The following is a 144,179-nucleotide window of genomic DNA, read 5'->3' as shown; positions in this document are numbered from 1 at the left end:
CCATTTCGTCCTTTTTTTGCTTTTACTGTCAGTGTCGGTTTGAGCTTTTACGGATTCCATATGTTTGTTCAAAACCTTATGAGCTCTTTGATTTTAGATCAAATCCATCGGAGTGTCATCTGATCCCATGCTTCAATAGACGAGATTAGACAAAGCAGCTAGCATGATCAATATTTAAAAAGAGACCTAGAAACAGCAGAATGTTATACTGATATGAAACTTTGACTTTCTGTTTGAAACTTCAAAAACATTCTGTTTATTTCCTAATTTAAATTAAAAAAAAAAAAAAATCATCTGTGATTACTTTTAGATCTTACTATAATTTTAGTCGATGGCATCTGCTGTATTCATAATTGAAAAATGAGAAATTCTTTACTGTATTTCTCTATATTGTATAAAATGCCGAAACAGAACTATAGAAATAGTCGTACGCACAAAAGTAGGTTTACATTTGTTGAAAAAAAAATATTCATTTCTGCTAGATATCCAAGCCCGTCACTCTGCCTCTCTCTCTCTCTCTCTCTCTCTCTCTCTCCCTCTCTCCCTCTCTCACTCGCTCGCTCGGGTAACTGTAAAAACACATTTTGATTCAATAAGAATGAGGTGTGACTATTGGGAGTGCTATTCAATCATCGTCGCATAAGTCCCGAGGCTGGTTTGTCACACCAATTCAGCGAGATGGATCACGCCTCATGGGCTCTGTGCATTTTTGAATGAAGGAGTGAGCTGACACATCTCCAAGCCAACTCTCAACGGTGACTCCAGTCAGCCTAAGGGCCAACGATGATGTGTTGACCCCCTGTGGAGTGAATTTATGACATGGGAGAAAATCCTGACCTGACTATTGATACGTGTATTCTCAGTTTTGTTTTGTTTTTTTTTGTTTTTTTTTTCAAGGTAAGCTTTTCTCTTATCTGTCTTTTCTCAATACTACAATCCACAGGAATTGAGTATTGGGGGATTTGGAGACTGCTGTGGTGGAAACGTTAATTCCGAAATGTGCGGAAGAACATTTTTGTACCATTGATGGTATCCCACACACACACACATACTCATAGTGGCGAGTCAGTTCATATTCAAACAGTATTTAAGGTCATTGCTTGAATTTGACATGATGTACTGTATGTGTATGTCTAACAAGTCTCAGTGTTCATCCATCCATCCATCCTCTACACCAATTATCCTACTGGGTCATGGGGAATCTGTAGTCTATCCCAGGGCACAAGGCAGGGTTCACCCTGGACAGGATCTCAAGGCACATTCACACACACACACACACACACACACACACACACCCATTTACACATTACAGACAAGTCAGAGATGAAATGCAGCCTACAACACATCTTTGGACTGGTGGAGAAAACTGGAGCACCCAGAGAAACCCCAAAGCCAAGGGGATAACACGAAAACTCTATACTGTAGGTACCCAACAGAGGCAAGAATCGAATCCCAACTCCGGAGGCGTGAAGCAAGCCGGTGCAGATTATTTTTTGTAGAGCTGTACTTCCTATGAATTATATGAATGTACTCGTTTTAAATAGTAAGAACTAATTAACAAGGAAAAACTAGAAAACTGTTCTGTTTAACGAAGAAAAATGTCTAGTTGTTGACGCTGCGAAGTGTTCTCTAAGGAGATGTTTTAACATTCATAGAAGGTGTCATTTATCGGAAAGGTCACTGCACTTAAGGCCACAAGAGAATCTTCAGGACAAGGAGCTTTCAGGTTTCTCGCACAACATGCCACTGTATTTTCTCTTTTCTTTTCTTTTTTTTTAAGAAGAGAAATAATTGCTAGAATTCAAGAGAAATATCTGCATTAAAGTAAAGTTCTAACAAGAACTGATTTGTGTCATGAACTTTTCACAATCGATGGTGTAAAAGCAAGATTCGTGATCGAATAAAATGAAATAAAAGATCAATTAAACACAAGGATATGACACTCGGTGCTGCATGACAGCCAGCATGTGCTATTAAATAACACCATGTGATAAATCATAGTTTTGTCTGAAATCGCTCTACCTCATTTCAGGTGAGATTAGATTGCGCTCCGTATACATATTCACAGCACACTGGGTATCATTTTCATCATAATAACACTGCACATCATCATCATCATCATCTAACTCTGGCCCTGCCTCTGTGCTGAACATATTCTGATTACTTTTAAAACAAAACTTGCTGAAGAAAAGTAATAAGATAGCTGAGAAAAAAAAACCTGATTTGTGTTATGAAAGTGAATTAGCCTGTCTGATAGTCAATTATTGTCAGCTAAATCAGGATGAGGTTGCTGTGTCAGAGAGAAGACAGGAAGACGGTGATGACTGCGTGCTGTTCTTAAATCACGCCGGATGAATCCTCTGTTTCGGGTGATGCGATTTACAAAGGTGGATTTCAGGGAGCGAAGAAAATAATGCTTTCCATATGATATACATCGGTATGATCACAGTTTCTGTGCAGTTTCTGTTTACTGTTTGCACAGTTTTACAAGTAAGAGTGTTCTCTAGAACAATATTACACACACACACACACACACACACACAACTATCTGATATAAAGAACCAAAATATTTGCCCTTAAAATAGAGCCGTCCATAAATAACCATCTAGCATAAACGTTCAAAATGTATATGTATCTATCTACTGGATAAATAACCATCGATCAACAAGTCCGTTGCCAGTATATTAGGTATTAGGCCTTGTATATATCGGAAAATAGGCAATTTTAATCGCACCATCTAGTATATGTTAAAAATGTATATGTATCTATTTACTGGATAGATAGATAGATAGATAGATAGATAGATAGATAGATAGATAGATAGATAGATAGATAGATAGATAGATAGATAGATATTTAAAATAGAGCCGTCCATAAATGACTATCGATAAGCAAGTCAGTTGCCAGTTTATTAGGTACACCCACCTGGTATAATGTAAATGTAGAAAAATAGGCCATTTTAAACAAACCATCGAGTATACATGTTTAAAATGTATATGTAGCTATATTGTATGTATATAGATAGATAGATAGATAGATAGATAGATAGATAGATAGATAGATAGATAGATAGATAGATAGATAGATAGATAGATAGATAGATAGATAGATAGATAAAAACATTTTGTATATCCTTATGGAAAAATAAGTCCCAAGCCATTTTATTTAAGTAAATAAAAATTAAATGGAATATAATATGTTATTTAGTTTGACCTGTACAAACAAAAAGAATATGTCTCGAGTATCAAGCTAGATAGGAATAAATTTATGCAGAAATCATTTATAAAATATATTTAGTATTCATGAAAATCCTGTAAATTCAAGAAAAATGCTTTCATATCCTACTTATACCCCTGAATGAGTAAATTTGTTCAACTAATGTAATCCTTGACTCGATCATTTCTGCATTTTTATGTACAGTTTACGCCGTTGCTCAGATATCTATGTTGTTAAATAGTTTCTTTATTCATGTAGATGTGAATCAACAATACAAACTTCGGCCTCAGGAAAAATTGTGGCCATTTTTTGGTCATTTTTATGCTCTTTCCACTTTATGAACTTGACCTTATTTGGAGTTTTATGGGCCTCACCCAAACACAAATCAGCTCTGGCTCTCATGCGCACGCCCTGAAATTCACAGATGATTGTCATTTATCGAAGCACACACATGAACATGAATAAAATCCTGCATTAAACATTAGTTCAGTTTGGCTTAGGCAAACATTTACACTTACTTATCAGTTTAAATCCAAACATGGTGCAATGAGATAATAAGAGTTTTGAGAACTCCTTGTTTTTTTCCCTGTAGTGGTGATTATAACAAATTTACTCATTTTGGAGCTGATGCAATAATGAATTAAAGCGTGCACTTAAAGTTTGCACCTTCATGGTTAGTGATCACAAACATATATATATATATATATAAATATTTATTTATAATATAAATATTTTATGCAACATTCATGCTTGTTTCCTATCCTGACAATTAAGATACATTCTCAGTCACACAGAAAATATGCCTTGTTTTTGATACCAGAAAGAATTGTTAAAGGTTGAAAAAAAATTCCAACACCACCAAAAGAAGCTCAGGCGAGCAGATTAAGTCACGCGTCACGCCCCACGAATCCCATTTCCAGCTTTGCGCTGATAACAGAAATGATATAAACATGTTTTTCTTCTTCTTCGTCTTCTTTTTCAATCCACCTTCACAAAAGTCATTTGTCGTGGAATTTCGTACGGAGCCTTTGAGAGGAAGGTCTTTGTTTAATTCAAACGGGGGAAATCATTAGCTGTATTCACATGGTCTGGTGAGCAAAGCCAATCACCTTGCCACTGTTAATTTAGCTCCTCGTAGTTTAACATGGTCTTTGTCCATTCTGTGCTGACAGCCTGAGAGCGATATCAAGCTCAAAAAATGAGGAGAATAAGAGGAGGATAAAAATGAACACATTTAGTGGCCTCTGGGTCAGTTAATATCAGGGTCCACTATTGAGTTGTTCCAGGGTATTGTGTTAGAGCCAAAAGAGCCTTACAATATGAACCTGCCATTCTGTAGGTCCATGCTTTGTTTCACCTCTGAAAAGATGTCATAAAATGGAGGAACTGCTTCATTTTAACAATCGCAATCAATGTTCAGAAGTATTATTTGGTATGTATATGTGTTAATCTGAGCTATAGAAAGGGTTAAAAAAAAGAGAGAGAGATAGAGAGAGAGAAAAAGATTCTGGGCCCAGAAGCCTTTTTTTTTGTAAAAACAATAAATATCACAAATCTTTGCCATGAAGCTGATATATCTTAAAAATATTTTATGACTTTTTCATAAAAAAAAATATTCATTATTCGATATATATCATTATTCATTATCTTTCAATACGGCATAGTCTTATTAAATATTAAACACTAAAACCAGAAATCTACTTTTGAAATGATGCTGGAATTAAAATTGTGAAGGCATAGTATTTCAGAGAAAGACTTTTACAAGTTTGTTGAAACTGATTTTATAATAATAATAATAATAATAATAATAATAATAATAATTATTATTATTATTATTATTATTATTATTATTATTATTATTATTATTATTATTATTATTATTATTATTATTATTTAAGAAACAATCGAAAAACGTCATATTTCAGTACAGAATCTAACATGAATCTATAAATAATCAGAAGATTAGTATGAGCTATTCCTCTAGAATATATTTATGTCCATGAACATGTAGGTTAATAAAACATAAAATGTCTGAACGTAGAAAAAAAGCTCATTTTGAGAAAATACTGCAATGTGAATTCATCCTAGTGAAGTAAATGTGGTTTATAAGGGTTATAAAGTTTATCATAATAATTGATAATCCAACATATATCCCAGGTTTTTAAGAAAAAAAGATTGTGGCAATTGGGTGGGGCTTATGTCTGCTTATGGCAAGTGGGCGGAGCTCATGTCTGCTTAAGATGAATAGTGGAGCTTATCTCTGCTAATGACAAACAGGAGGAGCTTTTGTCTGCTTATGAAGAATAGTGGAGCTTATGTCTGCTTATAGCAAATGGGAGGAGCTTATGTCTGCTTATGGTGAATGGGAGGAGCTTATGTCTGCTTGTGGTGAATGGGCAGAGCTTTTTTTTTGGTTTCAGATAATGCATATAATAAGTGTCAGATAATGCAGTAGTCATGTTGACCTTTTCATTGCAATAGTTTAAAAGGAGGCATGTTAATGCAAAGTATTCAGTATTCATTTTAAAAATAACACTGACCCAAATTCACATTTCTACCTTAACCACTATATCAATTCACAAATCTCTGGAAAATATAAACAAACCCGTGACCTTCAACACAAAGGTCTAGATTACTATAAAACTGTCTGCCGCATCCTCTAAACACAGCGTGATCAGTTTGAGAGAGTTCTTGAGAGATGACCTTGGGTTTACAGCCTATTAAAGCCCGGCTCTGCTCTTCAGTTCCACTCGCCAACAGGACCAGCTGGACAAATTTGCCAGAGTAACTGCAATCCATTACATTGTTTTTGTTTTTCAAATCCAATTTCAAGTCCCTACATTAAACTTAGCCATGTGAAACTAGTAACCATGTATTCATGAGTAATTTTTGTACCAGCAAAGGGAATATATTACAGAACTAAGTGCAAATTCTAGCTGTATAAAATTTTAAAAGGAATCGATCTAAGTCAGATGTATGAATTATTTGTTAGCATACTTTTTTTTGTATTAGTGTATTAACTCAGTATTCAACACTGTAATATGTCACTATCTGTTTTTTTTTCTCCCTGCTAGTTTACTGTATCTCTTTAACCTAGGCCAATCTTTAAAATCTAAAAGAATATTTTAGTGTGTGTGTGTGTGTGTGTGTGTGTGTAAAATAGTATTAAATGTCTGCCTAATATGGACATCTTTTTCAAACATCCTGAAAATCTGGACAAGAAAAGAAATCTGCTTGTCTGTAGGCATGCTCTGAACATGTCACGGGTTGAAAGATTGGGAAAATAAAACATGAATCCTTTTGCATTTTCAGCAGTTGCTGAATATTCTGAAGAGAAAGCAAGACATGTTGTGATCGAAAGATACAAACTTACATGCAAAAGCAAGACATAGTAGATTCAAAAGCAAGTACATTCACATGGAAACATTTATTACAAAATAATAATTTTGTTTCCATCATCAGTTCTGGTCAGTACTTTTTTTGTTGTTGTTATTATAGTTCCTTTGCTTGCAAGCCCAAGTGTCAGACAAAACATTGCTGTTTGCCATACACAGTAGTACATTGCTTTGTCTGGTTTTGGTCTCCACAGTGTCTGGCTGCAGTTGATTGGATAATTGGCAGCTTACTTTGGCTCAACTCTCACCATTGGCTGATAAAAGCATGTGGATCTTGGCAGCACTCTTTATTACACAACCTAGATCCAACATGGTCTTATGATTGAAATTTTATGACACTGACTATGAGCCAAATGGTATGAAAAGTTGAGGTGGATGGTTAAAGTTAGATCAAGGGGCAGGTTTGCTTCATTTTGATGACTTCCACATAAAAAAAAATCCAACAAAATTGTGCCTGGGCTTCAAAATTCCATAATATCAGGTTGACTGATCAAACCTTTTGCAGAAAACACACTGTCAGTTTATCATACACCACATCCTGGCTAGCTGTTGAGCCCGCTACTGTTTTCTCCATGAAATTCTTCGACTGGGTTTATATAAGTTTGCAGTAAACACATCCGCCATTTTCAGACAGTTCCAGTTTGGTATGGAGAACTTGATTTGTTTGAGATTTATTTCATGCACCACCTCGCAATTGTGGTGTCAGCATAAACAAATTCAGAGCCGACACTCCATGACTGACTCGCTATAAAACAATCGACACGAACGGAATAAAATTAGGTCTTTTTCAAACAGATGTTCTTTTTGTCTCAATACTTTCTGCCTTTTTTAAATCACTCTGCATGGTATGAATAGTAATTTCTCTATTCATAATGAAAATAATGATAAAATAATAGAAGAATTAGTCTATATATATATATATATCTTGTACACATTGTACATGTATATAGTAGTACCAAGATTATCCATGGATAATATACAACATATTGTATATAAAGATAATATACAGATATATAAAGCTAATCTAGGATGTATTCTTGTAGGGACAATAGAGAACACAGTCAAGTCAAGAAGCTTTTATTGTTATTTCAACCATATACATCTGATGCAGTACATACTGAAATGAAACAACGTTCATCCAGGACCTTGGTGCTACTTAAAAATCAGAGCTAAGGGCTAAAAAAGCTAAAAAGCTAGTCTAGCCATAAAGTGCATAGTCTGCAACATAGTGCAAACAAAGAAAGACAAAGGAAAGTCCAAACAGACAAGACAATATGCTACTGGACAGATACATAAAATAGTGTTGACTAGTAGACAGTCTGTATGGACCATTGTGCAAGATATACTCACAAATTTATGGAAAATGTAAAAAGTTCACGCTACAGTGATATTGTATCATGATAGTAGGGCATTTAAGTAGAACCATGCAATGGTGATTTCCTCATCTCAAACAATTTATTGAAACAAAAGCCAACAACAGTGGTGGGTATACCACAACAAAAAGTGTCAGTGTCTCAATAATTTGTCATGTGCCCTTGACCATCAATTACAGCTTGACAACGACATGTCATGCTGTTCACGAGTTGACTTATTGTCTAATAAGGCATGGCATTCCACTCTTCTTGAAGGGCGGCCCTCAGGTCATTGAGATTCTGGTGTACAGGGTTACGAGCCTCTAGATAGATAGATAGATAGATAGATAGATAGATAGATAGATAGATAGATAGATAGATAGATAGATAGATAGATAGATAGATAGATAGATAGATAGATAGATAGATAGATAGATAGACAGACAGACAGATAGAATTTTATTGTCATTGCAAAGTACAGGTACATAGCAACGAAATGCTGTTTAGCATCTACCAGAAGTGCAAATAGTAGAAATTGTGCAAATGAACAAGTGCAGATAAATATGTAAATATGTACATCGATAAATAAATAAAGACTATGTCAGAGTGTGAATAGAGAAGAATGTGCAAGTAGTATTTACAACAGATAAAGTGTCAGGTGTAATTATAATTGTGCTAAAAATGTGTGCATTATGTACAATGTATGTACAACAGTAACAGATAATATACAGTGAATATACAGATAGTATATATAAATGTATATAAATAGATACACTATATTGCCAAAAGTATTCGCTCACCTGCCTTGACTCACATATGAACTTAAGTGACATCCCATTCCTAATCCATAGGGTTCAATATGACGTCGGTCCACCCTTTGCAGCTATAACAGCTTCAACTCTTCTGGGAAGGCTGTCCACAAGGTTTAGGAGTGTGTTTATGGGAATTTTTGACCATTCTTCCAGAAGCGCATTTGTGAGGTCACACACTGATGTTGGACGAGAAGGCCTGGCTCTCAGTCTCCGCTCTAATTCATCCCAAAGGTGTTCTATCGGGTTGAGGTCAGGACTCTGTGCAGGCCAGTCAAGTTCATCCACACCAGACTCTGTCATCCATGTCTTTATGGACCTTGCTTTGTGCACTGGTGCACAGTCATGTTGGAAGAGGAAGGGGCCAGCTCCAAACTGTTCCCACAAAGTTGGGAGCATGGAATTGTCCAAAATGTCTTGGTATGCTGAAGCATTCAGAGTTCCTTTCACTGGAACTAAGGGACCAAGCCCAGCTCCTGAAAAACAATCCCACACCATAATCCCCCCTCCACCAAACTTTACACTTGGCACAATGCAGTCAGACAAGTACCATTCTCCTGGCAACCGCCAAACCCAGACTCGTCCATCAGATTGCCAGATGGAGAAGCATGATTGGTCACTCCAGAGAACGCGTCTCCACTGCTCTAGAGTCCAGTGGCGGCATGCTTTACACCACTGCATCCGACGCTTTGCATTGCACTTGGTGATGTATGGCTTGGATGCAGCTGCTCGGCCATGGAAACCCATTCCATGAAGCTCTCTGCGCACTGTTCTTGAGCTAATCTGAAGGCCACATGAAGTTTGGAGGTCTGTAGCGATTGTCTCTGCAGAAAGTTGGCGACCTCTTCGCACTATGCACCTCAGCATCCGCTGACCCCGCTCCGTCAGTTTACGTGGCCTACCACTTCGTGGCTGAGTTGCTGTCGTTCCCAAACACTTCCACGTTCTTATAATACAGCTGACAGTTGACTGTGGAATATTTAGGAGCGAGGAAATTTCACGACTGGATTTGTTGCACAGGTGGCATCCTATCACAGTTCCACGCTGGAATTCACTGAGCTCCTGAGAGCGACCCATTCTTTCACAAATGTTTGTAAAAACAGTCTGCATGCCTAGGTGCTTGATTTTATACACCTGTGGCCATGGAAGTGATTGGAACACCTGATTCTGATTATTTGGATGGGTGAGCGAATACTTTTGGCAATATAGTGTAGATAAAAAAACTAGGTGTAATCTATGAAATGGACAATATGTACATTAATTATATTACACAGTGAGAAAATATTATATTATAACAGAATGTACAACAGAATGTATAACAGTGAAAAATATTATATTAACAGAATGTACAGGGTGGAGCAGAACTGTAAAGTGGTAAGTGTAGTAAGACATGAGTGTCCTAGTGGTGTAGTGTAGAGTTCAGTAGATTTATGGTTGAAGGAAAAAAACTGGCCCTAAACCTGTTGGTTCTAGTGAGGATGGACCTGTATCTCCTCCTGGATGGAAGGAGGTTGAACAGTTTGTGACTCAGGTGGGAGGAGTCCTTGATTATTTTGTGTGCTCTGCAAAGACATCTACTGTGGTGAAGAGACTAAATGGCAGGTAGTTGGGTGCCGATGATGCATTCGGCGTTTTTCACAACCCTTTGCAGTGATTTCTTTTCGTACACCGTGGAACTGCCATGCCATACTGTGATGGAGCTTGTCAAGATGCTCTCAATGATGCAGCGGAAAAAGTTGGTCAGGATCTTGGGGGATAGGTGAACTTTCTCCAGTCTCCTTAGGAAGTAAAGACGCTGTTGCGCCTTCCGAACCAGAGTTGAGGTGTTCAGATGCCAGGACAGATCCTCAGAGATGTGGACACCCAGGAACTTAAAGCTGGAGACACGCTTTACTTCAGACCCATTGATATAAATAGGGGAGTGTCAGCTGCGACTCAGCGGATCCCATAGTTTTTCTATGGGATTCAGGTCTGGAGAAAGTGCAGGCCACTCCATTTGAGGTACCCCAGCCTCCAGCAGCCGTTCCCTAATGATGCGACCTTGATGAGCTGGAGCATTGTCGTCCATGATGAAATTAGGCCTGTGTTGTTCATGCAGGGGCACAATGACTGGATTAATGATGTTATTGTAGTATTGGCTTGTCACTGTACCATTCACAAGATGTAGGGCAGTTCTGTATTGAGTAGACACACCTGCCCAGACTGTAACACCACCACCACCAAAGGCTCATCTGGTGACAACAGTGGCTGATGCATCGTGCTCTCCTTGACGTCTCCAATATCGTTGGCGGCCATCATTTCTGCTCAACGTGAATCGATTTTCATCAGTGAACAGCAGTGAGGCCCACTGGTCCCTTGTCCAGCATAAATGCTCCCTGGTCTGGTGGTGTGTTCAGGTACCCTTGCAGGTCATCTAGCATGCAGACCATACTGATGTAAACGGTTTCAAATGGTCTGATGTGACACTTGGGTGCCTCTCACCTCCCTTAAATGTGCCTGGAGTTGAGTGGCATTCATCATCCGGTTCTGCAGGGTACTGTTCACAATGAAGCGGTCATCAATGTGGGATGTGGCCAAAGGACATCCACTTCTATGCCTTTCTGTGACTCTTCCAGTCTCTCTGTATCTCTGTCGCAACCTGCTGATGACACTCTGTGACACATTAAGCTCAGTGGCCACTTCCCTCTGAGAACATCCTGTTTGAAGCCTCGCAATGAGGTACTGTTGATCAATTGTTAGGTGTTGTCTTGGTATCATGATGCCAAAATGTGAACAGCATGATGAAGAGGACTGTTTAAAGGCCAATTCTAATTGAAAAATTAAGCACCTTTTTGCTTAAGTTATGCAAAAAGTACTGAAACACTGAACAGCTGGACATGTGCATTCAAAAGTGTAGAGAAGGTTAAATTAAGTTCACCTGTAAAGGTTATAGTGCATTTTAGGTGCATCCTGAAATTTCTCCCGAAAGCCGAATATTGTTAACTTTTTGTGAGTAGTGTATATTAAGTATAGAACAGATTTAGTGTACAGTTCTGCAGAATAGGTGAAGACGTTGGCCCTGAGCTTGCTGGGTTTGGTACAAATGTTCTTGTATCTCCTCCTGGAAGGAAGTAGGTTGAACAGAATATGACTGGGATGGAAGAGGTCCAGGATGATGCTGTGCTCAATACAGATATCTACTGTGGTGAAGATGTCCAGTGGAGTTGTGCACCAGTGGTGTGTTTGGTGATAGAAACTCTGGAATTTAACCTAAGAAACTCTAACATCTGGGAGGACTTCAGTCTCCTCAGGAAGTAAAAAAGTTCTTGTGCTGCTCTAAACAGAACTGAAGTATTATGGTGCCAGGACAGATCCTCAGAGATGTGGACACCCAGGAACTTGAACCTGCTGTACTTCAGTCCACAATGAGCTCAGGGCTTTTATCTATCAAATAACAACTTGAAATTTCAACCCTTCAAGTGAACTACCAGGTTCTGATGTCAACTCAGCATACTTTGAAATGAGATTCTGTAAGTATTGGCTTTAGATCAGTTAAATTGGGTAAATCTATAACACAGATCATATTCATCACTGTACTGAGATGGTAATCATCAACATTAATCATTCATGTTAGTTGCTTAGCTTGTTGCTACAGCCAGTTATTATCTGCTATTTAGATTGTTGCCAAGCAACTCACTATCATCTCTGTTCAAAATACTACTGTACAGTTAAAGTAGATTTTTATAAGCTTCATTTGCTCATTATGGCTGAAAGAAGTGTTTCCACTTTGCTATGAATGAGCTGCCAGTACAAAAACCACCAGGTGGGCCACCATGAAGCATACAATTTTTTTGAATCTTCAGAATTTGAAGTTCCTAAGTGAGTATTTTTTTTATTTATCATAATTCCCGTTGTACAGTAACCTGGATATAATTTTTTCTCACAATGATATGCAGGAACAGCTACAAATTGGGCCTGCTTAATGCTGATATAACAGAACAGACTTTCCCAAATGATACAAGTTCATGGTCAGGTGTCAGATGACTGTATTTATGCATGCTAACTCCCTGACCCATTTACTGGCTTTATGCTCAACCTCAGCAGTTCCACAGCTGACAGATCTGCCAGGTTGCATTGTCCCCCATAGACACATTCATTTTCGCTGATCCATATTTCATTGATCTTACACACTTAATGATATGCTCATTGACTCATAGTGTAATGTTTAGATTTGAATAATAACATTAACGTCCTTGTCATTCTAACATGTGCTGCCAAGATGATGACTTATTGGCAGCTTCACAGGTTTAACCTCATTGTTTGTGCACCGATTTATGTTAACTAGTATAAAATAGTTTGATTTTTTTTTTTTTTTTTTTGTCTAATATTTGTGTGCTTACTCAATTCATCCAACTTTCCAATTCAAAACATGGCTTGTAATATCTTGAATTTCAGATCAGATTTTAGGCTTATAAACTCATTGAAATGAGTATATACATGCACTGTCCACTTTATTAGGAACACATGTACACCTGCACATTTATGCAGGTATCTAAACAGTCATGTGGCAGCAGCACAATGCATAAAATCGTTCCGATACAGGCCAAGAGCTCCATCAAGTTTGCATCAACTATCAGACAGAAGAAAATTTGCTGTAAAGACTTTAGACTTTAATTAGACATGAGACTTTAAATGTGCCATGCTGCTAGATTAGCTTTAGGTTTATTACAGAAACTCTTCATTTACTAGAAATCTCACACACAACAGCCTCTAGAGTTTACACAAAATAGTGTGAAGACCAAAACAGAAACTAACTGAGTGACAGTTCTATGGGTGGAAACACTTTGTCAATGAGAGAGATCAGAGAAGAATAACCAGACTGGTCTGATTTGACAGGAAGTCTAAATTAACCGAAATAATTACTCGTTTCATCCGTGGTGAACTGAAAATCATCTCAGAACACACAGCACATCGATCACTGAGGTAGATGAGATACAGCAGCAGAAGACCACATCAGCTCTCACACTTCTCTGCCACAAAAATCTGAGGCTGCCATGGGCACAGACAAGAGGATGATGACCAGCCTGTAACTCTGAAAAACAAACTTCTACATCCGTTGAAATACATAGATTGTAGACTAAAAGTCAAATAACAACTGAAAAAAATACTTATATACTGAGAGCAATTGTATAACAACAAACCAAACTAAACAAACTGATACTTTAAAATTAGGCTTAAATTTTTGTACTATGAATATACTTTGAGACCATAACAGTTAAAAAACCCATCCAAATGCATGAAACATTACTCTCTACATTACGTCTGCCCTAGAAGATGATGTTTGCGTAGATAACAAAATATGGAACCACAAATAGCATAATATGATGCTATTTCTCAGGCTCAGAAACAACAGATAAATACACGCTGAGGAAGAGTACAGTATGTAGGCTCCATGGACTATATGTGTGTGCATGTACAGGGCATTGACTGGGAGCAGGCTGACTGTTCCTTCTGACTCATAAGACAACAATGTATCTGACAAAAATCAAGTATTCTGTCTTTGCACCTCTACTCCTTCCCTAGGAGACCCCGATAGCTAGCGGAAGTGCTGCAGGCTGATTTCCAGACATTAATAAAGATGTGTACTGCTCCTGCTGTGGCATGAGTATGCTTAGAAAAAGGAAGAAAAAAACAAATAACAACAAGGGTTTTTGCAAGCTTACCTCACAAGAAGAGCTTAAGGGTTCAGTTTTAAGGCCGTGTGGATTTGAAAAAGTGAGTCGAGAGCTAGCTAGCTTCCAAGTAATCAAATTAAGATGGAAATGGCTGTACTTTGACTGAACTAGCATAATAACGTATGGCAGAGTATGGAGGCGGAAGCTTGAGTCTTTTGCTTTTGTGTGCTTGTCAAAATGAATGAAGTTATTCCTACAAGTAGCTTGAGATGCCACTGTGGCTACAGCGTTTAATTACACTTATAAGGAGAAAATTAATTTTAGGCCACTACTAAGTAGGAATTATTCGTTCATTCATCTATCCATTCATCCATCCATATGTCCACCTTCAGTCTCTGTCAATCTCTGTGAATCTGGAGCCCATCCCAGGAACACTGGGCACAAGGTACAAGTCAATATTTCCATTTGAAAAAGACATCAGTACCTGGCTTTATTAATATTATATTGCAAAGTTGCAGATGGATGTTTTGACTAAATTTCATCACACAGAAATTTTTATTTGGTGGGGTTTAGCAAAATCAAGGTTAGGTCTGCCTAAGCTATGGGATCAGCAATAGTGCATGTTGAAGACTTTGTGACAAATATCATATTATTAGATCATGGCAGATTTAAAGAAAATTTAATGTTGTTAGTAAATCACTGCCTGTCAGCGCTGTCTGTCATTTAGAGAACAGAAGAGAAGGTTTAATTTCATAATTATAAATGCGTAACAATCCACATCAGTCAAAACTGAAACATGAAGCAGTGAGAAGTTATGCACAGTTTGAGAAAATGTTCAAGAAAAATAGCTTTTCTTTCAAGTCATATTTCAGAGCAGTGGAGCCCAGTGGTTTTTAAAATAAGGGAAGGGAACTGCATGGCAGGCAAGGAAGGCCATCAGTACATGTGTTTTTTCACACCATCTTTACTGTACCAGGAGACAAGAAAAGGACCTGCTTTTGCTCTCGGACTTCTGTATGAAATCAATCTTGGATGTTTTTCTGCCATTTAACAATAGCAGTGTCTGTGATGTCACTCTAAAAAGCAGCCAAGATGTTAGATAACCTAGCTAGGTTTCACTGAAGAGGTAGTGACAGTTAAGAGTCCCTTCGAGAGATAGACAGTGAGACAAGTGACAAATAAACGACTCTTGACTCGTGACAATCACTTGTGACAATCGCAGTGTGCATTCAAAACCAGCATACTGTTCGAATAAATCTTAAGATTTTTTTTCCTATACAAAAAAAACAACAACAAAAAACATCCATGATACAATCCCTGACTCGCAATGAAGTCTTCTTGCATCATCATCATCTTCATAAACAGCACCTTCTGGTGATCAGGAGGAATAAAACAAGTGCATTTCTGATTGCCTGCACTGTTGTTAAGTCAAGGATTTATTCATTATATTTTCTTCAGTTCCTTTTGGCAAATTTAGTTTTAAAAAATAACCTAGCAACAAATCTAGCACCTTTTGGGACCAAAGGCAAATGTCCTGTACTCGAAAGGATACTTCACAGCTGCTGGTTATACAAAGTGAGAGGGCAGGTTCAGTCAGATTACTACCTTGGTTCCTAAAAACCATGTAAATTTGTTGCCTTTAGAAGATGCCCTTATCTAGAGTGAAGTGCTTTTGAAGTCTATCAATGAATACATCAATACTGGTTCACTAGGTCACAGACTAGGAATACCATCAGTATAGCACTCTGTGTAAGTCTTTCTAGGTCAGTTTTCCCCATGTCCAATCACTGATCATATTTTTTTCCCCATGTCCAATCACTGTTCATATTATCCAATGTCCTATCATTGATTATCTTTTCCAAATGTCAATTCAATTATCACCATTTTCCCCCAATGTCTAATCATTGATCACATATTTCCCCTATGGCCAACCAATGATGATGACCTTTTCCCCAATGTCTAATCACTGATCACCTTTCTCCTAGTGTCCAATCACTGATCACATTTTTCCGAATGTCCAATCACTGATCACATTTTCCAATGTTCAGTCACTGATAACCATCTTTCCAATGTCCAATCACTGATCACCTTTCTCTCAATGTCCAATCACTGATTACATTTGTCTCAATGTCCAATCACTGATGACCTTTTTTAGAATGTCCAATCACTGATGACTTTTTCCCCAATATCCATTAATGATGACCTTTTTTCCTGAATGTCCATTTAGTTATCATCTTTTTCCCCATTTCCATTGACACTTTTTCCCCAGTGTCCATTTACTGATGACTTTTTTCCTAATGTGTAATCATTGATCACCTTTTTTTCCAATTTCCATTGACCTATGACCTTTTTCCCCAGTGTCCAATCACTGATGACCTTTTCCCCTAATGTCTAATCATTGATCCTATTTTTCCTCAATGTCCCATCAGTGATCACCTTTTTCTTAATGTCCAATCACTAATCACCTTTTTCTTAATGTCCAATCACTGATCACCTTTTCCCCAATGTCCTATCACTGATCACCTTTTCCTCAATTTCCAATCAGTAATCACCTTTTTCTTAATGTCCAGTCACTGATCATCTTTTTCCCCAATGTCTATTCACTGATGACCTTTTTTCTCGGTGTCCAATTACTGATCACCTTTTTCTTAATGTCCATTCACTGATGACCTTTTTCCTGTTGTCAAATTACTGATCACCTTTCTCCCAAAGTCCAATCACTGATAAGCTTTATTCCCAAATGTCCATTCAATTATCACCTTTTCCCCCATTTCTATTGACTAATGACCTTTTTCCCCAATGTCTAATCACTGATCACCTTTCTCCAAATGTTCAATCACTGATCACCTTTTTCCCCAGAGTCCAATTACAGTTATTCTGTTCATCTAGCCATTTTCTTCATGTCTTCCTTCTTCAAAGACCGTATTTTGACATGCAAACGATCACTCTACTGCGTGATCAATTAATATGCAAATTACTCCAACAAAATCGTCTTAGCTTCTAACTGACTTTTTGAACATGCGTTATCTACTTTCCCCTAAAAAGAATTAGCGATGCTGTTTCTGATTCTACTTTTTAGATCACACTCTGATGAGACAGCATCAGGATCTATGGCTATTGAAATCATTTGTCACAACACAATAAGAAGACAGTCTGTTATCTTCGTGTTCAAATCTCTATGCGATTTACAAGTTGCTGTTTCTGCTAAGCTCTCTCTCTCTCTCTCACCTGATACTTATTTATCAGAATTGTCAATCAGGTTCTTTAAGACTCTTTTGTTCTCTGAACTGCTTAAATTGTGCAGAAGTGTGCTTATTTCATGATATCCCCAGTGGCCCTTATCCTATCTTCGGATTCTGATGACGAGGGGTATTAAACTTCCTCAGGCCTTTAATTGGGACGAAGTCATTAAATTCGGACTGCTAGCTATTAAACTACTTATCAACAATAGCACTGTGATGTAGCAGGAAGTCAACATCCGATTTATACAATACAAATATGCAGTCCAAGTATAATGCATGACTGTACAGTTCAAAAGTTTTTACACCCCCTACCCCGAATCACTTAGCACATTTTTCATTCAATTTTAACAATTTTTCCCCAATGCCTAATCACTGATGACCTTTCCCCCAAGTGTCCAATCACTGGTCACATTTTCCCCAATGTCCAGTCATTGATCACATTTTTCCTCTATGCCCAATCACTGATCACCTTTTTCCCCACTATCCATTCAATTATCACATTTTTCCCAGTTTCCAGTGACTGATGACCTTTCTCCCCAATGTCCAATCATTGATCACTTTTTTCAATGTCCAATCACTGATCAACTTTTCCCCATTGTCTAATCACTGATCACTTTTCCCCAATGTCTAGTCACTGATCAGATTTTTTTCAATGTCCAATCACTGATCAACTTTTCCCCATTGTCTAATCACTGATCACTTTTCCCCAATGTCTAGTCACTGATCAGATTTTTTTCAATGTCCAATCACTGATCAACTTTTCCTTCAATGTCCAATCACTGATCACATTTTGCCCCAATGTTCAATCACTGATCACCAGATGAAACAAACAAAAGGAAAAATACTGGAAAAGGATTTTTCAGAAGAACTGTGAGCAGATTAACTGCTCAAGACAAACATGGGACTTGTGAAGAACTATCCCAAACCATAAGAACAGTTGCTGGTCACCCAGGTAACAACACACAGTGTTAAGAATTGAGAGGATGGAAACTTTTGACTGGTGCATTTGTGTAAATTCTGTTATTATTTTGTCTTGTGGATTATATGGAAACATCTGTTATGTGAAACAATGTCTTCAGGGTAGCTTAGTGCTAAAGGTGTTGGGTTACTGAGTTTGAATCCCAGGACCACTAAACTGCCATTGCTGGGCCACTGAGCAAGGCCCTTAACCCTCAATTGCTCAGTGGTATAAAAAAAGAGATGTATGCATGTAAGTTGCTTTAGATAAGGGTTAATGTCAAATAATTTAAAAAAAAAACTTCAATTTATAAGTATAGTGCTTTTAACAATGCATATTGCCTCAAAGCAGTTATACAGAAGTATAGAAACAGAAAAAATTGCTGAAGTTTAAAGTTAAGATGCTATTTATCCCTAACATTTATCCCTAATGATAAGCCTGAGGCGACGGTGGTGAGGAAAAACTCCCTGAAATGATACGAGGAAGAAACCTAGAGAGGAACCAGGTACAGATAGGACAGTTTTTAAGATCTTATTTCTTTCAAATTATTAAAATTTTGCAGATTCAGCAAGGAGGATGTAAAATTATGACCTCAACTGTATAATCTGTAAACATGAGTAAAAACGTTACAGATTATTCAATTGTAAGCCCTACAATCTGAAAAGTTGAGTCATTTCAAGCCTCTTTATATAAATATTCATCCTGCTTGGTGAAGGATGTTAATTCTTATCCAAAACAAAAGTAATTAATAAGAATTCATATTTTTTTTTGGAGTAGAGTTGTGCAATTATTACAAATCCAAACGCAAATTTTCATGTTTAAATGTTGAATAGAGGAAAAATGTAAATCCAGGATGGCTATACAGGATGCACGTAGACTAAAATGACAAAAACACTGGTAATCTGTGGGAATGTCTGAGATGTAGTTTGTGAGTGACAGGTTTTTGGTTTTCTAAATAATAACCTTATCAAATAAACCAGTTAATGATATACCGGCTGTCTGGCTTTATACTTCTGTCTTTATCCGATCTCAAACGTATTCTTGAAGCCAGACACATTGCTATAAATTAATTACAAGCACATGGAAATTGCTTTTAAATTGAGTTTGAGTCGCTTCAGTATCAGCCCTTGCGTTTCCATTCATTTGAACATTGCGATGATAGAACACAAATGTTAAATTAGACAGAGTGATTGAGGGTTGCTGAAATCCAAGGTATATATGTAAAAAAAAAGAAGATATTTTAGGAAATTTATAAAAGAAGGACTGACACATTATACATTATTAAACTGCCAGCTGCATAGACATACTGAAAAGAAAATCCTGAATAAAGGAAGAAGGATGAGGCAAAAATCCAATTTTTGTTTACATATACAGCATGAAAGTCGAATGAAGTCTTAATATAAACATATGGTTATTTCTTCATGAACTGATGCATTCAAGATACATTTAAAAACAAGTTTGTGGATTAATCTTGAGCTTGAATCGTTTCACAGGGTCTGTGGTATAGCTTGTGTTTGAAATCCTTCACAATCACATCGGGCATTATTGAGTATATAATAAATTGTTCAGTAGAAAGCAGTAATAAATAGGGAGCAGCTGTAAAGAGGTTGGACTTATTTGTGAGCACTCCAGAAATACATCACGATCACTGTGTTTATGTGTTTAAAAAATTACCTAATAACCTAATACTACAATTTTAAAATAGCAAGAAGCTGGCTTTATTGCTTGTTGGTCATTTTTCTGTACATTTATACATAAAGTTGGCTCCGATATCCATCCTGACAAGTAGATTTCAAGCTTAAAGAAATGGTTATGCCACTTTTGGAAGTGGTGTATCGGTTGCAGACTGGATTTACAGCTCAATACAGGTAATTTATTGAACTATTCAGGGAATATAGCTTGTCCATTAAGAATTCATACAACACTACATCATGACTGCTTCCCCAAATAGTGCACTATAGAGTGAACAGGGGATGAATTCATATGAAGAGATAGTTCTAATGGATTAATGGATCTTCACACTGCATAAACTGCATAAAGAAAAATCTTGAGTAAAACATCTAATATTTCCTGTTACTATTTTATATTACAATAAATCATATATAAGATTATCCTATATAATCTATTACAAGACATCTACTGCAATTTTCAATTATCATTTTCTTACTCTATTGCCATCATTTAAAAAGTTGAATAGCCTTTTAGGTTTTTATAATAAGAAATACTAGATTTGAACATTTAAATTTGAACATTTTAATGAAGCAGATGACTTTTGCATGAATTGCCTGAAATGAAGGAGCTCCACAGAAGATGGTGGTCGAAAGAATTAAGCTCAACTGCACATTTGCACATGGTCTAGGAATTTGATCGGAATCTATCTAACCAACATAAGAATTTGATTACTTGTGTAAATGTGTGTTTGGTTGAATCCCAGTGAAATTCAGATATAAGATGCTGGAAAAGATCCAATTAATAATCTAGATTAATTGATAGTGGTTATATTTATTTCCTAATCAACAGTGGAAAGAAAATGTAGCTTATGCTAACAGGATATAAAGGGAATATAATATAAAATTTATCTTATTTTTTATACAACTGAGGGTTAAGGGCCCCAGCAGCGGCAGCTTGGCGGACCTGGGATTCAAACTCACAACCTTCCCATTAGTAGTCCAGCACCTTTACCACTAAGCAAGTCATGGCATATCTGTACCACTGAATGGTGCTGTCAGCTGTGTGCATAAGTAACCTTCAGCTTTCACTCTCCACATGCATTAATGAGCCTTGGTCGCCTATGACCCTGTTGCCGGTTCACCACTCTTCCTTCCTTGGACCACTTTTGATAGATACTGACCACTGCAGACCAGGAACACCCCACAAGAGCTGCAGTTTTGGAGATACTCTGATCCAGTCGTCTAGCCATCACAATTTGGCTCTTGTCAAACTAGCTTAAATTCTTCTAATGCATCAACTTTGAGGACAAAATGTTCACTTGCTGCCTAAAGTATATGAATGTATGTATTTTGGCTTTAAGTAAAGCACCATTACGTTCAAGTAAAATAAGAAGCAAGTCTCCTTTCCTAATCTTAACATGAGATCTTCTCAATACTGTATGGATGTATCTTATCGTGTAAAAGGTTTGGTCTCCACAGTCTCGTATATATATTTACTTATGAAGCAATCTGCTCATGGAAATATTTCTACGGTATGATATTAAAGAGCTGTACAACTTGATGGTTTTGACATTGGATTAAAGTTTGTTCAGAAAGAATGGAGTTGTTTATATTCTCTGAACTCCACATCCACATCCTTTCTCTCAAGCTCTTGATATACAGCGACTATATTTGTGTCTCTCTTATGATTTGTGTGTTTGTTGTAAGAACATACCAAATGCCACACAGTCTGTCACGGACAGCATGAGTACAGCTTTCGCTTTGTTTAAGAGTTTGATATTAAGCTAGTTTTCAAGAGCTGGTTTGGAAGTGGGTTGCTTTTGGCAACAAAATGTGATTACAAATGGATGCCGAAGACAGAGTCAAGATATGAAAATATCTTTCTCGCAAGTTGAAACAAGTCTTGCTTGATTCATTTCTGTTAACTTTTTTCTTATCAAAGTGAATTATTTCCAAATATTTCTGTTTGTACTCAGAACAGTGGCTGAATTATATCTAAGCAGAAGCCTGTATCTGGCGCCTTGGACCTGGGATTCAAACTCACAACCTTCCAAGCAGTAGTCCAACACCTTAACTACAAAGATACCACATCCCACTATGCAATACATAACCTTTAATTTAAAAGCAAGAAAGTTACCAAATAGCATGTCTTAAACTGTATGTTTTCTTGCTGCAGGCATCTTCATGTCAGATTTAACACATTTTAAAATCTACTTTTACCATTTTTACCACAACATTAGGGCTCCTTATCAGACTTATCAGGCATTTTCGATCGGTATAAACAAATGAATGATTTTATCGTTATCACTGTGTGTCTGATCAAAAATGAGTCAGGACTCTGCTGGCTTTCAGTGTGAGACGTGTGTTTTTCCCTCTTTTGGATAACCTTACGCAGAATTTTAGTGGTTAAAGATAAACACCTTTTAAATTTTAGATGTATATGAACAAGAACTTGGGGCATCTCAGAGAGCAGAAATTGGTTTGATATCAACATTTACTTTGAAACATTTGCCTGAAAAATCTTCTCTACAAATATACTGTCCCTAGTCGGTTAGATGAAAACAGAAATACACTATATTGCCAAAAGTTTACATGCACATGAATGTAATATGGAGATGGCCCACCCTTTGCAGCTATAACAGCTTCAGCTCTTGTGGGAAGGCTTTCCACAAGGTTTAGGAGTGTGTTTATGGGAATATTTATCCATTCCACTAGGAGCACATTTGTGAGGTCAAGCACTGATGTTGGATGAGAAGACCTGGCTTACAGTCTCCGCTCTAATTCATTCCAAAGGTTTTCTATTGGGTTGAGGTCAGGACTCACCCAAAACTACATTCTTAAACATTCTAAATTCTTAAAGCTCTGAGTGTCTACTTTCATATGAGCTTTATATTGACCACCACCATGCAGTGTGACATGACAAAGACATTCAATGCTCAACATGGACACAACCAAACAGGAGCAAATTACATTTTTTGGCCTCTGGTGGAAATAATTACTGCTATTTCCTTTTTTTTTCTTGAGAGTAATTCACATTTAAGAGGAAAGATCTACCACAAAAAAGTAAGCAGTCTTAGTTTAACACACACATGCACAGTGTGCTTTATCTTGTAATTATATATAGCGTCAAATATTGATGCCTAAAAATCAACAATATTTTTTGTACAGTTATTACAGCTCCAGTTTCTGTCCTAAAACGCTTTTAGGCACAAGCTGACAATTATTTTGTGTCATTATATGTTGGATGTTAATGAGATTCGCATTGGCTTGTCCACTGGAATCAACCAACAGCATCTAATGAAGACATGAAGCTAAGAACAAGCTGTTGATGCTATGATTACAGGGTGAAGTTCACTCTTTATTTCATTGAAATCTAAAGAAAAGTTCTGTAAACCTTGAGACGCTGAGAGAAGTAACTTGTTGGCTTGGATACATTCATTAGGTGAAAGAATTCATAAAAGTGTGTGTGTGTGTTTGTGTGAGTGTGACACATTAAAGCAGACATGCTAAACATTTTCTAAATATATTTATGTTTCATCAGATTATAGAAATTAACTATAAGAAATACATACATAAACCAAGCAAGTACGTAATATCTGCAAGAATCAGAAAATATTTACATAAAATAATTTGCAGGGAAAAGTTTTGTAACATTAATAACAAATCTATTTTTATGGCTAGTTAGCATTATGGCTTTTATGGCTAGATGAATACATGTCTGCATGTACATCATTACTAAACATTATACTGGACTGCTTATAGTCTGTTAGCATAGCTTTGTTCCTTAGCAATGGCATTAGCACTGATATATCTATATATATACTATATATTAATAGCTTAATATACTATATTAATAATAGCTTATATACTATATTTTAATAGCTTAATAGAATTTTAAAAGGAGACATGGTTTGTTTTAATAAAAGTGTAAGATCTAAGCATGTAGACTTAGCTTTTTAATATTTGGATTATAGCTAATGGATTACAACTCATTAGGAGGGAACTTCCACCATTACGGTGTATTAAAGTCCATCTGGGAAGTTGGTATTTACGAGTTAGAAAGTTGTAATTACGACATCTGGTGAAGTTGAGGCACAAGATGGAGGTGAATCTTCTGTACAATAAATACAGTAAGGTTTTGTAGGAGATGTGGTAGCTTAGTGGTTGCATTACTAATCAGAAGGTTGTGAGTTTGAATCCTAGGTCCACCATACTGCTGGGCCCTTGAGTAAGTAAGTTAGTTGAATAAAATGTAAGTTGCTCTGGATAAGGGCATCTGCCAAATAGTCTTAACTCTATTTCCAGAAAATGATGCACTTTAGGTCTTTTGATTTTTTCGTGTTTTGATGTTTTTAATAAATTTCTGAAGCCACTGTAAACTTTATCTTTACATAAGCCTATTATGTCATAATTGTACAACACTAGCATATGGTGTGCAGCCAGTTAACTTGATTTATTGTAAATAAAAAAGGCTGAAATCAGCTGGTGCTCTAATCCTGTCCTCCTAATTAGAGGAAATGCACAATATAAGTCTCAGGTATTTTTTGTTTCAGTGTAATATTAGGAGTGTTTTGTCTTTAAAGAATATTACATTTAGGCAGATACAGGTATTTGTTTTAGATGAGGAAGAAATGCATGTATTTGAGTGAGATACAGGCCAGCTGTAGTGATTATCCTTATAGGTTTGATCTGTACACTGAGCTATAAATAGTATAAAGTGTGAGAGTGAGAGTGAGAGTGAGAAAAAAAAAATCAAAAGAGAGATTTTAGAATCAGGTTTATTGGCCAAGTATGTTTTAACACACTTTCTGACAAAAGTACAGATAAAATAACTACGCTATACATTTAATTCACAAAACAATGATATGCAGAAAAAAAATAAAATAAAATCCACAATATGAGGCAGGTTATAAATGTATATAAAGTGAGATTAGAATAATGTGTGTAACAGACAGTGGAACCTCAGCATAGGAATTTAATTCATTCTGGAGGCAAGTTCTTAAAGTGAAAATTTGTATTGTGAAAGAAATAATGTAAATGCAGATAATCTTTTCCAGCCACCCAAAAATTTTACCAATATTACCAATACGAAGCGTATGTAAACTGTATGGCTGCTTAAAAAAGAACTGACCCAAGCCAAACATTCCATGTAAGGGTCCTCACAGGAAGTTGTGCCACCAAGCTTGGGCTAAAAATAGAACAGACCACCCATGCCACCAATCTGTCAAAAAAAACGCCCGAAAAATCACCTAGCTTTTGAACGCATGCCGAAGGCAACGTTGGTATCGTGGGTTGACTCTTTCCAAACTTTCACTAACTGAAAAAACATTCGTAAAATCTGTAAACTCACTTCGGTTGGCTTTGCTTGTCTTTCCACTGACGCAAACAGTTCAAGTTTTGAAGAGCCCCCAGATGTATGCACAACTTGGTTACAAACAAGCAAACAAGCTGGCGTTTTGTTTGGTTTGGTTCATTCGTATGCTGAAAATGCTTTGGATGTCAATGCAAATTTCTTGCAAAATTTCAACTCTTAAAGCAAAAATCCGCAAGGGAGGGCATTTGTATGCCGAGGTTCCACTGTATGGAGATGAAGTGGCGAGTGAGTGTTCTTACAGTACTGTACATGTAGATGTAAAGTAAAGTGCAACAAGTTTGTAAAGAGCATGTTGGTCAGCTGTTTACGATTGTGATCCCTTGTGGAAAGAAACTGTTCCTATGCAGTTTTTGAAGACTATCAATTTGTCTTTCAACTGTCAGCTTTCTTCAGGAAGGAATTAGTGCTAAGTCTACAAAGAACTCAGAAACTACACTGACCTATTAGTTCCTCAAGAGCTCTTAGTTACACAATTGCATGTGACTATAAACTGTTGAAGAAAGGACATTATTTACATTTACTTTATTTACTTTTCAATGTCACCCAAATGAGGATGAGGTTCCCTTCTGTGTCTCAAGGTTTCTTCCTCACATCATCTCAGGGACTTTTTCCTCGCCATCATTGCCTCAGGCTCCTCATTAGGGATAAATGTTAGAGATAAATAATAACAGAAGTTTAAACTTTTATAAAAAAAAAAAAAAAAGTTTCTATGTTTCTATAGTTCTGTAAAGCAGTGTCTGAGACACTGATGACATCATGTAGTGTCACGTCCATTTTAACCCACAAAATAACTGGAATCGTAAAACATACACATATCAAAACACTCAGCACAAAGAGAAGTGAGATAATGAGTATTCTGATGAAATCACATGATGTCACATGCATGGAAATGCCAAAATTAAGTGGAATCACAAAATTTCTGCAGCATGGACAGGTGACATATCAAAACATTCAGCATAGAGAAAAGAACTGCGTAATGTGATTTTCGGTGCCATAACGTGCATGTATCCACTCACTTCCAAAAGTGTTGGCACCCTGTCTGTACACATCCCTCTACTAGTATTGGCACCCTGTCTATCCACTGGCATCCAAAACTATGGCCACCCTATCTGACAACTCGCCTCCAAAAGTATTGGCACCCTGTAGGTCCACTCAAGGACAGGTTTTGCCATGGCAAGCACCACTCACATTTTCTTCAGAAAATGTACATGTCTAGTTATTATTAATATTATTATTGTGCTTTTTATCTGTAAGTTGTCCAGTGTTGAAAATGAATAAATAATTTTAATAAATAAATATTGCAGATGATGTAGTAGCTGTATAAGTCTGTATAATTTTATAAATCTTTATGTGGCATGTTGATAAAGCCACCAGTTGGATGGATCCTCATTCACGCCGCTTTCTGTGGAACGCCATCAAGAGCATCATCCGAGATGGTGGAGCTATAGTTCTGACATCACACAAGCAAGTCTGCTACACACACACACACACACAGATACACACATGCTTTAAAGATAAAGTTTCTAATCTCACCAGAAGAATCTGTGTTCTAAATTAAAAAGTGTATTTCCATATTCATCTTTTTTCCAAACAGAAAAAAAAGTTATAACAAAATATAAGAGATATAACAGTTTCCCGAGGTTTTATCTAATCTTTGTTCAACAATGCTGCGATCCTCTCCAAGCTTTGATAGCATTCATTAGAAGAGATAGAAGGTTCCTCTTGGAGTGTGAATCTCATGGCTTTCTCTTCAGACTTCCTCGTTAATGATGATTTCACACTTCAGTTCTTTATCTCAGCATGCAGACTTCTTTGGGTTGCGCATAGAGCAATGTAGGAAAAGGACAATGCCTATGATAATTAGCACATTGTTATTCTACCGCTGCTCTTCTAAAGGTTTTCAGGATGCTGCACCATCGCAACACAAAAATATCTATTAGTAATTATTCATTTGGCACTTGTAAAAAATAATTCAGACTAGAAAAAAAAACACAAGGAGTTCATGCCAAGGTCGAAAGGGAAGATGTTTTACAGCAAGAGCAGCGTCCACTGAGGGACTTGCTGTATGTCAGTGAGAAATCCAGATTATTCATTCATGCACTTATTCATTCATTCATGCTTGTTTCCAACTTATTATCGCAAAACATCATACCAAAACATTTACAGCTGTTAGATCTAAAGTGTTCTAGCCATGCTAGATAGCAGGGTTTGGTAACATTTTATATATTAATAACTTTGATTAACACACAAGTAATAATTGTGATGAGGCTCTCTGTGTAAAAAAAAAAAAAAAGATGGCTCAGCTGCAATAGCACGGCAGTGTAAGCTTGTTTTTCTAGTGTCTAAAAATAGTTACTAAAAAAAAAAGAAAAGAAGAACTATGAAGAGAAGAACTTGGCTAATGTTCCTTCTAGCTCACTGATCACAATTTACACTCCAGCTAGCAAAGATGTCACAGATGTCATCTCAACTGAAGACCATGCTTATAAAGTCTATCTATCTATCTATCTATCTATCTATCTATCTATCTATCTATCTATCTATCTATCTATCTATCTATCTATCTATCTATCTATCTATCTATCTATCTATCAAGCAGAGTCTCCACCCACTTGGATCATACCAACCATAAGTATCAAGTAAATATTAGCACAGCATCGTTCAACAAATAGGTAATATAGGTCATGTGTGTGTGTGTGTTTGTGTGTGTGTGAGGTTACATAAAGAATATATATATATATATATATATATATATATATATATATATATATATATATATATATATATATATATATACATATATTTAGGACGCCTGCTTTTATGTGCACATCAAACATGAATGTAATATGGAGTTGGCCTGTCCTTTGCAGCTATAACAGCTTCAACTCTTCTGGCGAGGCTTTCAACAAGGAGTGTGTTTATGGGAATTTTTGACCATTCCTTTAAAGCTCATTTGTGAGGTCAGGCACTGAGCTCAATTCATCCCAAAGGTGTTCTATCAGGTTGAGGTCAGGACTCTGTGCAGGACAGTCAAGTTCCTCCACACCAAACTCACTCATCCATGTCTTTATGGACCTTGCTTTGTGCACTGGTGTGCAGTCATGTTGGAACAGGAAGGGGTCATCCCCAAACTGTTCCCACAAAGTTGGGAGCATGAAATTGTCCAAAATGTCTTGGTATAATGAAGCATTAAGAGTTCCTTTCACTGGAGCCCAACCCCTGAATCTGAATTCAATGATTTGGAGGGGTGTCCCAAAACCTTGGCAATATAGTGTATTTAGTGTGTGACAGGGTAATGAAACTGACTTTTAATTAAACAAAGGACAAACATAAGTCTTATAAAAGTATTTTCTGTTTTTGTTTTGTTTTGTTGTTATTCTCTTACTAATTAAGGATAGAAAAGTAAAGAAAATTTTTTTTGAATTGAAAATCCATAGTAAACTAAATTAAACTAAAAAAAAAATAAAAGAAATAAAAAAAAGAAATTGGCAAAAATTGAGAATTTATAATTTGTTGTATAGAGCTCATAAGATTGATATAATGAGAATGTGATTAAAAAAAGTTTTCAGTTCGATTCAGTTCTAAGATCTAATCACCGGTTGTAGATTCTTTTTGTATTGTTTTGTTAGTTTTGTTTTAAAGCAGTCTGAGATCTCTAGCATTTCTTCCACTCTATACTCTACACCCTGTTGGGCTCTTAATTTCAAGTTTAGTCATGAAACCATGGAGTCGGTGATAAAAGGAACACAGTGACATGGCCAGATGTCAGAGATGACCTTAATGTGATAAACCAGTAATAAAAAAGCATTTTTAACTACTCCTAGTGGCACCAACTTACTTGCTGCACCAGTATATGATTTGGTATCTATTTTCATTACACAGACCAGTAAAAACTAACCTCAACCCATAAAAGACAAACTCTTACTCTCACTTCTTTTACATTTGTATGAAAAAATATGTCAATTTATTAAAATTTCATCTGCATTTTGTACGATCCATTCACACTAATTTTACTAATTTCTGAGCAAAAATATTTGCTATTAAGTACTTACTAAAATAATATCAGGGTCTGCAGAACAGAGCACACTGTGACCACACTAAGTTTAAATGAAAATGGCAATAATAAATAACAGCTGGTTATATAGTTCCTGAAAATGTTTCTGTTCTTCTGCCAATCGCAACTCATAAGTCACTTAGGAGCAAAAAACTGCTCCATGTAACATGTTCCCTGCATCATGGTTGAGTTTTCAGCGAGATGGCGCACACGTCCATGACTCATTTGCGCCATTCATTTATTTCTTACATTTAGTCATTATTCCTTCAGCGACTGCAAGTTTAACATTCAGAACACAATATTAAATAGGTGTTTAATGTCTTCTCATTCATTTCACTCGCAGATTTCTGAGGTTTCTTCTGTGGAATTGCATCTGTAGTCCTTGATCACAGTAAGAAAATGGAAGAGAAAGAGAGAGAGAGAGAGAGAGAGAGAGAGAGATGCTCTGGTTTAATGCAACAGCCCCAGAAAGCAAATGCTACAGAATCAACACTGGGAATCATCAAAATCACAGTTTGAAGGTTATTTTTTATATTTTTACTTATTCGATTCACTGAAAATGCGGTAATCGTTTTCCCTGAGAACTCACTTGTAAACTAAGGCAATCTGATATGAAAATCTGTAAACCTGGCAATTCAATTCTATCATCCAACTACGATGTGTTTCACAAATCCACCGACATGCATGAAGCTTGTAATGCACCTCTCTCTCTTTCTTTGTAATATGAATATACATCATAATAACATTATCAGCACTGAGAGGTGAAGTGAATAAGACTGATGATCTCCTCATCATGGCACCTGTTAGTCGGTGGGATATATTAGGCAGCAAGTGAACATTTTGTCCTCAAAGTTGATGTGTTAGAAGCAGGAAAAATGGACAAGCGTAACGATTTGCACGAGATTGGGGGGGTTCCCGGTCTGAACACATGCATCACAGTTTGTTGCATAAGGGCCGCAGACCAGTCAGAGTGCCCATGTTGACCCCTGTGAACCATTGAAAGTGCCAACAATGGGGACGTGAGCCTCAGAACTGGACCACAGAGCAATGGAAGAAGGTGGCTTCGTCTGATGAATCAAGTTTTCTTTTACATCATGTGGATGGCTGGGTGGATGTGCATCGCTTACCTAGGGAACACATGGCACCAAGATGCACTAGGCAAGCTGGCGGAGGCAGTGTCATGCTTTGGACAATGTTCTGCTGGGAAACCTTGGGTCCTGCCATCCATGTGGCTGTTACTTTGACAAGTACCACCTACCTAAGCATTGTTGCAGACCATGTACACCCTTTCATGGAAAGGGTATTCCCTGATGGCTGTGGTCTCTTTCAGCAGGATAATGCGCCGTGCCACAAAGCAAAATGGTTCAGGAATGGTTTGATGAGCACAACAACCAGTTTGAGGTGTTGACTTGGCCTCCAAATTCCCCAGATCACAATCCAATCCAACATCTGTGGGATGTGCTGGACAAACAAGTCCATGGAGGCCCCACCTCGCAACTTACAGGCCTTAAAGGACCTGCTGCTAACATCTTGATGCCAGATACCACAGCACACCTTCAGGGATCTAGTGGATCCCATGCCTTGATGGGTCAGGGCTGTTTTGCAGCAAAAGGCTCTCCCCAATATTAGGCAGGTGGTCATAATGTTATGGTTTGTGTATATATAAAAGACAGAGAGAGAGATCCTTTGCAGACTTTGCAAATACAGTTGCCATGGAGGCTTTAAAAAAAAAAGTAAACCTAAAAGTGTAATTTCACGGGATGATTAAATGGGCTCACTTTACATTCACCTATGATGCAGTAATAGCGCAAAATAAATCCACGAGTTAATGATGTGATCCGCATCAGCACACATTACACAAACATTACTATCCAAAAGAAACACAGTTGACTCTTGTTAATTAACTGGGCTTGTTTCTTTCTCCCCCCCTTTCCCATGTTAAATGCTTGAACTTTTTTAATAAATAATCAAAGCATCTTGTTTTCCAAAGTGCTGTATCACTGAGGATTCTGTCACTCATTTGCTATGAGCATTTGTGGTGCCATGGTTCTCCCCTTAAATACCTACAATCCATAGGTTGCATACATATATTTGCCTTTGGAATGGAATAAAGTGGAACCTCGGCATACGGGTGTCCCCCCTTACAAATTTATGCCTTAAGAATGAAAATTTTGCAAGAAATTTGCTTCAGAATATGAAGCATTTTCAGCATACAAACGAACCGAACACCGGCTAAGTTGTGCATATGTCCTGGAGCCTCTCAAAACTTGTTTGCGTCAGTGGAAAGTCAAGTGAAGCCAACCGAAGTGAGTTTACGAATTTTTTCAGTTAGCAAAAGCTGTTTCGAAAGAGTAAACCCATGACACCAATGTTGCCTTCGGCATGCATTCAAAAGGTTATTTTTAACACGTTTATTTATTGACAGACTGTTGGCGTGGGTGGTCTGTTCTATCTTTAGCCCAAGTTTGGTGGCACGACTTCCTGTGAGGACCCTTGACCCTTGGAAATTAGTAATATTGGTAATATTTTTGGGTAGCTGGAACGGATTATCTGCATTTACATTATTTCTTATGGGAAAATTTGTATCACAATACGTATTTTCAGCTCCAGAACAAATTTAATTCATATGCTGAGGTTCCACTGTATAATAAAAACAATAAATGTATGTGACCATGGTGGTGTGCACAAACCCAGATTTTCTAGGACTTTCTCTATCTGGGATTCAGGCGGGAGAGTATCGGATCCGTCCTATCTCCTGCAGTAAAGAGCCAAACCTGACACCCTTTGAAACAGGTGAGGATACTGAAAATGACTTTTTGAGAGTTTTGCCAGGACTGAAGGAGAGTGGGTGTGTTGATTGGTGCTCTGGGAAACAATGAATGACGACCTGGCAGATCCCAATTATTCCCATTCCTAGAGGTGGCTGGGAAAATTCTCCTGATGAAATTATTGTAGAATAAGAAACTGCAGCTGAAAACAAAGTCCTTCTAGTGCAGTTTGTTGCCTTGGCCACCATATTGGCTTCCTCACAGATCTTTTGTGTCATTCAAGAGCAGGTTCAAACATGGACCACATAACTGATTAAAGAAAAACAATTAAACTTATAATTTGAGTTATAATTAAAATGAAAAAAATATCTAGTGATCTATAACATCAGTGTAGGAAGCTGAGCGGCAACATTCTGGAAACTTCTTAACCAATCAGTGGATTAACATTTTTTTTTTTACCTTCTTGGAGAAGTGTTGCAATCTTAACTCCATTCTTATTTTAATCTGTGTCTCGACTTTTACCATTTTTGCTTGGAACTTACGGTTTATCATACTTAAATGTTGCATTCCAAAATCATTTTTACGCTACAAATTTGTAATTGAAATAAACAAATATGAAATTGTCACACTTTCGGAGAAACCCAGCCAGTCAGACCCAGGTGCAGTACAAAAACAGTCCCTGTTTTTATCAGCCAAAATAACAAACTACACGGCGTATGAAGGCACAACCTAAACAAACATAATAGAAACTAAAAAAACGAACATAACAATGGCTTGACCAAGACGCACACAAAAAGGAGAGTTTAAACAAGGCCAAACATTAGGAGTAATTGGAAACATGCGAAAATACACACAATCTTCAACAAGGTATAGCCACACACCTGCCAGCACCCCCTCTAGTGGTCTGGCAGGGAATTGTCCCAGTAGGTCCTGACAGAAATGCAATGAAACAGCTGCAGAAATAATTTTCCAAATAAAGCTTTTCCAAGAAACACACATGCAAATGATGGAAGATCTTGAATCATGCTGTTCTTTAGGTTGTTTTACAGGGAAAAAAAAGGCCTCTATGGTCATGTGACTAACAATCAGCGAGAATGCATGCACTAAAGTAACAGAAATAAGTGACATTCTTCAGACTTTATGGCCTACAGAGGGTGCTAGAGACACAAACAAAACAGAGAATTGGTGCAAATTAAGAAAATTACAATGTGCCTAGGATTTGAAAAGGACATGGAAAATTAAAATCAAACCTCATCGTCCTCTTTTATTTGAACTCATACAACGTATTCCTTATACGTCCAAACTTATGATATGATATCTGACATCTTTGGTATCTTCCATGAGATCAGGCTGCATATGTGCAACCTCTATGTTGACTAACATCTGAATGACTCTAAACAACCAGATGACATTTTTAGCACGGAGACTTCAAGTTCCCAATACATTTCTTTTCAAGGTGTATTCCCGACTCTGGATGCTTGACTGAGTTTAAGCCATTACGAACGGTTATCAGCAGTGTGAAGTGTTTTCATCGCACAAAAGATTTGCCAGCAGCTTCAGTGACCTGCACGTAATTTCACTTGTCACACTGATGACTTAATGCGCACTTGGGGGGGAGAGGCCTCTTTATGTCTGCTGTGGCTGACACTTTAGCTGCAGTAGCTCTGAGCAGGCAGCTGCCTCCTATAAAAATAAGCCACAGTCGCCTATGAATACGAATACAGGATTTCCATATCTCTGCATCGCCCCTTTACAATGCATCAATCACACCCGACTTGAGTTTTAACCATGTTTCCCTGTAGACTCGGGATCCTCGAATCATCAAGCAGGGATTTTCCAGCTGAAATACAGGTGAGGGTAATGATGCTTTGCGAGAAAACGTATGTGTGTGTGTGTGTGTGTGTGTGTTTAGATTCACACTTGCTGCAGTGTTGAACGTGCATTTGCTGGATCTCCCTGCGCCTATAAAGACAACATAAAAGTGATTGACTGGATATTTATTTAGAAGAACAGGTTACACTTCTCAGCAGCACACCCCTGAACTCACTGCCTTTATGAATTTTATATCTCACAGTCTGACTCTTAGTGTTGCTGTATTAGCATATTGAGGTACTTGAGATGGCTGCATCTCATTACACTTCTAATTCTTTGCTTTGGCCTGATAACTTTATCTAAGCAGAGTCCCTAAGGACTCGGTTCACATCAAGTTCACCTGCAGTTAATCTGCAATATTGTGTAACTGTATACACACTTATTGTATTTATGCTAAACTCAAGAAAGCCTAATTTCACCTAATCACATAAACCAATGGATGAGTGCAGTAGAAATACACAATATGGACAAAAGTATGTGAAAACCTGACCATCACACCAAATGGATGAATAAAATTTCAAAGCACACAACTGTACAGAATGTATTTGTATGCTTTTGTGTTGAAGCCTGTTCCAGCAAGACAAGGATCCTGTGCATAAAGCAAAACAAGCTTCAGGAAGACTCCATGGTGTGAAGGTTGAAGGTTGGAGTGGAAGAACTGGAGTGTCCGGTAAAGAGCCCTGACACTGACTCAACTCCTTCGAACACCTTGGGATGAACTAGAACACCGACTGAACCCCAGACCTCCTCACTCTTCCAACATCAGCGTCTGATTTCACTAGCTGAATGACAATTTGAATGGCATCACAATTTGGCCCTTGTCAAACTTGCTCAAATCCTTACGCTTACCCATTTTTCCTAACACATCAACTTTGAGGACAAAATGTCCACTTGTTGCCTAATATATCCCACCCACTAACAGGTGCCATGATGAGGATATAATCAGTGTTGTTCACTTCACCTGTCAGTGCTCATAATATTATGCCTGATCAGTGTATATCTATATACGGTTTATACTCAACTCGACTGAAGACCTTTGGGATGAACAGGAACACAGACTGAACCCCAGACCTCCTCACACCTTCATCATCAGTGTCTGATCTCACTAGCTGAATGAACACCTAATGGAACACCTTCCCAGAAGAGTTACTTATAAACTCGTTCCTCACACTTGTATGTAAGAAGCCTACTTCTTCCCAGAAGTGAGGAGTTTTATTATAACAACAAAAATGGGAATGGAGCAGGATGTTCAAACAGCACATTCCAATCACCTAGACAAAAATAACAGCATTAGCACTTAATATTGATTATTTCCATACAAAAATTAAATTAAACAGAGAGATTTAGCACTAAGAGCAAAATGACAGCTACTACTATGTCTAAAGAGCCGCTTCTCTCGGGTTAGTTTAATCAGTTTGATTTAGCTAACTGAGCCATTGACAAAATTTGGTGTTCCGGTAATTAAATGCTCTTTGGTGCCTAGCTAAATCTTCAGGTTTAAAGGAATGTTGATTATGTTCATAGGATATGTTCAATTGGACACAAATTAGTGTGAAAAGAGTTCAATTAACAAGGTGTTTATTCAGCACTGGGGATTCTGCTGTGTAGTTGTAAGGGATGAATGGCTTTTGTTTCCTTATCCATACAGAGAGAGACAAACAGTCATCATCATCATCATCATCATTATTATTATTATTATTATTATTATTATTATTATTATTATTATTATTATTATTATTATTATTTCACATAGGATCTGGGTTCAAACTATTCAGGATGATGGCAGAAGGTCTGAACTCCATACCAGCTTTTATTGGACAAGGACCACCCAAGAGCTCCCATGTAAAGTGACAAATCACGGCGCCATGTTTAGGGGCGTGAAAACATAAAGCCCATACAAAAACAGATCGATGAGTCTGTGAACTTCACATCATTTGGAAAAACCAGTGTTTAGCTGATTCTTATAAGCGCTCACTGTCACAGTCATAACAACTACAGCTTCCTTCTTCTTGTGGGAAGTAGAGGGAAGTCATGATGGCTTTGTTTCCAGGAGGACTGTTAAAAATGCAACACACACATCGAGGCACATCAAACCAATCAGGTGACGACTTCAAAACTCTTGAAGTTTTTCCAGTTTTGTGTGCCATATGTATCAGACGGTTCATGGGCATGACGTCTGAGGCTGAGACTATGTACTGCTAGTATACTAATATACTACTAAGTACCCTTGAAATGTAACTGTAAACTGTAAGAACAGGAAGATCAAAGCCAAAATTATTATAACAGATAGCGTTTAAAATATTAAGACAATTCTCCAAAAATGGTCTATGAGCTATGATCATTTTCAATGAGTTCTTCTTCTTTGTATTTACTGGAAGAAAAGCAGCAATACTTCAACATACAGAAAGTATGATACTTCTCATTAAAGAGTTGTATTCCACAGTAGCAAGCCAAGCCTATGGCAAAGTAATGAACCTGTCAGAAAACGCAGGGAGACGATCTTAGCAAGCATCACTAATTGGTCAAAAAGAGGAGCCATTACACTGGATAGATTTATTCTTTGTAATGCAATATGGTGCAAGAAAAGAGCAATCTACTTATATCTCCTGGAGCAGTTTTACAATTTCAGCCGTTATAATGGTGCCTTATGAAGACAAAATACCAAATATCAAATATACAGTATATATATATATATATATATATATATATATATATATATATATATATATATATATTTATATATATATATATATATATATGTATACACCGAAGGCATAACATTATGACCACCTGCCTGATGTGTTGGTCCCCCTTTTGCTGCCAAAACAGCCCTGACCCCTCAAGGCATGGACTCCACTAGATCCCTAAAGGTGTGCTGTGGTATCTGGCACCAAGATGTTAGCAGAAGATCCTTTAAGTCCTGTAAGTTGCGAGGACAACTTACAGGGCTTAAATGATACTTAAAAAAATTAAAGGATATTTTGATAGATATTGACCACTGCAGATCAGGAACACCCCACAAGAGCTGCAGTTTTGGAGATGCTCTGATCCAGTGGTCTAGCTATCACAATTTGGCCCTTGTCAAACTTGCTCAAATCTTTACCCTTGCCCATGTTTCCTGCTTCTAACACATCAACTTTGAGGAAAAAAATATTCACTTGATGCCTAATATATCCCACCCACTAACAGGTGTCATGATGAGGAGATAATCAGTGTTATTCACTTCACCTGCCAATATATATATATATATATATATATATATATATATATATATTATAAGTACATAAAATATCCGTGTTTATTTTGTTATCCAGGTACTTAATATACACAACTAATGACATGAAGAGGCATTAGCATATCTCAGATACGATCAGGCTTTATTTAAGGCTTATGGTATTCTTTGTCCTTTGGTTTCCTGCTTCTCAAAAACATCCCAGTAAATGGATTAGCCATGCTGAAATGTCAAAACGGTGTGTGTTTATGGTAATGGTGTCCTGTAGTGGACTTCCCGTAATGGCATTACATCCTGGATGCTCAGTATTTCCAGGATAAAGTAACACCAATAGTGAAAATTTCAGCTTTGTTTCTTAACCAGAAGATTAAGAAGATTTCTTAACTTTTCCAGGATCCAGCTGACTGCATGACAAGAATGTGAAATAAACTGTATGTTTTTCTGTATAGGTACAAAATAGCAAACTATAAAAAGAAAGAGGTTGAGCGTCTCTGCGGTGGCTGAGCTGCTTTACTAGAGGCGCTCACCAGTACCACCGTTTACTTGTCATTTGGTCATTATCATCTCTCTGTGAGCTTTGCTTTTTTTACTTTTATAATTCTATGCCACTAAATTCATTACTGGCACCTTTTCAGTGTGTGCAGGGGAAGAAAAAAAATCTGCAAAAGTCACTACCAAAGGTAAATCTGTTGGAAATTTGAGCTCATTTTGACTGATGGACAGACAGAATTATTTAGCAAAATGACAAGAGAATGAAAAAATTTCAGTGATCTGTTAAAGAATCTGGTTGATGAAAACTCAGAATGTCTCAGTTTTCTAAAATAGTGGATGGAGAAGCCTAGAAATCCTGGATGCTTTGCATTTCTGCTTATTTAACAATTTTATTACACAACAGCAACTTTATACTGAGATCCTGACCCTCTTACTGTGCTCCTGATAGCAGACCGATTACTTACTTTCTTGATTTTTTTGTTAATTTAATACAGAAACAGTTCATCTAGCTAATTTTGAAAATTTCACCAAACATTGTGTCATTATCTTTAAGAGCATCGAGTGTCACAAAACAATGGGTCAGCAAGTCCTGATTGCTTTGACCACATCTAGCTAGAAATCCCACTGACACAATCAATGCTGATCTTTCCTGAAAACAACACCGCCATTCCTGGTCATCTTCCTAAACCCAGGAAGCAATTTGTGACTGCAAACGAAATTTCCTCTAAGCAATGATTATAATTGCTGGATGCCAAGTCTGCTTTCTTCATGCGTGTGCAATTAACATCTGAGAATCTATGCCATCTCTTATTGTTCTCTTTACTGCATCTTTAATCAGCATGATGCAATTTGTAAGCAATGCTAAAGCAACTGCTTACGGGGATGACGTCCTACTTAAAAAATAAACCGCTCCAGTTAATGTAGATGATGACTTGGCAGTAAACACAACACCCATGAGCCCTGATAAACATTATTTGCCGCAGAAGAGAATTCAGGCCAGGGAAGGTGCTTCAGACTTTAGAATTAGCTACAACTGATAATTTCTCATATATCAAACCCATTCGTTTACCATAAATAAGCTGGATCATGGTCAGAAAAAAAGGAACATCAATAATAGCAATTTAATCCTTTGCTTTGGCCACAAGAGGTAAAACGTACGTTATTCACAGCGGAATGTTCCCCTGCACTAATGGTGTGTCTTTTCAGAGGAATGAATTAAAGTGGTCCAAGTGGTGAACCACAGAGAGCTAATGCTGTTTCCTCTCTCTCGCTCTCTGATCCGCTTTGGCGTCGCTCCTTCCCGAACAGAGCGCCGCTATAATCAAGGACACTTTTAGCAGAAATGGAGTGTAAATGAGGTTTCTCAAGGAGCGCCCTTAATAACAAAAATTCATGAGTAAAGCTTGAGTGGCTCAGTGGTGGAAAAAGAAATAGTGAAGGAAACACTGCGGAGATTAGAATTATTCAAAAAAGGCATTAAAGGTCACAAAGGTCTCTAATCTATAGTCACAGTTGTTCTGGTTTTTCTGTGTGCTTGTTATCAGCATGAACTTTCCAGTGGACATCTAGCACCTTTCCCAGTTTTCTTCATGTGTGTCTGAAAATAAATGCAGGCTGTTACCGAAAACATAAAATGCTCCTTATTTGAGACATAAGCCAGACAATGCAAGCACCTACATTCAAAAAACATTCAAATTCAACTGGATAGATAGATAGATAGATAGATAGATAGATAGATAGATAGATAGATAGATAGATAGATAGATAGATAGATAGATAGATAGATAGATAGATACTGTGGATGGATGGATGAATGGATGGATGGATGGATGGATGGATTTATGGTGTGACTCATGAGTCATATATATATATATAGATGTATTTTTTTTTCTTAAATATTCTGCTGTTAGCTGATTGTGCTAGAAAGTCGTGCAGATCAAATGTGTTTCTGAATCTTTTGGGGTCCACTACATCAAATGGTATATTTAATGCTAATTACATCTTTTGAATGAAAAACCACAATGTTGTTGTTCGACAGATATTATCCAGTATTGATCTGATAATATTGCACCTATCCTTTAACAACAATTCTTTACCCCAGCGTCGATAGAGTTATTATTCAACCTAATGGTCAAAACAGCTAATAGACATCCAGGGCAGGATTGTTCCTGTCCCATGCTCTCACTGTAAACATTCTTGGTGGTGGAAGAGCCCTGGACATGACCAGTAATAACAGGGTTGCCTGACTTGAATTTCCACAAACTGGCAGCATGTCTGTAATGCACAGATTCATTTATATTGTATACAATATAATAGAGGGAACTAGGGCTTGTAGAGTGGATAATGTCTGTACTTCAACAATATGTGTCAAATTCTTGTTTCCCGATTGAAAAGGCTGAGAAGAAGAAGAAGAAGAAGAAGAAGAAGAAGAAGAAGAAGAAGAAGAAGAGGAAGGAACATACCTTCCTTTCCCAATGTCTACATTTTGTGGGTTGTGTCAGATATTCTGTGTGTTTTTTTAAATGTACTTGGGTTGGAAACTTCACAAAAACCAGTCAACCCTGGTTAATGATAACCTCGGACACAGCTGATGTCTAAAACCTCAAATGATGCTGCACTGTATGCTGGATGACTGTTTACTCTCAACTGACTATTACAGGTTGCTCTAAAAATACACTAGACAGTAGACTATAGAGCAAGTCAAGTGTGATAGGCTTTCAAGGTTTTGTTTAAGGCTGTGTCTTTAGTTATGTTGGCCTGCATGATAAAGTCTATAGTCACAAGCTACTGCTTCACCTCACATGATATAAGAGATATAGCTGGATGGATGGATGGATGGATGGATGGATGGATGGATGGACCGATGGACCAATGGACCAATGGACCAATGGACGGATAACTTGAAAGATGGATGCATGGATGGATGGATGGATGGAAGGATTGATGCATGGATAGCTGCATGGATGGATGGATAGATAGATAGATAGATAGATAGATAGATAGATAGATAGATAGATAGATAGATAGATAGATAGATAGATAGATAGATAGATAGATAGATAGATAGATTTAAGGATGGATGGATTTATGGATGGATGGAAAGGTTCCAACATTAACCACTAAAATGCAATATGATTGCTGAGCAGTTAAATAAAAAAATATTATTATAATAATAAAATTACTCTTATGCTCACATACAAGGAAAAAAACACCCACTTATCACTCCCTGCTCTATACAGTGCTTCCTTGGAGCCTCCATCATGACTCAACCAGACCCTCACATGATATACTACTCATTCATTGCATTAAAACCACTGACAGGTGATATGGTGGGATATGTTAGGCAGCATCTGAACAGTCAGTTCTCATAGTTGTGAAGCAATGTGCGAGTGTTGCAAATTGTGACGGCTAGACGACTGCATCAGAGCATCTCCAAAACAGCAGGTCCTGTGGGGGTGATCCCGGTATGCAGTGGATGGACATGGGCAGCTGGGGCATGATGTGCATGGGAAGCGAAGGCTAGCCCTTCTGGTTTGATCCCACAGAAGTGCTGATGTAGCACTGAAAAAAACTTTCCTGCTGGGGAAATTATTTTGTCTGAATAGCTGAGTCACTGGCAGATTAAAGATCTAGTTGTTGGCCATGTACTGAAATTAGCACTTATTCAATCTTCTAAAAAATGTTTTCTTTCTTCCTTTTTTCTTTTTTATTCTTCTGAAAAATATGTTTTCCTCTCTCACAGGACTAAACTCCCCTAACAGGGTTGAACTTGATGGTATTCAATGACCCTGACCTATTGAACTAGCATGTTAAGTAAGGAAAACAAAATTAATTTAAAATAACCAGAATCAATAAATGCAAAAAAACCCCTACATATTCAACTGCCATGTAGTTGTGCTGTCTGATGTATAATGTATGGTTATGTAATTTTATTGTGTATTGCATTTTAAAAAAACAAAATCCTGAATTCACATAAGATGTGTTTACGTTTAAGCAGAAATCCATTTGGACACAAAATTCCTGGAAGATTCAATCTCATGACACAATCAGACTAAGGTTAGTGTCGTGCCTCATTTATTTATTTATTTATTTATTTATTTATTTATTTATTTATTTAGACCACAGCATAGGAAATGCTAACTGAGAAAAGAAAAGAAAAAATTAAAATTAAATTAAATAAAAAAAAATAACTTAAGAATATCATCAAAAAGAATCATTTCAAGCTCTTCCTGTACCTCCATTTATACAGTAGTCTATTGTTTAAATGGAAATTTGCAATTTGACTCTCACTGCCAATGTTCTAAGCAAACTTTCTTTCTTTTTTTTCTCTGAACCATACAATTCTGAGAAGAGAATAATACGTGGCAGTAGGTGTATCATAACTCTTGCATGATTTATGAGTACGGACATCGATGTCTTTTCCATATACTTTTAAATAGGCAAAATGCAACTTTTTTATTCCTGTAAAAAGCCTCAAGCGAACAAATACTGTGGTATTTTACCTTCTGAAAGAATCTAGGAAAAACCCAACATTAAGCAAATAGCCCAATAATACTGCTCATGAACCATCTCATGAACAAATCTGAAAAATATAAAAGAATTCGAAGCTTCTTTGAAGTAGCCAAAGCCTCCTGGAAAACTCCAGCCAAGAAAAATGCATCCGCTCGAAAACGAAGACCGACTGCGGCTCACATCACATTAGTCAGGAAGCCACATGCACGGAGACGTCCAGACACAGCTTGCGTAGGGTTGGATTTATTTCTTTCCTTAAGTGGGCCGTTTGCAACTGTCATATATCATTTAAATCCCCTTTGTCATAAAACTTGCGCTTATTACAGAGCACATACCCGGGTATTATTACATGGGCTAAGCTTGATTTTCTAGGAAGCCGGGAATTTTTCATTTGGAGGAGGCAAAGCTAACACGCATTGTGTCAAAAAATCCATAATGACACATCGACGGCCCCCCGGCGCTCCTCCAGCTGTAGAAACAGGTCTGGAACCGGCAAAGGTTCATTACTCACACACTCAACACCGCAGGAGGAGATGAGAGCTGAATATCAAGCTAGTGTGAGAAAAAAAAATAAAAAAAAGATAACGTTTACCCAGCACCCTCTGGCTCCTGTCTTCTCACCCAGAGGGGAAGCGGTCTGTTCCTTTTCCTACAGGCTTGGCTGACGAAGGTCGTGTCCTTTGGCAGATATTTTTGCCTAGACAATGTTTACTGGGCTTTGTTAAACAGTATGATGTAATTATGCTGAAAAATGAAGAGTCATGCATGATGCACACAGATACATTATTTAGAATGTCACATATGCTAACTATCCATGCTTAGCAAACATGTCACATAACTGATCTCGTCCATGAATGAGAGTAAGCAAATATATATATATATATATGTTTATTAGTAATGTCGCCCCCTGCAGGACTGGAGATGAAGTGTGTTTCTGCATTTGTTGTATGCTAAAAGTCTAAAACGCATAAACAAAGCGAGGGTTTTCACCTCATACAGCTTCAGGAGCACTTCTGAAGCTTTTTACAAAACAAGACTTTGTTTACTACCTTCATGTTTATCCGCCTGAACTGGAGTCTGAGTGGGTGTTCTAGGAGATAATGTATGGAGGGAATAAGAGGGTTGTGTGTGTGTAAGAGAGAGACAGAGAGTGTGTGGGTGTATTGGTTTGTAGGTGGAACGTGAGCCATCAACCCGTAGTGTCAGTCAATAAATTGAGCACATGAACTTCCAACAAGGTCAAGCATCTTCATGTAGAATCTATTAGACCCGAATCCCCTACACAGACTACTGTACTGTAATGTTTCAAACACGTAGGAGGTTTTTTTTTCTTCTTTAAGCCAGTGATCTAGCTGGAATCTGTAACCTTTCTCAGATAGATTTTATGCAAAAGGCTGGCAATTTCAAACATCAATGCAAAGCAATGCTGACACCAAGTGCTCGACAGTGGATGTGCAGATCTTCACATCAGTACCTCTGTTCTGTATCCATCTCTAATTATCAATATCCAGTGTATTTCATATACATTGAGAAGTTAAAGAAACATCCAAAACTTTTCCTTTTAGACGGAGACAGGGAATGAATCACTAGCGGGTTTGAGCTTTGCTAGCCTGCTATAACTTCCCAGATTTCTTTATCAGCATCATTTCACTGCATCCATCTGGGTGTGGGACACTGTATTGTCACAGACCCTCTGCAATTTGGATCCATCTAGGCTGAGATTTTGAGCTTTTCAAGCTCTATTTGTTTCAACAAAGTGTGACTCTTTGATTCACTGTATCTAATTAGCTCATACACATAAATTGAATCAGATGGTGCCGTTTATGGTTGGAGCATCTGCCTGTGGATGCGGTGGCCCTGGAGATCCCAGGCCTGAAATCGCTGGAGGCCAAGAGATTAGTTCCCGTTTGTTTTTTTTTTCCCTAGCAGATGGTAAGGGAGATCATCGTCTCTTTGTTCCATATCACTTTGTGCTTCCCTGAAATTGAAATTGTCCAAACCAAGAAATAGAGCTTATTACTCTGCCATGGTATTTCCAGTCCAGGCGAATTCCCAAAGCATTTAATCATACTCTATTATTCTGTTAGTCATTTTAAAGCACATAATTTATTCACTACTATTTATATGTAGTTATGATCCTTTACTGATGAACACATATAATATATATATATATATATATATATATATATATATATATATATATACACTACATATAATGATAACAAAGCCACAAGTATAATCCGTATGGAGATATACACTGATCAGACATAACATTCTGAGCACTGACAGGTGAAGTGAATAAGACTGATGATCTCCTCATCATGGCACCTGTTAGTGGGTGGGATATATTAGGCAGGAAGTGAACATTTTGTCCTCAAAGTTGATGTTAGAAGCAGGAAAAATGGGCAAGCGTAAGGATTTGAGCGAGTTTGACGACTGGATCAGAGCATCTCCAAAACTGCAGCTCTTTTGGGGTGTTACCGGTCTACAGTGGTCAGTATCTATAATAAGTATCCTTTAAGTCCTGTAAGTATCCTTTAAGTCCTGTAAGTTGTGAGGTGGAGCAACTCCGGACTTAAAAGATCTGCTGCTAACATCTTGGTGCCAGATACCACAGCACACCTTCAGGGATCTAGTGTAGTCCATGCCTCAACGGGTCAGGGCTGTTTTGGCAGCAAAAGGGGGACCAACACAATATTAGGCAGGTGGTCATAATGTTATGCCTGATTGGTGTATATCAACAATACCTCATCAGTCCACCTCGAACATACCACAATACACAGTGCCTGTTAATATAACAGCTGATATAGTTAATGCATTTGACCTTGAAAAGAGCAAAAACTTGCTCTGATCCTGTCTTTGAATATACAAAAGAACTTCTAACATCTTTCCATAAAATTAATGCAGACTATATTTTCCTTCTCGTAGACTTCCCCAAGCAGCCCAGCACGTACGACATGCTTGTTATCTTATTACACGCATTGTGATTTCTCGAGATCGCCGTCGCACGTGAGCGCTTTCAGATGAAGATATCAGACACACCAGCCGAACAGGATAAATCATTTGTCTCATTCTCTAGCTTCAGACAGGCCTTTTGCGTCAAGGACTTAAAACCATATAACACGGAAATCCATTAGTACCTGATTCTCATGATGATGAGGTTGGTGATTTTGGAAAACAAATTAAACTCACACTCTCGCATAGAATGGATCTATGTGTGTCTTTAATTCAGCAGTTAAATAAGATAAATAAGCAAGGTCTTACTGAGAGATTAGACTAGTATGAGATCTTGTGTAATAATTACCCGCAACGCAATTCATTATAATAGCACATAGAGCTTATTCTTCTATCTAATTACTTTATTCAAGTGTGAGAGCTGTTAAATGCCTCCATACACATTCACATCTCGGAATTAAAAACAATTCCTTTTCAAATGCCTTGTTCAAACGGTTCTGCCGAGCTGAAAGGCCGCTAGAGGACTTAAAATAATCAAGAAATGTTTGTTGTTCAACAAAGAACAGTCTCTCGAAGAGCACTCCTCAAATACTCATCAGGGGGCATGAAAGGCGACGCAGCATTTGATCTCTGATTGCTTCGGCGATTGCTCTTCAAGATCGATAAGTTTGCACATAGGGGGGCTTGAAAAAGAGCTTGGCTCCATCAGGCGCAGTTCATCACTCATGGTGACTACCACAATTCCATAAATTCCTTCTTTCTCCTTTGAAGAGAGATGTAACAATATGTGGATGTGGGAATCTGATTAAAATTATACCTATATCTAAGTTCTAAAGTGACATTGTCATGTTTATAAAAAGTGTAGCAGCTATACCGCTTATAAAAAAAACACTTCCCTGAGTCAGAATCATGTATATAATATTTCCTTTTTATATCATACACAATGCTTAAATTCATTCACATCAGTGGTGACTGTGGCATTGGATTACTGATGCACTGGTTTGTGTATTTCAGAAACAGCTGATCTCTTGGGATTTCTACACACAACAGTCTCTAGGGTTTACAGGAATGGTGTGATTAAAAAAAACAAAAACAAGAACAACATCCAGCTAGTGGTGGTTCTGTGGTCCAATGAGGTCAGAGGTTTCAGGTCTCTACAGCACATGCATGTTTCTTCAGAACTAATGAAGCAAATCTTACATCATGCCACTGTTGGGCCCTTGATCAAAGCCTTTAACCTTCTCTGCTCCAGGGACACTGTATCATGGCTGACCTGGCACTCTGAATCCAATTTCCTAAGCTGGGATATGTGAAGAAAAGTATTTCAGTGTGCTGTAATGTACATGTGACAAATAAAGGCTTCTTCCTCGTCTTCTAGATGGATGGGACTGGCATCATATTGCACCTTGAGGCGGAACCACTTTAAGGTAAGTATGAAGTTCCTCCAGTTTCCTTTTATTAAAGTGCACGACAAGCTTAGTGACTCAAACACAAGGCTACTTGAGGCCCTTTTTCCCCCTAGATCGATACTGTTTAATTATAAATGTGTTCATTAATCGATCTCTTCAAGGAGTTTCTGCACTGCATGACATTTCCACTGTTCTGACACAGGATCAGCGTACAGAACATATACAGTCACTGCATCCTTTTAAATTTTTTTTAAAAAAAGTCCCATGTATACCATATGTCCCATACCTCATTCTGTACCCATAGCCGACAGATATCACATCTCATATACAGTGGAACCTTGACATATGAATTTAATTGGTTCTGGAGGTGAGTCCTTGCAAATTTGCAAAACAAATTTTCCCATAAGAAATAATGTAAATGCAGATAAACCGCTCCAGCCACCCAAATATATTATCAATATTACCAATACGAAGCGTATGTAAACTGTATGGCTGCTTACAAAGAACTGACCCAAGCCAAGCATTTCATGTCAAGGGTCCTCACAGGAAGTCGTGCCACCAAGCTTGGGTTAAAAATAGATCACACCACCCACGCCACCAATCTGTCAACAAAAACGCTCCAAAAATCACTTAGCTTGTCACTTAGCTGAAGGCAACGTTGGTATTGTTGGTTGACCCTTTCTAAACATCTTTCACTGACTGAAATTTTTTTTTGTAAAATTCGTAAACTCGCTTTGGCTTTCCACTGATGCAAACAAGTTTTGAATGGCTCCTTGTCGTACACGCGACTTAGCCAGTGTTTGGTTCCATTTGGTTAGTTTTTACATTGAAAATGTTTCGTATGCCAATGCAAAATTAGGCAAAAAAACATAAGGGAGGGCATTCATATGCCGAGGTTCCACTGTATTTGGGTCAGGCTACAGATTCTTCTATTTACTGTATATATATTTTTTCTTGTTTATTCTATTTGTTTTTTTTTTCCCCTCCAAAAGCATGCCTAGTTTTGAAGAGCATACCATACCAACAATCATTACCGAATGAACAGCAGCCTCACAGTAAAGCATGGTGGTGGTAGGACCACACTGGTCTCTTGTAAACTTTTGGGCTTGGTTGCTCCAGTACTATTTAGAGAGTTACATACATATGTACAGCTTTACATATAACATTAATTAATTAATCATATTTCAATTTATAACACTGCAAAGGCTTAAGGGTGTGAATACTTAAGCAAGGCACCATATAGTATATATTCTTGGTTATTACAGTATATAGTTATCATGCTGAGAATATTTCAGACTGTTCCAGCCTCATATTTGGGACAGTTTTTGGAACAGACTTAGCATATTTGTGTGGATTCATAAGCAGCGGCTTTTATTGCAAGTCCCAGGCAAAAATCCAATTTGTGAAAGCGGCGTTTTTTATGAAAAGCCAAGAGGCTCAGGGCAGTTCACGACGCACTCAAGGCACGCACAGCTGTCTACAACCCTGCACTCATTTCCGGGAACATGGATGAGTACATGAAGGCATCCTATTCGCTGAGGAGGGCTGTGAAGGAGACTACAGGGATAAGAGTTTCAATTCCAACAACATGACACCCGGAGCATGTGGCGAGGACTGAGAACAATCAAGGACTGTAAGAAACCGACTCCACACGTGTTAGAGGCTGATATCTCTCTGGAAGAAGATTTAATCTACGTGCTTTGAAGCTGAGTGCACTAGCGTTAGTGATTGGTCTAGCACTAGCCACCAAACTAAAGCAGTGGAATGGAGTTTGTCCATGAAAGATTCTGCAGCTGTCACAGGAGAACGTCTACAGTGAGCCTTCAGGAGGGCGAATACAGAAAGCCTAGACTGAATCCAAGGATATTTCTTTAAGCACCAACCAATTAGCCCCGGTCCAACGTCACCACCATCTTCAAACTGTCCTTTGTGTTACCCTTTGTTTCTACATGGCTCATAAAACCCTGTATTGTCCCCATACCCAAAACATCAGCTCCAGCATGCATTGCTCAATTGCTCCAAAGGGCTCGGCAAGGACTTTATTTGCTCCTCCTCACCAAAGAACCTAGATGCTTGCAGTTTAATAACAGATCCCATGATGATATCATAGCCCATGCCCTGCATACTGCTTTGTCATATTTAGACAAAGGACAATGAAACTCTGCAAGGATGCAATTTCAGCCCTGCATTTAAGACCAGGCTAATCATGGGTGATCAACTAAGGATACCACTAGTGATGGCCTTACCATATCAACCTAGCACCACTCTGGGGTCTTCAGGCTCCAAAAAAACAGTCAGGCCTCATGTTCTACTAATCCTAGCTCCCCTTTGATTTTAGTCTTCCTTGTGGCACATTGGTAATGTGCTTGCTTTCTAAGGAAGCTTTCACACTGGCAGTTTAGTTCGTAACAAAAACTATTTATGTAAAACTTGTCATGTGGACCAGGAAGCGAAAGTTCGGTTGCACTTGAACTGTGTCATGATTACTGTAAACATAACTCGTACTTGAGTCTGCACTTGAACAGGAAGTAAAATAACCTGTGCATGAGTTTTAGCCGTAGATGACATTGTGACATCATTAGTTTCCACAAAATATGTGTACCAGGGGAACTTTGCGGGACACAGATGAGGTGAGATCATCATACATTGTGTTTTGCATGCATGTTTGTGATGTCATAGGATAAATGCATTTTTCAATAGAATCTGAAAACAATTCTGAAAACAATCACACTCTGAATCAGACCACAGCAAACACAGTGTAAAAGCAGTGTAAGCCATGAGTTTAACTTCAACTCTGGCTGATCTTCATTTTGTGTATTTTAAGGTTAATCAGGCTCTGTGGGGGTGGTGGTGGTAGCTCCACTGGTTAAGGGTCTGAGTTGTTGATTGGAAAGATCAGGGTTCAAGCTCTAGCACTCCCAAGCTGCCCCTGTTGGAATCCTGAGCAAGGCCCCATGCTGTATTATGGCTGACCCATCTCTGACCCCAGCCTCCAAATTTGGGATACGTGACAAAAGAATTTTACTGTGCTGTAATGTATATGTGATAATAAAGGCTTCTTCTTCATCAGTACAGTGCTTACAGTATATTACAAAGACAAGCATGTATGTAATAATATTCTCCTGGGTAATAATAGTCCTGAGTAAATGAATGATTTACAATAAAGGTGTGATTATTGTACTGGTCTCCCATTTGGGCTCGTTTTATTGGCCACTTACCTGGACACCCTGCAGCTTAGAACCCTTCAATGAGATTTAAAAGACCAGGAAGTGATTAGTAAGAAGTGGGGCTAACCAGGACATTGAGTTTATAGAGACCTCTAGAGGGCATGATGTTTATGACCGTGTGCTGATGGGACACAGTGTGAAGTCTGCTTCGACGAGTTTATTGTGGAGATGAGTGCGCACAGTAAAAAGGCTCTTGCTGTGTAATAGCGGTGCTTTGACTTAATGACACTGTGTGTCTTCTTGTTTTCTGGGGGGCTGTTTAATTATATATGAAGCCATCAGGGTCTTTGAGGAAAAAGCTGAATGGGACTTCGATGCCAGACATCAGGTTTAGAGAGTGTTTTTACTGAAATGTTGAGCCAGATGCCTGAACACACAAAATGTGTTCTTACTGATAATGAAAGGTATTTGTGAGCCAGTTTTCTCTCTCTCTCTCTCTCTCTCTCTCTCTCTCTCTGTATTACAGAGCTTGGCCTTCAATGCATCTAATGAAATAAAGTGTAAAGTTAGCTAGATAATTTAGTGGTGTAAACCCAGGGGCCATAACTCTTTAATACTCAGTCGTTAATCTTGTTACTACACCAACTACTATAGACTAATTAGACACCCGCTGTATCACAATTAAGCACTGGCCAAAAAATAATTACATTCATCCTTGTTGATGAGCATTATTGGTTATTCAGTGTGGCATGCAGTCAGGGAATGACAAGATGATCAGAAACCACCATTAACTTCTTCAGCAATTTGAACAACAGTAGTTCGTCTGTTGAATCGGAACACACGGGCCAGCCTTCACTCCCCACATGCATCAGTGAGCCTTGACCATCCAAGATACTGTTGCCGGTTCACCACTGTTCCTTCCTTGGACCACTTTTGATAGACACTGACCACTGCAGACCGGGAACACCCCACAAGAGCTGCAGTTTTGGAGATGCTCTGATCCAGTGGTCTAGCCATCACAATATGGCCCTTCGTCAAACTCGCTCAAATCCTTACACTTGCCCATTTTTCCTGCTTCTAACACATCAACTTTGAGGACAAAATTTTAACTTGCTGCCTAATATATCCCACCCACTAACAGGTGCCATGATGAGGAGATCATCAGTCTTATTCACTTCACCTGTTATGCCTGATCGGTGTATGGTTTGTTTGAGTCTAACAACTTTTTAGCGTCTGTTTGTCTTGGCTCTCCTTAGCTTTAGTGTTTTTTAGGCCAAAAAAATGACGTAGTCTTCAACATATGTGTGATATATTTTAGGGAGATCAAGTAACCGTATTAATTGTAGTTCAATTAATTTCCTCCTATCACAATTTACAGCTTGTGGAGCCTCCTATTGGTCCAGCCGCAGGAGGCCGCGCTCTTATTGCTACGGCCCGGGTTCGAATCCTGGAAAGGTTGCCAACCCAGCCACTGAAGAGTTAATTCCAAGCCTGTGCCTAATCAAAATACATGGACTAAATGATTCGCTGTGGCGAACCTGATCTCCAGCTTGTACTATACTACAAATCTCTACACTTAATTTTTTTTTTCATTTCATTATCTGTACCGCTTATCCAATCTATCCTTGGGTCACGGGGAGCCTGTGCCTATCTCAGGCGTCATCAGGCATCAAGGCAGGATACACCTTGGATGGAGTGCCAACCCATCGCAGGGCACACACTCTCATTCACTCACGCAATCACACACTACAGGCAATTTAGAGACTCCAATCAGCCTAGAAGCATGTCTTTGGACTGTGGGAGGAAACCGGAGCACTCGGAGGAAAGCCACCATGCACGGGGAGAACATGCAATCTCCACACACAGTGAGTGGGAGCGAGAACCCAGGACCTCTACAATTTATTTAAATATAAAAATGGCTCATACACAGTTAGACTATAACAGTAATTCTCATTTGTTTTTAACTCTTACCCAACATCAAGGTACACCATTGCTTCCACATCACCCAGTTTCTCTCAAAGATCACAGCAGTTAATGGATGAACAAGCACTGTAGCTAAAGGAGACATGCTCATGAATATTAATGAGTCTCCTCTGGCAATCATACAGTTTGAAAACTTGTGATTAACATACAAATCCATCTGATGTTTGCAAAACTGCAGTTGGAGGGAGACTGAGAACTTCAAATCTCCTCCACTACATCAATAAATTAGATATTAATTTAAATTATATATAAATTATTATATATAATATAAATGATTATATTTATTAGAATATTTCAGATTCTACATTTGAACAGACTTTTATGAATTTAATTTCCTCCTGTGGTTTAATTGTTTGTTGAAGCCACTGAACTGAAAGCTGTGGAGGAAAAAAGGTGCTATGTAGTTATTTGAACCTAATATCACATTATTTTTTTATTTGATTTCAAGAGAATAAGTCATTATTTTCATTCAAAATCACTTGAATTTCATTTAATGCTTGGAATTTCACGATATACCTATATTATGAGCAGTGGTGGGCCGTCAGGGCCAGCAAGGCCTTCTCTGCTGGCCTAAACAGCAGTGATCTGAATCACTGACTTGCATTTTAATATATTTAATATATTTTTCCATGAATGTGTATTAAATTATTCCCAACAGTATAATCTCTACATTACGTAGTGTTTCTCTTGGTTGCACTGCTTCCAGTAGTGTCTATTTATGATTAGTATTTATCCAATCATATTTCAGCCAGTGGCTGACATCATGTGTCGCCAGAGTGAAAGAAATCTGCCTTAAGGCCTTCAGAATCAATAGTGAAGGCGCCCATAGCTTAAAATAAGTGACAATGAAATTGTTACCTTAACCAATCAGATTTCGAGTTGGCGTCACTGGGGCCATCTAGCAGGCATACGATTACGTCAGCAATTTCCCGTCCTTTGATTGGATAATTGAAGTAGTCAGAGGCAGTGAACCGTACATATAAAGTGTTTCTATATTCACTGCATCTCATTTTGGATGCTGCATCCTCCGGAGATTGCAGTTTGCTGCATACAGCATCAAGAATGTCTTTTTTTGAGAAAAGTAACCATAATAAAATGGACTATTCCTTGTGAGGTGTGAAATACTGTAGCCTAATTTCTTTTTTACTCTCCTGTTTAACGGTTGATTAGTATCTATTGCCGTGGCGTCCAGGGGCGATTCTACAATTTTCATTTAAGGGGGGCTCAGCACTAATGAGGGTATAATAGTAATAAATAATAAAATAAAATAAAATAAAATAAAATAAACGTTTGACTAACAGGGTAGGATGGTAAACTTATTGCAGCATTCCACTGTATTGCATAGATGTGCATAACATTTGAGTACTGTACAAGCCAAATACGAGTCTTCCTGATCTCTCTCACACACACACACACACACTTGTCCTCTGATCCTCGCTCTGCAGTCTGCGGATTGATGAACGCGGTGAAAGACCCGGAAGAGCCGAAGTTTCATATGAAATTTAAAGGGGACTGAGGCGATCACCAGTTTGTGTACAGTTTATGGAGAATTGCAGAGTTTTAGGAGGGCTGAGTAGAAAATGACCTAGCGACGCCCATGGTGGTGTCATAATGATGGTATAGAGGTGGATTAATTCAGGAAGGACACCAGTGAAGGCCTAGGTCTGAAATGCATGGCCCGCCACTGATTTTGAGTACTTCGAATAAGACTTCTATCAATATTTCCATTTTTCACATGATTTTGTTTTAATTGACGAGGTGAGACGAAATAACGTCTTAGCGCTTCAATAAAACTGTTCAGTGCTTTTGTAAAAACAAACTTTCATAAAGAATATGGATCTTTTAATCTGCAATATTTCATTAATTGGAACTGGAATAAAACAATACCGGCTCTAACTGGTCTGATTCACTCTTACAGAGCAGTGGGAGGATCTTTAGAGAACCAATATGTTATGCCTGATCAGTGTATGTTTAAAAGAACCCTCTTTGTTCACAATCCTCTTATTGTTGCAGAATATACTGTAAAATACACAGAATGTATAATGGTTGGTGCTATTTTGTGTATCTGTCCTGTAGTGTTTTGTTGCACTTTATGTGGCTGGGACAAGTTACTTTAAGTCCTTAGCTCTGTGTTGTTTTATGTAGGTCCTAGAGAAATGTCTCATTTCACTATATACTGCGTCAAATATATATGGTTGAAATGACAATGAAAGCAACTTGATATCAGTTTCGTTATGAGTATCGAGGAGTCTAATGGCTTGAGGAAAGAAACAGGTACAGTGCTTTGGTGCTTTTTTTTTCCAGATGGCAGGAGGGTGAAAAGTGTGTGTGAGGGGCAGTGTATAGAATATCTGATCTTATTCAGAGAGGTCTGGTGTGAGTGCAGGTTTTCATTCCAACCAATCAGAAGCCACACCTGAGTCTATTGAAAGCCAAAAAATCAACCGATTAAACAGATGGAATCAGGTGTAGCTGATTGATGGTGTAGATTCCTAGCTGTCCTACTTGAGTGGGATGAAAACCTACAACCACACTGCGCCTTTGTGGAGAAGACTGGACAGCCCTGGTTTAGAGGGTCCAAGTACAGCATCCCATGCAGTGTGTCCCTGAGTTCAAGCCATCAGAGCCCAGGATACACCAACTTACATCAAATCTCTGTTTATCAGGAAGTGTGTATCTCATCACTGGTTAAATCATCAGACACACACACACACACTAATGAGAGATTAAAATCTACAAAAGAAAACCAATTGCCACTGTGTACGTGTTTTTTTTTTTCAACAGAGCTAAGCAAACTTCAACACTACATGGAAGTTAGCATGGATGATGGAAAATGATCACTTTAATTTTAAAACATCATAAGTAAACTTATATAACTTTATATGATGTAAATTTTTGGGACTATGTCCTTAAAATTACAAATGCAAACACTCTTTATAACAGTTTTGTAACACTAAAATTTTGTTAGCCGTGTCACTACTCGATCCGTCCCGGAAACACGATTTGTTCTGCGCATGCGCTTAATTGCTGCCAGCAACACATTATAACATTATATCATTAGTAGTATTAAAAGAAGGAGACACATTTCTGCACATGCGCAGTACAAATCGTGTTTCCGCTACGGATCTAGTGACAAGTCTGACCGACAGTCTGACGGCAATACAAGGCTTTCAAATTAAAAGTTCTGTTGCTTTATATGAATTTACATATAATAATAATAATAATAATAATAATAATAATATAATTTTAATTTTGTTTTAATTCACAAATGAAGAAAAAAGACACTTTCACAAAAGAAAGAAATACAGACTCTTGTATAGGGCATTATTGTATAGCTCTGTATTTTGTTACTATAAATTACAAATTTATCCAGTGAAAAATTTAACTCTTCTGTACTAAGAATAGTGATTTAATCCCTGGTTAATTTCTAATAAAGTGTTCTTTTTTTTTTTCAAGTTTAGAACAGGCTCAGAATGAACTTATTTTCAGTGTTATGAACTGGATCTCAGTCAGAAGTGTTGAATCGTATAAACAGCAAAAATGACTGCACCTTTTCCTCCACAAACATTAATTCACTTTATTAAACCAGTTTATCTTGAATACAGTCTTGTTTTTAAGTAATATATGTTGATAGTTTTAAATAACGCGTTGGGAGAAGGACTGTGTTTGTTGATTAATTTCCATGCATAAATTATGTCAACTAAGACAATGTTTATTTCCATTAATTGTAAGGATACTTTTAATAGTGCTAAAATCTTGATCATTGAGGGAAAAAAAAAATTCGTGGTGTCGCTTTAAGAGCTTTGGGGAAATCTCGCGAGAATTGGTGAAAGAGGGCGCGATCACTTCGTGTGTGTTGTTATCCGCTTTATCGCAATTAAAATTTTACTTTAGACTCTTTTTTTAGTCTTTATTCAATTTATTAGCTATATATATATATATATATATATATATATATATATATATATATATATATATATATATACACTAAAGACTAAAAACTAACTACAGGAGGTGGCAATTCGAGTCGAGCACGGACCCACACACACATACACACACAGAGGCACACACTCGAAGCCTTTTTCGTAAAGTTTTCTTTTAATATCTGCTTGTTGGAAAAGCGTGCATAAGATCCTTATCAAGAAAATGAAAATTCAGCTCTAAATAGACGTCTCTGGAGTCTCTCTGTCTCTAGCATCACCTGTCACAATAAGCCACGCGCGGATGGTGAGTTTGTTTAAAATCAAATACAAGTCAATAAGGCAGTGATATAGATTAACCCCGCCCCCTGAAGTGCGTGACCGTGCATGCCCCTCGCCTACGCCATTAATTGCTCTAGTTATGTTGCTAACTTTCTATGCTAACACCTGAAAATCACCTGGATATCCTCGTGTCTTAAAGGATAGGAGGCTGGGCTTGAAGTAGCATGGCATATAAAGATGATAATAATTTACAGCTTTGGAGGAGAGGGTGCCTTTAATTATTAATCATAGTTACAAGCTGACACACAGGTTCCTCCAAGGTGTTGAGAAAATATAGTTAATGTACACCAATCAGGCATAACATTATGAGCAGTGAGAGGTGAAGTGAATATCACTGATGATCTCCTCATCATGGCACCTGTTAGTGGGTGGGATATATTAGGCAGCAAGTGAACATTTTGTCCTCAAAGTTGATGTTAGAAGGAGGAAAAATGGACAAGGGTAAGGATTTGAGCGAGTTTAATGAAGGGCCAAATTGTGATGGCTAGATGACAGGATCAGAGAGTCTCCAAAACTACAGCTCTTGTGTGGCGTTCCCGGTCTGCAGTGGTCAGTATCTATCAAAAGTGGTCTAAGGAAGGAACAGTGGTGAACCGGTGACCGGGTCATGGGTGGCCAAGTATCATTGATGCATGTGGAGAGTGAAGGCTGGCCCGTGTGATCTGATCCAACAGACGAGCTACTGCTGAAGAAGTTAATGCTGGTTCTGATAGAAAGATGTCAGAATACACAGTGCAGGGCTGTTTGTTGCGTATGGGACTGTATAGCCGCAGACCAGTCAGGGTGCCCATGCTGACCCCTGTGAACCACCAAAAGCGCCAATAATGGGCATGGGAGTATCAGAAGTGGATCACGGTGCAGTGGAAGAAGGTGGCCTGGTCTAATGAATCACATTTTCTTTTACATCACGTGGATGACCGGGTGTGTGTGCGTCGCATACCTAGGGAACACATGGCACCAGGATGCATTATGGGAAGAAGTCAAGCCGGTGGAGGCAGTGTCATGCTTTGGACAATGTTCGGCTGGGAAACCTTGGGTCCTTTGACATGTACCACCTACCTAATCATTGTTGCAGACCATGAACACCCTTTCATGGAAACAGGATTCAGGATTTCAGCAGGATAATGCACTGTGCTACAAAGCAAAAATGGTTCAGAAATGGTTTGATGAGCACAACAATGAGTTTGAAGTGTTGACTTGGCCTCCAAATTCCCCAGATCTTAATCCAATCCAGCATCTGTTGGATGTGCTGGACAAACAAGTTCGATCCATGGAGGCCCCACCTCGCAATTTACAGGACTTAAAGGATCTGCTGCTAACATCTTGGTGCCAGATACCACAGCACACCTTCAGGGATCTAGTGGAGTCCATGCCTTGATGGGTCAGAGCTGTTTTGGCAGCAAAAGGGGGACCAACACAACATTAGACAGGTGGTCAAAATGTTATGGCTAATCGATATACTTTCTGTCTTTTTGATTGTCCAGATATGGAGATATCCAGATGATTCTCACTGCTCCAGCGTAAAATCCAAGACACATACACTGTACTCTATCTTTTTTTTTCTCCTGTCGCCTATTGGTGACAAACTTTGCTTGTCATTACTGTGCACTAGGTGGATAACAGCTAATAGATTAAATAGATACAAATATTTGCCAAAGAATTTAAGTATTGGTTTTGGCTTAGATTAAAAACTAGTGTCTCAGGTTAAACCATGCTTATTAACCGCCTGTTATTCAGTCCAAATGTCCAAAATGTCCAGCTCTACACACCTCTGTGCTATTCCATTTACAGTCTATTATTTAGCTATTCAGGTATAACTGTGAGGCAAATCTAGGTTGTGTTTTATTTACTTTTCAGTGTGTATTTCTTATTATCCCACTATCTTTATTCCCACCATCTTTCAGGGTACAAGGTAGGTATACATCAAGACTCTTCTCTGTTCTGGCACCAAAGTGGTGGAATAAACCTCCCCTAGATGTCTGAAGAGCCGAAACAAACGACGGATGAAGACCAACCTCTTCCTGAAACACTTAAACTAGCGCTTGGTTTTTTCCTGTTTGTTTTATGTATTTAAAAACAATTGTGCGTTTTTTTGATGGTATCCTTAGACCTGGTGAACCAGTGTTGATGTACTCATTGATAGAGACTTATAAGGGTTGGATAAGGGTGTCTGCCAGAAGCTATGAATGTAATATAAATACACGATATTGCCAAAAGTTTTGGGACACCCCTCCAAATCATTGAATTCAGGGGTTTGGGCTCGGCCCCTTAATTCCAGTGAAAGGAACTCTTAATGCTTCAGCATACTAAGGCATTTTGGACAATTTCATGCTCCCAACTTTGTGGAAACAGTTTGGGGATGACCGCTTCCTGTTCCAACATGACTGTACACCAGTGCACAAAGCAAGGTCCATAAATACATGGACGAGTGAGTGAGTTTGGTGTGGAGGAACTTGACTGTCCTGCACAGAGTCCTGACCTCAACATGATGGAAGGCCTTTGGGATGAATTAGAGTGGGAAAAAAAGAATTCCTTTGGGCTGAAATGATTCTTCAAGTAACTCGAGTAATAGTTGAATACAAAAAATCATAGAGGCAAATTAGTTGCCTCTAAGCTTCGTTTAGTCCATTTACTGTAACTACACACAGAGAAGATTCAGGCCAAAGAAAACGGCAGAAAGTTTTCAAAGTGTGGGATCATTTCAAACTAAAACAGACAGAAAACTGTGTAGAGTGTGATTACTGTAAGACTGAACTGGTGTACCACAACACTACAAGTTCCAAACTCCAACATCTCAACCGCGGTGAAGTTAGTTTGATATTCGGACATTAGATATTCGGAAGCGGTATTTTAGGGACCGTCAACAAATAAAAATCAATGAAGACATATTTTGGGATAACAAGAGGTGTACCTCATGGGGGTTTCCAAATAGATTATTTTGGTACTAGTTTGGGGTCACAGGGTTACATGACCTAGAAGGTATTGAAGGAATAGTGATTTTTAAAATTATTATTAATAAATTAACGAAAGCTGTATGCAATGACGCATGGCATATCTATATTTAAGAAGAAATTAGAATAACTGGGGCACGTAGCCAGCTAAGTAACAAGTACTACATTTCAGTCGTACAGAAATTTGTCGACGGCCCCTAAAATACCGCTTCCGAATGTCTGTCTAATGTCCGAATATCAAACTAACCTCACCGTGTTAATATCTCATTCACACACAGTCCCCGCTTTAAGTCCACGGAGTAGACACAAGCTTCACACTTTGCTTAAATCAGTATGAACATTCGCACTTAGCTTAAAACAATATGATTGCTAGTTGAAATTACGAATTAAGGCCGGTATAAATGTATGTGGATTGTGGCTACATGTAGTGACTATTTAAGAACGTAAATCAGTATGGTGGCTAGTTGGCACACACACACCAGTATGTAGAGAGACATTTAAGAGGGTTTATTCTCCAAATAACTCTAATTTCATGTCACAGGAAAATGTGTTAAGAAATTTGATGTGTATGGACTCTTGTTCTTGTTCCAAGTTACCTTCCTGTCCTCTTACAAAAACCACAAAGTCTTCCAGGAAGACAGTAAAGGCTTATGTCATGCTTGAGCTGTAGCTAGACTGAAACGTCAAAATTAAGTTGCACAACATAAATGCAATGTTTAGGTATTATTATTATTATTATTATTATTATTATTATTATTATTATTATTATTATTTTGTTTTAAGTTGTACTATTTTTACCTTCTTTTAAAGTAATTAAGTTTTTTATTTTTTTTTAATTTATATATTTGTATTTGCATTTTGAATGTCAATTAAATGCACTAAATAGTTTTTTTTTTTTTAATAGGAAACCACTTAGTTGTTCATTTTAAGAGACCTGTCTTATTTTCTCTTGCATATTTAGTATTCCTCTTTAATAAAGAAAAAGTACTTCTTATCTGATTAATCGATGGAATAATCGGTAGAATACTCGATTACTAAAATAATCGATAGCTGCAGCCCTAGGCCAAGCCCAACCCTTGAAAAACAGCACCTGAGTTCAGTGATTTGGAGGGGTGTCTTTTGACAATATAGTGTATATTGTGCAATACTAACTCATTTAAATTAAAGTTATGGTACCTACTGTATACACAGAAACAAAATATTCCCAAGGGTCGAGATAAAAGCTGAGGAACAAGTGCCCTTATCTTGATGAACATCCAGGCACTGAGTGGTACACACTATATTCCTTCAATATACACTCACTGTCTACTTTATTAAGCACATTCATGTAGTTTGTGATATTTTTTTTTTTGCATTGTGCTACTGCCACATGATTGACTGATTTGCTAACTGCATGAATGTGCAGGATTTTCTACTAAAGTGAGCAGTGAGGGTATCTTCTGATAAACAGACAGGGCAGAAATGACTATTTCAGTATGTATTAATATACTCTAAGGATGTGCGATCATCCAGTATAAAGTATTTATTACACAGGAAAATACTAGTTAACTCCGTCGCTGCTGTCGAAGGATATGTGATAACCTTCATACACAATGTTTACCCATGTCATTTTTTATCTCTGTTTTTTTTTCTGAAGTAATGATTAGCCAGAGCGTGAGCAGTACAAGAGCTTAAACGTGTGCTGAGTCACTCCTGGGAAGAATCTCGAGTGCCATGGCTCACAGGCTGTTTGAGGAGAAACACCATGCATCAATTTACCAAAAGTATCGCATTATTCCACCTGATAGCGTAATGGAGATCATTCTGGAGTACCTGAACAAGAAGGTAAGATAGATATTCATTCACACAATCATTCATTTCCATAATATTATCCATACTGGCTTTAAAATATAACCTTTGATGATTTTGCTCCTTCCTGCACCAACACACCTGATTCAGTTTATGTTGGACAAAAAAACACTAAGCTAAAACTATTTTTGGAATATTCTCAAAGAAGGTTATGTTCTAATGTTGCATTGATGTTGTGCAAACATTTTTTTCATGCTTTAGTGCATGTATTGGATCCCCTATAAAGTGCAAAACCTTTTCCCAGGTAACCACACGCACAAATTTCCATAAAAGGTCAAGCGTGCAGATGCCTGGGAACACAAAATGAACAATGATATTTTAAAATTATTTTATTTTATACTTCTAAAAAAAAAAAACATTCTGGTCTTTAAAATATACTACCGGTCTTCATTTTCCTCATTATGATAAGTGAGACCTTAAGCTCTGGACAGCTCAGCTATTTGTTTGCAGTTTATGGATAATGGAATTTTTCTTCATTTCTAAAAAAAGAGTTGTGTAGGGATATACACTGATCTGGCATAACATTATGATCACCTGCCTAATATTGTGTTGGCCCCACTTTTGCTGCCAAAACAGCCCTGACCCGTCATGCACTGTGTATTCTGACACCTTTCTATCAGAACCAGCATTAACCTCTTCAGCAATTTGAGCAACAGTAGCTTGTCTGTTGGATCGGAACACACGGGCCAACCTTCGCTCCCCACGTGCATCAGTGAGCCTTGGCCACCCATGACCCTGTCGCCAATTCACCACTGTTCTTTCCTTGGACCACTTTTGATAGATACTGACCACTGCAGACCGGGAACACCCCACAAGAGAACACCCAACATTTTTCCTGCTTCTAACACATCAACTTTGAGGACAAAATGTTCACTTGCTGCCTAATATATCCCACCCACTAACAGGTGCCATGATGAGGAGATCATCAGTGTTACTCACGTCACCTCTCACTGCTCATAATTTTATACCCGATTGGTGTATAGAAATAATATTTACGGAGGAACAATAATGTTACATGCTACATGTAAAATGAAGACTTATTGATGACTTATTAATGAAGAATTATAAATGTCTACCTTATATAGTTGTGTGCTTTTAAGATATTGAAAGTAGGTAAAAGCCAAATAAAATATTATACAACTTTTTTTTCTTTTCCCTTTTTCCCCACAAGTCCAAGGATGGTTTGCTGTGACTCTAAAGAGACATATCCACAAAAAACATCTTTCTGCTTGTCAAGGATCTGCAAGGATGAAGATGAGCTGTGACATAAACTACAATCTGAAGTGTTGTTTATTAGCAAAATTTGGTATCTGTTATAACACCAGATGCAAATTTCCACCTCTACATCAGTTCAATTTTGGTGGCTTAAGGTTGTGAGTTCAAATCCTGGCACTATCAGTGTGCTATTCAGCAAGATATGTGGCTTTCTCACCTACTCAGCTCAATAGTGAGTCACTCTGGACATCAGGGTCTGTAAAATGATTAAATATAAATGTGGTTTGTTTGGTAGAAAGGACCTCCTCACGAGCTTGCTGTGGACCTGGGCTGTGGGACGGGGCAGAACACTCGTCTACTGGCTCCTCATTTCCAGAAAGTGGTGGGCATTGATGTCAGCGAGAGCCAGGTGGAGGAAGCCAGGGCAGTGCCAGGGTTTGCAAATGTCACCTACAGGTCTGCCATAAAGCCTTTCTGCTGTTTGTTCTTGGGTTTATGTGAATATTTTAATGCCAGATGATGCAGTGTGCACTGAGAATTATTTAAAATTGTTATGACAGAATGACTTGTGCTCTGTATTCTTGATACCTGATGCTGTCTACCTCCCTGGTGCTCATCACAGGTCAGGTCCAGCCGAGGAGCTGCCCTTTCCTGATGGCTCTGTGGATTTACTGACTGCAGCATCTGCGGCTCACTGGTTCGATGCTGAGCGTTTCCTGATAGAAGCAGGACGTGTGTTGAAGCCTCGCGGCTGTATTGCTCTTCTGGGCTACACTGACGATTTCAGCATGCATTATGGCTCCTGTGGTGAGAAACTGAACAAGATCTTTGCAGAGGTGAGAAGTGAGGGACTGTCAGAAATTTGGGGACAGGAAATTCTCATGAGATGTCCACAGTATTGGAAAGGCACACAGAAAAGATTCACTCATAGAAGTAAAGCTTTGCTCACAAGTTGAGATAAGTTTTAAGGTTTTGGGGCAGGGAATAAAGAATACAATATATGGCCAAAAGTATGTGGACACAGTCTTATGTTGGTCTTCACCAGACTTGCAAAGTTTTTACTTTACTGCAACTAAGAGGCCCAAACATGATCACAAAGCAAGGTCCATGAAGGCTAGAGTGGAGGAGCTCAAGTGTTCTGCACAGAGCCCTGATTTCAACCACATTGAACACCTTTGGGACAAACTGGAACACTGACTCCTCGGTACCTTGCCTCACTGACGCTCTAGAGCCTGAATCAACACACACAAATCGCCAGCTTCGCTCTCACATCTGGTGAAAAAACCTTTTCTGAAAAGTAGATTATTATATCAGTAAAAAGTGGGGACTAAATCTGGAATGAGATGTTCAACAAACATATGGGAGTGATGGTCCACATGCCTTCAGCCATATCATAGTTATGATAGGTTACTCAACCAATCCCTTTTTATCTGGGATTGATTTCACTCAAAGTTGAGCAATTCTAGAACAATGCATTTGTCACGCAAACAAAAAATCAGTTTACAGTTATTTATGTAAATCTAAACAAATGAAACTTGAACCATTAAAAAGAAAAGAAGTATTAATACATTGGTGTCTCTCAAAAGCCTTGATGATTTTTTTGGTGCATTTATTACTATAATAATCAGATAAAGCGGCATCTTCTGTTTGTGTTTCTTCAGGTGAAGCAGGTTATCAGACCCTATGCTAGTCCTCGGGTGGCTATAGCCAATAGCAAACTGCAAGCTTTATTTGAAGCTATACCATTCGCTGAAAAAGAGAGGTACATGCATTTAAACATTTTTACATTGTTCAGTACTGACGTCCTAAGAGGCCATGCATTATTGTGTGTGTTTTCTCGTGATCACGACTTAATTCTCTCACCATAATTGTGATCTTGTGACACACACTGTCAGACACTGGTTGTTTCAGGAAAAGTAAAAGCGAACGCCGTCATCCGAGATGCTGCGATACTGCACTTTTGCTGCCTCTAGAACATGCTGAATACACAGAAAAGTGTGGGTCACAACATAATATTTTGTTATGTTGAGAAAAATAAGTCGTGCTCACAAGAAAAACAGCTTATGTCGAGGACACGAGAAAATGAAGTCATGCTCATGAAAAAACGGAATTAAAAGAATATAATAATTCACAGCCTCTTTGGACTTCAGAAATATGTCAAGTGAAAATAAACCTTTTGCAAGCCAGCACATAAGAAATGGAAATTACCTGAGCATGGAAAAGAAGAATCATGATTTATTTTTTTATTTAATAGAATTGTTAATTAAATGAAATCATGCAGAATGAACTCTAAATACAGTGAAAAGCCTTCCCAGAGGAGATGGAGCTGGACGAAATCTGGAATAGGTGTTCAAACGTCCACAAACGCTTGGCCATATATTATATATTGTTAAAAAATGTATTGGTATCGAAGTGAGTCAAAATTACTTCCACTTTCATTCAGCTTCAGCAGCAGAATTGTAGTGTGGATGATGTTTAGGCCGTGATTTCATTATCATATTTTGCTACCTATAGATCTGTAGCTTGATAGTATTGGGTAGGGTTTATATTTATAGTGAGAGATGATCTTTTTATATTTTTGATCTTGGACATTATTCAGGATCTGAATCCAAAACCAGGTTTGATCAATGCAATTTACTGAAGCATTTATTCTCGCCAAACAGCATATAAGATTTAATTGAGTTTATCATTCAGGTTAGGAGGATTGTTTCAGAGTATCAGCAGTATTAAAGTTCAGCAGTAACACAGAACATGGTGTTTGCTAAGCTGAATCATCCCTTGAAGAGTTTTCTCAGAAAAGTCTGAGATTTAGAATAAGACATGAAACAAAGGTTACTTGCTAGTTAATAGTTAGCAGCCTGAATGAACTGGTGTCTTACTTTCCCCCAAAAAAGGTTGATTTATTTATATTTTTATAATAATAGCTCTGGGTGAGTGACTAAGGTAAAGTAAAATATAAACTACATTACATCACAGTTGTGATTAATGTATGTGTAGTAAACTTTCCGACTTTAACCTTTAACCTGTGTCTTCTTGGAAAGGATTGAAAGAATTGCAATGAAGATGGAGATGACGGTCGCAGGCATGGTCGGCTTCATGGAGTCTTTCTCTTATTGTCAAACCTACTTTAAGAATGATCCCCAAGCTGCCGCTGCTCTTTTGGAGTCAATGATGACACGGTAATCAGCTTACTCAATAATTCAATATGTTGTAGTGTATTATATAAATGCTAGAACATGATTACAGGCATTAAATGAACGAATAAACTTCTTTATTTTAAAAAACCAACTTGATTTAATGGGAATATAACATTTTGGGATGTGATCTTATAGGATAACAATCATTGAGGTGGTATCACCATCACACCACCCGAGTGTTGATTATTTCTCTATACCAGCATGCCCTGCTGTATTTTATTCCTTCCATATTATCATCTCGTGTGTATGTTGTGCTCTAAAGGAAAATCTCTTCTTAGTAATGACATTTTCTGTGTGCATTATATCTATAGCTACAGATTTTAACCCATGCATCTGTTTTAGGCTTCTCGAGCAAATGGGCGTCTCGTCACCTGACACCAAGTTAGAGTTCACAGCGGAATACTACATCGTGCTGGCATGTAAACCACAGTGAAGAGAACCACTCTGATTTGAAGGAGGACTAACGTGATAATCACAGCATATTATTCATGGGCATTTGTGCCATTTGTTAGAATTACATTTGTGCACTTTTAAATGAATGAGTTTATCATTAGCAGAAATCTAAATGATCTACATCACATTTGCACCATATTTACACATAAAATGTTAAGACCTAGCATACTTTGTCTATGTTAAGTCAATCTATATAGATGTCTAATAAATGATTTATTTTACATTTGTGACTTAGAACAGATTCTTTAAATGTTCAGAAGTAGTGTTGCAGTGATACCAGAGTGAATTTAAATGTATGTGTGTGAGTTAGAACATATTAGTCAGGCTGTTGCCATGTCCTGATTGACCAGAGTCCAGCGCAGTTCTTTGTTCATTTCACCTTCTCAGAGACAATTCAACTATTCTCAAGTTTTGGGAGAAAATCACCGAACTTTCTACACAGGAATGTATTTAGCATATCAACACATGGAAAAAGTTGAAAATGAAATCCCTGTTATATTTAGCACGTGAATCAAATACATAATACAGATAATAGCATTCTGGAAATTCTGGAAAATCCAGTGGATGTCAAAAAGCACATGAAAACTGACTAAACACAATTAGAAAAAAATCTGACTCCACTGTTTGCATGATAAACTTGGTAATAAGTTACTATTGTTTTTGGTCTAAATTATCCTTTAAAACATTTGAAAGTCTAAAAACATTTAAAATCCACCATTTACAGTCTTCAACTGCTACATCCCAGCAGTGTGTCCCCGAGTTAAAGCCCTCAGAGCCCAGGATACAATAACATTTATCAAATCTCTCTGAATTATCAGGAAGCTTCTGTTTCTCATCACTTGAGTCTCACACTGGTCAGATCAGCAGATTCAATGAGTTCAGGATGAACAGTGTTGGGGTCCAGAGTTACAGCTGCTGAAAACACACACACACACGATGGAGCTAATCTAACTTTGTTTGCAGAAACCAAAGAAATGTAAATACAAAATTCATATATATATATATATATATATATACATATAACTTGTTGTTATTGCAATGTTTGGCGGTGTGCTTAAATGGAAATGTAACCAATCATTATAACCATTTCCAGGTTCGGCAGCCATTTTATGCAATTTTGGACACCTTATAATACTATATGAGGACGCCACCAAAAAGTGCTCTTCACCAGATGCTCTTTTCTGTTGCCCAGTACTCAGTAGGTCATCCTGCCTTGTTTCTCTGCTCTGTTTTCCCACTGAGATCTTGCCTGTTTTCTGTTTCTTCATTTTCATCAATGTTCACCTGATCAGTTGGACTTTTGGATTTGTACAACTAGGATTTTCGGCCCAACCCTATGGATTTGTTATTTTGTGCCATATAACAGCAATAAAAGCTTTCCAAAATAAAAGTTCCCTTACATTACAAAAGTTTAAAATGAACACATTAGTAATAAAAAGAATATGAATAATCACTATATACTTAATTTTACTTAAAAAGTGTGCAAAAAGAGCAGAAATATTTATGGTTAATACACACACACTGAAAGAAAGAAAGCAAGCAAGAAAGAAAGACCGACAGACAGACTCTTATTGTATTGGACAGTGTCCTGCATCTTCTCCCAGACTCTGAACTTCAGGTTGGCCAAATGTTTTGCCACATGCTCCTGAAAGCTCCTCTGGATGCTGCAGTGTGCACTGACCTCTGCAAAAACATCTAAGAGTCAGTACTGCTGTGGCTTTGGATTCAGATTCACAGAGAGACAGGAAACGCATCACTCACTTTTTCACTGCGGCCTTGAAGTTCTGGTAAAGCAGCAAAGCAATTATCAGTGGCTGTGGTTGACATTTTTCCACCACTGAAATGTGACGTTTCTGAAGATGGAAAGAAGTTTTACTTTCTCACAGCATAAATACTGACTAAATGATCCTCACTTGTAAGAACAGGACATCTTCTGCTTTCATTTCATCTTCTATGGCTCTGACTGTGTCTGAAAAAGACGATATGTCTCCGCTCAGCTTCTCAATCTTCTCCTTCATCATCCAACTCTTCTGCTTCTTCCGCCTGTTTCAAACTGCTCCTTAATGTGATGCTCTGTGTTTTGTGCCTGGATCTGCAGTGAAGAGGAAATCAAATGAAATATGGATGCAGTATATAATTCTGTCAAAACCATGTTACTGATTATAACCTTTATATGTTCTGCAGTCTTTAAAGATGTTCAGTTTCTCCTGTAGGGGCTTCAGTGAAGTTTTGAGCTCCTCCTGAAACAAAACAACACACTGCATGCAGACTTTGTGTTTCAGCTCTCATTGTACACATTGTTCATTCAGATCAGTGTTTATTAATGGGATTTAACTGTACAGTGTTGAACGTGTTTTTTTAGCAAAACGAGACGGTTTTGTCATATTTTCTTTTAAGATGAACTACCAGAAGAAAATTACGAGAAGCTTAGACTTTAGTGTCACATGGAAGATTGGTTTGTTTATGTAACACTTTATTCTGTGGAAATCTGAATATAATATAAATATTTAGCAGTTATTATATGACTGAATTGATCAAATGCATTTGTAATTTATTATTTAGTTACTACTCCATAACAGATTACCTCAGATGTTACCTTACAGTTAGCAGAATTTGTGGTTGGGGTGTTTTCTTGAATTGCGACACACCAAACGCACTGACAAATCCTCCTCTGAAAAAAGCCGTTTTATTTGAATGCTGCTGTTGTTCTCAATTGGATTGAGATCTGGGGAATTTGGAGACCAAGTCAACACCTCAAACTTGTTGTGCTCATCAAACCATTCCTGAACCATTTTTGCTTTGTGGCACGGCACATTACATTGCTGAAAGAGACCACAGTCATCAGGGAATACCATTTCCATGAAAGAGTGTACATGGTCTGCAACAATACGTGTCAAAGTAACATCCACATGGATGGCAGGACCCAAGGTTTCCCAGCAGAACACTGGCCAAAGCAGGCCAGTGTTCTGGCCTGAACACTTGCCTTCTTCCCATAGTGCATCCTGGTGCTGTGTAATCCCCAGGTAAGCAACGCATGCGCACCCAGCCATCCACGTACTGTATCTCACAAAAGTGAGTACACCCCACACATTTTTGGAAATATCTTATTATATCTTTTCATGTGACAACACTGAAGAAATGACACTCTGCTACAATGTAAAGTAGTGAGTGTACAGCCTGTATAACAGTGTCAATTTGCTGTCCCCTCAAAATAACTCAACACACAGCCATTAATGTCTAAACTGTTGGCAACAAAAGTGAGTACACCCCTAAGTGGAAATTTACACTGTTATACAGGCTCCTCATGTGTTTGCTGTGGACTTGGGCTGTTGGATGGGACAGAACACTAGTTTACTGGCTCCTTACTACCAGAAAGTAAGTGTTGGGTATTGATGTCAGCGAGTGCCAGGTGGAGGATGCCAGGGCAGTGCCCGGGTAGCCTTTCCTTCTGTCTTTTATTTTTAATGTGAGATAATACACTGTGTACTGGGAAACATTTAACATTATTATAGAAATATGACCTGTGCTCTGTGTTCTTAAAGTACTGTGATACTATGTACCACCCTGGTGCTTATCACAGATCAGGTCCAGCCGAGGAGCTGCTATTTCCTGGTGGCTCTGTGGATTTCCTGACTGCAGCATCTGCGGCTCACTGGTTTGATACTGAACGATTCCTGACAGTGGCAGGACATGTGTTGAAGCCTCATGGCTGTATTGCTCTTCTGGGCTACACTGATGAGTTCAGTATGCATTATGTCTTTAACATGTCATCTCATAGTGGATATGTTGCAAGTTAAACACCAGAGGGCATCCATCTACCACCCTCAGATGGATGGCTTGGTCGAGCGCTTCAACAAAATGCTAAAGAGGATGCTGTGCCAGGTGGTAGACAAGGAACGGAGGAACTGGGACCTCCTCCTGCCATCCAGGAAGTGCTACAAGCTTCTACAGGGTTCATCCCCACAAACTCCTGTTCAGCACCTAGAAGCCACACAAAGAGCACATCAGAGGGTCTACTATTGCCTGGATCAGCACAGTCACACTATGGTTGTCGTCTCTAAGCCAGATGGCACCCTCAGTCTGTGTGTAGACTTTCTGTGACTCAACCAGGTGACAGAGTTTAACAGCTATCCCCTTCCTCAAATTGACGACTTGGTGGAGAGACTGGGTTTATTTCCACTATTGTCCTGACCAAAAGCTCTTGCCCCGGATGCCTGACCAAAGACCACAGTGGCTACTGGCAGTACCAGATTCTCCTTTTCGGCCTGCATGGGGCCCCAGCGACATTCTACAAAATACTTTTTTAAATTTGTGGTTTCCAGAAATACATCCTGTCTTTGCTCAATTATCTGCTCCTAATCAAAATCTGTACCACAAATGTATGAGTTTGTGTTTGTTTGAAGTTTTTAGATTCTTATGTAATAATCTAAAATGTACAGCAGACACAAAAACAAGAAGATACACTATATTGCCAAAAGTATTCGCTCACCTGCCTTGACTCGCATATGAACTTAAGTGACATCCCATTCCTAATCCATAGGGTTCAATATGACATTGGTCCACCCTTTGCAGCTATAACAGCTTCAACTCTTCTGGGAAGGCTGTCCACAAGGTTTAGGAGTGTGTTTATGGGAATTTTTCACCATTCTTCCAGAAGCGCATTTGTGAGGTCACACACTGATGTTGGACGAGAAGGCCTGGCTCTCAGTCTCCGCTCTAATTCATCCCAAAGGTGTTCTATCGGGTTGAGGTCAGGACTCTGTGCAGGCCAGTCAAGTTCATCCACACCAGACTCTGTCATCCATGTCTTTATGGACCTTGCTTTGTGCACTGGTGCACAGTCATGTTAGAAGAGGAAGGGGCCAGCTCCAAACTGTTCCCACAAAGTTGGGAGCATGGAATTGTCCAAAATGTCTTGGTATGCTGAAGCATTCAGAGTTCCTTTCACTGGAACTAAGGGGCCAAGCCCAGCTCCTGAAGAACAACCCCACACCATAATCCCCCCTCCACCAAACTTTACACTTGGCACAATGCAGTCAGACAAGTACCGTTCTCCTGGCAACCGCCAAACCCAGACTCGTCCATCAGATTGCCAGATGGAGAAGCGCGATTCATCACTCCAGAGAACGCGTCTCCACTGCTCTAGAGTCCAGTGACGGCGTGCTTTACACCACTGCATCCGACGCTTTGCATTGCACTTGGTGATGTATGGCTTGGATGCAGCTGCTCGGCCATGGAAACCCATTCCATGAAGCTCTCTGCGCACTGCTCTTGAGCTAATCTGAAGGTCACATGAAGTTTGGAGGTCTGTAGCGATTGACTCTGCAGAAAGTTGGCGACCTCTTCGCACTATGCGCCTCAGCATCCGCTGACCCCGCTCCGTCAGTTTACGTGGCCTACCACTTCGTGGCTGAGTTGCTGTCGTTCCCAAACACTTCCACGTTCTTATAATACAGCTGACAGTTGACTGTGGAATATTTAGGAGTGAGGAAATTTCACGACTGGTGGCATCCTATCACAGTTCCACGCTGGAATTCACTGAGCTCCTGAGAGCGACCCATTCTTTCACAAATGTTTGTAAAAACAGTCTGCATGCCTAGGTGCTTGATTTTATACACCTGTGGCCATGGAAGTGATTGGAACACCTGATTCTGATTATTTGGATGGGTGAGTGAATACTTTGGCAATATAGTGTATCTGTTTATTATAGACATAATGTAAGCATCTTCATCCAATTCATACACTGTGCTCACTGATAAAATCTGAAATAAAAAAGTCCATTTTAATTGTCATGTCTCACTTTAAATGGACCTTGGAAACACATGAAATATGTTGGTATTTTTTATTTGTGATTAGTGATTCTGCTGCTAATTTGTTGAAACTCAGAATCTGTTAAAAAAATAAATCTTATTAATTATACAACTTAATATGCAGGATGGATGGATATTTTCTTTCAGGTTTTTGACATAAAAGTGTTATTTTGTAAATAGAAAAAATGTACTATGACAAAGTAACTTTACATAAGGCCCACTATTTATTTTATGGCAACTAGCTTAATCTGGACTCAGAAGGAGATTAAACACACAATTTTGATGAAGGTTATTTAAGAACAAAAACAAACTAAGCATAAATTTCTACAATATGAATAAATATTATATTTAACTAGAACACTTTAGTTTTAATTAACCAAAATCACACTTTCATGTTAATCTTGACTTTGGTGAAAATCGGATTATGCTGAATTTTTTAGCCAAAAAGCAAGGCTCAGAGGCTATCCCTTAAAAAAATATTTCTAGACTAACATGGAGGTTATTAATTACTTTCTATCCCACTCTTCAACTGGGATCTGAGCCACTATTCCATATTATACAGTTCTGTACTATACTCCTATATTATAGTATACCACAATGCAACTATACTGCATAATAAGATGGAACTAATCACCCTCCCAAGTTAGATTAGCTCATTTACCATTTACTAACCCATTTACTATTTATTGGGCAAAAAATTGATGTCTGATATTTACCAAATTTTCGCTGTGAGAGAGAGATCACAACATTGTGATTTAATTCAATTCTTTCTATTACGTTCTACAGCCGAGATCTTACCTAGTTTACTCTTTTATACTCATCTATTGTTTATTCATATATTTAACTATAATATACCACTGCTGAAATGCATGATAGGACGAAACTGAAGCTAATGAAACTATTCAATAATAATTGATGTTGTCTGATTTTTACCAGATTTACACTGTATGTTAAGGAGGTCAAGACTAACAGTGTGGTTCAATTAATACTCTACTATACCTTAATCATATAGTTTTCTACTCTTCTATACTGCAGTATATTTGCATGATAGGCTGAAAGTAAATCACCCTTCCATGTTAGTCCTGACTTCCCCAATGCACAGTGTGTGAAAATCAGATTTGGTAAAAATCAGATTACAGTGAATTGAGGTGACCCCCTTACCCTTAGTGTTTTTAAGGCCAGAAAATTGACAATGTCTGATCTTCACCAGATTTACACTGTGTGTTATGGAGATCAAGACTAACATTATGGTTCAGTTAATTTCTTATATCTTAGCTAGTATACTGTACTATAATCATATAGTTTGCTGCAGTATATTGCAGCATATTTGCATGATAGGATGAAGCTAATCCCCCTTCCTTGTTAGTCTTGACCTACTGTGCTGTGATTGAGGGTGAATTTTATTTTAAGTTTAATTACTGAAACAAATTTTATTTTCAGTATGTGCTTAATGTGTAATAAAAGATATGAAACTGATTTTTTCTCTTTCAAGTTACTCATACCACCAGTGATCCTGAGCTCTTCTGCTCTCTGGACCTGTCTGATCCATCTCATCATATGGAGGCCATCACTGATGAACCCACATGGACTGCTGTTACCACTTAGAGGCCATGGTGGTGGCTTTGATCTGCCATTGCAGTGGTCGGGTTTGCGCTCAGGTCTCCATCGTTGAACAGTTTAGTCAGGAAGAATTTTATGTTCAAACAATAATAAATTCAGAGATTAAAAGTTCCTGCACTTAACTATAAAGTGTTCAGTTAATAGAAAAGAAAATATTTATTATCACCCTATCCGGTGTCACCCATATAAGGAAGTTTCCCCTCAAGGCTTCTTCGTCTGAATCATCTGATTCTCACCACCTTCAACCCTGGCTTACTCATTAGATTACTCATAAATATAAATTTTAAACTTTGTTTTTGTTCAATTTTTATATTCCTATAAGGCTGCTTTGCGACAATGTCCATTGTTAAAAGCTCTATAGAAATACAGTTGATTTGCACTGAAGTGGTGGTTTAACAATAAAGAAAATAAATTTTTAATATTTCTAATTAAACAAATTAACTATTAACAATTTTTGTTGTTTAAACAAATGAACTAATTCTAAACATTTCTTAATAGCAAGGTCCAGTATTGATTGTTTGGCCAAGTGTGATGGTGAATAGAACTTTTATTATTAACTTTCATTTTTTTTTAAAAAAAAAGTAACCTAAGGAAACATCCAAATATCTGTCATGAAATAAAAGAAATGCACAGAGTAAAAGCTTAGAGTCTCTGGTTTACCGTCTTCTGAACCATATTTCAAAGCATGCAATGAAACAGGTAAGGTAGAGACACATTGATATAAAGAGGATCCACCGTGCGACGTTCCATATTTTTTGGGCAAAATGCTCAGTGACGTAAATCTCTCTAAAACAGAAAATGAAACATGATGAGAATGACGAGACTTCACATTTACACAGGGTTTAAAATAATTCCAAACAACAGCATCATCAGGTAACTTACTCGGGCAGTGTTTCGTGCTTCATTTCTGTCAGATCTGTGGTTTTCAGCGTTGTTAAATAGGTTGATGTTATCGTGGTTGTTCTGAAAGTTGTTAAAGCGCTCGTCGGTGGTCGAATTGTCGTCTCTCGTATGTTGTGTGTTGGCTCAAGCGGTATAGAGCAATGCTGTGCTTCTTCAGTGGAAAAAAAACAGTTCCTTTTAAGAACGGAAACTTTAAACACTCAAGACAAACAGCGCTGGAGAAAGAAAGTCATTTCAGTGTTAAATTAAACTGACCCCAAGAACTATAAGGATTTATATACCACTGATATACCACTGATATACCACTGTTGATATAAAGTTTTAAGTAATAAAAGGATTAAGTAATAAAATATTAGAAAATGGCATGATTGTGGTTAAGGTGGTGCTGTAGGTGGAAGCTGTGGTATTTCTAGTCATTGCTAGGTGATTTCTTAGCAGTTGTAGGTTATTCTAAATAGTTCCTAGTGTGTTGTTAGGTGATTGCTATTTCATTTCCAAGTGGTTGCTATGGGTTTCCTTTCTGGTTACTTTGCAATTACAGGCAGTTTCAAGGAAGTAGCTAACAAGTTAATATGGAATCTCAGTTGGTTGTTCCAGGCAGAGGCTAAGCTGTTTGAAGTTTTATCTGAATCTACTATCTATCCACTATGGTGGAAATAAACAAACTTTGGATTATTCTCATTTATTATGTGGCAGCCGTGGTTCTGATCTTTCCCCCAAAGTACAAGCACCCCAATATTTGTGAGATGTGATATACAGTAGTTTTCATTTCATTTCTATTTTTTAGCGGTCACTAAAATTGACTTTTTTACTTTTTATAGTTAGAACCTTTTATTCTGAGTAATCTTATAGTAAAAATGTAGAAAAAGTTGATATTTTGTATTATTTTAAATAAGTGTCGCAAAAGTCTCTATATGTTGGGGACACTTTTTCTGTAAAATGTCTTCTACAATTTTGTATAGATATTTCTTTCTTCAGATAGCCTTTAAGAATAGCCTTGACAAAAGATACCAGGAAAAGATAGAGCACATCTATCCCCAGATCTGTTCATCATGCATGGAAGACAAAGAAATGGTAATCATATAGAATATGTTTCTTATCTAGAATTTTGGCACATCTTATAGAATGGTATTTAAAATGGAGACATATATATATATATAGGTCAGATTTCCAAAAATCTGAGGGGTGTACTCACTTTTGTGAGATACTATATATATATGTCATATATATGTATATATATATATATATATATATATATATATACATATGTCAGATATCAGATATATATATATATAGTATCTCACAAAAGTGAGTACACCCCTCACATTTTTGGAAATATATTTTATTTTATCTTTTCATGTGACAACACTGAAGAAATGACACTCTGCTACAATGTAAAGTAGTGAGTGTACAGCCTGTATAACAGTGTCAATTTGCTGTCCCCTCAAAATGATTCAACACACAGCCATTAATGTGTAAACTGTTGCCAACAAAACTGAGTACACCCCTATGTGGAAATGTCCAAATTGGGCCCAATTAGCCATTTACCCTCCCCAGTGTAATGTGACTCATTAGTGTTACAAGGTCTCAGGTGTGAATGAGGAGCAGGTGTGTTAAATTTGGTGTTATCACTCTCACACTCTCTCATACTGGTCACTGGAAGTTTAACATGGCACCTCATGGCAAAGAACTCTCTGAGGATCTGAAAAAAAAAATTGTTGCTCTACATAAAGATGGCCTAGGCTATAAGAAGATTGCCAAGACCCTGAAACTGAGCTGCAGCACGGTGGGCAAGACCATACAGCGGTTTTACAGGACAGGTTCCACTCAGAACAGGCCTCGCCATGGTCCACCAAAGAAGTTGAGTGCACGTGCTCAGCGTCATATCCGGAGGTTGTCTTTGGGAAATAGACGTATGAGTGCTGCCAGCATTGCTGCAGAGGTTGAAGGGGTGGGGGGTCAGCCTGTCAGTGCTCAGACCATACGCTGCACACTGCATCAAATTGGTCTGCATGGCTGTCGTCCCAGAAGGAAGCCTCTACTAAAGATGATGCACAAGAAAGCCCCCATACAGTTGCTGAAGACAAGCAGACTAAGGACATGGATTACTGGAACCATGTCCTGTGGTCCGATGAGACCAAGATAAACTTATTTGGTTCAGATGGTTCAAGCGTGTGTGGCGGCAACAGTCGAGGAGTACAAAGACAAGTGTGTCTTGCCTACAGTCAAGCATGGTGGTGGGAGTGTCATGGTCTGGGCCTGCATGAGTGCTGCCGGCACTGGGGAGCTACAGTTCATTGAGGGAACCATGAATGCCAACATGTATTGTGGTATACTGAAGCAGAGCATGATCCCCTCCCTTCGGAGACTGGGCCGCAGGGCAGTATTCCAACATGACCACCGCCTTGCTAAAGAAGCTGAGGGTAAAGGTGATGGACTGGCCAAGCATGTCTCCAGATCTAAGCCCTACTGAGCATCTGTGGGGCATCCTCAAATGAAAGGTGGTGGAGCGCAAGGTCTCTAACATCCACCAGCTCTGTGATGTCATCATGGAGGAGTGGAAGAGGACTCCAGTGGCAACCTGTGAAGCTCTGCTGAACTCCATGCCTAAGAGGGTTAAGGCAGTGTTGGAAAATAATGGTGGCCACACAAAATATTGACACTTTGGGCCCAATTTGGACATTTCCACTTAGGGGTGTACGCACTTTTGTTGGCAACGGTTTAGACATTAATGGCTGTGTGTTGAATCATTTTGAGGGGACAGCAAATTGACACTGTTATACAGGCTGTACACTCACTACTTTACATTGTAGCAGAGTGTCATTTCTTCAGTGTTGTCACATGAAAAGATAAAATAAAATATATTTCCAAAAATGTGAGGGGTATCTCACTTTTGTGAGATACTATATATATATATATATATATATATATATATATATATATATATATATATATATACACACTATATTGCCAAAAGTATTTGCTCACCTGCCTTGACTCGCATATGAACTTAAGTGACATCCCATTCCTAATCCATAGGGTTCAATATGACGTTGGTCCACCCTTTGCAGCTATAACAGCTTCAACTCTTCTGGGAAGGCTGTCCACAAGGTTTAGGAGTGTGTTTATGGGAATTTTTCACCATTCTTCCAGAAGCGCATTTGTGAGGTCACACACTGATGTTGGACGAGAAGGCCTGGCTCTCAGTCTCCGCTCTAATTCATCCCAAAGGTGTTCTATCGGGTTGAGGTCAGGACTCTGTGCAGGCCAGTCAAGTTCATCCACACCAGACTCTGTCATCCATGTCTTTATGGACCTTGCTTTGTGCACTGGTGCACAGTCATGTTGGAAGAGGAAGGGGCCAGCGCCAAACTGTTCCCACAAAGTTGGGAGCATGGAATTGTCCAAAATGTCTTGGTATGCTGAAGCATTCAGAGTTCCTTTCACTGGAACTAAGGGGCCAAGCCCAGCTCCTGAAAAACAACCCCACACCATAATCCCCCCTCCACCAAACTTTACACTTGGCACAATGCAGTCAGACAAGTACCGTTCTCCTGGCAACTGCCAAACCCAGACTCGTCCATCAGATTGCCAGATGGAGAAGTGCGATTGGTCACTCCAGAGAACGCGTCTCCACTGCTCTAGAGTCCAGTGGTGGCGTGCTTTACACCACTGCATCCGACACTTTGCATTGCACTTGGTGATGTATGGCTTGGATGCAGCTGCTCGGCCATGGAAACCCATTCCATGAAGCTCTCTGCACACTGTTCTTGAGCTAAACTGAAGGCCACATGAAGTTTGGAGGTCTGTAGCGATAGACTCTGCAGAAAGTTGGCGACCTCTTCGCACTATGCGCCTCAGCATCCGCTGACCCCGCTCTGTCAGTTTACGTGGCCTACCACTTCGTGGCTGAGTTGCTGTCATTCCCAAACACTTCCACGTTCTTATAATACAGCTGACAGTTGACTGTGGAATATTTAGGAGCGAGGAAATTTCACGACTGGATTTGTTGCACAGGTGGCATCCTATCACAGTTCCACGCTGGAATTCACTGAGCTCCTGAGAGCGACCCATTCTTTCACAAATGTTTGTAAAAACAGTCTGCATGCCTAGGTGCTTGATTTTATACACCTGTGGCCGTGGAAGTGATTGGAACACCTGATTCTGATTATTTGGATGGGTGAGCGAATACTTTTGGCAATATAGTATATATATATATATATATATATGTTATATGAGTCACGGCATTCAGTACAACAAATATTTAAAACATATTTCTAAAATTTGTCGAATAAAACATATTTCTAAACTCATTTTCCACCAAACAATATGTCAAAATGATCATACTTTCCCTCTACACTTTGCTCCATCAGAGGAAAGTCAGCTTACCTGCAGATATGAATAACTGCATCGATACGCTTCTGTGACGACTGACTCTTTCGATCGCACACCAGTACCATCCGCTATCCTCTGCTTTAACATTCTTCATGTGGATGGTGAAAAACCCATTGCTTTTATTATCAGTTATCTGCAGGGGTCCGTAGATGTTCTGAGACTGACTTGTCCGTATGAGAATCGTGCAGTAATTAAAATAGTAGCCTTTACACCAGTATTTGACATTGTCCCGGTAAAAGGAATGATAGTGGCAGACGATGTGAACGGATCTGCCTGCACATTGCTTCACTTCACTGGGTCCTGTAAGGGTATGTAGACCTGCAACTAAATCCAAACAAGCGACAGAGAACCATAACACGCTTAGAAAGTAATGCTGCATAAATGACTTGCATGTACGGCATGCCTTACCCTTTTCCAGGAAAAGCAATAGATCTAACATCATTTTTGATTGCGCTTGCTCATCTCAGGTGCTGACAAATAATGCATCAGGTACAGAAAGAGACAAAAAAAAAGAAACAGAAAGCTCAGGCCCCTTCCTGTTGTCTGTGTAAGGTCAGCATTGCTGTGGCAGAACAATGTCACACAGGAAATACACTCACATGCAAACATAGGAAGTGCTTTATTTTTTTTTTTAGGTTGAAACAATTGTGGTTGAATGTGAAAAATCTGAAAGGTAACAGAAGTATCCCTAATGTGCAGTGTGTTATGGTGTTAAATAAACAGTGGTAAAATATACAAAAGTCTGTAAAAGAAACATGTAAAAGAAATTAAATTGAAAAAAAAAAAAACTAAATAAAATAATTCATGGAAACAAAAATCAATCATAACATGTATTTTCCACTTTTGTGGGAAATATAATTGTGTGTGAAATAACTGGGTTAAACAAGTATGTACACCACTTTCTACTGGAGCATGTGGCTGAGCTCTGAATTAATCAACTCAAATTGAAATTCATACCAGTCACACACTTCATGCTCAAAAGTAATTATCATACCACGGTTAGAAAAGAAATGATTCAGATAAAGACTTTAACTATAACTTTACTCCAAATAAAGATCTTCAGGATTTTCTTGATACCTTCTTGGTTTTATCTGTCTGCTGAAGCCATGGTTAAAAAAAAAAGAAAGAGCTTACAGAGCACGGATCTCAATGTTCTCATTGTTGAAACGTACTGATCAGGAGATGGGTACAAAAACATTTCCAAAACCATGGAACCTTATAAAGGCCATTATCAACAAACAGAAAAAATGATTGAGTACGGTAACATTACCAAGAACAGGATGTCCCTCAGAAACAGACAAGAAGAAAACTCATCATGGAGGCTGCCAAGACACCAACAACAGCATTAATAGAGCTGCAGAAATATCTGGAAACATGTGGTCATTCTCTGCATGTGACAACATGCTATCGTTTTCTTCACTCATATGGCCTAAAAAGCCTAAGTTGTCTGGAAATGTGTTGTGGTCTGATGAGACCAAAGTAGAACATTTAGAATTATGCCCCAAAAGTTCTACTTTGGTTTCATCAGATCTTATTTAGCTTATGATCTAAAATACATCACACCATTGGACCAGTGGTAAAGCATGGTGGTGGGAGCATCATGCTATGGGAATGCTTCTTCGTCAGGTGAGTCTCGGGTTTCTGTCAGAATAGATGGAATAAAGGAATAAAGGCTGTTAAACAGTTGCATTCCATGATGATGATGCAAAGCAAAAGAAGTTTCCAAGTCACAAATGTATGGCTTGAAAAAAGGAAAAAAAGAAGAATATCTACATTTTGCAAATTAAATTCTGGCTTGAAATCCTTTTGATAATTCTGGAGCATTTTAATAGCAAACAATTTTGAATGATGTAACAATACACTATCCACTATATTGCCAAATGTTTTGGGACACCCCTCCAAATCATTGAATTCCATGTCTACAGGTGTATAAAATCAATCACCTATAGGCATTCAGACTGCTTCAACAAACATTTGTGAAAGAATGGGTCACTCTCAGGAGCTCAGTAAATTGAAGTGTGGTACCATGATAGGTTGCCAACTGTGCAATAAGTTCACTTGTGAAATTTCCTCACTACTAAATATTCCACGGTCAACTGTTAGTTCAAGATTCAAGAAGCTTTTATTGTCATTTCAACCACATATATCGGATACAGTACATAGTGAAATGAAACAACGTTTCTCTGGGACCCTGGTGCTACATAAACATACAACATAAAGTTTAAACAGAAAAAACAACAACACAGAGCTTGGACAGAGGTTTGTCCTAGTCACATAAAGTATAAAGTGTGCAACTAGGTGCAAACAGAGCAAAGACAGGACAGTGCAAATACAATAAGTACAAAAAGACAACACAAAAAACAGGACACTTAGCGCCGAAAAAGAGAACATGTGCAATGAATTTGTAAAATGAAATAATTTTCAACATTTGAGAAACTGTAGAAAATACAGGTAACTAGTAACATATATGATTGTAACATATATTTATAGCGGCTTGACAACACGTATTGTGCAAAAATGCAGTAGCAGTGGTTGAGGTAGTGCAAAAGTAATGAACAATATAAGTTTGTTCATACAGGTGAGAGTGTGTGTGTGTGTGTGTGAGAGAGAGAGAGAGAGTTTTGTACAGTTCAGTCCTGGGTGTTGAGGAGCCTGACGGCTTGAGGGAAGAAACTTTTAAACAGTCTGGTTGTGAGGGCCCGAATGCTTCAATACCTCTTTCCAGATGGCAGGAGAGTGAAGAGTGTGTGTGAGGGGTGTGTGGGGTCAGCCACAATGCTGTTTGTTTTGCAGATGCAGCGTGTAGTGTAAATGTCTGTGATAGAGGGGAGAGAGACTCTGATGATCTTTTCAACTGTCCTCACTATCCTCACTAGCGGAAGGTTTTTGCGATCCGAAATGGTGCAGTTCCCAAACTAGGCAGTGATGCAGCTGCTCAGGACGCTCTTGATGGTCCCTCTGTAGAACACAGTCAGGATTATAGTCAGGATTATAGTGGTATTATAACAAAGTGGAAGCAATTGGGAACAACAGCAACTCAGCCACAAAGTGGTAGGCCACATAAAATCACAGAGCGGGGTGGGCTGAGGCGCACAGTGCACAGAAGTTGCCAACTTTCTGCAGAGTCAATAGCTACAGACGAAACAGAAATGGCAGATATAGTTTGTAGACTCTTACCTAAAAAACGGAGTGCTGTATTATGAATAAAAGTTGCTTAAATGGATATTTATCTAAGCACACATTTTCCTCACTACTATTTATATTCTAGATTATATTCTAAACCAACATGGAGACGATGATTAATGTTTATTATTAATGACTGTAAATGAGGTCTAGTGGGCATGTTGAGGCAGCTCACTGCCTGTAAACTCTAATACTCGGAAGTTCCAGGTGTTTCGGTGATCAGAATGAGAAGACATTACCATCACCTCGCCTTAAGCCGTGGATTGTGTTATATTGGACAATCCAACATTGTGTAATGTAATGCAGAAACAGGAAGAGGTTTGTGTTCTTATGGTTAAGAAACTGAATAATATTAAATAAAAAACCTGTAATAGAATATATGAACTTGTTAAATATGCACAGTACACTCAGTTGTGAACTGATAATGAACTCATTTTTTTGGACCATAAAATCTTGTATCTTGTATCTTATTTTAATTGTAATTTTTTTCTTGTCTACTGTTAAATCCTTTCTCTGAATCCATTCATTTTTTTAATCAGATTCTAGTTTCCTAATAAGGACATGTCGTACTGTGTGTGATTGTGTACATGAGAAATAAAATGTGAATTTGAAAAAGAAAGAAGCAAATGAGTAAATATTTTCACTTAAGTGGATTTCAGTGTCCATCCACTTTAATAGGAACACTTGTACATCTACTCAGTCATGTAGGTCATGAACTTCAGTAAATTTTCATATTAAACATCAAAATGTAGAAAAGGTTTGATCTCTGTGATTGTGGGTGTCAGATACGCATCAGAAACTGCTCTTGTGACTTTCACACACACACACACACACACACAACAGTTTACACAGAATGGTGCAAATCAGTCAACAAGAACAAAAACAACATCACAGTGATGATGTGAAGATTAAACATGAAAAAATGTTTTTTAACCTAATTAAATAATGAATAACTAAATCAATGTAAAAAATATATTAATCCTGTGTGACTTTTATATTGTGTTTATACTGTGGATTATTACTGGAGTAAAATATAAAAATCATAAAATGATCTAATCATAATATAATATGACATTAATTTATTAATTTGTCCATTTATTCATCTTCAGTAGCCACTTTATGTTGATCTGTAGCGTATCCCAGGAACAATGGCCGGCTGTGGAGTGGGAATACTCCCTGCATGAGACCCCACCCTAAGGCAGAGCACATTTTTACACCTAGGAGCAATTTTAATCCACCCACTAACATATTTTTGTATGTTAGATTGCTTGATAAAAAGCATTCAGTATTTTTTTCTGTGCACACAATCATCAACTACTTTAATGTACTTGTATGGTATGTCAGCAGGTTGGCATGAGCTGGGTCACATTTCACTGATCTCATGCTCTATCAGAGAAATTGTCATCACATTATATACTAATACACCGATCAGGCATAACTTTAGGACCACAGACAGGTGAAGTGAATAAGACTGATTATCTCCTCATCATGGCCCCTGTTAGTGGGTGGGATATATTTGATATATTTGATGTGAAGCTGATCTGTTAGAAGCAGGAAAAATGGGCAAGCATAAGGATTTGAGCGAGTTTGACGAAGGGCTAAATTGTGATGGCTAGACCACTGGATCAGAGCATCTCCAAAACTGCAGCTCTTGTCAGGTGTTCCCGCTCTGCAGTGGTCAGTATCTATCAAAAGTGGTTCAAGGAAGGAACAGTGGTGAACCGGTGACAGGGTCACGGGCGAAGAAGGCTCACTGATGCACGTGGGGAGCGAGGGCTGGCCCATGTGATCCAATCCAACAGACGACCTACTGTTGCTCAAACTGCTGAATAAATTAATGATAGAAAGGTGTCAGAATACACAGTGCATAATGGGTCAGAGTGGCAAAAGGGGGACTAACGCAATATCAGGCAGGTGGTCATAATGTTATGCCTGATCGGTGTATGGTCCGAGGGTCGTGGGGGGGGGCAATCTGTGACTACCTGTATCCCCAAACTTTCCTATCCAAATGAAAGCATTTATGCTTGATGTCCACTAGAGGACACTGTAGACACAATTAAATATTAGATTTTTTTTAATGCAGATTTCATAATAAAACAAAATTACAAATACATTTAAAATGAGAAAGTATGGCAAAAAAAAAAAGAATAATTATGTACTTTATACAGATGTTAAAGGAAGCACTATTTCGTTAGATGTTTATGAGGCATACGTTAACAGGCATTGGCTGTTTATTTGACTTAACGCGAGCCAGGAGTGGGCGGGACATACGCAGGTTAATTGTCAATCATTTTTGCTTCTAACCAATCACGTAGCTTCAGGTCTCACCGTGAGGAGTAGCTGCGGTGAGATGTTTGTACTCGCCTCGGCTCAGCGGCGTGTCTCTTTGTATCTCTCTCTCTCTCTCTCCCTGTGGTTCCTGGTGATATTTACCTGAAAAGAGGAATTCGTTGAAGTGAGTTAAACTTCTTTCTCTTACTCCCAATATGCTTTTTTTTTTAACTTTTGTTGCTATTATCGCGTCATTTAATGACAATCAAAGCTGCTGATGCGCAAATGAGTTCATATGAAACAGGTAGGGTTTTTATACAAGTCTAAACTTTTACACCAGGGCAATTAAATTCATGTAGGTGTGCGATCTAATGAAAAATGTGAAGTTACTGTTCCTTATGACAGTATAGATTCGGTTTATTGAGTTATGTTTACACAAAATGTTCATCTGCACCGTGAGTCACTTAGAGTTTGTTTATTTGTTTGTTTTAAAAAAAATTTAAACGTCACCCTTTTCACCATTCAGGGTCAAAAACAATTCATTTTCTAATAAACAATAATAATAATTATAATAATATAATATAAAAATATAATAATATAATAATAATAATTATTATTATTATTATTATTATATCTAAACGATCTAATAATTGATCAGTTGTTATTACGCAGTAATAAACAGTAGGTATAAAACACCAACACGTTTTGTGTGTATGAGCAGTTTGAAATCTTTTTCACAAGATGTGGCACATTTATTTGTTTCATTTATTTACATTATTACGTTTTAAACATTTCTTAATTTAAACATGAGTATAAATATTTGCGTTTCTGGTGTTGGTAGTAGGAAACAAAAGAAAGTGAAAGTAAAGAAACTAGAGTAATAAGTAAAGTTATATTATTATTATTATTATTAATATTATTATTACAATGAACATCAAGGATACAGTCGACAGAAGAAAGTTTTATGGTTATCCATGACTTATTCTTCGTGCAAATTTTCGCAATCCATGTTTTTCCCTTTTGGAAAATTTTCATGCCGTCTACTTCAAAGAGAAATCTTGCGGATTCTTATACTTGCACCTGCTTTCATCACATTGTATTACAAAAAACATGAACTAATTCATGCTATCGCTTTTTTTTTGGATGGTGAAAAGGGAGAAATGCGGTTAGTATTTTGCTTTGGACGTGTGTGTGTGTGTTTTGGTCTCTGGAGAGGTGGAAATCTTTTTAGCAGGTCAAAGTGATCCTGTCGTTCTAACTGTGCAATGGCACGAGGAGAGAGTTTTCAGGAACTCATCACACTGGCATTTCCTCTGTGTTTTCCTGCCACTTAGCCATATACGTTCATACTGTAGACTGTCTGTCTGTTTTATATGCATCCCAGTGTCGCTGTACTTTATTATTTGATGTATGACTGGAATTGTGTTGGATCGGAAGTCCGATCTCAGGGCGTTGACCTTTTTATGATCGCAGGGAATAAATAGCGTGCATATGTTCGTTTCCAGATCCAATTCCAAACATTGAAAGCAAAAAAAAAACAAAAACAGAAATTTCAGCTCCATAAAACGCCAAACTAGAAACCAGTTTGTAATGAACTCAAAAGAAACCATTTTAAACTATTGTCAGCATCACGTTGGGCTCTTAGTACCACTGTTATTAACAATAATTACGCTTTTATTAATGATATCTCAGTTGTGCTGCATGGTGTAATAATCCATGCATCATTCACAAAGCCACAGTGTTGATTGAGGAGTAGTTTCCTCAACACTTTCCTATACAGTTGGGTTAAAATTAGGAGCGGAAAGATATACAACAAGATATATACAAATGATACAACTCCTGAACAGCTCGATATCATGGCTCAGTGCTTACGAGTTTGTCATAATATAAAACTTTGACGTGACTCTGCAAGAAAAAGTGATCGAAATCTGAAATGATTTCACGTCAGCCGTTTATTAAGACAAAACAGAAATTCCGTTTTCTCTGACTTTTCCGATTCATGACTGTAGTATAAACTCTTTCAGATTTTGTCATCACAGTTGTGTATCTGCAGATTTCTCCATTGTGGAAATGCTGGAGGCCATGTTAAAGGCTAGTGTTAATAACCAGATTCACACACGAGACTTAACTGCGAGGAAATCCTGTCACTTTCACCGTAACTGTTTGAATGATAGGCTTTAAACTGGCTTTGAGGAGATTAGCACCTCTAATGTTTTAATCATATGACCTAAAGTGCCCTTGCTCAATGTTAGTGCATCCTTTCTCATTTAGTCAGGTTAAGTCACAGGTTAAGAGTAGACAAATGTCCTGGATACATTCTTCTATTGCTCATATTTTCATATTTCTGTCCACTAGAGACTTTCTGAATATTAGAATATTAGGCATATTAGAGACTTTCTGAATCTTTAATTATATATGAGGGAAAATGACACCCTGACCCACTTGATGTATACATATTTTATATTTTGAATTCATTTCTTGTTCAAACTTCTGCGCTCAGGTTATTTCTCACAGCTGCCATAGATTGAGATTTTACATATCAGATTCATATATTTTCAAAAGCATGATATATTATATTACATATATTATAATCCACATTTTTCATTCTAGTGCTTTGACATTATTGTCTTCCTCTGTATGTGAAGTCCTGGAATTCAACCCTGGGTTATTTGTGTACAGTAATACACAAGTTATTTCGAAGCAATTACAGAATTCTTCATTTCAACAACACATTTGTGCGTCTTGTGCCCCAAGTTCAAGAGGCTTTATCTGTGTCTGGGATACTTGAAGATACAATTCCACAGCGGGCAAAGAAATAATAAAAGCATGTTTGTGCGAGTCCTTCACGCTGCCACACTCTGGTATTTGTCTGAAGATCCTCTCATGGAAATGCCTTTCCTCGGCAAGGCGGTACCCATGGAAACTGTTGACATGCTTCTGAAGAGAGTGCTGAATCTGAGATCAGGCTTAAGAGGACACTACCTTGCATCTCACTTATTTGGCTGATTCATTATGACTTTATAATGCAGTGGTAGTGTCAAAGATGGATAGTTTTCAAAGCCCCACCGCTAGCAACAGTGTCTCTTGCTTTCTTAAGACATTTTACACAGTACAGATTTTCAGTCACAGGAAATTTGAAGTTTGGGCTGCATTCTTCTTTCGCTGGCTGCATTAATCTCTGAAACTTGGGATTTCTCAGTGGTTTTGTGTACAGTACCTCCATGGCCATCGAACCCTAGCTGAAGTATAGTGTAAAGTACAAAACCATAGCACTTGGCCCTTTCATTAGTGCCCCCTGGGTTAGGGTTTTCTGATATTAATATTTTCTTATCTAATAAGAATATAAAATATAAAATCCATGCATTTTATATTCTCACCTATTAAAAAAGTTTGGCACAAACCCAGCGAATGTCACAATAAAATATAAGGATAACGAGGATAAAATGAAACAGATTAAATGCACAGAATAACTCAAGCAAAGAGCTTCCTTTCTAATTAAAGAACAAGTAACTGTCTTAGCTTTTTATCCAAAAAACCTGTCAATCCTGCAACCAATTCTCTTTTTATGTTGTAATATTTATACACTTTGTTTGCTTTGTTTAAACTCCCACACTCCTGATTGGCTGTGTCTCCTGCCAGTCACTGCGTAGACTTCTTTCATGCATAATGTCTGAGCTGTTTGGATTTGGAGCTGTTTGGATTTTCTGCCAAATTTGACTCTGACGAGACTCTAATTATTATTGCAGAATTGTCAGAAATGTCAAATATTAAATACACACACACACACACACACACAAAAACACACACACACCTGACCTGACCGTCACATACATATTTTCCTTCCTCACAACCTCTAAGCTGGAAGCACACAGTTGTCTAGAATGTCTTTGTATGCTGTAGCATTAAGATTTCTGTTCACTGCAACTGGACCATAAAGTCAAAGAAGAACTCAAATGTCCTGATCTCAACCCCAAACTGCACACCACACCTCCTTCTTCCCCGAATGTCATTAATGCTCTTGTGACAAAATGTCCACAGATTCTCAGCTCCACACTCCAAAATCTAGTGGAAACCCTTCCCAGTTAGAGTAGCTACTTTATTTTCCAGCACCCCCAATTGAAATCTATGTGCTTTGGGTAAAATAATACTGTTGTTATAGCTGTTAATGAGAATTTCAATTTTAGGAAAAGTTTAATTATCCAATTATTCAAATGTCTAATAATCTATGCTTAAGCATGGCATGATCCTACAACACAACATGGACTAGACAGCGACTTCATTTTCAATCTAGAGATGATTCAGAAGACTTTTGTTCCTGTAAAGTGCAGGCTTGAATTCCAGGAATGAGCCGCGGAATCTTGCCTGGGGCGGCATGGTTGCTTAGTGGTTCACACATTCGCCTCACACCGCCAGCGTCCTGGGTTCGAGTCTTGATCCCGCTCACTGTGTGTGTGAAGTTTGTATTTTCTCCCTGTGCTTGGTAGGGTTGGTGTGCTCCGGTTTCCTCCCACAGTCCAAAGACATGCTTCTAGGCTGATTGGAGTCTCTAAATTGCCCGTCATGAGTGTGTGTGTGTGTGCCCTGCGATGGGTTGGCACTCCGTCCAGAGTGTATACTGCCTTGATGCCTGATGACGCCTGAGATGCACAGGCTGACCATGACCCGATGATAGATCGGATAAGCGGTACAGACAATGGAAATGGAAAAAAATTTGCCTGGACTAGGATATGAATTTTCTTTTTTTCCATCACTGTTTTAGCCCATGACATGTCACGACAGAGCATCACCTCATTTGTGGTTATGTTGCAAACAACATTGAATTATGCAATCGCAGTTTAACTAACTGACTTTTTTTCCATCTTTGGCTGTTTTTATTCTGTTCCTGTTGAATTCAGAAGCTGTCAATATTGTCGTTTTGTAATGATATTTCTGGAGTATTGATGAAAGCTTTCTTTTTTTCACATGTTGAATGCCACCTGTATCATATGTCGTGTATAGTGGTTTTAAACACACTGGAAGATATCCAGGCTTCTACAGTTGCCTGCAATGGGTGTAGCAAATACACTGAACCATAAACACTTGATGATGATGAGCAGTGAGTTGCAGTGATTTTTTAATATTAGTGTACACACAGAGATATGGTTCTGAAAATATTAGATAAACCATAGATGTTTGCTGCATCATTGTAGAGATAAATGTAATTTGTGCGTAATAACTAATTTGCGTGGATAAATCTGTAGGAGTATAAGCAATGTTTTTGAACTTATGGCACCTGTGGATTTACACTATATTGCCAAACGTTTTGGGACACCCCTCCAAATCATTGAATTATATATATAGTATAGTGTATATAAGTTAGATTTAAGGGAAAATATCATGTATAGTTTCTATAAAATTATGACATTTCTTATCAATATGATGAATGTGATTTCAGTTCTTTCAATAAACTTTTCCACACGTTTCCAATTGCTAGATTGATGATAGATAGATTATGAAATCTCTCACGAGGATGTCACCACTGACAGGAACTATAACTAATTAATTAAGCACTGTTTGAGCATATTTAATAGAGTAGTGCACTGGTAATGTGGATATTGCTGAACACCAGGGACCTGTAGAATGCCTGTTCAAATGAAAGCACAGTTTGATTTTATCCAGTTCTTTGAAAATACACGATCAGACCATGCTGTATGTCCCAAAACAGTGTTAAAGTAGCTTAATTCATTCAAGTGGAACAGGTTTGAATTAAAAATTCAGTGAGCTTTTTTCCTTTATCAGTGTAATGGGACTAGCCTAATGGTTTCTTTTAACAGGATTATGTAACAGTATTACTTATTGCACTATACATATCTTATAAACATTTGGAATATGATTTAATGAGTTAAATCTAGACAGTAGAATTCAAGTCCTGAATTCTGAATCATAACTTTTCATGGAAATTTCTGCTGGACACAAATCTTATGCCATGACAGCACTGTAGTCAATAAATATCTGTCCTTAATTTTTTTGTTTCCCAAGCAGATCGAATAAAAAGCTACTGGTCACAGTTGGGATTAGAAGATGGCACAAGCTTTTTGACAGAAAAAGGAAATATGCTGCAGGAAAACTAGGCATGGCTGCCCATCGAATTCGAGCAACGAATAACAACAATGCAATACCTCGCTGCAAGTCTGAGGGAACACTCATTGAACTGACTTCTGGAGTGTTAGAAGCCACCCTCTCTGACGTTAAAGGTTTCCCTCATGTTTCTCTTCTTTTTGTTTGTTTAGATTCACTAGAACATTATTAGTAGTTTCTAAGCTTTATGATTTTTTTTTCAGTGCCCAGCCCTAGCACTTTACGACTGGAAGCTACTGCCTCAATTGAATCTGCTCGAGAAGTTATTGCCATTAAAGATTACTGTCCATCAAACTTCACCACCTTGAAGTTTTCTAAGGGGGACCATCTTTATGTTCTTGACACATCTGGTGGAGAGTGGTGGTATGCCCATAATAACACAGAGATGGGTTACATCCCAGCAGCCTACGTCAAGCCTGTCAAACAGCAAGAATCTCTATCCTGCGACAGTGGCATGATCGACAGCCTAGCAGACATTTCTAATGATGGGTCCAAAGAGCAAGAGCAACGTGGAGAGTGGGACGAGCACGTAAAACCTATGGTTTCGCAAAACGGAAACCCTTTCGTAAAAAAGCGGATGTCCCTCAACCCATTCCTTGATGGCTCCTTGTTAACTGATCAAAACAGTATCCAGAGTTCCTCTCCAGACTCAAAAAACAACAGCAGTATTAACATCAACAAGTTTGGAAGTAATATTTTGGATTCGTATTGCTTAAACCCTGACACAGAGAAAGGTCCAGTACTCAGAAGGAACAATCCGTTTTATAGGAGCAAGCGTTGTTACAGTTTGTCCGAACTGTCCATCTTGCAATCGCAGGCAGATGCACCTCCGGAATTCTTGGGGTTTTTCGGAAGCTTGAAAGCACCTTCACCTGAACAGTTTCAGAGTAGAGAAGACTTCAAAAATGCCTGGTTAAACCACCGCAAGTTTACAAGGTCCTGTCATGACCTAGACTCCATTGGGCAAAATCCCGGATGGGGTCAAACACAGCCAATCGAGACCAACATCGTGTGCAAACTCGACAGCTCAGGTGGTGCTGTTCAGCTACCCGACACTAGTATCAGCATCCTTGTGCCTGAGGGCCATGTTGCACCAGATGACACTCAGCAGATATCATTAAAAGCCTTGCTGGACCCACCATTGGAGCTTAACAATGATAAATGTACTACAGTGAGTCCAGTTGTGGAGATCAAACTTAGCAATATGGAAACAAAAACCACTTTAACATTAGAGATGAAAGTATCCGTTGTTGTCAAGATGGAGAGCCGACAAACGGCAGAAGTGATCTGTGTCCGCAGCGACTGCAAGGACGGACCCTACGTTCCAGTTTCTAATGTTTATATGTATGGAGATACAGTCCAGGTAACCTTGGACAATTTAGAGCCATGCATGTATGTATCAGTGGTTGCTCAAGCCCAGGTTGTTGCCCCATACAACACAGTCTGGGAGCATGTTGTAAAGAAAGTTACACTTGGCGTATATGGTCCTAAGCACATCCATCCATCATTTAAGACAGTTGTTGCCATGTTTGGCCATGATTGTGCTCCCAAAACATTATTAGTAAGTGAAGCTAAAATGCAGTCCCACTGTATTCCGCCATTATCCCTCCAGCTCTGGGGGAAACACCAGTTTGTACTTGCAAAGCCTCAAGATCTTAAGGTTGGTGTGTATTCTAACATTTCAAATTTCGAAGTGAAAATTAGTGAGCAGACAAGAGTGGTGAGGAGTTTTCAGCTGAAACTTGGCAAAGTATCACGCCTCATCTATTCCGTATCTGCTCGAGATCCAGACAACATCTCAGACTTCACTTTGCGCATTCAAGTTAAAGACGACAAGGAATGCATCCTCGCCCAGTTCTGTGTTCAGACACCACCCCCTCTGCCAAAGGTTGCAACGAGCACGGTGCAGAGGCGCTTTTTAAAGAAAAACGAGAAGCACAAAACCATACTCTCACCTCTTCTAGGAGTCACAAAATATCCAGTGTTTCAGGACAGACCAGTCAAAAATATCAAGTTTGGAAAGTTGCTAAAGACTGTTCTTAGACAAACCAAGAGCCAGTATTTGCTGGAGTATGTGAAAGGCGACGTGGTGGCACTTTTGAGCGAAGAAAAAATCAAACTCAAAGGGCATCTTTGGACCAAGGAGTGGTATGTTGGATACTATCATGGCAAAATTGGATTGGTGCATACCAAGAACATTCTTATAATGGGAAAAGTCCAACCGGTTAATTTCAAAGGGCCTGAGCTGACCTCTACTGTTCTTTTAGACCGAATTCTAACCCCATGCAAATGTCTCACTTACATGTATTCTTCACTGAGGACTATACTGATGGAAAACATCAATAGCTGGAGAGCATTTGCTGATGCATTAGGCTACGTCAACCTTCCTCTGGCCCACTTTTGTCGTACGGAGGCTAACAGTGAGCCCGAAAAAGTTGCCTGTGTTCTTGAGAAGCTGAAAGAAGACTGCGACACATCTGAAGGAAAGCAAAGGAAGTCTTTCCAAAAGGAGCTCTTCATGGTACGTACTAACAAAGTGTTTTTGAAGTGTTGTTCGAAGTGTGAATGGATCGTTTGCTTTGCATAAAAGGTCCTGAGATCCTGAAAAAAGCTCTGTTGTGCACGTCGGAGCAAAACTCCTCGTCTTCAAGAGAAGCTTATCTTTTAGCTGATATCAATGCTGTCAATGCTGGACTGTATCTGGATGGATTACTTTCAGTATCGTTTAATAGAGACTTTTAAAGATCACTTAAAAAAGCTTATTTACATTTTCCATTTATCCAAATAACATTTCATTTAATACTTAATGAATATAAATGAGTTTTAGCTGCTGTTGTGATAGAGATTATGAGGTTATGAGATTATGAGGTTATGAGGTTAAAACATTAGGATTATTTAATGATAATCTGGAATATTAGTCTCCTAATTAAGAAATAGTAATAATCTATAGTATACTATAATGGTATATTAATAAATGTAAACTAACAGGTAATCCTAAACAAACAGCAGCAATAAATGTTTTATATGTTATGTAACAATAGAGCATAGATGAGCACATGCCATTGTCCTGCTTGGAAGAATTCTGTAAGATATACTGTATAGTCTCTGACATCAGGTAATTTTGGTCAGTTGCAATTAATCTTCTGATACCCAAATGGAGAGCCTGAATAGTTTTGAGTGTATGACCACCGCAGGTCATCTGCTGATTAGCATTCTGTCCCATATAGGCGGACGATGGAAGAAGGCCAGGGTGTGTCGGACTGGCTACACAGATGTTTCCTTTTTTATTGTTTGCATCTAAACAGGCTGTGAGCGCAGCAGGAGACACTCCTTGTTCAAGCACACCCTTTTGTATTTGAATCAGGCCAAGACACACAGAGGCATGATTTAAGATCATCTTTATGCGAATCTTATTTTCACTTTTTAATCATGAATGGTCTTAGGGACTTAGGGTTCTAGGACAGTCCTTTTGAGTTTAAATATTTTCATCTAGCTGTGTGACTTTTGACAAATAGTAAAAATAACTATTTAGTCTGGAAAGGAAAGATATATAGTACAGTGCGAAGCCAGTTGTGGGGCAGTGCATCCTGTCCCAGCCGACTACTGTTGACTTGGCATCGGCAAAGAGGTCCACCTGTACCTTGTCAAACTTTTCCCAGAGCTTGAACACCACTTCTGAGTACAGACCCAGCTGGTTGATGTGGTATGATTTCCCAAGGGGTCACACACCCCTGTGAGCCTGTTGCACTGCACTGATCCCAAGGTAGTTAACATCCTCTCCACACTCCCTAAATACTTCAGAAAAGCTTTTAAGCCCTTCCATGAAGCCTTATGACTGCTTTTGACTAAGCATCTTAATTTGAGCAAGTAATAACAAATAACAAAATAGTTGATTGTAATTGGCAAGTATTATATCAGGGCTCACAGAGTGGCTAGCATTCCCAGTGAATACAGCTTCACTGATAGACTGAGCACCTCAGTGTATGTGCAGAGGGTGGAGAGTGTTTTTAAATCAGGTTAGACGAGAGCTCAAGCCCATAGACTTAGGTGTCCACTGCTAAGAGCGAGATGTTGAGCAACACTGTATACTGGCTGGAAATGCAATTATTTAAAAATAGAAGTTTTGATGACAGGAAACAGACTATGTCAATGATCTTTTAATATATTCTGGTCCATCCTTCCTTTTCAATGGCGCAGGTAGAACAGCTCTCTGATGTACACTTCAGAATGCCCTAAAACCTCTCATGGGCATCTTAGAAATGTCAACACCAAATGGAGGCCCATATTTTTAGCTCAGTACAAAGGGAAGTGGAGGAAATCATGCTAAACCTTATCCCATATTCATACAGGATATTCATGGCTTTTTGTTCAATTTGACACACCGTACAAACTACGGACATAACAGCGTGCCTAATTTTTATAAGGAAAACAAGTTTTCCCCATAATTTTCAATTAAACTTAAGGTTTGAGGTCATGCCAGACGTAATCTCAACAATGCTGATCAGGAATCTCCACTTTCCAGCACTTTTTTTGCTTCATCTTTACCTCTACCATGAAAACAGATGGCTAATAATTCTGATATGAAGCTAATCTTTTAAGAAATTGGAAGGTCCAGCTGTGTAAAGTTGTATCTATCTATCTATCTATCTATCTATCTATCTATCTATCTATCTATCTATCTATCTATCTATCTATCTATCTATCTATCTATCTATCTGTGTAAACATGTAGCGATGCTTCTGGTGGATCACTGCTGGATTTGTTTATTGAAGGCAGCGAAGCTTTGATCCTATGTTCAAAATGCTTAATAAATATAAAGAATTCCTTCATTTAACTCATCACTCGGAGAAAAAGATTTAAGCTGGAAGGCAGGAATTCAAAACCTCTTGGTCTAGTTCAGAGATCTCCGAGGTTATCAGATGTATACCTTCCCCCAATTTCCTCTCATACCGAACATTCCATCCATCCAACTGGAATTGAAATTGGACATCACTGACCTCAGGGACTGTGAGTGTGTGTGTATGTGTGTGTGTGTGTGTGTGTATGTGTGCAAAGAATTGGAATATTTGCCTGGTTCGCATGAGGACAATGTTGTTGCCTGATTTACAACAACTGCAGCTTTTATTTAAACAATTTGGTTAGTATAGCATAGCTGCATTAATAATTATGGCAATGGAAGATCCTTACGAGGATAGTAAGACAAACGAGTGTGTGTGTGTGCTATGTTTATATGTCTTTATGAGCACCAGATGTCCACATACTGGTAGGAATACATGATGGTTTTTACCTTGTGTAGATATTATTTAACAAAATTTGCATCTTTAAAAAAAAAAATTCAAAAACTTATATCATTTAAAAGAGCAAAAAAGATTACTTTTAAGTCAAAATTGAGGTTAAGGTTGAAGCTGAGTTGCTAGATTTAGCTAGAGTAGCACTGAGATCAATGCAAATACCCGTTAAGCGTGTGTGTGTGTGTGTGTGTGTCACGCTGCCATGTTTACATGCTCTAATACGAGCCTGAGAGTATTTTTCTGCATGCAGCTCTGACACAAAAGAAAATGCCTGAAAACGTTCTCTGATCTTTAGTGAATCCCACTGAAGCACACACCAGAGAGCGTAAGGAGGAGGAAGGAGCAAGCCGAATAAAACCAAACAAACGCTGGTGTTTTTTTCCACCCGCCCCAGCCGGATGTTCCTACTTCCTCCAGTGTTTCCCAGTTGGATGGGACTGGATGGCGTGTTACGCTCTTGCTAGCACGTAAATCCCTTGCTAAGAGCCTTATCTGCAAGTTCATCAAAGCACACAGTCATTATACTCAGTTGTTTGATTGAAAGAGTTCATCCTGTGTGCCGAAGTGCTGTGTATACACACACACACACACACACACATGCACATACACGCTTCAGCTAAGAGGATCTCTTTTTAACCAGCTAACCTGTAGAGTTTATTGTAATGTGACACAATAATATATGAAATACTTCAAGTATAAATGCTAGTGAATTTGCAGACTGACACAAAGATTCTTTCACTTGCGCAAGAAAGAATGTGTGAGCTTTGCACTTTTTTTCCGTGTCTGTCGGCTTTGTGGCAAGGGTGCATGCTGCAGCATGTGCTGTAACTGAAAACAGCTCAGTAACCTGTGCAGTAACCTCTGCTACAGTAGCTGTCTCAACCTGCAGCCTGATTACAGCAACACTCACATACTGTTGCATACACACGCACACATGTATACATACAGCCATACACACACACAAATACACACATACATACTGCACATATACACACACATACATACATACTCACACACGCATACATACATACACAAAGACACACACAAATACACACATACATAGAGACACACCCATACATGTATACATATACACAGGCATGCACAAAAACACACACATACACATAGGCATGCACAAATACACACACACACACACAGACATGCACAAATACACACACACATACACACAGACATGCACAAACACACACACACATACACACAGACATGCACAAATACAAACATACATGCAAACATTCATTCACAAATACACACATACATACACAGACGTACATGCATGCGTACATATACATAGACATGCACAAATTCACACACACATGCACACATACATTCACAAATACACGCATACATACATACAAACATACACACGTGCATACACACATCCATACACACACAAATACACACATACATACACACACGCACAAATACATGCATGCATACATACACACAGGCATGCACAAATACACATATACATATATACACACAAGCACAAATGCACACATACATACATACACTATTTATGTGAAAATCTTGTTATCATCGTGTTCTGATCACTGTTTGGAATTTGGTGGCTCACTGACCCAGGTCATATGTTTGGATTTGCCATAAGAATACAGTGTGTAAAAACTAGTTTTCATTTTAAATCAAATCCATGCATCAATGCTTGTCATCTGAACACATAGTTCAATAGAAGTGAGCAGGCATGAGGATCATCTGACCTTCGTATGAAGCAGTTAACATAGTCAGTATAGCATGTGTTTACATTGTAAATATGTTTTTGTGTGATCTCAGGCCCTGTTGAAACTGGACTGTCAGGGGCTGGTGGCTCGGCTCCTGAAGGACTTTGCACTTCTGACTGCAGCAGTGGAAGTGGCTGAGCGCTGGAGAGACCTCGCGGAAAAACTGGCCAAAGTGTCACGCAAACAGATGGAATCTTATGAGGCTCCTTACCGAGGCACAGACGGTGTGATAGAGAGCGAGGTGTGGAGAAGAAACACACACACACACGCAAACTTAAATAACAATCAAAGTTTGTTAGTGTCCTGTTTATTCATCTTCAGTAAATACTTTATCCTGGTCCAGGATGCAATGGATGCAAAAATAAAAATATTCTTTTACATCCTTCCCGTTTTCAGGCCATGTGGAAGCCAGCTTATGATTTCCTGGTAACGTGGGCAGCCCAGATCGGTGACAGCTACAGAGACATACTCCAAGAGCTTCACACCGGCCTTGACAGGATGAAGAACCCCATCACGAAACGCTGGAGGCACTTAACAGGAACACTCGTCCTCATCAACTGCCTGGACCTGTTACGGACCACCGCCTTTAGCACCGCCCCCCAGGATGACTGCGCCGTATAGACATACGAAAAGACACCTTGTTACAGTGCAATATATGATAGATATCATGTTCCTAGCGGCATAGTGGCCATAATTATGGGGATTATCCATTTCAAAATATTAAATGATTTTAAGCATACTGTAGAAATTCCTTTCAAAATATAATAATATAGTGGCGTCTATAAACGTAAATTAGCAAGCTGCTAGGATAATAAGACTGTGCTGTTTTGTACAATCAAGAACTAAATCAAGTTCCAGTTGTTTGGAGACTGTTAACATTTAATGCAAGTCAAGTGGCCACTTCTGCACACTACATACACACTTCAGAGTTAACATGGGAAGTTAATATTGTAATCAGTACTGAAAAGCAAGAAAACAATGTGTTTTTATTTTCCTTTTTTTCCTCTAGAGCTAAATCACATCAAAACTTTTCATCTGTTAATCTGCAAAATCTGCTTATTAAGATGATAATGAACCACTGACACATATAAGACAGAACCTCACAGCTGAAGATCTAAGAATATGAAGATCTAATATCTAAACTGTGATCAGATGCAACACTAGGCAGATCAGTGCAGAGTTTTTTCCATATCTTTGTCACCTCTGGGATCTCCAGAGATTAGAGCCGTTATGAAGGCTCTACAGAGCATCAGTAGCGGACATATCTCCATATCAACTGTTCAAACGAGATTATTGTGTATTTCGGCCGCCTTCAGCATTGTTTTACAATGTAGAAAGAAATAAACATCAGGAAAGACCATGGAATTAGAAGATGTGTCCAAACTTTTGACTGGTAGTGTATGTGAATGGGCGTGGCTGTGTGATGCCCTGCTGCCCCATACACACAGCATACACTGATCAGGCATAACATTCTGAGAACTGAAAGGTGACATGAATAACACTGATGATCTCCTCATCATGGCACCTGTTAGTGGGTGGGATATATTAGACAGCAAGTGAACATTTTGTCCTCAAAGTTGATGTGATAGAAGCAGGAAAAATTGGCAAGTGTAAGGATTTGAGCGAGTTTGACAAGGGCCAAATTGTGATGGCTAGACGACTGGATCAGAGCATCTCCAAAACTGCAGCTCTTGTGGGGTGTTCCCGGTCTGCAGTGGTCAGTATCTATCAAAAGTGGTCCAAGGAAGGAACAGTGGTGAACCGGTGACAGGGTCATAGGCGAACAAGGCTCACTGATGCACGTGGGGAGTGAAGGGCTGATCCAATAGACGAGCTACTGTTGCTCGAGTTGCTGAAGTAGGTAATGTTGGTTCTGTTATTTGGTAATGTTATGCCTGATCAGTGTATCTCAGCCTTACTACATTTTGCCAAGCTTTGCTAGCAAGCTTGTTTCAGTAAACCTGAACAATCATCACACATTCAGATGTGTGAACAAAGAGATCAGACTCCACATACAGTATGATACAATTCACATGGCTTTAATCCAACCTGCGATTTCAGTTTCAACCCAAGCAAGATGTTTACTCTCACGGTGCTCATGAACAACAAAAAGCCAAACCACATGTTAAGTATTGATATTTTTTTACATACTTGCTATAATACTTGCTGTAGATTTAGAATAGTTTGTATAAAGCATTTCAAACTCTCATTTCATGTGTTACTCTCATTTCATTCAAATGACTGAAAGCAAAAAAAAACAAATATAATGCTTGAAAAATGTGCCAAATACTGTGTTTTATATAAATGTGAGTATACCCACTGAAACTGATTTGTATATGTGCATTGATTTTTATCCAGAAGCGTTCATACTGTCTAGAAATGATGTTTTAGTGATAAGACAGCGTGTCTCTGCCTGTTATATTTAAGTGTATCCACTTTTCTGACGTTTTATGTTCACATGTAATATACTACGCTCCATATTTCTTTGTGCTACTGATGAGTTGATATTTTTCCAAAGCATTTTAATGTAAATGAGTGTAAATATTGTGTCTGAATCAGAAAAAAAGTGTACCTGTCTTTGCTGCATGTTTTTATTTTTGGTTGATATAAAAAGGAGACCATTGTTTTGTATCGTATTTTAATGTCTTGCGTTTGATTTGATGTTAAGACTCCAATGAAAATCAGAAGCGTCGTGAAATGAAACCATGTTGCTGTTTACGTCCAGCACATAAATTCATCATAAAAAGAAAAATAAGAAATAGCTGAACAGGAGGAGACTAGGAACCTTTTAGCTTCCCAATTATGTCTGCATCAGTTGAACCCCGAAAATTGATCATATAGTGAAATAAAAAATAAGAAATAGCAGAATAATAAAGTAGCTGAACAATAAAGCTTCTTGAATCTGAATCTGAATAGGAGGAGACTAGGAACCTTTTAGCTTCCCAACAAAGTCTGCATCAATTGAACCCCGACAATAAAGAGAAATAAAAAATAAGAAATAGCTGACTAGGAGGAGACTAGAAGCCTTTTGCCTTCCTACTGAAGTCTGTGTCAAACTGTCTGTGGGTGGAGCTAAAGCTTGTGTGATAATGCTTACACTTGCAGGAACATAGGAAAAGCTTTATAGTGGGTTGAGCTGCCAAGTGAATGGAAAAGTTTGCAAAGTATAGGGCCTGTATGGATTGTGTGTCTCTGTGATCTATCAGCCGGATCATTCCGTATCGTGTTTCATAGCCACAGTAAACAATTCATGACTTCTTACCTCTTATCGAATGGCTCAATGCAATGCAGCATGTGCAGCCCAACACCATTTCACTGTCATCTATTGTTTAAGTAATAATAGGTATATAGTGCAAATGCATCAACACACACACAAACCTAATTAAACACAGCCAGCAAACATGTTAGGATTCCAACCTAACAAACCAACAAAATGCTCTCTGTGGCCTCTGTCCAGTGTCTGGATCCATATCAGTGGTCATGTTTACATCCTTGTCTTCTTCTTATTTGTGTCCATTTTCTTAAAAATTGTTTTCTTTAAAAAATATTCATTGAAAATAAAATCACAATATTCTTCTTCCTGTTTGCTCAGGAAGTGTTTGGATCTCATTTCCGCTTTGGAAGTTTTAGTAAAAGCACCATAGTATTTTCTCAATACATTTACTCAATAAATAAAAATAATATGCCATATATTTCAAAGAGACCACTATTTTAACTAATTTTAATGCATTATTTTAGTGTAGTTTCTTTAATTTTTTATTTTTTTTTCCTGGTACCTATGACCATCAGACCATTTTTTTTATGATGGATTTGATTTGTCTTAAATATCACATAAAGAACAGGAACCGTGTAATTTCCGTGTGCTTACTGCTGTCCCTCACCCTAATCTTAACCATTATTAAACTTTTTTCAATGCTCCATGTTGAAGCATAAATTCCTTGGAAACTTTTAATGAGAATTTTCTGGAAATTAAGCATAAAAGATTCTTTAATTTCCTTGACTTTTTGATATTTTCTGCTTAATTTAGAATTTATAGAGGAAGAGAAAGGTATCTTTTTTATGAAGTGAAGATTTTCAGTATATATATATATATATATATATATATATATATATATATATGATTAATAAATTGTTTTATGGTTAAAACTTGATGGCTGTTAATTAATAAAAATAAAACTGAAGAATAAGTAAATAGCTAGAAGTTGCACTGTTACGACATTTTTATTGCATAGCTGAAAGAACAAATCAGTTTTATGCAAATATTAGTTTCAGTTTGGTCTTTATTTATTTATTTATTTATTTATTCATTCATTCATTCATTCATTCATTTATTTATTTATTTATTTGTTTATTTATTTTTGGTTCAACAAAATATATACCTTACAATTTGTCCAAGAAATCTCTTGATTATTAACCACTAAAGTTAATAAAGTTCCTTTATTTGATTGAATCCACAGTAAGCGCTTAATCCTGGTCAGAGTCATGTGGGATCTGGAGACTTTCCTGCGGGAATGCTGTGCATAAGTCAGGAATACTGCAAAGAATGTAAGGTAGATGATCTCAGACCACCATACACACACACACACACACACACAGAATTGTAGAGTCTCAGTTTCTAGAATTCTACAATTCTTCAACTTAACAAACACACACACACACAGAGAATTGTAGAGTCTCAGTTTCTAGAATTCTACAATTCTTCAACTTAACAAACACACACACACACACTAACAGACACACACACACACTAACAGACACACACACACACACTGAATTGTAGAGTCTAAGTTTATAGAATTCTTCGAAGGCACCTTGCAACTTAACATACAAACTAACACACACACTCTCTCACACACACACACACACACACACAAATACTAAACTGTAGAGTCTAGGTTTATACAATTCTTCAACTTAACACACACACAAACACACACACACACACACACACACACACACACACACTGAATTGTATAGTCTAAGTTTATAGAATTCTTCTAAGGTGCCTTGCAACATCAAACACACACACACACACACACACACACACTGAAGCGATAACAAACACATTACAAAGGGCAGCTTGTTCTCTCTGTGCGGAAGTGTGCATGGAAGTGTGTGTGTGGGGGGAGAGAAGCAGGAGAAAGTAAGGGGTCAGCTTGAAACCTGGCAACCCGACCCTTATCTGTGTGCAAAAATGTTCGTTTTTAATATCAAATATCAAATATGTCGCTTAACACTCTCCTCACAGTGACAAAGCCAGCATAAGGAGAACTTAGAGAGAACTTCGAGACGTGTTAATCATCACGTGTCACTGGACTGTATCAGAAACATACAAATCAGAGGAAGAGGGAGGAAGATCCCACAAATCCAATCTCATACAGATCCAGGGTCTGAGACAAGTCTATCAATTTCTGTAACAAACATCATCATCAGATGAGTGCACCTCGATATTCTAACTAACACAAGAGTTTAAAATACTGTCATTTTTCTTCCTCTTTTAACATATCTCCATGTCGTTCCTACCTTTGGTAGCTTATATAACACAAGCTACAGGGGAGCGGACATTTCAGGAAGCTGAGAAGTAAAACAATTGTTCAGATGCAGAAGTAAACTGACACGCTGACATTTCCCTTTTCGCTTGAAACTACTAATCACCATCATTTAGACAACACAGAACGTACACTATTAATAGAGTTACCACTTAAAGACCTGTGAGGATTTATAGAAGTCCTTTCAAAAAAAGCAGGCAGAGCACACATTTTTTTAGCATGAATCGAGTATTTTCACTCCCTTCCTCCAACATCCAGCGTCCAATAAATTATTGAAGACCTTTGGCAGAACATTGCAGTTTTTAAGTTTTAGCACTAATCAAAGCACAGAAATTCCTTGGAAGACTGATATATATATAAATATAAATATATAAATATAGAGACTTTGTAGTTGAAATGCATAAGCAAGAAAATCAGCAAAAAAACAAAATATTACTGCCTGATCTAAGACATCGTAGAAAATTTGATGTCTTGTCCTTGGGTATTGACAGTAAATTGGGTATTTACAGTATTTGCCATGTTTAAGAAAACCTGCTCGATCTCTTTGTTTTGTTTTAAAGATAGAAACGGAATAATAATAATAATAATAATAATAATAATAATAATAATAATAATAATAATAATAATAATAATAATAGCTAATAAACACATTGGTTACTGATGAATAGAGATGTCTAGCTTCTCTAAATGATTTGAATTGTTTTGTTATTGTCATCAAACTTCCCTTTTGGGTTTTCTCCTAGTTTTCCAAATCTGTGCATATGTAGTTTTTCTCATGTTCTCGAGTTGCCGTTATATGTTGCTACGTCAGTCGTAACTGAGTTTCAGAGAAGTTGCTGATCAGGCGGACGTGCCTCTTTTTTTTTTTTAAATGATTATTAATTGATCAAGTTGTAGTTAGATGAATAGCAGCATAATATTATTTATTTATTTATTTATTTATTTAATTGGCCGAAAAACTGTAGTGTGTTAATGAAAAAATGGACTCTTTTGATTGTGCCCTATAAAAACAGTATTTCACTAAAAACCCCAACCTTCAGGGGCATTCTGATAAATATTGTACATAACTGAGGTAATAAAAATCTTTTTTCCTGTGTTTAATAAAAAAATGAATCATGCATTGTTCATTGAAGCTGCAGGCGAGGTTTTGGGCCAGGTTCTCCTTGTAATCCGTTTGCTAATGGTACATTCCTGCCTTATCTTTGGTGCATGGTTTCTGTTGGCCGAAATGGCCAACACACACACACACACACACATAGTGTTAAAATTTGACCCTCTCTGCCCTCCACTTCAAATACATGTTGGAGTTCTTCACATGAAAATGACCCTTACACTCTGAATAAACACACATGCTTCATTTTAGTCAAAAACACTAGTGTGTTATAGTCTAATGCGATCATTTTAATGCTAATCACCATCAACAGTTCTATTTAGATAACTATATACCCAACGAAAACCACTACATCCTTCAATTAATATAGTTTCCCCATTGTGAGGATTTCTAGATGCACGTTTTCCTTAAAAAAAAATTGAACTAAAGCTGGCAGAGCGCACATCTTTCGAAATCAATTAGCATGACTTGTGTATTTTCACTCCCTGCCTCCACATCCATCATCCAGTAAATTTGGATTTCCAAAGACCTTTGTACCATTTCAGTCAAAAACATGTGTATGTTTGATATATTAATAGTTTAATGTGATCATTTTAATGTGAATGGTTGAAAAAACAAATGTTATTTAATTCACTAAGGATGTTGACTTACAAGATTTGGACTAATAGCACAAATGTAATATCAGTATTTCTGACATACACCGATCAGCCATAACATTATGAGCAGTGAGAGGTGACATGAATAAGACTGATTATCTCCTCATCATGGCACCTGTTAGTGGGTGGGATATATTAGGCAGCAAGTGAACATTTTGTCCTCAAAGTTGATGTGTTAGAAGCAGGAAAAATGGACAAACTTAAGGATTTGAGTGAGTTTGATGAAGGGCCAAATTGTGATGGCTAGATGACTGGATCAGAGCATCTCCAAACTGCAGCTCTTGTGGGGTGTTCCCGGTCTGCAGTGGTCAATATCTATTAAAAGTGGTCCAAGGAAGGAACAGTGGTGAACCAGTGACAGGGTCATGGGTGGCCAAGGCTCATTGATGCATGTGGGGAGTGAATGCTGGTCTGTGAGAGCCGATCCAACAGACGAGCTACTGTTGCTCAAATTGCTGAAGAAGTTGGTTCTGATAGAAAGGTGTCAGAATACACAGTGCATTGACAGAGTACACACTGCACTGACTGCAGACTAGTCAGTGTGCCCATGCTGCCCCCTGTGCACCACAGAAAGTGCCAACAATGGGCACGTGAGCATCAGAACTGGACTATGGAGCAATGGAAGAAGGTGGCCTGGGCTGTGCTGGACAAACAAGTCAGACCCATGGAGGCTCCACCTCGCAACTTAAAGGATCTGCTGCTAACATGTTGGTGCCAGATACCACAGCACACCTTCAGGGATCTAGTGGAGTCCATGCCTCGATGGGTCAGGGCTGTTTTGGCAGTAAAAGGGGGACCAATACAATATTAGGCAGGTGGTCATAATGTTATGGCTGATCGGTGTATATACTGTTGATATATATCAGTGTTTCAAGTCATTTATTTGTATAAATAACAGGATAAATGTCTAAATTAAGTTGTGGTTGGCTCAGTATCTGGTGCACACCTTCCTAAGCAGCTAGCAGTAGTTGTCAGATGTTTAAATAGCATAATTGGTCAAATATTTGAAATATTTACTATTATATTGTTGTTTTCGAACAACTTTCTGGGTAAGTTTTGTTTAAACTGTAAGCTGTCGCTTAACACACTACACTCCAGTGAATAAAGCACTAAAACACCAGGAGGCTAGGGGAAACGATGAGAGGAAGCCGACGAGGGCGTGTTGATTATAATACAGGAACGGCGTTATATCCCAGCATGCATTTTCCAGTGAACTACCTGAGCATCAGCTAACTTTTATACTGTGTGAGCAGGCAGAAAACTTATTTTGGCTCCAGTGTAACTCATGTTATCTAGTGCTTTCAGTCGGAATGCAGTCTACATTCAAGTTGAGGCATTTTAAATGAGCATGACAGGTTCTGTGTGTGTGTGTGTGTGTGTGTGTGTGTGTGTGTGTATGTGTGTGTGTGTGTATGTGTGTGTAACTGGTACAGCCTGGCCTTAAAGTAAAGTGCATTCCTGTGCACGGTGAAGGTATGAACAGTCCTTTAGAGATCAGTAGTGCATGTTACTCCACATCATGCTGTGATTTATAAAGTTGTAAATTTTTATAAAAAACACAGTGATGAGTTTAACGAGTGGGTGCAAAAAAAAAACGTTATTTTAATCCAATTTAATCAACACTCTCAAAAACACTCATATAGAGCACTGGGAGTGAACTTGTTCATGATCTTTTACACACTATTACACATGGTTTAGGGGGATTATTATAATCATATAATAATATAATTATATATTATAATAATATATAATAATATATATATTATTATATATATATATATATTTAAGCTTATTGCTACAAGTGCCACAGTTCATGCTGAAAAATGACCACTAATCACTTTTACATATTTATAGTTATTGTAATAATGAAAAAATATATATATTTATTATTATATATATATATATATATATATAATAAATTGTAATATATTTAATATATTGTAATATATTGTAATATATGTATTACAATGACTCTATAAATATGTAAAAGTGAATAGTGGTCATTTTTTCAGCATGAACTGTGGCACTTGTAGCAATAAGCTTAAAACTACATAGAGCTTAAACAAAATTAAAATGACTTTCTCCCTTTTACTGATTTATTCACATATTTATTTATTCATTGTAGATACTTCCTATTTTACTAATTTTACTACTTAAGACAGCAAGCGTTCCCCCCCCCCCGAACGTGCCCCGAGACCTAGTGAACGTCTGCCCCCTAGTGGACAAAGAAAAGAATCATTACATATATTCTATTCATATAATAATAATAATAATAATAATAATAATAATAATAATAATAATAATAATAATAATAATAATAATAATAATAATAATAATAATAATAGTCGAATATGTTAGATTTTGTTGTAAATTATTATTTTATTTTATTTTATGACATGAAGCTTACACTTTAATTTTATGCAGTTTTGTTAGTAAAAATGTATTTATTTATTCTCCTTATTTATGGTGATCATAATAATGATGATGATGATAATGAACAGTGGTATACTATGATACAGTCATATTTGTGTAAGTGTCAGTATATTTAAAAACATAGCAGATAGCAATAGCAGACACACGCTTGCTCAATGAAAACTGGTCTTGGTTCATGATCTGTTTTTGTTAAAAGCCAACTTTAATATCTCTAAGACTGCATACCTTTTTTTTACCCTGCTGTTTGCTGAGTATGTCTCCTAATGGACTCTCATCCTTCCTAATGTGGTGGGTGGTGCTGAAGTATCAGAGTAATCAGTAACAGCGACTATAAGTGTAGGCTTTGGTCAGAGATGCCTGCTTTACAAAAGCAATCCAATGGCCAATCGAAACCTCTCCCTGAAACTCTCAGCTCTCCCGTAATATAACCACAGCACAAACATATACACTTTTAATGGTGTGTATCACATTAAATATCAGACTAGCAGCAGATTAAAATGATATATTTCACAGCACACTTCAACTCATGAATCTCAGGTCAGAAGTTGATTAAGTCTCTATACCAGCAGCTCTGGCAAGTCATGGTTATATTTATGCTTTCATTATAATACCTTATAGTTTCCACAGGAACAATTTGTTCAATAAAAAAAAAAAACATGCTGTTATTAAACAAAGAAAAATATTTAATATGATGAATATAATATGGGGAATCTGTAAGGACTTGTTTATTTACTGTTTACAGAAAGAGTCTGTTATGTCAGGACCAGTAAGTTTTCCGAAACTGGAAATTCTTCAAGATGGAGGACTGTGTAAAATGACAAGCTGTGTATTTTAAGAGAAAGAAAAACAAGTGAAGACTGGTGAAGAACTACTGTTTAGATCCTGTATCTCAGGGAATAACAGGAACTAACTGGTCTCGCAGACGTTCCTCAACGTTCACCGTAGCTATAAAAAAGTGAAAGCAAGACATGTTGTTTGTTGATAAATTAAAAAAATGTAATAATTGTCAAACCTGCAGAATAAAAGGAACAAAGCACTTTAACATTAGGCTATCCATGTCTGCATCACTGCAATTGAGTATTGTTCTATAACAGCACACCTTATAACATACTTATTTTTCTCCTTTCTCTGTTTCTCTCTACTTTTGTAAAGCTGCTTTGAGACAACGTCCATTGTAAAAGGCGCTATACAAATAAAATGAACTGAACTGGATTGATGTTCAAGTCTTTACAGACTTATCGTGTATCTTAATACTGCTGTTTAAGTCTCACAACAGGCTTTGACAGCAGGTGGCGCTGCAGGCTTGTATATTACTCATCCTACTATTCAGATAACTTTATTATTAATAACGTGTGTGTTGTTATAATACTTATATGGGATGTAAAGCAAGCCTAGGTGGTTTATCAGAGTTTTCCTCAGAGCCTGTAGTTAGTAAACTACTCAAGAAAAGTTTGACAGTGGAGTGAGTCTCAAAGGTCAAGAAAGAAAGGCTCGTTGTTTAAATATGATCCACATTATCACTAGATAAACATTCAGGAGACATTTAGTGATTTTAGACGGAACGGAAAAGCTCCTGACTCATCCACTGTGAATGTCTGTTTATTTGCTAACGTGCTGTGTTTCACTGAGGGGAAATGGTGCAGCTAGGCGACGGCAGTGGGCGGGGCGTAGAGGCGGGCTGGAGGGGGAAAAAAACAAGCGGTGTCTGGACCAATCATGAGACGATCTTAGAGTGTCACTCACGCGCGTTTGTGTTTGGAGGCGCATGTGGGCGGGGCCTCCGAAAGCCCTTTCGCCGCTATGCAGTTCTCAGCATTCATTTCTTGAGGTGGTGCTGAGACGCGCTGTGTGTGCTCCGACTACTGATTTATCTACTGCTTGTTCGTTTACAGGAACCACGGGTTATTATTATTATTTTTTTGTTTTGGATTTAGTCCACATGAGGACGATATTTTTCCATTTTAAAGGCATCATGTTTAAGAAAAAGAGCGAGTTTTTATATAATATGGAGTGATCTGGAGAAGGAACCGGTCCGGCTGGAAAAGGAAAGATGGCGTTTTAACCTGTTCATGGAGGTGAATGCAAATGTTCATGAAATAATTTCTATACTGTCAAAGGAACGGTGTGTCTACAAGGACTAAGGACTTTTTAAGGAACATTTTTACCACCTCTGTCTTGGGCATCTTCTTATGACCGCCTCATCCAAAGCCAAAAGCGGTTAAGACTACTGCTGCTGAACAGCTACTACTGAACCATTCCTGTCAGGTACTATCAGAGGACAGTGAAAAGAAATGGGGAACAGCTTTTCCAACATATCCGCCTTCCAGTCCCTCCACATCGTGATGCTGGGGCTGGACTCGGCCGGCAAGACGACCGTCCTCTACAGGCTGAAGTTCAATGAGTTTGTGAACACTGTACCCACGATCGGTTTCAACACGGAGAAGATCAAGCTGAGCAATGGTGCAGCGAAGGGCATCAGCTGTCATTTCTGGGACGTCGGTGGCCAAGAGAAGCTCCGTCCGCTCTGGAAGTCGTACAGCCGCTGCACAGATGGCATCATCTACGTGGTAGACTCGGTGGATGTAGACCGGCTCGAGGAGGCCAAGACCGAGCTGCACAAGGTTACCAAATTTGCAGAGAACCAAGGAACGCCGCTGCTGGTCATCGCCAACAAGCAGGACCTGCCCAGGTCTCTGCCCGTGGCCGACATAGAGAAGCAGCTGGCACTCAATGAGTTGACCCCGTCCACCGCATACCACGTTCAGCCCGCTTGTGCCATCATCGGCGAAGGGCTTCACGAAGGTATGGACAAACTGTACGAGATGATCGTAAAGCGAAGAAAAGCCCTAAAGCAGAAAAAGAAGCGATAACCCATGTTTGCTACAAGGAACTCTTCCCCCTCATTCATGCCTTTCTGCAAGCCTGGGGCCCATCGTCACGTGCCAACACAGCGACGCACCGCTTGGATTATTGATTGATTTGGGCAGTTTGTTTGTTTTCAGTTGGATTTATGTTGACTCTGTATGGCTTGCTGGGTGGTTTGGAACCACAGTGAACTTACAGGAAAATAAAAAAAAAACTTGATAATTGACTTGTTACTATGAAAAAAGGGCTGGTTCCCTTTTCTGCTGCTGTTGACTTACTGTGCAAGTAGCCTCGTCGTAATACTGAAGGAGCTCTCTACTTTAGCACTGTGAAGAATTACGAACGCTACTGTTTTGGTTCGTGGAATGCTTGATTTTTTTTTTTTCTCTCTCTCTCTTCTCTCTTGACGACCGGCTCGAAGCGTTACTGTGTGTATCACAATAATAATGTTGCCTAAATCCTTTACGAGTAACTCCATTTGGGATTGGTTCTGACCTGTGTGAGACTGAAGGTTAACAGTTTAGGCCTGATTTTTGGGAGTTTGAGACTTTATGGTAACATAAAGTCATGGACTTGGCGTACACATCCAGGCTTATGAAGTCAGTTAAGAACATGATGTGTGGTGGACGGTGCTTACCATTACCGTGCTTGCAACCTCAGTCCACCACTTAGCACTTTTCCTTACCAAAACCAGTAGAGTTTCAACACTGTATTGCAAAACTCAAGATTATTGTATTACACAGTCAAAAGATGAATTCTGAAGTATTTTTCAATTAAAAATATATTGAGAAAATGCTTTGTATCTGATGTCTTTACTGTTTCGAGTCTCTTTTTTTATTGCTTTGGATTCTACCCACTCATTTTATTGTGTACCTTCAAATTTAAATTGCTGACAAAAAGTCTGGATTTCAAAACAAAATACCGCAGATTTTTCCGGAAGGAACGTTCATCTCTGTTTTTCTGGAAAATTCTGCGGCAGTAGCTGATGCAAATATGCAAACTATTCACAATATTACTTACTTTTTGGCAAATTGGTTTAAAATTTGTGAAGCTTCCACCAGCTTGTGGCTTCTTTTGTGATAAGATGGTAGGGGGAAAAAAAGCTGAGGTCAATAGAGTGATGGGGGATGGTGAACAGGACTAACCTAACATGGAGCCTAAAGTCTATTTAATGCTTGCAGCCATTATTTTGTCAATGTAACACATAATTACATCCTGGGACACATGTAATGACCGACACGTGTTGGTTTTTTCGAATCAGTAGTTTAAAGGGCCAGCTCAGGTCTACTATTATAAGCTGGATATGATCCTTTTGTGTGTGTTTTTTTTAATCTATGTTGCACTTCACAGGTTCCCAGGCTCCTTGCCGCACCACATATTTACTTTATATCCTGCTCTGAAAAGGGTTTGTCGTCCTTGAAGGCCACCAGCTAGTCTACATTCTTGTTACATTGCAGCTTCCCAGCATGGCTCAGCTTGGGAGTTAAGTGTTGGGTGTTAGCATTATCAGCTGTGTAGACATGTTGGGAACTGAAATGTTGGCTGTATGTGTCTGTCATTTGGGCCTGTTGTTGTTGTTTGAGCATATCAGTTATTATTAGTCTCAGTAGTACTTAAAAGGGCTTTCTACACATGAAATTCTTAACCCCGGGTCACTAACATCCGGGTAACGGGAATCCTGGGTTATTTTGCTTGTTGTTTCACATTGTACACTCCTACACCCTGGATTAACCTTCTTATTATTTGCATATTTAAAAAACAGCACACAACCACATTTACACAAATTTTTCTATGTCATGTATTTCCAGCACACTTCTATAATGTTTGGCATTTTGTCTTCTGATGCTGAACTGTTGCTACTTGCTGGTTTTAACATGATACGAAGGATGCATTGTTAAGTCTTAATTGGGTGTATGTTACTGAACATCTTGTCATATTGAACATCTTGAACATCTTGGTTTCCTAAACTGTTCACCCTGCTTCAGAAAAAAATGGTGCTAACCCTGCTTCTAAATTACAAGTGTGAAACATTCCTCTACCTGGGAATTTGGGAGATCTTCTAAATGTAATTTTCATGTTTGCAATTCCAAGAAAAAAATTCAACTTCCTATACTACTTGTGTTCATCCAGTTAAATTCTTGGTAGGATATGATCATGACTGACCCTGTGCTCTGACCCTAACCCCCAAAGTAAAGAAAGAATTTCACTGTGCTGCAATGTATAGGTGACAAACAAAGGATATAAAAGATGTTTTTCAAATTGTACAATTCACTGTTGATGGAAATACAAGTCCACATCATTTGTATCATTTGGGCTTTATCAAGTCATTTTATGGATGTTATTTTTTTTCCCTTGCAGTCTGTCTTCTCTCACAAACACCCTCGAATTTGGATTGGAATGGTTTGAACCACTTGTAAAAGTTCTGGCAGTTTCTAGGAGAGACAGATTTGGCTGCAGCTGACTGACTCAGAAACACAGAGCGAGAGAGAGAGACAGAGAGAGAGAGATATCATTAGCAGTCATCCCATTAGCTTCAATTTTGTGGTCTTGCTTGACAGATATCCACTCTGTCAAAGGAACAAAGGTGTGTTTCAGTCTCCATGTAATTCCACGTAATAGGTTGCAGTGAAAAAAATAAAAAAAAATAAGAAAGAGAGCTGACTGTGCAAAGACTGTCATTTAAAATACCTGCACAGTCATGCAAGGCCGCAACCTGGCTTCACGTTGCACACCAGCACTCGAATAAATCTAAAAAAAAATAAATAAATGACTCAGACGCTAATTATTTGCCTACAGGCACTCTGCCAAGCTAATTTCTTAATTAACAAAGTCACTCTAAGTGGCAAAGAAATGACTTTCCGCAGCCATGAACTGTAGCAAAACATCTGTTAATGGTTGGGGGGGGGTTCGTTTTTGATGAGCGGCAGATAATCAGGCAGGAGCAGTTTGGCGTCTTAATTTGATAGCGATGTTTTTGGTAAGGGGGTTGCTGTTTGGGGGGGGGGGGTTGGTGAATCTGATAGAGAAGCAGACATTTAGGGAACCTCTGTGCATTAAACTTTCATGAAGATCGATCCTCTAAACTCGGCCAGTCTCAGAGCCATCGGAGGGCACCTCGGAGCCTTTGGGAAATGACTCATTCAGGGACCATAATGATATGGCATATGACTCAAGAGCTTCACATGTGATAATCTGCTTTTAGCATGCGCTTTCTTTTATGTAGTCAATGAACCTCTTCACCTGAATCCAGAACCAATGAATAACTATATCACTGTTAACACTGACTAAATATATACTTATATGTATTCGCTCCTCATGAGCGAGAACGGATGCTAAAAAAAAAAATTAATTAAAAAAAAGGATGCAGATTTTATTTTTAAAGCTTTCATATTCTCTTCGTTGAATCATTTTGCATATCAGTATTTGGTCAATCTTAATGACGGTTGGAACTGTGCTATCATTCTGTTTGTTTTTATATATTGTTTATATAGTTGTTTGCAGATTATCACGTTTAAATGATATTGCTACACTTTCTATGATATAGAATGAAATTCTTTTAGAATTGATGTGTTTTGTTTCCTTACAAGCTCTCAAATTCATACTGTTTGCAAAAATTGCCTAAAAGTTTATTATAAGCTTAAAAAAAATAGAATCCAAAATCTGCGTTTTGGATGAAATGCAATGCTGTTGCAAAATAGGACCCTTTCAACGTATTCATTTTGTGGTTAATGTAGGTGGCGTTTGTTTTTGTTATGTTTTGTTTTTAAAGCCCTAGCCAGTTTACAGCGTTCACACAAGCTTCCTTTGTGCCATATAATTAACCTAAGGTCATGCTAACAAAGGCATACCAGGTTCCTAAAAACATGTGTGAATATTTCATTGGAAAAAAAACATCCCTCCACGCAATTCCTGTTATCTTTTAGCCGAGCGTTCTCTGAACTGCGACGGTTGCGTAAGTGTTTATTATTAGCCAGACGATGTTTGCTAGAACAAAGTGTGACACGGTGAAACTTGTAAGAAACTTCTGACTCCACCTCTCTCCTTTTTTGTGGCTTTCTTCATTCTGAGTGGTTAACCATTAAGCATGCTACATCAAAGTGCATAGGAATAAAGCCATTTGTAAAATGAGCATACGTTGATCCCACAGACAGTTTCCTAATCCATCGATTTCATCAGACGCTATAATCAAACTCATGGGATATATTTCATCAGCTCTAGGGTCTCTGGTTCGATCCTGATCTCAGGTTACTCTCTATGTGATAGATATGTTATGCATGTGCCCTGTGTGTTGTGGGTTTCATCAAGGTTCTCAAGGGTTCCCTCACAAAAACATGGCCGTAAGTCTGTTTGATACACTACAATGGTCCAAGGTGTGAATGTGTGTGTAAACGGTGCCCTAAACTGAACAGGTTGAATTCCTGCCTCATGGTCAGTTGTCCAGTGGATCTTCACTCATTAAAAAATGAATAAAAATAAAGTTGATAATTGCAAGGTAATATATAGGAAATGTGGCTATGTGTCAGCATGGTAAAACAATCTGGTAAATCAGGCTTGCTTAGTAGGGATAAATGTTACAGATGAATGTAACTTAACTTTAAACTTTATCATTTTTTCTATGTTTCTATGCTTCTGTAAAGCTGCTTTGAGACAATGTCCATCATTAAAAGTACTACACAAATACAATTGAATTGAAAAATTTAATTAAATGTGAAGCAGGATGAACAGACATTAAGCTTTAGCAGCTTTTTAGTCCTTTCATTGAGTAATGGGTCCATTGGCGTATAAGAGGTGAAGCCCATAAAGCTATGAACTAGAGGATATAAATATGTATATTTGAACTGCTGTTGCATCAGTCAGCTTTCTTTAGGAAGGAATTATAATGAAGTCTATAATGAACTCAGAGACTACACTGACCTATTAGTTCCTCCGGAGCTCTTGGTTGCGCAAGTGAATATAAACTTTTGAAGAAAGGACATTATTTTATATCATTTACTGTCCAGTGTCACTCAAATGAGTCTCAAGGTTTCTTCCTTATATCATCTGAGGGAGTTTTTCCTCGTCACCATCGCCTCAGGCTTGCTCATTGGGGATAAATGTTAGGAATAAAATAGTAACTTAACTTTATTATTATTCTATATTTCTGTACTTCTGTAAAGTTACTGGACAGTTGTCGAAAGGACAAGTTAAATGTGTGTGTGTGTGTGTCCATCCACAATGAACCTTTCTGCCACTCTTTCTCCTGAAAAGCTTTCATTGTTTTGTCGGCCTTTCAAATAGATCCAGCGTGTATACTTTTGTGTACGAGAGTTTGCTTCTCCTCCCTTTTCCCAAATCACACAAACACTCTTGTTCTTTGTAGTGATATAAATACAAGCCCTTACTGTATGTACTGTGTTTGTGTGTGTGTGTGTGTGTGTGTATTTTCCCAGCAAAGGCATCTTTACACATGTTCAGACCTCTTGTCTAAATTCTAATAGTTAATGCTATGAAGCAATTCCACATATAAAATGGAATGGAAATGCAAGAGCACATTATCTAATCTCAGGATCCATTGGGGGTGAAAGCAGCTTGCATGTCAATCAACTCCTGGCCTCTGGCCCTCTCCAGCTCCTCTAATTCAAATGTGGTGACTGTGAGAGAGAGAGAGAGAGAGAGAGAGCCAAATGGGGTGTGTGTGTTTACATTTCCCTTGAGAGGGGGAAGGGTGACTTGATCCAGAAAGTGTAGTATGGGGGAAGGTGTGTGTGTGTGTGTGTGTGTGTTGGGGTCGAGGTAGGCAGACACACAGAGGTTCCTACTGGGAATAGGACACAGAGAAGTAAAAATCTCCAGTAAATGAGTTTGAATCAGTCCCCTCCCCACTGAAGTCTCCATCTTACAATCCCATGTGGGAGTCATACATTCACTCCCTCCTCTCAATTTGATCTGTTCATCAGTATTCACCACCCTCCGCTAGCCCGAGACAATTACTAATGGCTTTCGGAGAACTCAGGTTTCTCTAGATGGTGGCCTCAGAATGAATGAAATGTTACTTTTACTTTACATCTTTAGAGGAAAACAGCAAACTCGGGCCTCCTGTGCCGTTATACAAAATCAATTGCTAAGATTTTTAGCGTTAAGGAATTTAAAGTTTAACGGTCACCTATGGGTTTTTTTTCTCCCATAAGTGCGGTTCATTTTTGTAGGTGAAAACGCAGTGATCACACTCAGGTTTGGAGCAAAACAACCGATCTGAAAGAATCCTGATCCGGTTCCAATCGAACCTCAGTGCAGTTTTTATTCCAGAGAGAAAGCCATTTAATCAGGAACTGATCCAACTGCAGGAACAGAGCCAAACATAATGTATATTTTGGGCTGCAATGTTGGTAGATTTAAACTGAGCCAAAGGACAGAGCTGTAGAGCTACAGAAAATGTTGTACCTTTTTCTGTTGCCTTACTTCTGACCTCAAAATGAAAGAGTCTCATGAACATGTTTTCAATTCTACCTTTACATACCTCAGTCAATTTTCGACGTTATTGTTGTTGGTGTTTAATTATGTGTAGAAGTGTGTGAAGCCAAGCTAAACCAAAAAGAAAAGAAAACAAAAATGTACATTTCTCTCAGATTCAGAGTCAATAAACCGTTCTATAATTCGATAATAAAAATGCTCAAAAATGTAATTTAACCCTTCTCTAGCGCTGTCATATAACTCCTGCAGCTCTACTGTCATTTTCTATACACCAATATTTTCACTAATTGTTTCTAATAAACAGAAATGTGAAAGGTTTCCCCTCATACATTTTCTACCAGTCAGAATGTTTAGTGGTGTTTACCATGCATATAATATTATCACCAGGATTCTTAATTTCCAGCAAGAAATCAAATCTTCAGGCAAAGCTTCAGTTAAAAAGTATAAATAACTTTTTCTGGTGACTAGATGATGGAGTGGATTGTGAGAAATAGAAACCTATTTCAGACTAGATAGTTGATTTATGTTTTTCACTGCAAATATATTCGCTGTGGCCGACTGAATTCTGTTGAATTCTGAGCCACGTGTTGCACATTACTCTCCTTAACCACTCAGTTAGTTTAGAGTTCAGTGGGATATATGCAAAGCAGCTCAAATAGTCTAATCCAGACTCCGGACTGAGGCTGAAATAAACTTTCCAGATGCTGCCTGAGATGGTGTATGCCTTCATCCATCCATCCATCCATCATTGTGCCATAAGGAGTTTTTTAACAAAGCAGAGTAAATAATTCCCGCTGAGCAGACAGCTTGAACACGTGAGCTCATTTCAACAAATGGTACAAACTTAAATACTTTCCTATGACACACAACAGCATTAATTTATTGCACAGAATTATTTACTTAAACTTAAACTGCTTTAAATACAGGAAAAGACGTTTTGTTGATAGTAGATTATTTTATTTTATTTGTTTTATTTTATTTTATTTATGATTATTATTATTTATTTATGATTATTATTTTAATTAATTTATTTTATTTTATTTTTTCTTGTAACTGGCTGACTATGGGACATGACTCCTAGTCTTTTTGCCTCTGACCTCTGAAAAGCTTTCTGGATATGAATGCGTGTTAAATAATTAACAACATTTTTCAACCACAACATCGCTGGGTTTGCCCCAGGGTTTAGAAACCACACTGAGTTACATTTGATTTAGCCCTGAGTGACTTCTTTAGCCAAGAAAAGCTAGCTGTAGCAATATTACATGGAAACAAGACAGGGTATGTAACTACATAGCTTTTATTCACTGTTAGTGTTAGGTTTTAGATACAAAATTCTCCAAAACAGCATGTTATCATTCTGTACTGAGTTATAAATCAGCCTTTTGGGTTTACCTTTGAACCTCTGTTTTAGTTGTTAGCACTTAGCGTGCAGTGTAGACGCGTGCCGTAACACGCCAAGGTGATTAGAGAGCTTGGTGTGAGCAAACATCATCCATCATGACACAGATTGGCAGCAGTCAGTTGCAGCTTACAGTCTGTTGATGAGGTGAAGATAGTTCTAGGATCAGATTAACCTTATTTAGACTTCTAGTTTTTAAATAGCATAAGCACACAGCAAAGCTATCCAGGCATCCTAGGATGAAGGACTAGGATAGGATGTTTGAAGAATCTGAGAGGGAAATCTCAAGCAAGCATGGAGCAGATTAATCTTGGTGACAGATTATATCATTACAGCGAGATATATGACAAATTAAAGGAATGTTATGTTATGTTATGTTATGTTATGTTATGTTATGTTATGTTATGTTATGTTATGTTATGTTATGTTATGTTATGTTATGTTATGCTAGCATTTTTGCTACTTATCTCCATGCATACAGAAGTTATTGTAAATCAAAGCAAAATAATGGGAGCAATGATGGGAGTGGTCTATTCCAAGATGACTCCGCCCCAATTTTCAGGACATAGTGCCTCAATGAATGATATAAATGATGTACATCATGATGATTACTGTCCAGTGTCACCCAAATGAGGATGAGGATCCCTTCTGAGCCTGGTTCCTCTCAAGGTTTCTTGCTCATATCATCTCAGGGAGTTTTTCCCTTGCCACTGTTGCCTCAGGCTTGCTCATTAGGGATAAAATAGGGATAAAATATTTACTTTAAACTTTAGAATTTTTTCTTCCTCTATGTTGCTATACTTCTATAAATCTGCTTTGAGACAATGTCTATACAAATATATACAATAGATCTGTAGATTCTGTGCCAAGCTATTCTGATGACTCAGGGTGGTTCGACACCTTGGTAACACAAATTATGTTGCTTTTTCATCTGTATTTCAGCAAAATCATGTGTGTGTGTGTGTGTGTGTGTCATTTTCTCAACAAGCCCTCATTGGTGGATCAGTGACACGTCTGATTAATGCGTTTGTTCTCCCGCTCACTGTAGTCCAGAAACAGAAACGGAAGCTTCTGGAATATTCCACTCAAGCCTATCCATCTTCCAGCCCGCAGCACGCTCTCCTCCCACTCTCACCGAAAGAGCATAATTAATCTATTTGAAATGAACGGGGGGAAGAAAAGATCAGAATCAGCATCGTTTGTGGAAAGATGAATTTCGAATTTAATCCGATAACGGAAGTGGCTTCAAACACAGGCTACGCGAGCAGCGCTGCAGAGCCAGAGAGAGGGAACACAGGCTCTGAAACAAGAACAGAAGGAGCAAAGAAGATGAGGGAAAGACAAGACAACACTTCCTCCATGTTGTCTATCAGCGAATTGCTAATCATTTGAAATAATACCATCTCTGATATTAGCCTCAACTTGTCAAAACCACAGTGTTGCTCAATTCTTTACTCTAATTGGTCAGAACATGTCGATTAATTTACTATAGCAGAAGACTATGGACTTGATTGTTTCTATAGCAACAATTAACACAGGGTCTTGGATTGTATTGTAAATGCTCCAAAAATAAGATTATAAGATGAGTAATTGATTGATATACTGAGGTTTTCTATAAGAAGACATTTATTTGGAGTCTCTGCTGTCCGTAAAGGTGTTCCTTAAGTCTTAAGACAGAAGGACTACTTAGTAACATGACAAGCTGTGTATTTTAGAAAGAAAAAAGAAGCTGGTGAAACTGTTATACATAAGTGATAACTAGATATAATTTATTTGGCAAATGCTTGTTTAATGTAACTGCAAATGGTTAAATTAGATTAGATTAGATTAGATTAGATTAGATTAGATTAGATTAGATTAGATTAGATTAGATTAGATTCAACTTTATTGTCATTGTGCAAAGTACATGTACAAAGCCGATGAAAAGCAGAAATATGCGCAGTGGCATATTTACTAAAAATTACAGAGTTAAATAGTTAAAGAGCTGTAATAGATCTGTAAATGATTCAGTGTTGTGGTAGTAACAGTAAATTCATTGCTAGCTGCATCACGCCATACCCCCATAACAGCATGCCCCCAAAATGTTTAAAACCTGACATACAACATAGTAGGATGAATACATAATAATTCTGCACAATCTCTGAGAGAGTGAGAACAAATTAAATGAAATGGTGTGGTTTATCACATCACCTCCATAATGGTAGTTTTGTATCCTAGGGCATGAGCTAATTTGTACACACACCCTCTGAGTGAGAGAGCAGTTGGGAGTTGAAATCTGAGCTCTGTGTGTGTGGAAAAGAGATGTTTTGTGTGGGAGCATGAAATTGTAGAAATTAATGGGAACCTGTTTGGAGAGCGGAGTGGTTAAAAAAGCAAGGATGGACAAGATGGAATGTCTTAAATGAGGCATATTAATGGGCAGGGATAGCCAAGAAGGACACAAAAGCAGCAACAAAATGCATTCCTGGACTTCCCAAATCTTGATTACATCACAAACTTATAAAAATGTGATAATTACCTAAGGAAAGTAAACAAGCGAAACACCTGGACACACTAACCTACACTGAAGCTAAAAGACTCAAACACTGTTCCAGCATGACATTGCAGCTGTGCACAAAGCATGGATGGATGGATGTGTCGGAGGCTGGGTGGATGGATGGATGTGTCGGAGGCTGGGTGGATGGATGGATGTGTCGGAGGCTGGGTGGATGGATAGATGTGTCGGAGGCTGGGTGGATGGATAGATGGATGGATGGATGGATAGGTGGATGGACTGATGGATGCATAGATGGATGGATGGATGGATGGATGCATAGATGGATGGATGGATGGATGGATGGAAGGATGGATGGACAGACTTAATTAACCCCCAAGGGAAATTTGGGGAATTTGTTTGGTTTGTTGTATTTTATTAATTTTTAGTGACTAAAGAAAAGCAAGTTGTGGCATGATTTTCATTTCCCTCGTAGAACTTTGCATTATTTGTACAATTATACTTTAATAAAAAAGTACTTATTTTATCTTTAGTAAAATTGTAAGGAATTCGATGTCAGCTCTGACCAGCAAGCACCATTCCACTTTTCCTGAGGCAGCAACTAAGGCGTGACTGATTTCTTCCTTCTATTCCTCATCTTCTTTCTCATGGAAATGGAGCAGACTTTTTGTTGCCTTGTCTTTCCATTACTCATAGTCATTCATTGTGTCTCAGTCTCTCCCTCTGTGAGGCTCCAGTGCTGGTTGTTTTCATCCCTCCTCCACCTTCTCTATTCACTCTAGTGCTCTACACTAGTGCAGGACATTTGCTTACATCTGAAGCACCGAAGCCTCAGTAGAGAGTGAATTGTCGAAAGTGAAGGTCTTTTGATTTATTCTTTTTTCACTTCCATAGTGGGAATCCCAAAATTTCCTAAATTCTGCTTCTCTATTTATTTGTTCCCGTAATGTATGGAGTTCTCAAAAGGTCTAGACCTATTTTCTATTAACAAGAGAAGAGTATAATGACATTTACAAGTACAGTAGTATAATAGTTCCTCGTTTTCAAAATCCATTGTATTGATACATTATCCTAATACATCACTTCTCATATCCTATCAAGCAATCTACCTCTGAATAGAATATATAGCAAGTGAACACTTTACCAAGTGTCATTGTGCACCAAGTGCTCCAGGGCACATTTGAAAGTAAAAAAGGATCTTGCAAAACAGGGAAACTCCTATTGATGATGTAATTCATTCAGTGATTGTCTTTTAACTTTTAAAGAAATACATGGGGCAATGCTAACATGCGGTAGAAGAGAGCCTGCAAGACACAAAAAATGCACTGCCGCGATATTGCTAATTAATTTCCGTAAAAGTGGTGAGTGAAAAAGTGGAATTACTTTATAACAGCCCACAAGAAAACTAATGCAAATATGTTCTAGGGAGGTTCTATCTGAGGGAGGTGTTTAATAACAGTTATGTAACTAGCCAAGTGCACATATATATATATATATATATATATATATATATATTTATATATATGTATATGGCTAGCTAACTTGGTAAAATGTTGTTTGTCGCTATGTCTGTTAGTTAGTCTGTCTTAAATTCTTACATGTAACTAGCTGCATAGTTAGCTAACTAGCATCCATCCATCCCACTGAATGCAGCTCCTTATATCCACAAGCAAACATTGTATACACTATATGATCAAAAGTTTGTGCAAACCTGACCAACAAACCCACATGTATAATCATGCGTTTATAATCATGTATGTAACTAGTAGCTAGCTAACTTGATACAGTGATTGTTGTTGCTATGTCTGTTAGCTAATTTAAATAAAATTTTATATTTTATATTTATTTAATATTTATATTTATTTATATTTCTTTAAAAAAAATCAAGTCACTTTTACATGATTGTTTTTTCTTTTAGAAATATAAATAAATATTAAATACTTTGTGCTCTGGTAAAATCTATTGGCTTTAATATAAAAAATGTGGTGTAATGGAATCCACAATTTCATGGAATTAAATTTTAGATTTCAAGATAATACTGGCTCAGAAAAAAGTTCTAAGCCTACTTTTGCTCTGTACTGTATCTTGCTCTGACCTTGGTGTTGGGTAGAACCCGGTGTGTGAAATGGCACAGAAAGCAGACCATTTGTGAAATCCATCAAGTAACTGTAGCTTCTCACACTTATCTGTGTGAGCTTTTTTCCACTGGAAACCGTTCTCGCTTGGGTGTGATGGTGCAAAGCTATTAGCAGAAGAACAGCTTCAGAACTCATTGGTATCGAAAGCTTCACACCTTGTACTCGCAGACACCATAAAGACGTGGGTGGTGACTGATAAACTTGCCAAATAACTTCTTTTCTGTTGGGTTTATTATGAGTTAATGATGGAGGATCTGTGGTGTCTGCTTTCAGTTAACTCTAGAGAAAAGGTGACGAGTCAACATGAGATGAAAGGAAGATGAGTCAGTGATGTATGATGATCATATATCGTGACTTCAAACAGTGGTTTTTGTTTGGTTTGTCTTTGTTTCAGTATTTTTAGTGGGGTTTTTTTCAGATGATAGAATAATGGTCTATGTGTTCTTTGGGAAAAATCCAGAATGGAAACCTGGAGAGAAAATCAGATGTTTAACATTCTCAAATATTCATTTATTTTTGATGAAAAAATGCAAAAATTATCCCATATCCATAGCAACAATCCTTTCCAAGCCACATGCTAAATATTGCACATGCTATTCCACACCAAAAAAGGCCATGAAAGCTCCACAATCAATACTAGAATGAATTACTGATCTGAGATCAATGTTTTTAGGTCCTCAGAATATAGTAAAGATCAGGATCAGGGTTAGCGAGGCTGCCTCTAGACCAGGGACCTGGAGAATTCATCAAGCCGTACTGTTTGTTTAGCCACAGAAATGCTCTGCTTGAGCGGTCAGAGGTGAAAGGTCATGGTTGGCCAAGCAAACTTACTTTGTGAAGGAAAAAAACAAGTTGAAATGTAAAACAGTAGGCTTCAGAGTAGAAATGAGAGTGAATACAAAAACATGAATAGATAATGCTGTCTATAGAGATATGAACAGGTTTTGGGAGTGGATATGAAGCTCACATGAGAAAGAAAGACCACATTTACTAAAGTGAGCGATGTATTTAAAGCATTCATTCATCCTAACTAACCGCCGGATCTCAGTGGTTTTCATTTTGGCTGCTAGATTGTTTATCTCTTAACTTTCACAGACAAGTTTAGGCCACACAGAAAGTGCCGAAGGAAAATTAGATACTATTAAAAAAATGGTAAGACATACTACTAAGACATGGTAGACAAGATATATTAGACATGGCGGTAAGAGTCTTTCATCAGTACTTCAGCGTCAGCAATAACAAAAGATATCAGAAAATATATCAAGATTAATCTTTTCATTAAAATGGCTTATTCCACTGGATAGATACAGTGATCAAGGTGAAAGAATATCACCCACATTGTCTATTCGTATGCATTTTTGTTTGCTTCATGTCATAGGAAACTCTACATGAATCTATTCTACTGTATATGAGGATGCAAGAGAAAAGAGTAATAGTGAAGCAGTGTTTTGAAATAGCAGGAGGTAAAACTGTGCAGAGACAGGATTTGTGTTTATGCTAGACGTCTGAGACACACTTGACAACAAAAAAACATCCTAGTCATTGTTTGGTCTAGTGGAACGTTGGCTTCATCTGTGCAAAAGAAACCATGGGGAGGGGGGGGGAAATGGAATGCTAGTAACACTGGGCCAGACGGCTGAACGCAGTTTCCATCCAAAGACTTGTGGTAGACGACCACCATCTGGTCCTCCCACATACTCCAGGATGTACAAATACACTAACACAGTAGCTTTCTCACTTGGACAAAAAGGAGGAAAAGAAAATCTTGCATGAAAGTAAAACTAGCAACTGATTGTCAGTGAAAATATTAAAGCTTGCTTAATTGAATTACTTTTTAGCACTTCATTTGCAGGTGAATGGAAAAAGTTAACAGCTGCCATCCAGTGCAAATGAGGTGTAATTAATATATCTAGAGGATACACATTTGTTCTGTCCAAAGCTCCAGAGATTTGGGATGCTCACCAACTCAGGGAGGATAAATAATTGATGACAAGTCTGTGATGTCTTTAACTTGTTAGCTGTATAAAAAATGCTCCTCTTGACCCCATGCTGTGGTGTAAATCGAGCACAAATCTGAGCCAAGAGAGAGAGAGAGAAAGAGAACGAACAAAATAAAGACACCTTTTGTTGTTCTGAAGTCTATTAAAACTGAAGGGTTTTTTATATGCATTTAAAAACAAGTGGTTGTAGGCTTGAGCGAATCCGTTTCTAGTGAAACTGTGTTTGGCAGTGTAAGGGTGTTTCTTTAAACACGTACGCCGTGTGCTGCTTTACGCCGCATTTATTAAGCCTTTATTTCATAGTGACAGCAGGCAGTTCCTGTGGGGAGAGAAAAAACACAGCAAAAAGCAGTCGGGTACAAATCTAGAGCTCCCAGACAGCTGGATTTTCTTCACACCTTCACACCAACAATGGAAGAAAGAAAGAACAGGAAGCAGTTATCATGTTCTGCTTAAGATGAACTATGTAAAGGCATGAGGAGAAGTGAGAGTGATGACTGGTCCTATGTGCCTCCTACACACTACTGTGTCATTGTGTTCAACACGGGTTAGGGTCACTTTAGGACATATGAGGTCATGTGAATCGGTTCCCAAAATGATAATTAGTCACTGCATGAAAAGGGCACTTAACTACAGGTCACTGGAGGTATCTGTGTCTTAGAAATTGTATAAACAATCAGATTTGTGAATACCAATCACTATTACAGAAATTATGTCAAATTATTCTATTATCATTTGTCCTGTCAGTATATTGACTGTAGGTTAAGTAAATAAATCCTAAAATGTCTTAACTAGTGCCTTGGCACTTGCATTGGGAATTTTTTTCGCCGTTTCTGACCTACTGCAATTTTTTTGGAAGGTCTGTAATAATCAAAGTTCATTCATAAATCTGTGGAGAAATTGGAGGAAAATGAAGCTGAAAGACGTCAACGTCTGTACAGACTTTTGTCCCAAAGCCCAAGTCTACACTCAGTGAGACAAAGTGTGAGGGCAGAAAAAAAAAGAAAGAGGAGGGACTGAGCAGTGAGTCAAAGGCTTTGGTTTCGGTCATTTCTTTCTTGTGAAAGAAGGCAACGTTGACAAGGCAACCAGTCCATCTGGTCATGGTCCAGCTGTCTCAAGGGGGTTGAAGGGTTTCACAGAGGGCAAATAATTATTTGACTCTCCTGAGTTGATGTTGATAAGCACTGCAATGTTCCCGTACTTCATGGGTTGTGAGACTAGAAGCAGCCAAGCCATTCCAGCACTTTGTTGACATTATAAAAATGTATAAAATGAGTCTTTGCAGCTTGATCTTGCCTTGGAAATGAAAACTGAATCTTAAAAAAAAACATCAGGACATTTTGTTTGTCAGAAAAAATTCTTTTACTCATATCCACAGTTAATATAGCTTAATTCAACATAAAAACCACAAACAGTATCTTTTAAATAAACCAAAATCTCAGCTAGCTTGCTAATTGTTAGCCATATTCACATCTTTCGTCTGTATAAATTGGATGCTGGAAAAGCTGCAGGTGTCCTCATGTGAACTCCTGAGCTCAGAGGAGATGCTCATTAGGAGTTTAATTAAAGCCACGCTCTGGATTTGACTCAGCAGTGGCTCTTTGGCTGAGAATCATTTGCTTAGCTGAACTAGCATGATTAATAGATGAAGATTTGTCTGAGCCAAATTTGGAAATTCCAGGTTCATGTATCAATTTAATTAAACCTAACATGTTTAAATTCAGGTAAATTGAGCAAAGACATGAATGTCATACTGGTGAATAATGCTATTTATACCAATGTTTCTATTATAAATTCTAAATTTAAGTTCTATATTAAAATGAAATCTATCTTTCTAAGTTCAAACAAAGACTGAGATCAATCATCGGCACATTAACGTCATCAGATTTCTAAACATAGTTTCTGTAAATTCGTCACATTTCACAAACTGTCACTTTTTTTGTAACAGGAAGTTACAGTCATTAGCGCAATGCTCTGTAGTGACCTCTTCCCCATTTTTAAAATGTTCTCAGAGTGACCAGTACTTAACAGGCTGACGCCGGTGTTGTCTTTGGTTTATACATGTTGTAGGGTCATGTGGTGATAAGTGAGGTCACACTTCAGAGATGGCTTTGTCTCCAGCTCTTTTCTGGTTTGGTCATTTGTCTTAGTCATGGACTGAAATATGCAGATTTTGGCTTAACTTTTGTCTAATCTTTTAATGCAGGACTAGAAAACCTTTAGAATCACAATCACAGGACACTGTATAATTATTTATGGTATAAGAGGACAGCATTAAATGCTGTGTAACACAATGATATTTTTTTTCTTAGACCAACTACTACAATATTTACAGATTTGTTTAGAGAGGAATTAGTTGATCGGAAAAAATCACAGTTCTCTCTCATTGGCATTTTCTGGATCTACACTATATTGCCAAAAGTTTTGGAACAACCCTCCAGACCATTGAATTCAGTGTTGTTTTTCAGGGGTTGGGCTTTGCCAATACCTTGGCTTCAGCATACCAAGACAGGACTCTGTGCAGGCGAGTCAATTTCTCCACCCCAAACTCGCTCATCCATGTCTTTATGGACCTTGCTTTGTGCACTGGTGTGCAGTCATGTTGGAACAGGAAGGGGTCATCCCCAAACTGTTCCCACAAAGTTGGGAGCATGAAATTGTCCAAAATGTCTTGGTATGCTGAAGCATTAAGAGTTCCTTTCACTGGAACTAAGGGGCCGAGCCCAACCCCTGAAAAACAACCCCTGAATTCAAAGATTTGGCAATATTTTCGCCAATATAGTGTATGTTGATTTATTACTTTATTATCTTAATCCAGTACAGCATAAAATAAAACATTTCAAATTTCACATAGGTTTATCAAGAAATAATAAAGTCGAGCACTACACAAAATGGCATTTTTGACAAAAAGAAGTCCATCTCATTCTCTTTCCATATCAATTTTCAACCACTTTCTGCCTTATCAGGGTTCTCAAGCTTTTGTATTTGCAAAGCTTGCAAATGACTAAAACTTTATTCACTGGAACTGTAATGCCTTATTGAACTGAGCTGGGTTGTGAGCAAAACCGAGCAATTTCCTCTGTCAATTTATCTATCATTTAAATTAATTGTACAGGTGCCTTTATATTCTTCCATCTGATGTCGATTGTGTTAATGACTTTATTCCACAAAAATGGTGAGATGAGTGCTGAAAGAAGATAAGATATCAACCATGGCATGTTGCACAGTATGTCTGTTGTGCTCGGTGTTGTTTCAGTGACATTGGGACTACAGGCCGAGCCTCCGGGCCTTGAGCTGTGTGTTCTCATGTACACACCAGTTCTGTAGCTGGCTTACTTGGAAAAACGATTATAAAGGTCTACACTTTTGCCTGGGCATGCGTACTGCTTGGTCAGCCGTTTAGTCAAGATAACGCACATGCTCTTTCTTTTTCATTTTTCGTCTCTTAAAACCACTAGTTTTGCTGGAGAACATGCTCACAAACCTGCTAGACCAGCCCTTCATTTCTGAGGTTGACTGAATATAACAAATCAGACGCCAGAGCAAACATTAGTCCAGAGATAGAGAGGGTAAAAACACATAAGAAGAGGCTTTATAGGCTCGGTTTGTAGTAGAACACAAAGGGCAGGTTACCTTTTTCAGGCTCTCTTATGCAAACAAGCAGAAAAAATTCGCTCAGCATTTAAGTGGCACAAAACACCTTTTGTTTCGTGCTATCACAGAGAGAGATGGAGAGAGAGAGTCAAATACAATGCTTAATTCATTGGTCATTCATTACCATGCCTTTTCATCCAAATCTAAAGTGGCAGTCACGGCAGGTAATACCTTCAAAATTAGAGGCTGTGTTAAATGAACTGATTTGATTCATACTATTCGTACTGTTCTATAACATATCTGCATTCACATATGCATTTTTCCATATTCTTTCTTCCTTTTTCTATCTGAAGTATTTTCAATTTTTATTGTCTTTCTAAGGAATTCCTTTTATATCTTTTATTTTTACCAATTCTATTTTATTACACAGCATTTCACTACATAGCGTATTATGTATAGATATGAAAAGTCACAAATTAAACTGGAATTTGAATTCGATTTACTGCAAACTACAATTAGCTTTACATGGCGGGGAGGGTAGGGTAGTGGAATTATTAGCTCTGAGATTTTAGTCTTCTGAATCTAATAAGTAATAACTAAATATTTTTTTTTTTACAGAATGAGTGTGTATACCTCTGGAAAGATTATGCCGTATTTTAAATTCCAAAAAATGACCAATTGACTTGATCTGTCTGAATGCTGAAGATTTCATCATATTCCCTGGGAAAGGAAATGTTGTGCTTTTTATTTCAGAAGGGAGAAACTTTAGTTAGAGCTCATTTACCATCTTCCACCAAACCCAAATTAAAACTATGTATTAAGGTTAAACTACAGAATGATAAACATAGCCTACAGGCGCCGTACATGTTATGGTCATGTGGCTGACTACTGATCGAGCACATCTTGCTCCACCATGTGCACCTGGAATTTTTATGACGACAACCATGTGTGATTTATTCACAGAACGATTATCCCATGCGAATCGTCTTTTCTTAACAGGCATACAGTATGTCATTTTATCCCGTCTGCATAGTTCCTGTAGAGAAAAGCTGCCGAGTAATCTAGTCTGTCCCAGGATAAATTTAGTGTTAACTAAAGACAAATCATGAAAGAGTTTCATTTGATGTGTTTCAGTAGCATGACCAGTTGAAGTGAGGCCTCTCAGGTGTACCGGACACTGAAACTCAATCTGAAGAAAAAGATGGCCAGTACAAAACCCCTCTTTGTCTGCGCTCTTTCTCAACCAAAGAGCTCTTTCTCGCTTCTGATTCCCACACACACACTTCGGCTCCAGACCCTAAGCCCCCCCCTCACGGTTGGGTGGAGCTGAAAGGTCAAAGGTGAGTGCCAGGGGTCCCCAGCTGGAGAACGTAAATCCCGGCCAAGCAAGCTTTCAAGCAAGGGCTGTTCGCTTAATGAGCTTTTCTCCCTCTGGCTTTGCGTTTAGTGGAACTTGGTCTGTGCTTTCCTACTTAAGCAACTTTTAAAAAAAAAATCTCCTTAAAAGCCTGAGGGAGGTAAGAAGAAGTTGCTATTTATGACCATGTGATTTGGCTTTGTTCGGAATGAAACGATTGTCTTTGTTTTTTAATTATGGCAATTTTAAATACAATGTACTGGTAGCACGGAGAATATAAGGCTGAACCTGAATTAGCAAAATGTTTGTGGGTGTTTTTTTTTTTTTTCAGATGAGCACTTACAGAAGGGAAGCTGTTCTGATGAGGTTTCATGGTGCCTGTGAACGGGTTCCGGCTCTTTCATCTGGTCTTTCATTACAGGGTAAACCGGGAGGGAGCCGAGCCCTGGTTTACAGCGAATGAGCACTACAGGAAACAACAAGGTGATTAAATAGAAGAGTACACTGCAGGTGTTGCAGTGTGTTTGTGAGTCGATGAACATTTAGGCGAATTCTTGGACGTGTTCTGGCATGCACCGCTGTTCCAGAGTGTGTTCTTCAAAAATAAGCCGTCCCTCTGCACACATAAACAAAAGCTTGTTTCTCAGTCAGCATTTGTGAGGATAGGATTTGCAAAAAAAAAAAAAAAATGAAGAGAACACTTTTGTTTAAGATGTCAGCAAATGTTTTCTTGGTGCTTGCAGCACTCTTTCCAGTTTTTCTTCACAGCAGGGAAAAACATGGCTGTGCTCGTGCCTTAGCCTAGTGTTTCAATGGGGTTGGATTCCTAAAGGCTAGAAGAAGAACAGAGCAGAGAGCTTTGCAAATGAAAATCAAATTTTGTCTTGATTTGTACCAGTATGCTAATATTATATAAGATCTTTTAAGAATTTCTTAAGAATCCAATTTAAAAAAAAAAAAAACACAATGTCACAGATTTATAGCTGAATTATACAGGAGTTACACTAAATCACTGCATAAATTTAAATCCTAGGCCTTTACCAGGAAACAGTCCCCAGACAGACGCCACTGACTGCACTGGAGCCTCTGAATGCAGTAAATCATCACGTAAACTATGCAGCAACTGTTTTGTTTTTAATGGTTTGGCTGGAAAAACTATACTATAATGCTCTAACCATTTAAAGCCAATGATCCTTGTTTCACTCAAATTTCTCTGACTGGAAATACCTGAAGAAAAAAAAAATTACAATTACTTTTTTTTTTTTTGTCTGAATTTCTTCCTGTTTCATTTCTTTGTCCAACAGGGATCTGTGTCATCTAGACCTGGGATTAGGGATGAGTTAATCATCTTGGAAGTTGGAGTAATATGATGATTTGCCTGTGTCATAGCATTAGTTTTCATCTACTGGCCAGGATTCCACTGAGTATAGCTCACTCATCATGCCATGACGCAAGCAGGAAGCACCTTTGTAATTACAGCCTGCATGCGCCGTGTTCTAAATACGTGTTTGCACAACAGGAGCGGAGTTTCTAAAAAATGGAGAAGCATTTATGAAAATAGTATTTAGTAAAAATGCCTTTCCACTTTCCTAGCCCAGATGTGCTACACAGGGCCACACCCCAAAGCGTTCTTCATGTTTATTCATCTAGAACTCTACAATACAGGTTTAAAGGTAATTCGAAGGTTCCTTATGAAGCTAACATGCGAAATCCTGCGAAATCTTTTTCTTTCTGTATGAAATGTTGTGCTGGTGATGATCCGCTAGGAGTAAACTAGATAGAAATATAGGGGTGTAGGGTAGATGGGGCGGTGGTAGCTCAAGTGTTTAAGGTGCTGGGTCGTTGCCTGGTTCAAGCCCCAATACAGCCAAGCTGCCACTGTTGGGCTCTTAAGGCAACCTTCCCTGCTCCAGTGGCGCTGCATCATGGCTGACCTTGTGCAACCCCTAGGATGGGATATGCAAAGAAAGAATTTCACTGTGCAGTAATGTATATGGGACAAATAAAGACAACTTAAATGATGTTAAGACTTTCCTGAATTTGTATAAACATACAATAAAATGAACCTCGAATGTTGTTGTTCTTTCACCTGCTCCCTGTTCGGGGTCGCCACAGTGGATCATTTGGTCTTCAGTTTAGTTTCAAATCATAGAATTTACATTGCAATATAATCGTTTGTTTATTTCTAATACAAACACAAATTCAATGAATGTTTTGTCAAATTCTGTAATTTCTGAGTCATGTTAATGCTGTGACAAAAACAATCAAAACAAAAACAGACAAAATCATTTTGTCCTCAAAGTTTTAGAAGCAGGAAAAATGGACAAGTGTAAGGATTTGAGCGAGTTTGACAAAGGGCCAAATTGTGATGGTTAGAAGATTGAATCAGAGCATCAGCAAAACTGTAGCTCTTGTGCAGTGTTCCCGGCCTGCAGTGGTCAATATCTATCAAAAGTGGTCAAATGAAGGAACAGTGGTGAACCGGCGACAGGGTCATGGGCGGCCGAGGCTAACTGATGCACATGGGAAGCGAAGGCTGGCCTGTGTGGTGCAATCCAACAGACGAGCTACTCTTGGTCAAATTGCTGAAGAAGTTAATGCTGGTTCTGATAGAAAGGTGTCCGAATACACAGTGCATGATTGGTCAGGGCTGTTTTGGCAGCAAAAGGAGGACCAACACAATATTAAGCAGGTGGTCATAATGTTATGCATGGTCAGTGTAATGTGATCTATTGAAGAGATTTGGGGTCTTAGAAATTGTCCAAAAAATGAAAAACAAACAGAACCAGAACCTTGTACATAACACTTGCAAAATGAAACAGATTGATAATGTTTGCTGGAATGAGATAAAGATAAAAACTGGGTAAACAAGAAGGCAAGAGACTTTAAGGTCTTGCAACAGCAGAAATAAGATTCCTTAAAATAACTGGAAAACAGAGGAGACGGGATGGGGGTTGGTGATGAGGTGTCAGTCTGAGTAAGTGACGCAAAAGCAAGTAATGACGAGTGTGTACATGTCAGGTTACTTTACTAAAAGGGTGTGCAGGCAAGTGTGAACGCAACACTTCACAACGAGCCTCCGGGTTTTGTTCCAGCTGAAAGACCTTGTACAGTAAATAGATAATATTCTTTTCTTGTTAAATATGTGCACACCCTGTCTTACCTTTCTAGTTTAATTTCTCCAGCATTTCTGAAGGCTGGAATTCCTGGAGGTTTGCTATCAGGTTAATTATCAGTCCACTTGCTCCTGCTCTTTCCTGCGTGTGCAAATACAGCTTTGAAGATAATGCGTCAAAAGCAGTCTCATGAAGGCAAAGCAGTGCCAGAGGCAACGTGTATGGAAACGTTACTAGCGGTAAAGTGTACATTCACATGAAATCCAATGAAATCTATGATGATAACTATTCATTTTCTTCCTGTATATTCTCTCAGACTCATGTCTTATGCAGTATAGATACTAAAGCTAGCATGCATTTCCAGTACATCTGACACAGAAGTGGAACAACATGACAAATGCATGTTATAACACCCACATAAGGTGCCACTCAAGTATTGGCACATTATCTATCTGATCAACTCTGTCTACTAAACTTTAAAAGTATTGGCACCCTATCTGTCCGCTCACCTCTAAAAGTATTGGCACCCTAGGTGTCTGTTCACCTCTAAAAGTATTGGCACCCTAGGTGTCTGTTCACCTCTAAAAGTATTGGCACCCTAGGTGTCTGTTCACCTCTAAAAGTATTGGCACCCTAGGTGTCTGTTCACCTCTAAAAGTATTGGCACCCTAGGTGTCTGCTCACCTCTAAAAGTATTGGCACCCTAGGTGTCTGTTCACCTGTAAAAGTATTGGCACCCTAGGGGTCTGTTCACCTCTAAAAGTATTGGCACTCTAGCAGTTTGCTCGACTTTAAAAGTATTGGCACCCTAGTAGTTTGCATCCTATAAATCAATAAACGTATTGCCACCCTATCTGTCCACACAGCTCTCAAGGTATTGGCACTCACGTCTTCTGATCAACCCTAAAAGTATTGGCACCATAGCTGTCTGTTCATCTCTAAACGTATTGCCACCCTAGCTGTCCACTCAACTCTAAAAGTATTGGCACCCTAGGCATCTGATCAACCCTAAAAGTATCGGCACCCTATCTGTCTGCTCAACTCTAAAAGTATTGGCACCATATCTGTTTGCTCAACTTTTGGCACACAATTTATCAATAAATGTATTGGCCCCTTATCTGTCGACTCAACTCTAAAGGTATTGGCACCCTATCTATCTGTCCATCTCTAAAAGTATTGGCATCCTATCTGTCTACTTACCACTAAAAGTATTGGCACCTTATCTGTCTGCTCAGCTCTAAAAGTATTGGCACCCTAGGCTTCTGATCAACCCTAAAAGTATTGGCACCCCATCTATCTGGTCAACCCTAAAAGTATTGGCACCCTATCTATCTGAACAACCCTAAAAGTATTGGCACCCTATCTATCTGTACATCTCTAAAAGTATTGGCACCCTATCTGTCTACTTTCCACTAAAAGTATTGGCACCTTATCTGTCTAGTCAACTGTAAAAGTATTGACACCCTTTCTGTCTGCTTAATTCTGAAAGTATTGGCACCTTACCTCTCGACTCAACTGTAAAATAATTGGCACCATAGCTGTCTGCTCGACTCTAAAAGTATTGGCACCATATATATCTGCTTAACTCTAAAAGTATTGCCACTGTATCTGTCGACTGAGCTCTAAAACTATTGCCAACCTATCTCTCTGCTTGACTCAGCTCTAAAAGTATTGGCACCCTATCTGTCTGCTTGACTCAAAATATATCATCTATCTACTTACCAGTCATTTTAACAGGAATACATGTGCTTCTGCTCATTCATTTTCCAGTGCATTAAATCACATTACATCCTACACAACAAATATAAAAAGAAGAAGAAGAAGAAAAAAGTGATCTCAGTGACTTTGACTGTGAAATGGATGTTGATGCCAGACAGTCTGGTGTGAGTATTTCAGAGGTCCTTCACACACAACAGAGTCCAGAGTTCAAACAGAATGGAATGGTGTGAAAAACAAACAAAAAAACCCATCCTGTGAGCAGCAGTTCTGCAGCTGAGAGATCAGAGGAGAATGGCCAGACTGGTTCAAGCTCACAAGAAGGATATCGTAACTTAAATAACCACTGTTTACAAGTGTGGTGAGCAGAAAAGCATTACAGAACTCACAACACGATAACAGTATCTGACACAGTGCAAGGCTGTAGGGGATTAAACAATGTAGGAATATAGTTTTCATTGTGGTTAGCCTCAGTATTAAATATGCAGTTACTCGTCTAATATTTAGGCTGATTAAACAACATAGAAATATATATGTAGCATTACAGAAAACAGTTGTATCAATGTTGAGGTGATAGTAATCTGTCTGTTTGGATGAAAATTGGATTCGTACATTCAAATGTTTGACTACATAAACAAATAGGTGATACTGGCTAACAATGCAAATGACCGGGCATGCAGCATTTTGTTTGTTTAGTTGTGCTTGTTTGTTTGTTTTTCTTATATAACACTTGGTATATTATTTTTATTATGCTCTTCGTGTGTAACCAGCTGATAAACACGTGCAACATCCTCTTGGTATTCCATTGTGTATGTTTTGCTAGGAAATTTCTCTTTAAAGTTTAATAGCCAAAACATCATTCAGAAAGATCCTTATCCTTCACATTTAATCCAACAAGTAGTGTTCAATATGTTAGAGATATTGTAAAAGGACAGCGTAGTTATAGCAGAACTTTCTAAGGAAAATAAATGAATATCTATTTTAAATGAGAGGAATAAGATATTCTTTCTTTCAGATTAAGGTTACAGCAAAAGTATGGCAAACAAAGTACACTTAAGTACAATAACTTGCATTCACCCACTTGAGTGAGACATGTCAGTTAAATCTCGACTCCTGTTTGTTTACTTTCACATTTTTTAATCCTCTCCCCTACATAAGTCAAGCCTAGGGCTGTTGCCATAGCAACAAAGGCTTTCCAGTCAATCCCTGATTGGCTGAAACTCTTACTCGCGTTCCAGAGCAAGCAAATTGCTTTGGCTTTGGCTCAGGACTCCCTCTTTGAGCCTTAGGATGTGTGTCTGTCTGAGTGTGTGTGTGTGTGTGTGTGTGTGTGAGAGAGAGAGAGAGAGAGAGAGAGAGAGAGTGTTTGTGTGGGTGTGTGTGTACCATGTGTTCTGAAAAACTGCAGTGCATGCACCAACTTGCACAACATAGATGACGCATCAAAATGTTAGGACGCCACTTGAGGGATTTCTGCAAACACTAATTAAAACACACACACACACATACACACACACACACACACACACACAGAGAGAGAGAGAGTTAGTACTTCTAGAGTAAGGTCACAATTTGTTCATGATACAACAGAGAAAATAAAACTGTGTATAATGGAATTATTGGTGTGTGTGTGTGTGTGTGTGTGTGTTTGCACAAAATACATCTAAAAAAGAATAGTTAAACATCCATGTAATAATGCACACAAATGGTGTGTGGTGTATGTGCATATTCATGAGTGTGTGTGTGTGTGTGTGTGTGAACAGTTTTCACTAGCTCTAATTGAATCAAATCTGATCTTGCCAAGTCTGCCAGCTGCCAAGAACACACACACACGCACACACATGCACAGAGAGAGAGATGTTATCATGGCTTGATGTGATATTCTGACATTCAGGGCCTCACATACACGCCTGTGGGCTGTCTACTTAACCGACTGCCACAAACACGAACGTATGAATCTCAGGTTTAACGACTTACTGTGACCTAAAGCAGCAATACTTCAGTTATGATGTGAGCCACAAACCATTTTAATTCTTATGCCAAACCCACTGCAGTGCATGTGTGCCTGTGTGTGAGAGAGAGAGCAGTTTGAAATTAGCAGTGAACAGAAACCACACACACCTGTTCCTTGTTAGCATAACCCTAGATACCCAGAGGCCTCGGTTTTCCATAGCTAAATAAGTCGAGTTATTTATTGACATTATTGCTACGGCATATATGTACGCTGGGTCAGATGGTATGGTTTGTATCGCTATACATGTACAGCTAGCATGTGTATGTATATACTCTAACACACCCGGATTCCTCCATCGTCCTTAAAACTCTGCAGCAAAGTATAAAAGTTGATTCGTATAGGAACATAACATACTTTTAACCCATATATAAGTTTATTTATGAGCTCAGAATAAACCAGCAATTCTGTGAAGCTGATTTTATCGAGCTAGCTTTATATGTCCAAATAGTAATGAGTAATTGAACATGAATGTGGAAATCTAGAAATAGGGGAAACGGTTTGGGGAAGTCAGAAGAAGAAGAAGAAGAGAAAAAACACCTAAATGTGACGTGTTTAGTGACGCTCGCTTGTTAAACATCAGCTCTTCCAGTGGACTGGATAGTTTTATTTCATAGATTCATGAAGAAACATGAAGCCCTGCATGTTGTGACTCACTAATTATTCATCTGCACATAAGACAGAAGCAAGGCACAAAAACAAACCGTATTTCTATGTTTGAGATGAGAGCTGACCTTCCAGTGACACCCTCTGCCCTTTTATTTGTCTTCTACGGTGCCTTCTCTCATAGCTGATTGAGATGAGCAGCTGTTCTTGTCTTGCCTTTTATCCGGTTCCTCTGGTCACTCCTGGAATCTGAGCGCGTCATACGGGAGTGCTTATCTAAAAGTCGTATGGCGACAGTTTACTTTGGAGTAGATCAAGAGCCGAATTTTTCTAATCTGCCAAGCCCATGTGGACTTTGAGGACATCAACCTCCCTAATCAATACACAAAATAACATTTTACATATGCTGTAACTCCATCATTGAGCATTTGAAGGCTTCAGAATGGAGGAGTTGGTGTTGAATCTATAATGAACTCAGATGTTGAGCTAATTTATGAGCTCCTGGTTACACATCTCCAACTGAATGTATAGGACTGTAGAAAGGACATTATTTATGATCACACTCTCTGGTGTTTATGATCATTTATAATCACACTCTCCAGTGTCACCCAAATGAGGATAAGGTTCCTTTTTGAGTTTCCTTGCCACACTCACCTTAGGCTTGCTCATTAGGGATTAGTGATTAGGAATTAATACAAATAATTTTAATATAAGTCTACTATTAATCTTGAACCTTTTGTCTAATATTAATTCTTGAGCTTTTTGCACTATATTTCCTATGTTCTATCAAGCTGCTCTGAGATAATGTCCATTGTTAAAAGCGCTATGCAAATAAAATTGAATTGAAATCTGTTCAGTCGAACCTTTGGCTCGTAAACTCTGACCGTGTAAAAAGAAAAAAAAAAAAATCAAGGTTTTTAAGGTCGCACATCTGTGTTTTACATCTAGGTTTAGTCATCTATGTCCACCCTACCACACTGTTTTCCTTACTCAAACACACCTGGTTCGATTCATAATACAAGCTTTTTGTGTGCATGAATAATGCATAGAAGTGAAAAGCAAAGCAAAAGCAGGAAAGACGGATTGCAACGACAGGAATACACGTGTCCAAAAGAACAGAACAGAACAGAACGGAAAAGTCAATAGTGTCACTTGTTTCCTAATGACAACAGCTACATGGCCAGGGTCAGGCAAGGTGAGATGGGAAATCTGCAGATGGGAGTATATGAGGAGGAATGTCTTTTCCTTCAGTGAACAAAGACCCACCTCTGGCTGCCCTTCAGCTTTTGCCTTTCATCTTCCTCTTTTTTCGAAGCTACTCATTTCGAGAGAATGTCTTTAAAGGTTTAGGGTAACTTTAGCTGTTCCACATGAGGAGCAGATTGAGACTTGTAACATGAATCACTCTGAGCTTGTTAACTAGTACTGATTAATCAGATCCTGCATACGTGTCCGAACCTCTTCCTGAGGTAATGATTGTAAAAATTCGGTTCAGTTCAAAAGTTTAGTTTTAAGAATGTTAAACTCTTATGTCCATTTCTCAAAGTTTGAAGCTTTAAACTTTGAGAAACATTTTCCACTGAATGCATAATATCTGTAGTTTCAAAATGGCAAATATTTCCATTTCCTCAAAGAAAAGCAGAAGTAATAGTAGAAATACAGAGTCTCACTTTTCTTAAAGTACACACTGATACGCAAAATAAGCTACTGCAATAAAAACTGATTGAACAAGTCAGCTGAGCAGATATCACTAATTCTGTGGTACACATAGCATAAAGCTTATTTATGATAAAAAATAAAATAGCATTTTATTTAAACCAAGTGCACTCTCAATACTTAAGTGTACTCTTACTTCTTGCTGATGTATGACTTACTGAACTTTGAGCTGGAAAAGTGAATAATAAATAAAAAATGTTTCAAGGTTCATAAGTAGAAGTATCAGTAATGTGATTTATTAAAAAGTATTTAAGGAAATGAGTTGAGTGAGTAAAAACTCATTTAAAGATCACATGCCTGTACATATCAAGTAATAATAATAAATATATATATATATTACATCTTTATATATTTATTTATTTATTTATTTATTTATTTATTTATTTATTTATATTTATTAATTTATTATTGAAAGTCTGCTATGTACAAATTATATAACAAGGATTTGAAGCATGACCAGACATTTATGGATGACAGGTAGGTGACATCATCAACGTATGAATAATTGATCTGTTACTATCATCCTGGCACCGAACACCTTAACCTTACTGAAGTTAGGAAATTCATTTCTGTGTCTCAGCGTGGGGTGAAATTGCTTCCCGTCTCAAACAATGGCATGATAGAAGTCAGGAATATTTCTATCGTGCACGTTTTACACTCAGAGACGCTGTGAGTAAGTAACGCAGAGCAGCTTGTGAGTCATCTGAAACATGTCGGAAAAGGATTTACACTTGGCCTGATGTTGTGGGGGAGGCCTGGAGAACCACCGTGAACCCTGGATTCCATCCATTCCACTTGGCTTTGGAGCTTCGTCAGAACTTCTCTCTGATCTCTGGTGCTTGGGCTAGGAGAGCTCTGCTGTCGTCATGCAACCATGAATTGATTTATTAAGCAATGAACTGAAAAATCAGTACCTACTACCAGATTCTCTAGGTATTTTGACCAGGCTTCTTTTCTTTTGAGGTTAATATTGTCCATTCCTGATAATCCAGGATTTAGGTCTCCTATATTGTTTAGTTTCTAGCAATTAAAAAAAACAACTAAAAACCGTATTGGGTTATGTGGTTCATCATAAACGCCTGATATGTAACTTGAAAAACATAAACAAACACAGAAACAAGCATCAAATATATTATATAGAAGTAAGGAGTTAAGATGACGTATAACAGGACAGTAGGATAATAATCAACAGTGGGATGGTGTGATAAGGCGAGATGAGGTGTTTTCTGAGACTAGAACATCCCAAAGTGTTTCGTTCCTCATTCCACATCCAATGATGTCATTTTTATTAACTAGCAAGTGAATGGCAGCTCACTTTTTAGCTGTCTTTAAACTGTTTGACTGGTTATATAATGTCACAAAACCAGCTAACACGTTATCACTCATCACATACAATATTATATCAGCTATAAACAGTCGTTTCCTTCACCAGACTCATTTCACCGAAAAACAAAAGCCTTCCGGCGTGAAATTTTCCCACATCAGCGAACTTAAATGTCTGTTACAAAGCCATGCCACTAGAGAGTCTATCTGCTCTAAAAAAATGCTATACATCATATTATAGCAACAATAGAGTTTATTTTTTAATATATTTATGTAGAGCATCTGTCATACACTAGGATGTGTTTATTGCTACTATAGGAACGATATTAGAACATTGAATGGGCGCATTAATAAAGCCAGAATTTCTGACAGAGTTGCTGTCAGAGAAGAAAATGAAACTTCTGACCAATCAGAGTTCAGAAATGAGCTGCAAATGAGCTATTTCTCTGAGCTAACCTAGGTTATGTCCTCAAAGATTGTATTTCCTATTATCTCTGGAGCACAATTTGGAATTTATAACTCTGAGATTGTTGAAATCTTTTCACCCAGGCTCTTTATTTTCATATTGTCATCATAAGCATGTGGCACATGAGAGACGTGGGAACGGACTCGACATGAAACACTCGCTCTCAGTTTACACACCAGCTGAACCTGTTTGGGATTTGAAGCTGCATCACATGTCAAGAACATGTAATGCTTTCAAATGAGAGCCATCAGAGTTCTCATACGCCTAAAATGGGAGGCAGAACATAAATGGAACCTGACACCAGTTACGAAATGATATGTTTAAGCTATGGGTGTGATATATATATATACATATATATACATATACATAGAAATATACACTATAATTACCTTTATATATAACTACACTATCATTAAAATCTGCATGAAAACAGACAGGAAAATCACAGTACTAACAAAAAAAAAACACAATTAGGTCAAACATTTATTTATTTCCAGATAAGTATGTTATTGCTTGTTAAATGAGTCACATAGTATGTGCTTTGCATAGCTTGTTCTAGTACTGTAGATTAGAATATAAGCAGAATATTATCAGAATTATCGGAGGAATTGCACTTAAATAAAGTAATCACTAAACTTCTACTTAAAACTGCAGCACAGGTGGAGAAATAACCCTGTAGGTTCACAACGGTGTGTCTATTTGCTTTTTACACCACTGTAAGTGTATAAAGTGTGCCATTTTGTGGCAACTATAGTGAACTGCACCCTAATAGCAATGTATTACTTTTATACGACACTTTTCGAATGCTAAAGGATGCTGACCAAAAAAATAGTAGGCTTGTAGGGAAAATGAAAGAAGATGAAAGAAGGAAATGCAATTACAACACTTTAGTGCTAAGATATTTTATGGAGTACATATAAAGTGATGTTTGTAAATGATCTGATAGTGAGTTCAAGTGAAAGTGTCAGAAAATTATGCCATCCTACTGGGTCGAGGGGAACCAGGAGAGTAGGGTACACCCTGGACTGGATGCTGGTCCATCACAGGGTGAAATCACACACTCACACAATTTAGAGATGCCAATCAACCTACAATTCATGTCTTTGGACTGAGAGTGGAAACCTTAGGATGCCTCAGAGGACATGCAAACTCCTCACACATGGCAAAGGCAGGAATCAACCCCAGAGGTGTGATTATGTCTTGATCAACTGAAAATGGTGGAATTTTAGATTTTAGAAGAGTGTTAAGGGACAGCAAGTACAATATCCATTTTGTCATTGTTTACCTTGTTGATATCATGAATGCATTTAGGTAATAATGTGTAAAGAAGAGCTGTAGTAGACTGAGATCAATCATCAAGTGCCAAGCCTCATAACCATGGAAACTAAGACAGATTTCACAAAACAGCCTGACTAAAGGGAAGCAAATATTTAAGAAACGAAGAGTGCTGATTTCTGACCCTTGATGGACACCTTGTGTGTCAGTACAAGTAGAGGATTTATGTTTAGCTGTGGTTATAGTGTGGTAGCTATCTAAAAGATAAAATACAAACCAGGCCTAAGTCAAGCTAGAAATACTACGAAAGGAAAGGAAGGAAAGTCAAAAGGCTCCGACATCATGAGAGCCATCTTGGTACGATGTGGAGGACAGATAAAGGTTCTTGTAGTGTAAACACAACCTTGCAGAAATGAAACGTACTGTAATGAAGAAATGTCATTTACTGTTGTTGAACAGGAAAGTAGACCAGAAGAGATCCGGACCAACATGATGAACATTTTAACTTATTTCGTCCACCATGTGTGTGCTTTGAGAGCTGGAAAACATCTCCAAAATAAACAGAGCCTGTTTATTCTGTTTCATTTGTGTCTCAGAGACCCTAAGAGAGCACTGAGGGACTTTATCGCTCAAAATGGCCGTGTCTATAATGAAAGATGTACAGAAAAAAAAATGTCTGTTACTGCTGATTTGCTATTGATGCTGATATTAACAGAGGAGAAATAGATGCAGTAGATGGTGAATGGTTTGGAGCTTTATTTAGTCTAACAAGATAGATTTTCGAATATATATTTGATTTACACTTGATTTTTACTTCTAATCAGCAGCTTTTCCACTGTTATACAGATTATGGTTTTATTTTGCATGTTTAATGCTATATTGTGGTCTAGTTTGGTGGTTATTGAAAGGGTTAATCTAGTCATGTGTGTGTGTGTGTGTATGGGGTGGGGGTGGGGGGTTGTTTTTATGATATTATATGCAACATTAGCACCCCCAAAACTGCAGCCTCCACAATGTTCATGCTCATTTTTACTCAGGAGACGATGCTAATATGTGTGGTGTGAATTAATTGATCATGAAATACAAGGTAAACATATTCATTTTTACAGCTTGGTTTCTTGTCACAAAAATAAGAACAAAAGAATTTTTACCTTAATTAATGTATAAAGTTTAAAGAAGTCTAATAGCTGGCTGGATATCTGTGATGAGCTAATTCTGTTCTCCTAATGAAAAGAAATACGCTGGCGTTTTTTGTTATATTGCATTTAGGCCAATACAGGTATTAGTTTAATTTTTACGCATATTTTATTTGATTTAATTAAACTTCTTACTAGCAAGGATCTGTTTGCACATGCATTCGGGCGTGAGATACAGGCCAGGTGTGGAGAATTATATTTATTGGTTTCGTCCATATACTGAGCTTTAAGTATATAAATGTGAACTGTGAGATTGGGAATTTCTGAGTTGAGCGAATGCTTAGGTATAGGTGATAAACACAGAAAGCAGACACCCCATACTACAGAGATGTGTATTATTATTATTATTATTATTATTATTATTATTATAGTCCTTTCAGTGCATTTTATATCTGCAGGAAACCCATCTGATTTGCCAGATTTTATTATTCATAAGTGTTAGAGATGATAGTAGTAGACACTAGTGTTCTGTAAATCTGTATATTTTTATAAATATTTAATGTTTACAGGATGAAGACACCAGTGGGACGGATCCTCGCTCACTCTGCTATCTGTCAAACGGCATCATGAGCTCATCCGAGACGGCAGAGATGTAGTTCTGACATCACACAAGGCAAGTTGTGTTAAACTGCTACACACACACACACACACACACACACACACACAAACACACACACACACTTACATTTACAACACAGGTGTCAAACATATGGCCATTACAAAGATTCTAATCTCTACATAAGATTCTGCATGAAATCTGAATTAAAACAGTCTTGTTTAATTTAAATGATCCATGAATTTGAATAAAGAGCAAGTCTCTGTTTGTCCACATGGAGGCGAACTAGAGCAATAATCAAAAGATCTAGTTTTCCCACAGAAAGGGGATGAATGAACACTTACAATCTTTCTTTTTTAAGTTTTTGAGTTACATCTCAGTGTCAGGAAAAAAAACATGATAATTAATATACAGTATACATGAATGTGTAGATGTGTAGTGTAGCTGATGTACTGTGTGTGTTCAGACTGATACACGGTGTGTGCTCGGACTGTATATTTCAGATAATTGCTGATAAATGAGCAGATGGAAGAGCAGGTGTGTCGATGTGTTTTTGGTCACAAAACTGATTGAATGAGTGTCATGTGGCTCCAACCTCAAAAATCAAGCTGTCTTTAAACCATGTCTCTCTCTCGCTCTCTCTCTCTCTCTCTCTCTCTCTCTCTCTCTCTCTCTCTCTCTCTCTCTGTCCAGTAGATGGTGGTCACATTGTATGTAGCATGCATCTGTTAGCTTATTCCCCCATATAAAATCAATTCAATTTAT

At 38.1% G+C, this 144,179-nt stretch overlaps 4 protein-coding genes and 1 long non-coding RNA gene across 7 annotated transcripts; 4 read left to right on the top strand and 1 right to left on the bottom strand.

Annotated features, from left to right (window-relative positions):
- Nucleotides 1-56,122: 56,122 nt before the first annotated feature.
- Nucleotides 56,123-66,263, top strand: LOC131354539 (putative methyltransferase DDB_G0268948). 2 transcript variants are annotated; one of them, XM_058392297.1, is made up of 7 exons: nucleotides 56,123-56,341; nucleotides 60,964-61,151; nucleotides 62,686-62,846; nucleotides 63,013-63,226; nucleotides 64,052-64,152; nucleotides 65,432-65,569; nucleotides 65,930-66,263. In XM_058392297.1, the coding sequence occupies exons 2-7, from the start codon at nucleotides 61,041-61,043 to the stop codon at nucleotides 66,018-66,020; spliced, it is 816 nt and encodes a 271-aa protein (XP_058248280.1). In that variant the 5' UTR covers nucleotides 56,123-56,341; nucleotides 60,964-61,040; the 3' UTR covers nucleotides 66,021-66,263. The 2 variants fall into 2 exon arrangements, with proteins under 2 accessions (XP_058248280.1, XP_058248279.1); XM_058392296.1 differs by lacking the exon at nucleotides 56,123-56,341 and having other exon boundaries at nucleotides 60,248-61,151.
- Nucleotides 66,264-73,988: 7,725 nt separating this feature from the next.
- LOC131354866 (CMRF35-like molecule 7) lies at nucleotides 73,989-79,294 on the bottom strand. The gene is made up of 3 exons (XM_058392943.1): nucleotides 78,763-79,294; nucleotides 74,353-74,524; nucleotides 73,989-74,256 (listed from the first exon to the last, which is right to left on the bottom strand). The coding sequence occupies exons 1-3, from the start codon at nucleotides 79,208-79,210 to the stop codon at nucleotides 74,127-74,129; spliced, it is 750 nt and encodes a 249-aa protein (XP_058248926.1). The 5' UTR covers nucleotides 79,211-79,294; the 3' UTR covers nucleotides 73,989-74,126.
- A 4,973-nt stretch (nucleotides 79,295-84,267) lies between these two features.
- Nucleotides 84,268-100,020, top strand: sh3bp4 (SH3-domain binding protein 4). 2 transcript variants are annotated; one of them, XM_058392248.1, is made up of 5 exons: nucleotides 84,268-84,406; nucleotides 90,244-90,455; nucleotides 90,543-92,860; nucleotides 97,437-97,625; nucleotides 97,781-100,020. In XM_058392248.1, the coding sequence occupies exons 2-5, from the start codon at nucleotides 90,335-90,337 to the stop codon at nucleotides 98,003-98,005; spliced, it is 2,853 nt and encodes a 950-aa protein (XP_058248231.1). In that variant the 5' UTR covers nucleotides 84,268-84,406; nucleotides 90,244-90,334; the 3' UTR covers nucleotides 98,006-100,020. The 2 variants fall into 2 exon arrangements, with proteins under 2 accessions (XP_058248231.1, XP_058248232.1); XM_058392249.1 differs by having other exon boundaries at nucleotides 90,241-90,455.
- An 8,922-nt stretch (nucleotides 100,021-108,942) lies between these two features.
- On the top strand, nucleotides 108,943-110,791 carry arl4cb (ADP-ribosylation factor-like 4Cb). The gene has a single exon (XM_058393431.1). The coding sequence runs from the start codon at nucleotides 109,425-109,427 to the stop codon at nucleotides 110,001-110,003; it is 579 nt and encodes a 192-aa protein (XP_058249414.1). The 5' UTR covers nucleotides 108,943-109,424; the 3' UTR covers nucleotides 110,004-110,791.
- A 6,845-nt stretch (nucleotides 110,792-117,636) lies between these two features.
- LOC131354102 (uncharacterized) lies at nucleotides 117,637-131,461 on the top strand. The gene is made up of 4 exons (XR_009204698.1): nucleotides 117,637-117,726; nucleotides 129,765-129,916; nucleotides 130,467-130,540; nucleotides 130,738-131,461. It is a non-coding gene; the product is annotated as an uncharacterized LOC131354102 (long non-coding RNA).
- The last annotated feature ends 12,718 nt before the right edge of the window (nucleotides 131,462-144,179 follow it).

Source organism: Hemibagrus wyckioides, linkage group LG06, assembly GCF_019097595.1.
Source record: "Hemibagrus wyckioides isolate EC202008001 linkage group LG06, SWU_Hwy_1.0, whole genome shotgun sequence".
NCBI lineage: Eukaryota > Metazoa > Chordata > Actinopteri > Siluriformes > Bagridae > Hemibagrus > Hemibagrus wyckioides.
This window is presented reverse-complemented; position numbering and strand designations above follow the sequence as displayed.

Bases quoted from the DNA above. Each gene is read 5' to 3' on its own strand.
- LOC131354539 (XM_058392297.1), top strand. From the start codon at position 61,041: ATGGCTCACAGGCTGTTTGAGGAGAAACACCATGCATCAATTTACCAA. The intron at 63,227-64,051 runs GTGAGAAGTGAG...GTGTTTCTTCAG, and splicing joins TGAACAAGATCTTTGCAGAG to GTGAAGCAGGTTATCAGACC. The intron at 64,153-65,431 runs GTACATGCATTT...CTTCTTGGAAAG, and splicing joins CCATTCGCTGAAAAAGAGAG to GATTGAAAGAATTGCAATGA.
- LOC131354866 (XM_058392943.1), bottom strand. From the start codon at position 79,210: ATGATGTTAGATCTATTGCTTTTCCTGGAAAAGGGTAAGGCATGCCGT. The intron at 74,525-78,762 runs GTAAGCTGACTT...TTTCCACTGAAG, and splicing joins GCAGTTATTCATATCTGCAG to AAGCACAGCATTGCTCTATA. The intron at 74,257-74,352 runs GTAAGTTACCTG...TTTCTGTTTTAG, and splicing joins AAGCACGAAACACTGCCCGA to AGAGATTTACGTCACTGAGC.
- arl4cb (XM_058393431.1), top strand. From the start codon at position 109,425: ATGGGGAACAGCTTTTCCAACATATCCGCCTTCCAGTCCCTCCACATC.
- sh3bp4 (XM_058392248.1), top strand. From the start codon at position 90,335: ATGGCTGCCCATCGAATTCGAGCAACGAATAACAACAATGCAATACCT. The intron at 90,456-90,542 runs GTTTCCCTCATG...TTTTTTTTTCAG, and splicing joins CACCCTCTCTGACGTTAAAG to TGCCCAGCCCTAGCACTTTA. The intron at 97,626-97,780 runs GTGTGGAGAAGA...TCCCGTTTTCAG, and splicing joins ACGGTGTGATAGAGAGCGAG to GCCATGTGGAAGCCAGCTTA.